This window comes from Mustela erminea, chromosome 7 (genome assembly GCF_009829155.1).
Source record: "Mustela erminea isolate mMusErm1 chromosome 7, mMusErm1.Pri, whole genome shotgun sequence".
NCBI lineage: Eukaryota > Metazoa > Chordata > Mammalia > Carnivora > Mustelidae > Mustela > Mustela erminea.
In genome coordinates, this window is record NC_045620.1 from 29235645 (window position 1) to 29342353 (window position 106709).

General features: G+C 50.7%; 6 protein-coding genes across 23 annotated transcripts; 1 reads left to right on the top strand and 5 right to left on the bottom strand.

Moving 5' to 3' along the window:
- Positions 1-6726: 6726 nt before the first annotated feature.
- Positions 6727-40837, bottom strand: UBOX5 (U-box domain containing 5). Of its 4 annotated transcripts, none has more exons than XM_032351258.1 (5): positions 40738-40837; positions 14953-15047; positions 12060-13260; positions 9981-10142; positions 6727-7461 (listed from the first exon to the last, which is right to left on the bottom strand). In XM_032351258.1, exons 2-5 carry the CDS (start codon positions 15004-15006, stop codon positions 7340-7342), a joined length of 1539 nt encoding a protein of 512 aa, XP_032207149.1. In that variant the 5' UTR covers positions 15007-15047; positions 40738-40837; the 3' UTR covers positions 6727-7339. The 4 variants fall into 4 exon arrangements, with proteins under 4 accessions (XP_032207149.1, XP_032207146.1, XP_032207147.1 ...); XM_032351255.1 differs by having other exon boundaries at positions 6727-7466; XM_032351256.1 differs by lacking the exon at positions 40738-40837 and adding an exon at positions 31784-31868 and having other exon boundaries at positions 6727-7466.
- Positions 29673-40827, bottom strand: FASTKD5 (FAST kinase domains 5). 2 transcript variants are annotated; one of them, XM_032351253.1, is made up of 2 exons: positions 40738-40827; positions 29673-32403 (listed from the first exon to the last, which is right to left on the bottom strand). In XM_032351253.1, the coding sequence occupies exon 2, from the start codon at positions 32364-32366 to the stop codon at positions 29922-29924; it is 2445 nt and encodes an 814-aa protein (XP_032207144.1). In that variant the 5' UTR covers positions 32367-32403; positions 40738-40827; the 3' UTR covers positions 29673-29921. The 2 variants fall into 2 exon arrangements, with proteins under 2 accessions (XP_032207144.1, XP_032207145.1); XM_032351254.1 differs by having other exon boundaries at positions 29673-32440; positions 40738-40822.
- A 1878-nt stretch (positions 40838-42715) lies between the features above and the next one.
- On the bottom strand, positions 42716-52366 carry LZTS3 (leucine zipper tumor suppressor family member 3). Of its 6 annotated transcripts, none has more exons than XM_032351249.1 (5): positions 52224-52338; positions 47727-47889; positions 46686-47162; positions 45532-46395; positions 42716-45195 (listed from the first exon to the last, which is right to left on the bottom strand). In XM_032351249.1, exons 2-5 carry the CDS (start codon positions 47796-47798, stop codon positions 44497-44499), a joined length of 2112 nt encoding a protein of 703 aa, XP_032207140.1. In that variant the 5' UTR covers positions 47799-47889; positions 52224-52338; the 3' UTR covers positions 42716-44496. The 6 variants fall into 6 exon arrangements, with proteins under 6 accessions (XP_032207140.1, XP_032207139.1, XP_032207138.1 ...); XM_032351248.1 differs by lacking the exon at positions 52224-52338 and adding an exon at positions 48157-52205 and having other exon boundaries at positions 45595-46395; XM_032351247.1 differs by lacking the exon at positions 52224-52338 and adding an exon at positions 48157-52202.
- Positions 52367-64236: 11870 nt separating this feature from the next.
- DDRGK1 (DDRGK domain containing 1) lies at positions 64237-76429 on the bottom strand. The gene is made up of 9 exons (XM_032351260.1): positions 76260-76429; positions 74865-75071; positions 73281-73393; positions 72952-73053; positions 70129-70251; positions 69823-69861; positions 67189-67245; positions 66627-66675; positions 64237-66248 (listed from the first exon to the last, which is right to left on the bottom strand). The coding sequence occupies exons 1-9, from the start codon at positions 76348-76350 to the stop codon at positions 66082-66084; spliced, it is 948 nt and encodes a 315-aa protein (XP_032207151.1). The 5' UTR covers positions 76351-76429; the 3' UTR covers positions 64237-66081.
- A 2613-nt stretch (positions 76430-79042) lies between these two features.
- ITPA (inosine triphosphatase) lies at positions 79043-89815 on the top strand. Of its 2 annotated transcripts, XM_032351262.1 has the most exons (9): positions 79043-79606; positions 81838-81895; positions 81990-82054; positions 82676-82749; positions 83814-83845; positions 84496-84611; positions 88105-88181; positions 88991-89122; positions 89337-89421. In XM_032351262.1, the coding sequence occupies exons 1-8, from the start codon at positions 79541-79543 to the stop codon at positions 89100-89102; spliced, it is 600 nt and encodes a 199-aa protein (XP_032207153.1). In that variant the 5' UTR covers positions 79043-79540; the 3' UTR covers positions 89103-89122; positions 89337-89421. The 2 variants fall into 2 exon arrangements, with proteins under 2 accessions (XP_032207153.1, XP_032207152.1); XM_032351261.1 differs by lacking the exon at positions 88991-89122 and having other exon boundaries at positions 79072-79606; positions 89337-89815.
- A 2689-nt stretch (positions 89816-92504) lies between these two features.
- Positions 92505-103450, bottom strand: SLC4A11 (solute carrier family 4 member 11). 8 transcript variants are annotated; one of them, XM_032351269.1, is made up of 20 exons: positions 103220-103450; positions 101328-101375; positions 98972-99124; positions 98788-98837; positions 98294-98525; positions 98129-98210; positions 97829-97952; positions 96254-96469; positions 96076-96169; positions 95826-95951; positions 95632-95745; positions 95410-95542; positions 95039-95112; positions 94380-94704; positions 94195-94301; positions 93939-94107; positions 93671-93844; positions 93330-93525; positions 93078-93247; positions 92505-92948 (listed from the first exon to the last, which is right to left on the bottom strand). In XM_032351269.1, the coding sequence occupies exons 2-20, from the start codon at positions 101356-101358 to the stop codon at positions 92885-92887; spliced, it is 2634 nt and encodes an 877-aa protein (XP_032207160.1). In that variant the 5' UTR covers positions 101359-101375; positions 103220-103450; the 3' UTR covers positions 92505-92884. The 8 variants fall into 8 exon arrangements, with proteins under 8 accessions (XP_032207160.1, XP_032207159.1, XP_032207161.1 ...); XM_032351268.1 differs by lacking the exon at positions 103220-103450 and adding an exon at positions 102962-103153; XM_032351270.1 differs by lacking the exon at positions 103220-103450 and adding an exon at positions 102962-103151 and having other exon boundaries at positions 94380-94641.
- Positions 103451-106709: the final 3259 nt, after the last annotated feature.

The following is a 106709-nucleotide window of genomic DNA, read 5'->3' on the forward strand; positions in this document are numbered from 1 at the left end:
ATTTTTCCAAGGAGTCTGGGAAAGGAGGAGATGGATCAGCTGCAGAGAGGTGGCCTGGGAGGTACACGGAGGAAGTGGGGCTGTTTAGGAGGTGTTACTGAGTAACAGCCTGGGGTGAAATGGCATTTGGGTTGCTGGATCTGTTTCTTTTGCCCCGGAGCACCTGGCCCTAAGACTGAACTGCAGTGGTCACAGCTTTGCAGGTGGTAAGCAGACCCAGCAGGGCCAGATCCAGCCAGCCACACCCACCCTGCCCCCAGAAACCTTCAGGGTGGAGGCGCCTACTGTCATTTCCGTCATCTCATTACCTAGGGTCAATGTACAAGGCCATCTCATGCATAAACGCGTGCCCCAGCATCTCATTTCCCCTGGTGTTCATGCTCCCCTGCCCCTCCTTGTTCCCAGGGGCCAGATCCCCCCAAGCCTGATCTCATCCTTTGGGTAGGAGGGAGAGGAAGGCAGGAGAGAGGGGTTCTCTCTGGAGGCTCCTGGTTCCTGAGACGGGCTAATTACAGGCTTCCTAATTAATGAGCCATGGGGTTGCATTTCATCAGCTGAGTCACAGTTGATGTCTGGGCCCTGGACCCAAGGGGAGGGTATCAGGAACCATGGGAGGGGAGGCCAGCCTGTCTCTGCCTCCCCCAACCCTGATTCTCTACCCACCTCTTCTTTCTTCCTCTCTTTCTCTCTTCCTTCCTTCCTTTCTTTCTTTCCTTTTCTTTCTTTTAAGAAATCTCTACACCCAACATGTGGCTCGAACCCACAACTCCAAGATCAAGAGTCAGATGCTCCCCCTGCCCCACCCCCGACTGAGGCAGCAGGGCGGGGGGTGCCCTACCCTCTCTCTTTTCAAACCCAGTTCTCCCCACTGGTTTAGGGGCTATCAGACTGCCCACCTTCCTCCCTACTCCTGTCTTCTTCCCAGTGTTGACCTTCCTGCGACAGTCCCCGGGTCTGTCTGCCCTTCATGCCTTCCCACCCCACCAGGACCACGCAGGGCTCACTGGGTTACTGTTTCCCACTCTTCCAGTTTCTCTTTCTGACAGCGTCTCGCTAAGCCACATACATCACACATCTGGGGTTGCCCTCTGCAGGGTGGCAAGCCCAGTGCAGGGGTGGGGTGGGTGGGCGGGAAGGACAGTCCTCCGCTGCAGTGACCGCAACCTGCCACAGACCATTCTGGGGCTGCTCTGCACCTGCTCCTTCCCTGTCTGGCTCCTTGCTCCTTCCCACATCCTCCCCCGTAGCAGCCACATATGACGGGTACTTTTCCACTCACATTTCAACCAGATCTCTCCATTTACGTGAAGTGAACTGCGCTGAGTCTTTGTTGGGGGTGGGGGGGGGACAGCTTTTATTTTTGTGCTTAGAGGTGTAATATTCTTTAGTGTTCGAAAGCTGTGCTGTAGCTTGGTCGTGAGTTGTTATTCCATAATTAGACTTTTTGGGGAGCCTCTGGTTCTAGTTTGCATGGTAGACTTGGGCCGGAGCAGAAAGGCTCCTGTAGGTCGAGGAGTTGCTTGGCCCCACCAGACCAGTGCTAGCGGTGGTGCCTCTGTGCCCTGCCTGGGGTGCCAGTTCACTGGAGGCATCCTTAGAGGCCGTGTGGTGACGACATCCAGGCCACCCCTATAGAGGGGACTTGAGTCTGCTCTTTGGCAGCACCTGCCACCAGTAGAGCATCCCAGGGGTTAGTAGTGGCCTTGGAGTCAGTCAGTTGAGCTCTCCATGGACCTGAGCCTCAGTTCCCTCCTTCAGGAGTTAAGGATTGGGGGTGTGGTGCTGGCTCAGTCTGTAGAGTATGTGATCCTAGTTCTCAGGGTCGCGAGTTCAAGGACCCCCTCCACCCCCTGCCTTGGCTGGAGAGCTTATTTAAAAAAAAAAAAAAAAAAAGGAGCTGCAAAGATTAAATGAGGTCATACAAATAAATCACTCAGCAGAATGCCCCCTGCCCCCCACACCAGAGTGTACTCAGTACTAGAAACTTTAAAAAAATTTTTTTGAGGGGGATCCTGCGTGGCTCAGTGGGTTAAGCCTCTGCCTTCGTTCGGGTCATGATCTCAGGGTCCTGTGATCAAGCCCCGCATGGAGTCCTCTGCTCAGCAGGGAGCCTGCTTCCCCCTCTCTCTCTGCCTGTCTCTCTGCCTACTTGTGATCTCTCTCTCTGAAATAAATAAGTAAAATCTTTAAAAAAAAAAAAAAAAAAAACTTTTGAGGGAGGCCTAGGTGGCTCAGTGGGTTAAGCATCTGCCTTCGGCTCAGGTCATGGTCCCAGGGTCCTGGGATCCAGTCCTGCATCAGGCTCTCTGCTCAGCGGGGAGCCTGTTTCTCTCTCTGCCACTCTGCCTGCTTGTGCTCTGACAAATAAATAATAAGATATATTTTTTTAAATGTGTATGTAAATGCCTCTTCAAAAGCCATTAAAAAAACTTTTGAATTCAAAGTTTGTGGGTGTTTTTTTTTTCTTAAACACACATAGGTGGCCTTCAGAGTCTCCATAACTTCCTTGATGAGAACATTCGCAGGATCACGTGCGTGTAAACCACTTGTTCCTTGGCCCGCCGCAAGGGGGCGACACGGCTCCGTAGGCCCCGCGGGAGACCAGCGCGGGCGGCTCAGGTTGCGGGCCGCTTCCGGTGGCGCCAGAACTGTTCTCCGAGTTTTGCCGGACAATCTTTGGGCTAGAATCCTAGGGGCGGGATGGCGGGGTCAGAGGGTCCACGTACATGTGATTTTGCTAGAAACTGTCACTTGCTCTCCGCTGAGCTCGGACCCCTCGCATTGCCACCCGCGGGGCGCCGCAGCACCTGCTAGCCCACAGCCCCAGCGGCTGGGGGCGGCCGGAATTCGAGATGAGTGCCGACCTGCGACCTGCGAGCCAAGAGATGGTGATTCACGGTTGCTTTATCATATTGTGAGCAAGGCTGAGCATCTTTTGACATGTTTAAGAGACCGTGTGCACTTCTTTATGAATCTTTATTTTTAGAAGTTCTATGCGAACCATTGTAATACGCTTTACAAATATATCTTCCCAGCTTGTAATTTACATTCTCACTTTGCTAATGGTAGCTTTCTTTTTCGATGCACAAGGTTGTTTAGATTTTAATTTCAGTGTAGTCAGATTTGTTAGTCTTCTCCCTCACTGTATCTAGATTTTGAAAGAGGAGGGCCTTCCTCACTCCTGGGCTCCCAGGCATCCCCTCATTTAACAGTTTCTTCCAGTTCTCGGATGGTTTCCTTCTTCTGGCAGCTCCAGCACCACTTCGGGAAAGATCCATCTTTCCCTGTTGGTCTGCTGGATTTTTTTTTTTTTAATATTTTATTTATTTATTTGACAGGCAGAGATCACAAGTAGGCATGGAGGCAGGCAGAGAGAGAGAGGGGGAGGCAGGCTCCCTGCTGAGCAGGGAGCCCGATGTGGGGCTCGATCCCAGGACCCTGAGATCATGACCTGAGCCGAAGGCAGCGGCTTAACCCACTGAGCCACCCAGGCGCCCCTGGTCTGCTGGATTTTTGTTTGATTGGTCTGTGTAGTCAAGGGTTAGTTCTCCCCACCCAACCCAAACTGTCCTTCATTTTCAGGGTTTTCCTGGTTATTCTGGCTTGTTTTCCCAAATGATTTTGGTAATAAGAATAGTGTCTAAGACAAGGGCAAATGTCCATAAAAAAAAAAAAATACAGTAAGGAAGGGGTGCCTGGATGGCTCAGTGGGTTAAAGCCTCTGCCTTTGGCTCAGGTCATGATCCCAGGGTCCTGGGATGGAGCCCTGCATCAGGCTCTCTGCTCAGCAGGGAACCTGCTTCCCTTCCTTTCTCTGCCTGCCTCTCTGCCTACTTGTGATCTCTGTCAAATAAATAAATAAAATTTAAAAAAAGAATGCGGTAAGGGAAAGAGTAAGCAACAGACCCACACAGCATGTACACACATTTTCCCCCTTATAGGAAGATATTGTAAGGAGGTTTAAGAAACCCAGAATGTTCGTGTGGTCCTGTCTCAATAATATGGTTGTGGGTAGCATTGTCTTGCTATTGGCGCAAACCTTGGAGAAAACTTGCCGAAGGCCTCCAGTCTGCCTCTTCTTCCTTCATACCCTGCCACTCTGGAGATCTTGACACCGGTCTGGACTGTGGCACTTCTTTGTAAGAGAGGGAGTGTGTTACTGCGGGGTGGGGCCCCGGGCTGTGGCCTCCACAGGTGGCCGGACAGAGCATCTTTGGCTGATTCCCAACCCAGCCAGCCCCCTTCAGCCTAGAACTGGAAGGAAAGATCTGCCGGAGCAAGCGGGCCAGAGGCCAGGTGGGCCAGCACAGGCTGCAGAGGGGCTGGGGGGCAGCTGGGAGAGGGCAGGGGGCGGAGGGGGGCACCTGCAAGGGAGGGGACAGCACCGAGGCACCCCGCCCGCAGCCCTCACAATGGCAGTGGGCCCAGTATCACAACCCCACAGGCAGGAGGCAAGCAGCCAAACAGTGCCTGGAAGCCCAGCAGGCAGCAGCTTCCTCCAGGGGCAGGTCTCTTTGTCTGCAGACCTACTTACAGCAACCCCTGAGGCAGAAGGCTGGTTTCCTGGGGGATGGAAAAGCTCCTGGTGGCGGAGCGGCCTCAGACTGGAGACCCACAGGAGGCCACCGTGCAGCTGGGAGCTCGGGGCCCCAGGTGCTGCAGGGAGCTGCGGCCCGGCTGCCAGGAGATGGAGTTCTCCTTGAGTACCGAACAGATGCTCATCTTCTTCCTAGCTGTCTGGTTCTTCTACTTCTTCTTCCTTCAAGACTTGTTCTGAGCAGGCTTCCCTCCCACTCTCCCGGGGCTGGCGGGCCAGAGCCCCGAGCGAGCTGGCCCAGTCCCTGAACAGAGGCACAGAGCGGCCAACGACCGAAGCCTTCCTTAGATCCGCGGGGAGGATGGCCAGGACGTCAGGTGGCCCTGCTCCTCGGAGATGCAGATTTGGGGCCCAGCCTCTTGCTCGTGGACGGCTCCACACCCCACACAGGCTTGGTGTCGAGTACATGACAGGGGAAAGCGGAAGACGTGCCTCCGTGCGACCTGTGGCCGGTAGACGGAGCAGCGGGCCACATCAAGGCTTGGTGCTCCGGAGTCTTCCCAGAGTCAGTGGGGCCCAACTCCGTGCTCCCTGTGGAGCTGTTCTGCGCCTGGCCCGGGGCGCTGCTGAGAAATAAACTGCCCTCTGAGCCTCGCTGGCAGCAAGAGAACTATTATTCCCATTTTCTAGGGGAGAGAATCAGCCCAGCAGCACTTAGTGCTATTTCGGGCAAGGGTGGAAAAGACCACATCCTTTGGGGGGACTCTTCAGAATACGATAAAGGGGCACCTGGCTGGCTCAGTCAGTAGAGCATGTGACTCCTGATCTTGGGGTTGTGAGTTCAACCCCCACATTGGGTGTAGTGCTTAAAAAAGAGTAAGATAAAAAGGGATGCATGTCCAAGGATGTGCGTGTGGCTCCACCTGGGCACAGGACAGCAATTGTCCTCCCCAGTGGCTCCCAAGCCTGGTTTCCCACCAGGGCCATCTGGAAATAAAAGCTGGTTTGAAATGCAGATCACCAGGCCCCTCCACAGGTGGGGAGGCAGCTCGGCCCTAACCTGGGCATGCCTGCTGCAGGAACCACGGTGGGGCGGTGGGGGGGCGGGGAGCAGCGGCCTCTGGCCCCCTGGGGTGAGGCAGACAGGATGCCCCCCTGCCAGGGGGATTCCTGAGTGGTGAACCGGCTCCAGAGGGCTGAGTGGGCTGCTACCCTGCCTGAGGCCACCGCGGGCTAAGGACGTGAATGGCCCCACCCCTAGCACAGCTTCTGCTACAAATGCTGGGTGGGGCTTTTCTTACACTACAAGGAGGCAAAGAGGGTAAGGCAAGAATCTGGAATAGCTTAGACCTTTAATGTCAAAGAGCACCCAGGAGCCTCGCTAGCTAAGAGGAAAGCCCACCAGCGCAGACCCTGAAGTCTCAGGTGAGGCTGTGTGAAGGGAACGGCCGCAAGACGGCAGAGGGAAGGAATTTCTTCTGGGGACACGCAAATCCCCTAGGAATCTCTAGCCCCTACCCCAGATCTCTAAATTCCTGGCTCTGGACTTGAGTCCAAGAATCAGAATTTTTAATTAGCTGCCAGTGTAAGACTATAGCTCTGCCTCCTTCCCTGTCACCGCCCTGGGACAGAAGCGGCAGCAGGCCTGTGCGGGGGCGGGCAGAGAGCAGGCAGCTGGGATTTCGGGGCAGCTTGAGGCCCCTTAGCCTGCCCACGGACTCACAGGGGAGTGGGGAAGTGCCTGGTGCACTTTCGCACAGATGTTCTTGCAAGGACTAGAACCTTCCACGCAGTCAACAGTTGTAGGAGTACAGATTACCCTGGGACTCCACAAACTAAACTCTGCATGAAAAGAACGCAGCTTACTTGTTCAAGTACTTCTCCTGACAAGGGCCCTGTGTGGCAAAGCTCCGTCGGCCTCAGAGGGCAGAACTGCCAGCTGGGCTGAATGCAGCTCAGTGGGTGCCCAGCCTCCCCACTTGCTCCCACACCCATGTGCAAACCCTCACATGTCAGATGCATCTGGAAACGTGACTTCTCATCCCTTCAGGCTACGGACCTGAACTGCAGCCTGACTGGGTTGCCATGACGGCTCGAAGCTGCCCTGTGACAGCCTCACTTTGTGTGGGTGCCGGTGGGGGACAGACGTATGACAATAGATAGGCACTTTGTCAGGAGGAAGCCCACAGTGGACAGACGTCAACCATCGCTTTATTAAGGCTCGGAGTGGTCTGCCAGTCGGGGGCTGAGTCATTCACTGAGACCCCCGCCACCGAGCACTCCCGGGTGACACCGAAAGCAGAGGCTATCTTCGAGATCCTGAGCCACGGTCTGTTGTGCTCCACTCACACCCACCCTGCAGGGCCGGGGTGTGTGTGTGGGCAATGTGGGGGGCCCCGGCTGACTCTCACAGCCCCTGGGCTCTGGCGGGGGTGGGGGGTGACAGGGAGGCTCAGGAAGGCAGGGATAGGTCCCCCATCCCTCCCAGCCCAAACTATGGCTTTGTTATCCTATTGCCACTTGAGCAGGAGAAGAGTGCTCCCTCCTACCCTGCACTCTGGCCCTGGCCTGGGTGCTACACTGTGGAAGGAGACAAAGGGAAAGCCCCTGGGGAAGAAAGGGCCCCTCTGTGCTTGGGACCTGGCCAGACCTCAGGGATTCTTGACCCCATTCCCTCAGTGACTCCCCTCGGTGGGTCTTCTCAGGCTGAGGCTGATCACTCAGAAGTGGACCCGCAGCACGTCCTGGCTGGCAAATGGTTGCTGGCAGGCTGTGCAGGCCATGGGCAGGGAGCGCTGCTTCTCACCCAGGCATGGCCGGCATAGGAGGTGGCCACAGGGAAGCTGGTACACTGGCTCCTTTTTGAAGTAGGGAGAAAACACTCTTTTGCAGGAGGCGCACTCGGGGCCTGGGACGCTCCCAGGCTGCTCTGGTAAATTAGGGAGGAAAAGAGGCCAAGGTTAGGGAAAGGCGCCCCCTGCCCCCTGGGTCAGGCTCCATCCCAATGGACAGGCAGATGCCTGGAGTGGGACAAGAAGCTTCCTCACCCTCCACCCCTGCCGCAGCATAGGCTTTATCCCCCCGGGGGCCACTTCGAACTGATCTGGGAGGACAGGGTCTTGGGGAGCCTGGGAACCTGGGAGGCCTCCCCTCAATGATTAAATCTTGGTGCTCCAATAAGTGCTCAGGAAAGAACTGGCTTCTGAGGGCAGGCAGGTCACACCGAGCCCTCCCTCCCGGTCTCTGAGCAGGATTTACTTTCCACTGGGACAGGCTGCCAAGGTCAGAGTAGGGCACAGCTCATCTTGACAACAAAACTAAGAGGCAAGAGGCCACAAGACAAGTAAAAAGCAGAAAGGGGTCAGGTACAGCAAGGCCCCCCAGGTCCCGGGAGGAAGGGGGGAACCAGAGGGGTAGGGCTGAGGTCTGTCTGCAGCGGAACTGCCCGCTGGGCCTGGCATCTGCTTCTCTTCAGCCTGGCAGTTCCCCCTCTGAGCTGCCAATCCCCTTCCTGCGCTGCAGGCGCTCTCTTTCCCAGCTTCCCTCAGGAGGGTGCCTCAGTCCACACCCCTCTAGAGAAGGCCAGGGGGGCCTCTTGGGGGAAGAAAAGGGACTAGCCATGCAGAGAAATGGATAGGAAGTACAAAGAATGGCTGGTCCAGAACCAAACCAAACCAAGAGAATAGCTGGTCCACAAAAGAAAGACAGGACCCAGAGGTGTGATATATGAGACTGGCTTCAGGCGAGACTGCAGTGGGGGGCAGGCTGGGGCACACAGGACTTCACAGGCAGCAGGATGATTCCAGACTCAACTGGTTGCCCTGAGAGACGTCTACGAAGTACAGTGCCACAAGCTGGCTGACAGCACACGAAGACCCCTCTGCCCCCTGGGAGCAACAGGCAAGGGTGGCTGCCAGGGAGCCGCAGGGCTGCTGCAGGGCGTGGGGGGGCACAGCACAGGCGCCGGGGCCAGGGGGCAGCAGAGAACAGGGCTCTGAGGCTCACCCGGAGGAGTACCAACAAGACTTGAGGATGAATGAGTATCAAGAATGTTGAAGGAAACCAATGATGATGTCCATATTACAGACCTGACCAAAGGGCAGAAGAATCTGCTCTTTTTTTTTTTTAAGATTTTATTTATTTATTTGACAGAGAGAGATCACAAGCAGGCAGAGAGGCAGGCAGAGAGAGAGGAGGAAGTAGGCTCCCTGCCGAGCAGAGAATCTGATGCGGGGCTGGATCCCAGGACCTGAGATCACGACCTGAGCTGAAGGCAGAGGCCTTAACCCACTGAGCCACCCAGGCACCCCGAGGCTGCTCTTTATCAGCACTGGGGTTATGGCAGGTGCAGGGAGAGGTCTGGAGGGTGTTTGCAGTTCTGAGTTAGAATTTCACCCAAGAAATATCCATGAGTTTCTCATGGGGAGGGGCCAGGCAGCTGTCAGGGAGGCTGGGGTTTGAGCTCCAAGGAGAAGGGGCTACAGGTGAGCAAGGGCAGTCACCGGCGGATGGGCTCATGCTGTGATGACAGAGAGGACAGAGAAGAGGGTCCAGGACCAAAGTCTGGAAGAGGCGGAAGAGCCAGCAGTGGAAACTTCAAAAGGATGGTGGAAAAGGAAGAAAAAGAGTGTACCATCTGAAGGCCAAGAGAGAAGGCGTTTTGGGAAGGCGGGGCTGGCTGGCCACATTAGACACTGCTGAAAGGGTGAGCGACCACTGGGTCTGAAGTTCATGGAAACCACTCGTCACCTGGACAAGAAGGTTCTGGGGCCCAGCCAGGATGGAAACATAATCAGAGAGGTAAGAGGGGTGGGGATGAGAAGCAGAAGAGGTAAGATGGCCCAGGATCCAGACAAGAGAATGGCCCAGCTCTGGATGGGCAACAGGAACTGAGCGTCCACCTTATCATGAGCTTCCTCAGCCTTCATCCCATAAAAACTGTCCCAGCATTCCAGCAGATTCTCTCACTTTATATCCTAGCTGAATCTATCTAATGTGGTCCCAGATTCAGGGTAGGCAAAAACTGGCTCAGTAAGCCGCCCAAGTTCTTTGCCGAAACACCAGGGAAAACGTTGACAGGAAGGGACGAAGAGGACAGTCCCAAACTCCCCCCACAGTTACATGAAATAATCCACCCAGGTGTCAGATGGGAGACAGACTAGATATGAAAACTAAACAAAGAAGGACAAACGTGAAACACCACAGAGCTGCCAAGCCCTAAGACCATAGAATTACTAAGACTTAACCAAAGAAAGCCTTTCTTGTGAAGAGTTACACTTCACAGGAACCCCTCAACTCCCCCTGGAAAAGGAAGGAGACCAGGGTCTCCGTGAGCCCAGGTGCCAGGGTTGAGGAGGCCAGGCATGGCGGTTGGCAGAGCCCCAGAGGCAAGGCCCAGCCTCCCGTCCCAGGGCTCCCAGGAGATAGATGGGGCCTTGGTTACCCGAGCAGGAGCCTGGCCTCCAGGAGGTGCTGCTTTCTCTTGTGCCCAGGTGCTGGAGCTGCCCCCTGGTCAGCCGAGCTGTGAAGGAGGGCATGGAGCCAAGGGTCGACGTCAAGGCAACTTCCAAGCTTTGTGACAGCTTCTGCTCATGGGACACTGGACCTGACAAGAGATGCACAGACCACAATATCCAAAGAGAGGTTCAGCAAAAGAGAAGAGCAACCATAAGTCCGTGGAGGACTGACTACTCAAACAGCACTTCCAGCTTCAAATGGACACAAATGTGAAGCACTTCCCCTCTCCCCGCCCGCAATGTCCGCTAGTGGACTGTGATGACCGAATACCAGCAGGTAAAGCCCCACCCAGCTTTCCATGGTTCCTGGGCTCTGCTCTAGCTTTCCTCTTCCCAGACAAACTGCAGGCCAAGCCGGGGCCACCTGGTGGCTCCCCTGTGGAACTGCACCCTACTTTCTGTAGGTCTTGCAGGCCAAGGAAATGACTGGGCAAAGGCCCAGCTTTGTGCCCCTGCTCCCTGTCCACTCCTTCACCAGCAGCCTTTCCTCGTCTCCTCCCTTCTGGAGCCCCCGCCACTCCGCAGGGTCACTGGCTTGCACCTCTGGGCACTCGTGTCCTCTCCCTCCTGCTGAGTAAAGCAAAGTGGTCATTACCAAGTGGAATAACAGAGACCTCACTCTGCCCACACCCTCTTGGTGTGGTCCACAGAAAGCCCACCAGTGGGTTGAGGGTGAAGACACCGGGGGAGGGGGACAGCTGTCCAAGAAAGAACCCAGAGACCCACCTGGTAGCAGGGTTCACAACACCACCCTACAGCAGGGAGTAGAAGACTGTCTACAGTTTGTAGGACTTGCTTGGGGCCCTAAAGCATGGGTCTGCACTGTCCTATGTCACCAACAAATCTGTCAAGGCCAACACCACCAGAGACCTCAGAGACATCAGGGTCTAAGGATCTTTCCTTGTCTTACCCTGCTGTACCTCAAATTCTTCCAGGAGTTTCTGAGAGTCATGTTAACTAAAACTTATACTCAAAGCCAGATATAACCTTTTAAGCATGCTATTTACCTAGGGTTTTTATAATAAGAGAGGAAATTAGAAGAACGATAAAATCTAAACAGACTAATTTTCATAAGGAAAAAGAAAGTGTCAAAGAGCTACTACCTTAAAAAGCACGTGGCATGGACAGTCACGGGCCAACTCTACCAGATATACATAAGAGTAAATGATCCTGATACTATTATAGTGTTCTAAAGTTTAGTAAAGGAAAATTTCTTAATTCTTCATATGGAGCAAATAAATCTTTGATAACAAAACACAACCAAAGTTGGCATGTGCCCATGCATACATACACACATACACGAGAGTCCAAATTATCCAAAATAAGAAACACTAGCAAACAGATCCAAGCTGAACATGAAAAGAAGCATGACCAAATGGAGTCTCTTCCAGGAATGTAATACTGGCTCAATATTCAGAAGCCTATTAATGTATTTTTTCACATTAAAAGAGCTCAGGATGAAAAATCGTAGCATCCTCTCCATTGACACTGAAAAGGCAGTAGACAAAATTCTACCACAAATCTTCAGTTACAAACATTGAATAAAAACAAACAAATAAACAAAAAAAACACCACTGAACAAAACTGGAACCAATGGTGTGGGAGAGTGTCTGAAATGGTTCCCAATGAGACCCGCCTCCAGATACTCCTGCCTTGGGTACCCCGGTACCCCCTCCACTGGAGTGTGGGCTGGCCTTTGTGACTCGTCTCTAACAGAATATAGCAAACATGATAGGATGTCGACTGGGTTATACAAGACTGTGACTTCCATCTTGTTTGCACACACTATGACCGTGGCTGCGGAAGACCCTGAAGCAGGTGTCCCTGCCAAACCATGCCCGGATTCCTGACCAGAGAAGCTATGAGGTCACACGTGCGTGGTGCTTTACGTCAGTATGTGTGGGGCGAATTTAAGGTGGCAAAGCAGAAAGCACAGGGTGACGGTGCCAAGCGTCACCTGGGAAGCACGGGGATGACCATGGACATGGATGTAGAATGCGGAGTACCTGTGGAGCAGTCCATGTGTGTCAGGCCCAGCTCACTGGCAGCTTTCATTTTCTTAGCAGTGTGCTCTGAGGTAGTGGGTGAGACCAGAAGGCTTGTGGTAGAAAAACAGGAAGTGTTGATACCGAGGCTCCCGTCTGGGGTGCGTTCGGCCTGCTCCATCCTCCTCTTCCGAGAGGGCAGAGCAATGGAAGACGGTGTCACCGCCAATGCAGTCTGTGCTCTCCCAAGCAGATGGCAGCCAGGGATGGAGTGCTGGAGCAGAAAATGGTCGATCCGGGCCTTCAGGGAGGGGTGAGGCAGGGGCTGAGAATGTGGGGTAAAGGCTACCCCTGTGAAAGGGTCGCTGGGCACACGGCCCCACACGGCTTCGCTGCGGTTACACTTCTCCAGCGTGCTCTGGTCAATGACCTTGCCTGAGGGCAGCAGCATGGGGCAAGGCATGATCTCCAGGGTGATGGGATCCAGGAACTCCTCGGGCACATCCCGGATCACCTCAGCGAGCTCCTGCAGGCTAGAGGGGGCCTGCTGGCCCTCAGACAGGCCTCCAGGATCACAGTCACTCTCCATGGGCAAGGCTGGGGCCTGCAGAGCCAGGTCCTGAGGGAGACTCTCAGAGGCCAGCAGCATGATGCTGTCTATCACCTCCTGAGAGCAGGTTTTAGCCGGCTGGCCCCACACTTCTAATCGTCTGATGCAAGGGATACCGCTGCCTGTCACGTGGGTGATACAGATCTTGAGATGGGCCACGTGGCTAAGAGAAAGGCCCCCTTTATTCCAGAGCTCCTGTGTCACGACAGCGGGAGAGGGGAGTGTGGCTTCCATTGGGCCAAAAGGTGGCCTGGCCTTGAAGCCCCTGTGGCTAAACACCACTTGGCTCTGGTTTTTCAGTAAGACTTTGCCTACCAAGGTGAATGCCTCCTTGTCTGGGATGGATGGCTCGGCCAGGCCCGGGGTCCGGCACTCGGGGGCATTCCAGGATGCTCTGCCAGACGAGGCAGATGTGTACATTTCCAGGCCTGTGACATTCTGGCCTCCCCCCACCGCGAGGTCTATGTTAATCCTACAGATTTCCACACTGAAGGGAAAGGAAACTGTCACATAGACTGGTGGCTTAATGAAATATTCTGTCCTAAAACCACGACTTCTCTTTGTGAGGTCTTCAGAGATGAGATTTTCTACTTCGTAACCATCAGCTGATATCTAGAGTTAATGACAAACATGAAATGCATTCATTTGATGCGATCCAAACAAAGACAACTAGTTTTCAAGAACTTACCACTTCTAAGAAAATTATTTAAAGAAAATATTAAGTTCCTCATTTAAAATGGCCTCTATTACACCAAATTCTCCTGTTTTTTGGGAGGTGGAGGAGGAGGCATTCAAGGTCAGGTCAAAGGCCAAGGGCAATTTGTTCCCAAGTACAGCCCATCCTTAAAAAATATGAACAAATGGAATGCCTGGGTGGCTTAGTCGTTAAGCCTCTGCCTTTGGGTTGGGTCATGAACCCACTGGCCTGGGATCAAGACCTGCACTGGGCTCCCTGCTCTGTGGGAAGCCTGCTTCTTCCTCTCCTACGTCCCCTGCTTGTGTTCCCTCTCTGTGTCTGTCAAATAAATAGGTGGAATCTTAAAAAAAAAAAAAAAAAAAAAAACCCAAGCAACAGAACTGTTCAACCCAACCAAAAATCCCTTCAAAATAAAAGAGCAGATAAACTAGTGGGTTTTTTTTTCTTTTTAATTTAAGAGGATGAAACCATAGTGTCTTATGAGAAAACAAAGATATTCATTAAGGTTCTTAATTTTGTATTTGGACTCTACCAATTATAACAGTTTCCCTAGCAAGACACAATAAACAATCTTCTGGTACATCTGTGATTGTTGGAACTTGGTTAAAAAAATGTGTGTTCAGAAATAAGGACCACAATACTGTGGGAAATCCAGAAAAGTGAATATGCTATGGGGATGGGAGTATGGGTAACTTTCTCCCATCTTAAATTTCTAGTATTTGTTATAACTGGTAGAGATTTTAAGATACAGATACCCCACCCCCAACCCTGAGCATCTGAAAGTTCACATCACACCACTTTGCTTTTATAAAGACCTACATTAATACCTGTTTTTGCTAACCAAAAGAAATCCAGAATTCAGAGACTTTTTGCTTTTACAAAAAAAAAAGTCATTATTACACTAACATAGGTCTTTTGTAAAATCAAAGTGGCCTAAAGTGAACTTCTGGAAAGCAGGGGATACTCTTCATCTTATGCCATTTCAGCTTATGAAAGGTTTCATAGGAATGTTCTTTTCAGATAGCAGGGAAGGGCGGGGGCGGGGGTGGGGAGACCTGTATCTCTGTTGGAAGAAATCAGTTTCACAGTCTGGGAACCTGAAATAGTACGCTGTGTGCAGAAGGTCCAAATTAAGGGAGGGTTCAAATTTCCCCTTGCAGTATCCTTACACCTTGTTCTGGGCTGTGGAAAGATACCGCCTTTGTACAAAAGGGGAAGCAGCTTAATTCAGGTAATAAAGAAGGAATCCAAATAACAAATACAAGCCATTATTTCTCATGTGAGAAGTAAGTGGGAAGAACGGCAGGGGAGAGACAGTAGCTCTCTACCTTCACTAGGACTTTGAGCAGGATTAAAATTTATCATCAGAGGGAGGAGCACAATGAACATGACCCTCCAGAAAAATGACCCACAGCTCACCTTCTAACAGTGTTGTATGACTCTAGAGGGGCAGCCTGACCCATGCTTACCTAAGTATCACCTGGTGGGATCTGAAACAGAGAAGGTTGCCACGACGCCTAAATCAAGTCCACGTACACAAGGTAGGAGTGGGGAAAAACAAGAAAAGTAGCCCATCTTATACTTATGTGCATACTTGTTTTGTTTACCTTGTTGCAATAAATTCTTGGTCTGAACTGTGGGAGGCAAAGATTGATGACCATCTTTGTGGCTGAAAGGGTAGCTTCCAAGCATCAGAAACAGCCTTCAATAAAAAACAAAACTTGGTATTAGACAAGTTAAAGTTCAATTCTAAACTTTAAGGAGTTGATTCCTAAGGGAAGAGAACCAAACAGGGTAACAAGGACTTCCACGCACGCAATCATGGTCTCATCACATCATACATATGATGCTAGGGAAGAATGAGTCACCGAAAAATTGCAGAGGAGCCTTTTTTTCTTTCTTTTTTTTTTTTAGGTTTTATTTATCTAAGTAATCTCTACCCCAGGGTTCGAACTCACAACCCTGAGATCAAGAGTCCCACGCTCCACCGACTGAGCCGGCCAGGGTACCCCAGAGAGAAGCCGTCTCTTGCAGCCTGTGCAGCTTGGCCAAGACTGACAGCTGGACCCTGTGGAGGCAAGGGACTGTCAGCTCTGCAAGGGGCTCCCCACAGGAAAGAGAGGGTCAAAAGTGGCAGAGCAAAGAGAACAGAACTACTCAGCCAGAGGGTTCCAAACGGAACAGGTCACAGAAAATAGTCATAGTGGTAGGCATCTTTGTCATTTAACACCTGTTACTGTACTTTTATCTTCTTATTAAAATGAAAACAATTAGAAGAGTCTGAAACACCACCACTGAGAAACAGAAAATCTTAGACTTGGAAAGCACCTTAAAAGCACATCTCACCTGGAGCACCTGGGTGGCTCAATGGGTTAAGCCTCTGCCTTCGGCTCAGGTCCTGATCCCAGGGTCCTGGGATTGAGCCCCACACTGGGCTCTCTGCTCAGCAGGGAGCCTGCTTCCCCTTCTCTCTACCTGCCTCTCTGCCTGCTTGTGATCTCTCTCTCTGTGTAGCAATCTTAAAAAAAAAAAAAAAAAAAGTGGCAAAAAAGAAAAAAAAGGACATCTAACACCCAAACAGCAATTTAATGACTAATGTCCAGGATAGGGGAGAATGGATGAAGGTGGTCAAAAAGTACTAACATGCAGTTACAAGTTCTGAGGAGGAAATGTATAGCATGGTGACTATAGTTAACAACACTTCACTGTGTATTTGAAGGCGGCTGAGAGGAGACCTTAAAAGTTCTCATCAAAAGAACAAAAGCTGTAACTTTTACCTGCATGAGGTAATGATTGTTAACTAAACTTACTATGGTAAGTATTTTGTATTATACACAAATACTGAAATCATTATGTGGTACATCTTAAACTTATTCAATGTGATTTGTCAATAGCTCAATGAAACTGGAAGAAAAACAAAGATCAATGTCCAATAGCCTTTGGTACTCTTTGTGCAGAAACAGGGAAGCCACTAGAAAAGAGCCCTTCTAGCGGCAAGCCTTGCCAATGGCTCTGAACTCCCTGGATGAGGCCAGCCAGGCATTCTATGTTTTTCTATCTGGCAGACAAGACAACAAAAACTGTTAGCCCAACAGGGACAGGGCCATCATCTGGGGTCTGTATTACCATGAACAGCATGTGACTTTGACTCAGGTCATGATCTCAGGGTCCTGATATCAAGCCCCACTCCGGGTTCCCTGCTCAGCGGGAAATCTGCATCTCCCTCTCTGTGATCTCTCTCACTCCTACTTTCTCTCAGATAAAACTAGAATCTGGCATGGAATCAACATGTTTATCAACATGGAATCAACTTGTTTACAGAATTCTTATTTTTCCCCAGGGAGGACTGTGTTAACAATGTCTCCAGCTTCTGACACCTGTCTTGTTCTCCACAACTCAAAAATGAGTGTATGTGGAACTACGCCTGCAAATATTCTCACAGTCCCTAAATGTGCCCCCACTTGGCCAGGAAACCAGAGTGCATTCAGAGTAGCACTGCCCTCAACTCTCCTGCCCTATTAGGGCAGTGGCTTCTTAAGTTTTTCGGTTTTGTTTTCAATGTACAATTAAGTCATTGACTTTAATTGAATATAGAAGTAGTAAAATGAATATAAAGCCCTGACCAAGGAAAGAAAACACTTCTGGAAAAGCCAGCCCAAAGGGCCAAAGGAAAAGATGATAGTGACACAGAAGGTGACATAACACATGTGCAAGTGCAGGGCTGGGCGAGCCCTGAGCAGACGGTGAGGTCAGCCACCGCTGTAGGTCATCCTCCTCCCAGCTTTGTCCTGATGGGACAGGGCTTTGCTAAGAACAAGCAAAGAGACAGAAACTGCATTATTACATCAAAATTCGGGGAGGTGGTTGAGATGAGCCCCTCGTCTATAATCACCACCACCCCACTGTCCACTTCTTAAGCCTTTTCTCTCTCCGACTTTCAGAGACAAAAACAAACCCAGAGAAACACTGTCAGCTCCCTGAAGTGTTGACCTGATTTCCCAATGGGAGGCAATGATTTCACTAACCTTTACCTTTCTTCCTATCTCCTTGTTATCTTCTTGGGACGCTTCATACTGTGGGCTTCTAACTTTCATTTATTCTACATATCATGAAATTCATTTCTCTGAGAACTTAAATGCCAGGACCAGAACAAGCCGGGCAGGGGGTGCTCTGGAAGCCATGACGAAGGGCTTATCTGTGAGTATGAAGGCAAATGGAAAAGTCTTCAAAACTATCCAAGGACCCAACTCAGTCGTAAATGGCACTGTGAAAGGAAGTTGCCCAGAAGTGACTACCCTCGGGACTACCCTGCCCTTTGCCTTTAACACTGGCTCAGCTATCACCCGATATCTGCTCCCGTGGTCGGACTGGAGAGGTGACCAGAATGAGGGCAAATAGGGCCTCCAAACTTCAGCTACCTCATAACTTAAAAAATCCCACTTCAGACACCTGAGAGGGGAGACTCTGACTGTCCCTACAATCTGTAGGACAATTTACAAGGTTTTTTCTGCACTGGGTCTCAGCCAACACAAACAACTCCTAGTGAGTCATGAGACAAGGACCCTCTAATAGCAAAATACAATTCTGGCTAGAAAGGCACATACATAAAATGGCTTAGAGGACGCCCTCAGTTCTAACCTTACTAACTGGTTAGCCCTCAAGTGGATACTAATGTCCTTAGTTTGCAGATGAAAACACTGTGGCTTAAAGAGAGGTGAAGCCCAGCTTCTAAACCTTCCAAACCACACTGGTTACTATCTACTTGGACATCATTTCCTGGAAGGATTTACCAGGAACTTTTTTTTTTTTTAATATTTTATTTATTTGACACAGAGAGAGAGACAGCGAGAGAAGGAACACAGGCAGGGAGAGTGGGAGAGGGAGAAGCAGGCCTCCCACTAAATAGGGAGCCCGATGCAGGGCCCAATCCCAGGACCCCGGGATCACGACCCAAGCCAAAGGCAGACACTTAACCACTGAGCCACCCAGGTGCCCCAGGAACTTTTTTTTTTTTTTTTAAAGATTTATTTATTTGAGAGAGAGAGAGTGTGTATGTATGCATGCAAGCAGAGGGACAGGCAGAGGGAGAATCTTCAAGCACACTCCCCCCTGAGGGTGGACCACCCCTCCACCCTGAAGCATGGAGCCCGACATGGGGCTCAATCCAATGACCCATTAAGTCATGACTGGAGCCAAAAGCCAGAGTCGGATGCTTAACTGACCGATGCTTAACCCAAGAGCCCCTTACCAGGAACTTATATGGATACTTTGCAACTTTGGGGTTTTTTTTTTCCCCTCTTACTTAAGTCAGGCTTTCATACCATTAATTTCTTAAAAAATCAATTCTCCCAAAACCTAAATTAATGTGGCTATCCTCTACAATGTAGAAATTTGGAAACCTTGACCTTGACAGCCCCTTCCATGTACTGGATCAAGCCTCAACTTGTTTTTCTAGGAAAATCTTTAGACAAGCTAGCTCTCTATTCAAGCATCTTACCTCATGAGGCTTCTCAAACTAAGAGGCTGTTAATGCCATTAGCCAAATATTAAAGTGTATGGACCTACAGCTGACCATAGTTTACTTGTTCTCCACAGCACTTATCAAAATCTAATTTGAGAGAATATTTACAGAGACTGTTCAGTCCATCCACAGCAAATTCTCTGTAATGCTAGCCTAAGCGGCACCTCTCGTTTCCTGCCTGGCTCCCCCGTAGCTGGGGCATTCATATCCCACACCACCATCAGACAGACTGCTTAGCAGTGTGGACCCATAGCTGGAGCAAAAATAAATGTAATTTGCTGATAAAAATTTGGTGGCTTGTCTGTGAAAATTCATAGGACACCAGATTAGCACAACACATCAACCGGGAATCATAACTATGGTCTCTATAATGTGCCCCCTCCCCAGCGCCACCTCGCGCAGTGTATGGGACCTTCCTCACGTTCATACACAACCATCACACTACTCAACCCACCGCCAAAAGCCTGACCAACTATTCACTCCTGTGTGGCCCATGAGCAAGGAATTTCATAAGAAACACCTCTATGAAGCTGACTGCTGTTTTATTAGGTTGTCAAGATGATCCTTCTTTACTCTGCGTGGTATCCTCTCTTTGAGACCCATGAGAAAATTCTCTCTGGTGTCAGTACTAGGAAAAGTTGTTTCTTCCTATCAACTCCATATTTTATGATACAAACATGAAACATATATAATTGATCATGATCCCTTCTCTATTTTGGCTGCTGGAAAGCTCAGAGTAAATCTGTGGCCCATCCCTCTAGATTTCCTTGCCTGAATCCTTCAGTTATTTTTATGTCATCATGTATATATACTTTGAAAGTGAACTTAAAATCATTATGGAACAAGACAGAGTACAATTAAGAGAGTAAAATTAATAGAGTAAACCTGCCCCTACCCCCTGCCCCACCGTTCATGTTCTCTCAAATAAATAAAATCTTTAAAAAATCTTAAGTCAATTTTTGTCTTAGTACTAATTTTGACTTTTTTTTTCTTTTTAAAAGATTTTATTTATTTGACAGAGAGACAGAGCTGGACAGCACAAGCAGAAGGAATGGCAGAGAGAGAGGGAGAAGCAGGCTCTGCACTGAGCAGGAAGCCAGACACAGGCCTCGATCCTAGGACTCTGGGATCAGCACCAGAGCGGAGGCAAATACTTAACCATCTGAGCCACCCACACACCCCTTGAATTTTTTTCTTAAGGGGTCCTCCATGTTTCTTGTTAAGGTGTCTATTTAGTAACAGAATTATTTTATCTCATTAATTATTCTAACCAGTTCTGCTATATAGAGGAAATTTTTCACTTGGATATCTATTATATGTTCAGCTATCTTATTAAAACAACTGATTTTAACAGATTTTCAGTTTATGGGGGGCAGTGGTTTCCTAGTCTCAATAATAATGACAACCTCTTTCTCAAAACGGTGACCCTTTTGTCTCCCACCTTCATTAGTAAGAACTTCCAGAATTACATGAAATAATAACAGAACTACCAGGCTTGTTTTGTCCCATTAGAAAATCCTTCTAGTGTATCAGCTTTGAAATAATGCTGATTGAAATATTCTTTTTATGTTAATAAAGCATTCTAATTTCCAGAGTTTTCTGAAAATCAGGGATAAGCTTTCAATTCTGATTTCCTCTATATACTGAGTTTTATTATTTTTATTATCTGACAGACTAATGAGAGATAGCACATTTTTCTAATTTTAAACCATCCTTTCATTCCTAGGATAGGCTCTATTTGGTTGCAACAGATTGTTCTTCAAATGTTTTTCAAATTCTACTGAATTTGATTGCTCATATCTAATTTTAGATGAGATATTACTGCACATTCATATAACATTTATAAGCCCTGTGCTAGACACTGGAATACAGAGATAAAAGTGAAACGGTCAGGTGATGAAACTATTCTGTATGATACGGTAATGGTAGATACATGACATTAGGCATTTATCAAAATCCAGAGAACCACAGAACACAGTGACCCTTAATTTTCATGAAATTTAGTTAATAATAATGTACAGACATTGGCTCACCAAATATAACAAATGTAACACACTAATGCAAGACGTTAGTAATAGAAGAAACAGTATACAAACAAGAGGAGGTACATAGGAACTCTACATATTATCTGCTGAACATCTTGTAAACTTAAAACCACTCTAAAAAAATAAATCCTTTTTTTTTTTTCATTTTAAATCTTTTTTTATAAAAAAGATTTTACTTAGGGGCGCCTGGGTGGCTCAGTGGGTTGAAGCCTCTGCCTTCAGCTCAGGTCATGATTCCAGGATCCTGGGATCGAGCCCCGCATCGGGCTCTCTGCTCAGCAGGGAGCCTACTTCCCATCCTCTCTCTCTCTGCCTGCCTCTCTGCCTACTTGTGATCTCTGTCAAATAAATAAGTCAAATCTTAAAAAAAAAAAAAATAAAAGATTTGACTTATTTATTTGAGAGCGAGAAAGAGCACAAGCATGGGGTGGGCCAGAGGGAAAAGCAGACTCTGCGCTGAGCAGGGAGCCCGATGTGGGGCTCGATCCCAGGACCCCAACACCACGACCTGAGCCAAAGGCAGTTGCTTAACCAACTGAGCTACCCAGGCACCCCTTAAATCCTTTTTCTTTTTTTTTAACCTTTTTTTTAAAGTAATCTCCATACCCAATGTGGGGCTCTAACTCACAACCCCAAGATCAAAAGTCACATGCTCTACCGACTAAGCCAGCCAGGCACCCCTAAAAAAACCCAAAGCCTATTAATAAGAAGAAGAATGGTGGGGAAAGCAATGGAAACAACTTAAACAACTGGAAATCAAACTGGAACAAATGACTGTGCATGGAAGAAGAGTGGCATCTTACAAAAGATAGTATCTATTTCTTTGGCTAATCGTGATGTCCAAACTGCAGGATTCTACAGGAGCTCGGCTGCCATCGAGGGCTTCATGTGATCTTATCACCTCTCTAGTTCCAACACCCCTGATCTTTTAAGGTCAAGTGCCTCCTGCCTTGATGCTTAATTCAGAAAAAAAGAATGGCTCAGCTCCACATATGAAAATCCGAACAGCTTCACCCAGGAAGACTCTCCTCAGCCCTGCCTGGGAAACTGCCATGTTACCTGAACTCTTGCAAATACTTAAAGTATTTACTTATACATATACTCCGTTAAATACTTACAAATGAGAGTCTCCTTTCCCAAAGTTGGCATATAAGAACAAGAGAGACTGGGTCTGAGTATAAATTGAGGGCCACAGATCACGCCTCAATTGCTCTGCAGTTCAGAGAAGTAGCCTGGAGCCAGATAATGGAGGCATTCTAAGACGGCAAGATAATACAGGTTTATAAGCAGGTAACAAGTCAATTGTCTTTTTTTTTTTTTTTTAAGATTTTATTTATTTGACAGAGAGAGATCACAAGTAGGCAGAGGCAGGCAGAGAGAGAGGAAGGGAAGCAGGCTCCCCGCTGAGCAGAGAGCCCAACGTGGGGCTCGATCCCAGGACTCTGGGATCATGACCTGAGCCGAAAGCAGAGGCTTTAACCCACTGAGCCACTCAGGCGCCCCCAAGTCAATTTTCATTACAGAATTTTTTTTTTTCCTTTCTTAAAGTATTTCAGATAAAAAGGTAAAGAATATAGGGGTGCCTGGGTGGCTCAGTGGGTTGAGCCTCTGTCTTCAGCTCAGGTCACGATCCCAGGATCATCATTGAAAAAGAAGATAAAATGTCAAAATGCACATAATATGGACATTATTTCATGAAACTTTTTTTTAAGGATTTTATTCTAAATAATCTCTACACCCAACATGGGGCTTGAACTCACAACCCCAAGACTGAGTTGCATGCTCCACTGACTGAACCAGCCAGGCACCCCTATTGTATGAAACTTTTGTTTGTTATACACAAATACATATAACAAATTATATTCTAGGTCCAATATAAAATTTCTTATTTTGTCTCTTGGTGAAAAAAAATGCAAAAACACTGACCAAAGGTATTTGGTCCCCAAAAATTCAGGGAAGAATTCACAGAAGTAATGTTTGAAATGGAGACAATGAAGATGTATGCCTGACATCATGGACAGCTCTGAAATGGGACAGAAAGTTCCTAATAATGGTATGATGGACAGTATGTACTTGACTATGGGAGTAAGGAGGCAAGAACAGGAATGGGGAAGACACTAGGGACGTGGACCAGTAACAGTCAAGGCATAGAGATGGGACAGTGAGGCTGGTTTAGGAAATGCTGGATATACCACTCAGCTTCTTAGAACAGGATGACGCAGGGCTGGAAACAGATACAGATGGGGAGGGCCTTGGATGTTACGCCAAGGAGCTTAAGACTACCTGTGGTCTGAGGTAGTGTTTTTCTCCCAAATTGCAGATCAAGAATCGAGAACTCACATTACTGAGTAATAACCAGAGTGAGTCTGTTTGTTTTTTTAAATTAAGAACAGAGTCAGAGTGCACCATATATGAAGACGGGCAGTGTTTCATGAAACTTTTGAAATATATAATTGAAACTATATTTCTTCCTTCCTTCCTTCCTTTTTCTTTTCTTTTTTTTTTTCTTTTCTATCTATTATCTATCTATTATTCTGAGTTAAGTAATCTCTACGCCTGACATGGGGTTCAAACTCACAGCCCCAAAATCAAGAATCTCATGCTCTACCAACTGAGCCAGCATCATCAGTCTGGGTTTTGGTATAAAAGGCATTTCTTACTAAGGACTGTGATTAAAAAAAAAAAAAAAGTTTGAAAGCTACTGGTCAGAAGGAAGTCATAGAAGGCTTCTAACCAGACAAAGAAATGACACTAATGAAAAACCTACCATTAACCTCCTAGATGACAAATCAATTCTGAACCACTTAGAGGCAATTCACCCTTCAAGGGGTTCCTACTATCTTTTTTTGTACATGAGGGGCTATCTTTGCAAATGGCTTCCTGAAGACATCAAAGTACAACTACTAAGAAATACACTAGCAATCTCAATTTCTCCCTGGGCTTTTTCTTCCTTTAATTTTTTTCTTTTTGAGGGAGAGGTATCCTTAAAGAGGAGGAAGGAGGAAAATGAACTACGTATAACATATTACTGTCTCACAAGGATTTCAAAGCTACCTTCAAGGAAGTAATTTAAAAAAAAAAAAAAAAGGTTTTTTTGTTTTTGTTTTTGTTTTTTAAGTAAACTACACCCAGTGTGGGGCTCAAACTCATGACCCTGAGATCAAGAGTCGCATTCTCCAACAACCCAGCCAGCAAGGTGCCCTGAAAAAACCTTTTGCTTTTTATTTTAGGATCACAGCAGATTCACATGCAGTGTAAGACACAATACAGAGATCTCATGGACCCTTTAAGCAGTCTCCCCCAATGATAACACCCTGCACAGCTACTGTACAGTGAGTCACCGGCAGGAAGCTGGTAACAATACACTCCATGATCTTATTCAATTTCCCCAGTTTACATGTACTCATGCACATGTGTCTGTGGATTTGGTTCTATGCACTGTTATCACATGTATAGATGCATGTAATTAATCACTACCACAGTCAAAATGGAGAACAGTTCCATCACAAGAATCCCTGGTACTGCCCTCTAAGAAGCCTTTTATTTTAAAGATTTTAAAGTAACCTCTACACCCAATGTGGGGTTCAAACTTACAACCCCAATATTAAGAGTAACATACTCTACCCACTGACCCAACCAAATCCAACTTCTCTATTACCACAGAAGTCTTCAAGTTCTTTACCTAGATATAAGGCAAAAACTAGGCCCAGGGTCAACTCAAGGGTCCAGTGTATCTCACTACCCACACTGGAAGAAACACTTGACTGACATGTTTATTCTTGGTGTACCTGCCACTTAAATGATAAATATGACTAGGTATAAAAACTGCAGAAGTATGTATGTGTATATATAGATAGATGGATGGATAGATAGACAGGCACAAAATATCAAAAGTATTATGATCACACACCTGTCAAAAATTTGTATCGGGGCACCTGGGTGGCTCAGTGGGTTAAAGCCTCTGCCTTCAGCTTAGGTCATGATCTCAGGGTCCTGGGATCGAGCTCCACATTGGGCTCCCTGCTGAGCCCACTTCCCCCTCTCCCTCTCTGCCTGCCTTTCTGCCTACTTGTGATCTCTCTCTGCCAAATAAATAAATAAATCTTAAAAAAAAATTTTTTTTATATCTAATGGGGTGGCGTACCTAAGTACGCTCAGTCGGTTGGGCATCTGACTCTTGATTTCAGCTCAGGTCATGATCTCAGGGTCCTGGGATCAAGCCCCACGTGAGGCTCTATGCTCAGCTGGGAGTCTCCTTGAGACTCTCTCTCCCTCTCCCATTGCCCCTATCCCCCTTGCCCACACTCTCAAATAAACATAATAAACAAATCTTTTAAAAAAATCTTTATCTAGGAATATGTACACATGGTAAGTTTGGGAAGTAATGGTGGCCATGCAGAAACTTAAAATACGCAACATCAGAGTGGTGGGCTACCCGTTTTCCCCTTTTGTGTGTTAAAAGTACATGTAAGTAGTTAAACAATTGGACTGGGCTCCTGGGGTTGCAGGATGACACCAGAGAGGACTGAAGGTGGATAAGAGTATTTCTGGCAGCTGACAGTTCCTATAGGACTGGATGGCCAGATGGAGACAGACTTTTCTCCTCTGCTTCCCAGTATTCAGGCTGAATAAGGGAGTGCAAGGGAAGGGCTGAGAAGGGATCCAGGAGTTGGATGATTGACCACATGGTCTATCCAAGACCGACGGTTTTTCCAGAATGTGGAACTTTCTGTGTTAATACCAGAAAAGTTACAGGCAAACTGGGACAAGTTGGTCATCCTATCTGGAAGGTTTCTATCTGCACTTCCTTGGAGCTTGAAGCAGCTAAGTAAACCTTTTAGTGGTTAAGGACTCAGAACATGGGGGTAGGGAAGTACAGAGGGATGATGCAGAACAGAATAAGGTGACCATGACACTTTCTGAACACCTGAGCATCCATCTTCCTTTGGCCTAAAAAGAAGATGCCATAGCTGAGTTACACAACCTGATCTTTGAGTCACACGAAAATGTAATGGAAAGTAATTCTGGCAGATACACATATTTTAAAGACTAGGCTCAAACAGGTTACAGGGGAAAAAAGGGAAGAAAAGATTACCTGTCAAATAAGAGAAAAGCATTTAACCTCAAAGAGTGGGTGGAATACCAACGCACTGAGCAATTTTATAAATTGGGCACTTCAGCTTTTAAAGAAGTACAATACTTCTTATAATTTCTAAATTGAGTTACTTGTCCATCCATGAAAAAAATGTGACTTGTATTCATTTTTCTCAGAGCTGGTTAAAATGAAAGACAGCTGTCCAAGCACATCCCACACAGTGATCCACCAGTGAGAGGTGCACAGAAGACCAGGACACAGGGGTGCACCCAGAAAAAGCTTGCAGTCCTATATGCTTGGAGCAACCTTCAATGGCTTAATATGCACAAGGCACTCTGCTAGGCACAGGCAGACACAACTTCTACTTTTAAGAAACTCACAGGCTCAAATCAAGGTACAGGTGGGTCTCTTATGAACAAAGCATTCTAATACCATTTACTTATCACCTTAATAGCAGGGTCTGCAAAATTCTACAGGAACCCAAGCGAAGCAGCCATGTTCTTCATGTATAAACCCAACTACTGGACCTTACTGCATCTGATCTTGCCTCTCTCCTGAATGCTCAACTTATCTCTGACTACTAGACCCTTTCCTCAACATGTTAAGTCTCTTCTGCCCTAAACAGCCCACTCAAAAAATCTTGCCTTGCTACTGAATTTTTCTTATGTTGCCAATTTAGCAAATAAAAATAAAAACTGCACACTTAGATCTGAAAATCAGATAAACAATGGATTTTCTTCTTTTAGTGCAAGAATGTCCTGTGTACTATTTGTGACATATGCTAAAAAATTATTTATTGCACATCCAGCAAACTAAGAACAGAAAGGAACTTCCTTAACATGATAAAGGGTATTCATGAGAAACCCACAGCTAATATATTCAATGGTGAAAGACTGAAAGAATTCCCCCATACGATCGGGAACAAGAGAAGGATGCCTACTTTTACCACTTCTATTCAATTTCATATATGAAGCTCTAGCCACAGCAAGTAAGCAAGAAAAAGAAAAAGATCTCCAAAGTGGAAAGAAGGAGCAAAACTACCTTTATCTATAGATTATACGATCATATATACAGAAACTAGTACAGAATCAACACACACACAAACCTTTACAGCCAATAAAAGAACTAGGCAAAAATGCAGGATAAAGCATCCATTTCTAAGCATTAGCAATGAGCAATTCATAAAGACGTTAAAATAAAAATTCCAGGGGCGCCTGGGTGGCTCAGTGGGTTGAGCCTCTGCCTTCGGCTCGGGTCATGATCCCAGAGACCTGGGATCGAGCCCCACGTCGGGCTCTCTGCTCAGCGGGGAGCCTGCTTCTCCCTCTCCCTCTGCCTGCCTCTCTGCCTGCTTGTGATCTCTTTCTCTGTCAAATAAATAAATAAAATCTTTAAAAAAAAAAAAAAGATAAAAATTCCATTTATAATGGCATTAAAAAGAATAAAAATATTTAGGAATAAATGTGACTGGGGAGATGCAAGACGTATACACCAAAAACTACAAAGTATTGCTAAAAGTGAAAAAGATCTAAATACATAAAAAGACATCTCCTATTCATGGTTTAAAGACTTGCTATTGTTAAGACTGAAAGATGCTAGGGGTGCCTGGCTGTCTCCGTCGGTAGAGCATGTGACTCTTGATCTCAGGGTCATGAGTTCAAGCCCCACACTGGGCATGAAGCCCTTTTTTAAAAAAGAGAGAGAGAGAGAGAGAGAAGAAAAGTAAGATGCTAAGCATCATTAGTCACTAGGGAAATACAAATCAAAACCACAATGAGATACCACTTCATACTCACTAAGATAGCTATTATTATGTAGCTCCCCCTGCTTGTGTTCTAATAAATGAATAAAATTTTAAAAATAAAAATAAAATCCTCATTCCCTAATCAACTGATCAGCTTCTCTTCTAAACATCTCTGAAACTCAGACCTTCCATTCCCATTCTGGCCCTCATCAGCTCTCACATGAACTCTTGCACACATTTGTGAGATATTCTCCTTAATAGATTTTATGCAGGGGCGCCTGGGTGGCTCAGTGGGTTAAAGCATGACCCTGGTCATGATCCCAGGGTCCTGGGATCAAGCCCCACATTGGGCTCTCTGCTCAATAGGGAGCCTGCTTCCTCCTCCTCTCTCTCTCTGCCTCTCTGCCTACTTGTGATCTCTGTCAAATAAATAAATAAAATCTTAAAAAAAAAAGACAACCAGATCTCATGTATCCCGACCCCCCCAATCTAGTTCTATCCTTTTTAACCTAACAGTCTAAACTCCTTTAGAGGCACTCTAGCCCCTACAGACTTGGGCTCTTTAGCAAGACCCTAAGTTGTGACCCAGATCCACTCTCTCTACCCCCACCCTCTGCCTTTCCACGCCAACTCTCCAGCAGTGCCCAACCACTCTAAATTCCCAGACCATACTCACTAACATTATCATCTCTGTGCCACAACTCATTCTAGGCACTGTAGAGAAATTAGTTAAGTAGACACAAAGGGCTATCTTAACTCAAAGGGCTTTCTTCCAACAGGGAAACCAGTAAGTAAACAGAATAATTTCTGATACTGCTGACTGCAGTGAGGAAAATGAAGCTGAAGATGACAGAGCATGATCAAAAGCCAACAGGGGTACTGTTTTGGCATGGGCAGGGAAGTGGACTTTGAGAGGAAACCTGAATATTGGTGGAAGGGATTCTTTTTAAAATCCTCAGACCCCGAATGTTTACAAAGGTTACTTGTATTAAGTAGCTTACATACATACAGTATCCATATACACAAAATCTACATATGCAATATCTTTAGCTGTGGCTCTAATACGACAAAGCCGAAGCCCACTAGACTTCCTAACATAATGCATTTCCTTCTTGTCTGAGCTACTTATCACAAAAAACATTCTACCTCATCATCAGATAGGGGAATCGCTGGTCCGAGGCCATTCACTTAATTCTACTCCTCTCAGTCCAACTTTAGGGAGAAAATATTTGGAGGGAAGGGTAGGGCGACAGTTTATACAAGAGAAGTAGAAATGCAGAAGAGGTGGGGCTAGAAGAGGACATTAAGCTCACTAATTCTGAAATGGCTCTTGTAAATACAAAGAACAGTAACGAAGGACAACCAACCAAATCTAAATGAGAATGAGATTTTAATATTATTTATTATTAGATTTTATTCATTTATTTGACAGAGAGAGGTCACAAGTAGGCAGAGAGGCAGGCAGAGAGAGAGGGGGAAGCAGGCTCCCCGCTGAGCAGAGCCCAATGTGGGGCTCGATCCCAGGACCCTGAGATCATGACCTGACCCTAACACAGAGGCTTAACCCACTGAGCCACCCAGACGCCCCTGAGATTTTAATTTTAAAGGGAGAAGAAAACATGCATGGGAGAAAAAAAAAAAATCCTGAAATGTAAATGAAGTTGTAAACGATTCTCATTTTATTTTTTTTTTAATTAGGCTCCACATCTAACGTGGGGCTTGAACCCTGAGATCAAGAGTCACATCCTCCACCGACTGAGCCAGTTACATGTCCAAGAGTCTTATTTTAAAACAAAGTATATGAAAACAATTTTTAAAAAACTGGCTTTGACAATGTCTTGACTACACTTTTATCTTAAAAATTCAAAATCAGCATGAGGTGAGGCCAGTCAAGAGAGTAAGAAAAATATGACAGGAATTACTTGGAAACAGGGCACAGTAAGAGGTTTATTAGTCATATGCAAAAATTAGCAACAACTTGTCCAGCTGGGCCAGGTTACAATTAGTTCACAGTGATACTAACTTCATTCTGCCATAGACAAGAGCACAGCTACGTCTCCTCAACAGAGGATTTTATTACCAAACCCATATTCTGGCTTTTCGAATGATCTCCCAACCTTACACAGTGTGCCTCCACAGCATCTGTGAGTAACAACATCCCTGAAAGCCCTTCAGAGAGCAGAGGAGAACACCTTCTCGTGGAGGAACATCAGCTTTTCTAAGCGAGTTCGTTTCAGGAGCGGGAGCCATTCCCAGTGGAATAACTCGACCACGCGGTACCCAAGCCGCTTCAACTGCCGCCTCTTCATATTGTGCAGCCCGAGCAAATCCCTGGAACCGTAGCAGTACTGGTTCTTGTTTGTCAACTGAATAGCCAGCTTCACTTGTGGGGCCTGCAGGCAGGCTGGGGGATGAGGGCCCGCCATCCCCCTTGCCCCCAACCTGCCTGCCACACCGCCAGGGGAGCTCCCCAAATGTATGGCTGCCTTCGCTAATATCCCTGCCTGCTGCTCAGTCTTTGACTCAGTTTCTCTCTGGAAATGTACTCTTGATTTCCCTTTTAGTAGCTGAGTCATCAAATCATCTGTAAGGCTGACTCCCACATGCTTCAGCCTCAATTTGGCTTTATCTTCAAGTGGTATGGCTTCTTCGTTAAATGGTAATGGCTTCATGTTAACGTCAAGCTGGACCTCTAAGTCAGAAGACCGGGTATGAGGCAAAATCATATGGTGTTTGACGTACTGGGGCCCGCCCAACAGGTTTTCCAGTAAAAAGAGAGCCTCTTGGAATTCAGGCTTTGAGCACATATCCCTCCTCGCTAAATTCCACAGCATTTCCGACCCCTCTTGCTGAAGGTGAGCAGTAAGACGATTGCCTCTGTAATCTAGACACTCAACGCCGACTGTACCATCAAGAGTATACAACTCCTTAGTGAGTTCGAACTTAGTTCTCTCCTGAGCTAACCTGATGAACTCTGGACTCAAAGCAACGTTGATGAGCTCTAACGGAAAGTACTCAGAAAAGGCCAGGCCCAGCAGGCAGGTGAGCAGGTGTTCTGGGTATCGACTGAACTCAGGCATCTTTCTGTGAATCTCGCTTATCAGACTAGAATAAAACTCTTCTGTATTGGGTGGCTTATAATTCAGAGTTCCAAATGACCACAGAATCTTGGCTATGTCTTTACTTCGACAGAATGCCACCCGAGGAGGCAAAGAAGCAGCCACAGCATTCATTAGCCCTTCATCCAGGATGCGTAAGGCTGAGCAAGCAAGAGTCAGGTGCATGACACCCTGAACTCCTAGAAAAGGAATTCGCTGAGGAGCAATCTGGCCAAATTGCTTCATGAAATTTACGTGATCCACATGAGTGAAACGGAACATTTTAAGAATATTCACTAGGGCATAATTACTCAAATGCTGCATGTCAGCACAAGCCAAGTCTCCAAGTTTCCTCATGACATATTCAGAGAGACCACTGCTTGATTTGAAGAACCCCAAACAGATTGTACCAATCTCCTCTAAATTGATCGAGTCTATATACTTGAGAATCAACGATTCTAGTTTTTGCATGAGGTCTTGGGGTACCTGGCGACTTTCACCTATAATATAAATTAGGTGAATCAGCTGGGACAAGGATAGATCTTTCCAATGCAAATTAAGGTAACTAAAAAAGATTTTCAAAAACCGAGGTACTTTGCGGCCCAAGTGCCGCCAGAGGTCAGCCACCAAGAGAAGCTGATCTAGACTCATCTCCCACACCTTCCTGCAAAATCTGATTTCATACACATCCAGCACTGAATGGGAGCAAGGGATTCCTAAACTGACAAAGGCTTTCAAAATCTTGATCAGATCTGGGACATCAAAGAGCTGTATGTTTTTCACACTCAGCTGGCAGAGCAAAGCAAAGCTGGGACTGGACAGGACAGCAGGGTGCCGCTCTGCAGGCAAAGAGCTCAGCTTACACAGATAATCAGCAATGACTTGAGGCTGGAGATTATCTTGATAAACTGTGATTTTGTGAAAAATTAATTCACCTTCTGAAACGGAAAGGGGCTGACAAGTCTCCGATCTGTTATAGCTGTGGAGCTGGTACTCTGGTCTTAGCTGTAGGAAACCTCGGGGGTCTTCAAAGGAATCAAACACTTCTACATTGTCTTCAACAATCCCTGTGGACCCAGGGGAGCCCGGCTTCAATGTGCTGGCCTGTGAGGCAGAGACCCCGCTGGATTCCGAACCTGGAAGGGCACTGCTGGTTGTCAGGAGCCTCCGAGAAGAGGAAGCGCTAGGAATGTTCCCAGCTTTTTTGGCAGGCTCGCAGAGGCCGCTGTGTTCTGGAGCCTCCTGTCCCCTCTGCCGGGCGCTGCTTCCCACATTCCAGTATGTCACACTCTGGGTGGCACTGCAGGCAAAAGGACTGCAAAACGCTCGATATCCTAAAGGTTTTAATAACTTGAGGGTGGCTGCCGTTCTGGGGTCAGTACAGATCGTTCTGGCAGTCAGAACACAGTCCTCACAGGTTTGTCCAGGCAATTTCTTTACATGGTGCTGGATTAGAGCTGGACATGGAGGCGTTCCACAGAAACTGCCTGGAAATCTTCGGCATATCGCAAGAGCCATGGGTCACAAATGACTGGGCCAGAATTGGTGCCAGATACTGAAAAAAGGGTAGATGAAGAATAAGTGGCTTCCACCTATCACAATACAAAAACGCACACATTTTAAGAAAGGGATTAAGCTACCCTGCTGTCCACTTGAATAAGTTCCATGCTAGTGAATGCCCAAACCACAAGCCAGCACACATCAAGGATAAACTCCTTCTCCTGGATACTAAGGCATAAGGGGCCCACTTGGAGAATAAGAACATTGGTAAAAGCTGCTGTGCTGACTCTGAAAGCAAAAAGTGGGATTTGGTGTAAAGTTTAATTATGCCCACCATAACCCTCCTTGTCCCTAAGGTATGAAGACTTGATTATGGGATTGTGTTCTCATGCTGCTCCTACACCTGTTACAAGATGCTTATTCTCCTCCCCAGGAGGCTTACCAGATACTGAATCACTATCACAGAGAAGTCAGGCAATTGGTACATATATTCAAAAACTCCTTTTGGCAGGAGAAGGCAGAAGGCTGATGCCCCCTGCTCACTGTCACTTCACGGGTGGGAAGCAAAAAGCATCTCAGAGTTGGGCTGTAGGTTCAGGGCACACCAGTTCACGGGCCTGCCCCACTCACACGCAAGGGAGCAGCACAGCTCTCCTCTGGAGGTGGCTATTAGCAATGTTGTCAGTGGTCAGGCATGGATTACCCTACCTCTGAGTGGCGCAGTCCCCACTGTCCCCTGAGGTAGGAGCCATGAGGGGCTATAAAACGGATTCTGTGAAGCTCCTATTTTCGCTAAAGGCTTTTAGCTTTCCCTTCACTGGAGAAATGCCAAAGCCTGACAAGCAAAAATGCCAAAGCCCAGTGAGCCCTGAACTGCCAAGATGTGGACCAGGTAGGGTTGTTGCGGCACATGAGCAAGTTCTGAGGGTGTCAGGGTGACTTTTTGAAATTCCTGCCCAGCTCTCCTGTCAGCCCTTCCCTCCAGAGCCCACAGCAGGAGAACCATGTGGCCACAGGGCATGCCCCATGGCTTTGTTCGGGCAGTCCAGCTAAGCAGGCTTCTCTGGATGGTAGGAATGTATGCTCTGATTTCTTTGTGAACCACAGCAGAATTTATCATACTAAATCCTTAGATACTTAGTTCTTTACCGTGGCCTGTGGACCATTCTCTCTACTATGTTTCAGTCTCTGGGTCCAGATATTACAGACCAGGGGTCGGCAAACTATGGTCCACAGGTCCAAATCTACCCCTCTACATATTCTTTGGTAAAGTCTTATCTGAGCATAGCCAGGCCACATATTACGTATTGTTTATGCCTGCTTTCTCACTACAAGAGCAGAATTGAGTAACTGTAGCAGAAAATGTATGGCCTGCCTGCAAAGCATAAAATATTTAGTACATGGCCCTTTACAGAAAAAGTTTGCTATCTACCATTAGTTTATTCCTATGAATGCAGATGGCCAACTTTTTAAAAATTAGAAAATATTAGAAAAGTAGTACTGAAATAACTTTTCCTTTAATAGTTAGAGATAACTAAAGATTTATGCCTCAAAACAGTCACTACAAATCTCAACCAATACTGCACTACAGGCATGGTAGGAACAAAACAGCAAGTAATAGAACTCTCTAGTTGACAGAATAGGGCTTTTTTTTTTTTTTAAGATTTTTAATTTATTTTGCAGGGGGAGGGAGAGAGGAAGAAGGGAGAAAAGGGTTTAAAAGATTAAAAATTAAAGGTCTAATTAATTAATTAATTAATTAGAATTTTAATTGATTAAAACTAAGGTTTAAAAGATTTAAAAAATTAAAAGATTTTTAATTTGGGGTGCCTGGGTGGCTCTGTGGGTTAAAGCCTCTGCCTTCGGCTCAGGTCATGATCCCAGGGTCCTGGGATCAAGCCCCGCATCAGGCTCTCTGCTCCATGGAGAGCCTGCTTTGTCCTCTCTCTCCACCTGCCCCACAGCCTACTTGTCATCTCTGTCAAATAAATAAATAAAATCTTTAAAAAATATAAAAATAAAAGATTTTTAATTTATTTGGGGGGGAGAGAAGGGCAGGGGGAGAGGGAGACAAAGAGAATGTGAGCAGGGGAAAGGGCAGAGGGACAGGGAGAGGTAGAGTATCTCAAGCAGAGTCTTCACTTAGTGCAGCGCCCACCTCACGACCCTGAGATCATGACTTGAGCTGAAACCAAGAGTCCAACGCTCAACTGACTGAGTCACCAGGGTGTCCCGACAGAACAGGGCTTTTAAGACCTGCTTTAGAACCTGGAATCCACATTTGGCTCAACATAATTTGCAACTAAAGCCATAAACAGTCAAATCTGTAGACCTTCCTCTCATCTTGAGAACTAGTTTGAAATAACAACAACAAAAGACAAAACATTTTTTTTTTACAAAATAACTGTGCCCCCCAAAAAACTGAGACGCCTGGTTGGCTCAGTTGGTAATGTGTGACTCCTGATCTCAGGGGTTTTAAGTTCAAGCTCCACACTGGGTGTAGATTACTTAAAAATTAAAAATCTTAAAACAAGGGCTTCTGGGTGGCTCAGTGGGTTAAAGCCTCTGCCTTCAGCTCAGGTCATGATTCCAGGATGCTGGGATCGAGCCCCACGTCAGGCTCTCTGCGGAGAGTCTGCTGCCCTTCCTCTCTCTCTGCCTGCCTCTCTGCCTACTTGTGATCTCTGTCTGTCAAATAAATAAATAAAATCTTTAAAAAAAAAAAAATCTTAAAACAAAACAAAACCTGAATACAATTCAAATGTCCACCCAGAAGTAGAGGGCTGGTTTACAGGGGAAGTGTGTGGTAGGGATCAACATGAGAAAAAGCACATACAAATATTCAGTGGAACAAACTGAACACGAATGAGTGCCAGCACCTAAAATATTTACATAAAAGGAAAGTAACTATATGTTTTATAACCATATAACTTTTCCCCCTTTTTATTGGCATTGAAACTCTTAATACAAAAGAGTATATGAATTTAACAAATGCCTTTATAAATAATTTTAAAAGCACACTAAATAACTTAAATTACTTCAATAAATACTACCTAAGAGTACTTAATGAAATTATTGTGCATGGTCCTTACATGAACAAAAGAACCATTTCCTCGAACATCAATGTTTGAGTGCTATCAATTCTGTATTTCAAATTGATTCTGTACTTTGAATTAATGTGGCTCTTCTTGATTTGCAAAAAATACAGACTAAGTCCCAAGATGGAAAAAACAACAGCCACAATCATTTTAGGGCTTCCTCTATGCCAAGCATAGTATATGTTTTTTATTTATTTTTGTTGTTTTGTTTTTTACTTTTTTTTTTTTAAACAGATTTTATTTATTTATTTGAAAGAGACAGGGCAGGAGTGGTGAGGGGTGGTGGGAGGGAGAAGGAGACTTCCTGCTGAGCAGGGAGGCCTACACAGGCTTGATCCCAGGACTCTGGGATGATCACCTGAGCTGAAGGCAGACGCTTAATCAACTGAGCCACCCAGGAGGCCCCAATATACACACTTTTTAAATTTGCATTAGTTCCAATCCTTACAACCTCTCTGTATGGTAGGTCTTATTATCTCTATATTGTGGACGAGGAAAGGGACACTTCACAAGATTAAGAAATAGCTAAGGGATGGAGTGGGGTTTGACATCAAAGATCATCTGATTCCAAAATTCACATTGTGGGTGTATTCTAGAAGAGAGGAGGAGTCAGATTCCATATAAAGAGGAGAGGAGGATCCTGAACAATCACAGGGTTTCCAGACGTAGGGGAGCTCGAGCGTTAGAACTGGGTGAACTCAAAAGCCCCTCACCTCTAATACAGGCAAACCTCGGAGGTAATGTTGTTTGGTTCCAGATCACTACAATAAAGTGAGTGTTGTGATAAAGTGAGTCAAAGGAATTTCCTGATTTCCCAGTGCACACAGTTATGCTTACACCATACCGCGGTCTGTCAAATGTGCAATATTATGTCTAAAAAACAGCAGACATATCTTAATTATAAAATACTACTAAAAAATGCTAACCATCACCTGAGCTTTCAGCAAGTCATAACCACAGATCACAAATCACCATAACAAATAAAAAATAACGAACATCTGAAATATTGCAAGAATTACCAAAATGTGACATGGAGATAGGAAGTGAGGAAATGCTGTTGGAAAAATGATATCAAGAGACTTGTTCGACCTTCATAAACCTTCAACTTGTCATACACCTTCAACTTGTAAAAAACGCTCTCTCTGTGAAATGCAATAAAGTGCAAAATGAGCTATGCCTGTGGTCTAGGATCCGTGCTATCACTATGGTTTGTTTATACCACTTATGAAAAGAACATAGAGAAGACCTCAAAGACTAAAATCTACAGAGAGGAATGGATTTACAAGATATCCCCTCATCTGAGGGAAGAAAAAGTAACACAACTGAAAACCTGAAAGTCAGCAGGAGAGATAAGGGATCCCGAATCTCAACATAGGAGAGAAGCAAAAGGAAACCCCAGGATAATGATGAAGATCCCAAAACTAGAACTGTGAGCAGACATAAAGTTCCTGCCAGAGGAAGTAAATATTACCAAGGAGAGGAGATTTATACTTCTGAGGAATAATCTGGGGATGGACAAGCAACTGGTAGACAGAAAACCAAGCCAGTAACAATAGTGACAAAAATTAACTCTGGGAAAATAAAAAAGTTGTGTAAGACAGAAAATCTTATATTATGCTTCCTACTCAGCTATGAATATTTATTGATACAAACCCTGAAGATCAGCTTAACCAAAAACTATAAGCAAACTATATATGGAAGATACAAGGAGGGAAGAAGAACAGGGACTGGGTAGTGAAGCCCAGAGCCACAAAGTCCGTAATAAAGAAGCCAAAGATTTTATAGATATAGATACTTCCTAGAAATCAAGAAACAGCAACACAATTATTTAGAAATATACTGATAAATGTCAAAAGAAACAGAGTAGAAAGTACCTCCACAGAACAAAAAAGGAGGGGGAAAGAAGGAATTAATATTTAGTGTTGTAAGTTCCATCAAACTATTGGACTGTGTAAACCATGTCCAATTTTGACAAAAATTAAATTTGCCAAATGCATGTACTAACAGGAAATTAAGGTATTTTTCAAGAAGACAATCAATGTTCGAAGAAAGTAACCTACGGTCCAAGGAAAATGCTGAAAGCTTTTCTAGTCCAAGCAATTCCTACTGTCTACAAAACTTCTTTAAGGATGCCCAGTAACAGAAATGATGACAAAATAAAGAATCGTAGAAGCATGCAAAGCCAACGGCAAATGGCAAATAGGAGGTACTTACCTTTTCACCATGCAACTTTTAGCATAACTGTATAGACACTGTATTTACATATACAGGTCTGAAATATAATCACTTTAGAAGTCTGGTCTTGAGTACTGTGGAAGGAAAGGAAAGAAACGAAGGGAAGATAAAGAACCAATAAAGCAGAACAGTAAGGAGAAAAGGCACTACAAAGGAGAGGTTCTCCTCTGCCCAAAGGAGAAGAGAAAACACAGCTGAGTGAGTTAGTTCCTCTTTCCTTAAAAACTCTCATAGAATCGGTAAGAAAGATGGAAAGGGAATACTGTGAGATTCCCCAATCAGTACCTAACTGATGCCTTCTCTAGAGGTTCAAAGCCATGTGACATCAGCACAAAGCTCCTTTCTTACTTTAAATGTATAAATTTAACTATATGTACAACCTCCTCATCTCCTTTTTTTTTTAAGATTTTATTTATTTATTTGACAGAGATCACAAGTAGGCAGAGAGGCAGGCAGAGAGAAAGGAAGGGAAGCAGGCTCTCTGCTGAGCAGAGAGCACGAAGTGGGGCTCGATACCAGGACCCTGGGATCACGACCTGAGCCGAAGGCAGAGGCTTTAACTCACTGAACCATCCAGGCGCCCCCTCCTCATCTCCTCTTTAGGGGTCCTAACAAACCAGAATGAAGCCTCAGAGACCCCTGGCACTGCCCAACCACCCTGAGCAATGGAATTTCATAGGAGTGAAGACTCTTTCTTACCTTTCTACCTTCCAGGTACAGGTCTGAGCAAAGCCAAATAGCTTCATTTAAACTATAATCCTGAAGTTAGAGGAAGGGAGCCAGTCGGAGGAAGACAGCCATGCTAACTGTAGATTAAGTCTATGACACTCAGCGTATTCAATTCACCAGTTACGGGATCTCCTCTCTGAATTCTGATTTCTGTCCTTTTGCTACAAAGGTTTAACCCCTTATGTCCTCATAAAATTGCCACAAATAAATGGATACTTCAAATTCTAATCTTGTCTTAGCAGAAAATTTGTTGAGTAACTGAGAATTAAAACTAAAAACTAAATTTCTCCAGGTGTTGAGAGCCTACCAAGCTTTAATGCCCCTGGTGAGGGCTTAGAGACTGACCTAAGGACCCTTAGCTGTTAATGCAAATGCTAACTGGGCTAGACTCTTCTGTGCTTCAGTTTCCACACAGGAGCAGAGACAAGACTAAAGTCTTGTACTATTACTATGAAGGTCAAACACTAGTGCTAAAGTGTTTAGGTCAAGATAAGTATCACCTAGAGTTAAGCCAAACCAAAACCAAGTCTAACAGCCCATCCCCTCCACTTCGTTCCAGCTTCCACTTTCTTTTCTTTTTTTTAAGAGAGGGAGAGAGAGAGAAGCTTAGGCAGGCTCCACACCCAGCATAAAGCTCCACTGAGGCTGGATCTCACAACCCTGAGATCAGGACCTGAGCAGATAGCAAGAGTTAGACACTTAACTGACTAAGCCACCTAGGTACCCTCTAGTTTCCATTCTTATTGGAGAAAACAGCACGACACAATTAACTGTGAAAAAAAAATTTTCCCCCAGTTTATATAGCCCTCTCCTCTCCTTCTCTAAGTCTCTGCTATTCCTCTATCAGAATGGCAAAAAGCGCCTGGGTAGAAACAGTCTGACAAGACCCCACAGATGATTCTGTTAGAGCCACTGCTCTTAAAGGATTCACAATGCTTTATCTAGAAAATCTCTGGGTTTAAAAACAGAGAGCAGGCACCCATATCCTCTCAGACAGTGACAGTGGAGCTACCAAATCTTTGCAAGTAAAGAGAAATATCTGCATCCAAAGTCACGTCAACTGGCCAACTCAACCCAGTACTTGGTTTTAATCTATTCTACGTTTGCAAGGCTGAGCAGTACAGGTTTTCAGACAGCTGAAGGGGAAACTTCAGAATTCTCTAATATAAAAGTTGACTTATTTGCATGATGAATGACAAGCCCCTGCTGGGAATCAGAAAAGTAACCCAATGAACGGCGAAGAAAATCATACAGTCAAATAAATTAGGCCTGCACACTGCCAAAGGCCTCACTTTCTCCGCTGTAACACTGAGTCTTCAGATTTTTATTTTGGTTACTAGACAGTAGTGAACTCATCCCAGAGCTTGCCTGAGGCCATTCAGAGCAGTGAGTTGTAGAATCCAGTTCTGGAGAAGCCACTGTTCTTACTATCCACAAAATGTGAGCAAAGTGCAGAAAACGGGAATTAACATGCCAGCTGCAACAAATGACTAGAGCACGGAACACCAGACACATTTAGGAACACCTAAAGCACTTGGCTACCAACTCCACAGGATGAAGCACTACTCAAGGTTTACAGTGAGGGAGCAATGAAGCCTGGTCTGACTGAGTGGATGAGTAACTGGTATAAAGAGGGCCCAAGGCTCCCTGAGTCAGGACAGAAAAGCTGTGTCATGATTTGCACAGAAAGAGAAAGGGCAATTATTTTTATCTCTGGAGAGGAAAGGGAGGAAGACATCAATAATACCCTTAGTTAGGTCTGGGCAACCAGAAACCGTCTGTTAAAATGGGGAATAGGTATACATCGTATTGATATTTACTCAAGACTCAAGTTGACCCAGTGCTAAGCAAAATACTGTAGGATTTTGCGGCTCAAATTGTGGCCTGCGGAGCAGCGGCATCAGCCTCACCTGGAAGCTGGTCAAGAATGCATAACCTCAGACCCTACCACAGACCTACATCCTCAGATCTCCAGATCCCCAAGTGATTAGCACGCACATGAAAGTGTGAGAAGGAGTGCGGCAAAGCAGCTCGCAGCATTCCGCCAACAGCCCTGCGAGGCAGCCAGTTGTTATCTCCGTCTCCCAGAGGAAAAAGTCAAGGTTCACGCGAACCGTCTGCCCAAGGTCACAGAACTCGGAAGTGGCGGGGTCGCCGAGATGCTGCCTAAAGCGGGCCTGCGAAAGGAGTCCGCAGCCGGGCCCAGAAGCGCGGAGTCCGGCCTCGACGTGCCCGGCCCTGCGCCGCCCAGGACGGGAGAGGCGGGCCAAGGGCCAGGTGGGTAAGGAGAGGCCGCCACGACCTCCTCCCCGGCCGCCGCCACTCACCTGAGCCTGGCGAACGCGGGCGCCGCAACACCAGACCCCGGATCCCCGCGCCACCACGACTACTCCAGCAACACCCGTACCTCAGAGCCCCACTTCCGGCCAACTGCCCCCTACTTCCGTCTTCTGCGCCAGTGACGGATGCCGCCGAGGCTCAAAAGACTCTGTCAGCGTTTTCCAAGGACGTTTTCCAGTGGAGGACCTTGCTAAGAGGACGCGGAAGTCTAGAACCTGCGGAGGGGGGAACAGCGCCGTGGATGGACCGCTCTGGAAGTCGCTAAATAGGCTAGACACTGGTTCGAATCCCAGACCGCCACTCAGGCTTTTATTGCCTTGGAGAAGTGACATTAACTATCTAAGCCTAGTTTCTCAACCCTATAGTGAGGATAATCATGCATCTATAATAGAGATGCATCTGTGAAGTGCTCTCAGGAGAAGAGTTAGTGATGGATAGCCCAGCCTGTTAGGAGAAATGCATGTGAGGAGTTGGAGCTGGAGGAAGCCTTTGCTATGGCTGCTGAGCTAGGGTCATCATTAATCTCCCTGAGTAGGCTTACACCTGAGCGGCTATCAGCAACTAAGCAAGGGAGAGCTCCTCCAGGAGGGCTTGGTCCCAGACTGCTGTTCTGGGGGAAACTTGAGCACTGCCAGTTGGAGTTTGTCATACCTTGTCAGTGCCTTGGTTGCGGGTCCACCTACCCTAAGAGCTGCGAGGGAGACTTGAGAACTGACGCTCCTTCCAGGGCACCATCTTGTCAGGGAGACAAAAACCAATGCAGGGAGGACACTTCAAGGAGGGGCAAGCCTGGCATCCCAATTCCTGAGCTCTGCACAGGGCAGTTTGTCTGAAAATCTCACTTGGGCCAGACCAGAGCAGACATTCCTAGTGGCTGATTATGACTCTCTTTGTGAGAAGAACCCAGAAGAAGCAGAGAGCTCATCCCCAGGATAAGAACCGTATTGCTCCTAGGCAGCCATGACAATCCTTTTCTTTGCCAAATACTCAATTTCCCAGTCTTCCCCAAAATAAGAAGAGGATGCAACTCAGTTCTGGCCAATAACATTTAAGGAGAAATGGACGAGTAGGATTCTGGGAAAGCTTTTACCTTCATGATAAAGTAGTGTGACCTCCGTCTCTTGTGGAGCTGTGGCAGCCACCTTGTGGCACTGAGGGAACTACATGCTAAGGATGGGAGAGTAGAATGAAGTCTTATGTCCTTGAAGAACCAATACTTATGATGGGATGCTTGTGACCAGAATTGTCAGGTGAGAAAAAATAAACCACTATTTAGGATCTTGTAAATCTGGTTGTTACTTGTAGCGGGGTGCATTGCACTGCATTGCATTCTTGAGTTGGGGAGGGGGGCTTTGTGAAGATGACAGAGGCACTTACATAAAGGACAGCGCTTACGCACAAAGGACAATTCCCTGCTCACAGCATTCTTGGGTCCATTCTACCTTTGGGGCTTCACCACTAATAACAACCTTGTTCTCAACCTTTGTGTTTTGTCTTCTGCCCTCAAATATTGGCCAATCACTGTAAGGTGGCTCAGGATACCACATCTAGCTGTCTTGCCTTCCAGCCAGCAGCCTGTTGTCCAGATGCTGAGTTAGAACGACCTTGAAACCCTTCAGGGTGACAATCTGAGCTGAAGAGAAAGCCCCATTGGGTAGAAACTTGGATCCACTCCTCCTGGGGAACATGGAGGAACTTGGGCTTTGGGCCAACTTTCTCGCATGGCCCAATGAGCACCTCCAGCCTCATACCTCTCTGGGAAATGTTTACTCCAGCTTTGACCTCCACACCCCCTTCACCTAGGCTTCACCTCCCCAACCTACAAAGACACAGGCAGGCCAAAGAATGCCACTCAAGAGGCTTTCTCCATTTTATTTCTTTGGGAAAAGAAAATGAAGTCTTTCCATCACATATGGTAGAGATATATATTTATATATATTTATATAGAATTTCTTTTGTGTTTGGAAGTCCCAAAGCTGAGTCTGTTCATATTTTTTTCTATACTTTTTTTTCTTACTAATGCCTTCTCTTCCCCCTGCCCCTCTGGCCCAGGCCCAGGTTCTGGGGCAGGTACAGTGAGGGGTGAGTGGAATGGGCAGTGATTGCCAGATGCCCCCCCCCCAGCTCAGAGATCTGGTGAGGGTCACCTGGAAGGGGCTGTGCAGAGGGATAGAGGCCACACAGAGGGGCACTCTTGTTTTTGTGGGGGACGCACAGCTCATTAAACAGTCACCAGTCATGGGAGGAGGCTGGTCAGGGGTTGGGGAACTTGCTCACAGTAGTTGTCAGCTCTCTCCACCCTGCCCTCCAAACCGAGTCTTGGGGGTGGGAGGAAGAGAGTGAAAAGAGAGAAATACAAGGGCTGAGGGCCAAGCCTCCTCTAATTTTTATTGCTGGTGAATTAGAAATTTGCCTTTCCCTTCCTTTCTTAGGGAGATAGACTCAGGATGCTAGGAGGAGGAGGGACATGACAGTGCTGTCCCAACCCCCACTGAAGGCCACGCCAGGCCTACCTTGGGCAAACACTGGGCTACCTTGAGATCCTGGGAACTCAGGGGTCAGTGTTCTTCTCAGGTAGCCTTGTCCTTCAAGAGCAACCACAACCATCCTCCCTCGCCACCCCCCCCCCCCCAAAACAAAGGCCTCTGGCTCAGGCTTGGGCCCATTGGAGCTTGGAAGTGGGCAGTGCACCAAAAAATCAAGCAGAATTTTCTACTGGAAGAAAAGGTGAGGTTGGGGGAAGAGGTGGCCTAGGACAGTGATGTTCTCAGCATGAAAGCAGAGGGAGGCTGGGGGGATCGAGTGGGAAAAGACACAGGGAGACATCACAGACACTCATATGACCTCAGAAACCGGGTGAGGGGAGTGCCTGAGAGGCAGGTAGCACTTAATAGCTGTAGTTAGAGCCGGACAGTGGCCCTGGGTGTGGGGTGAGCCAAGCAGATGGGGCTATCACCCTGTGGGGTCCTGGCCAGAAGGGTAGGGTAGAGCTAAGAAGCCTCCAGGTGGCCCTTCCCAAGAACAGGAAAGCAGATCTTCCCTGGGCACTGAGTCTTCACCCCCAGCCTTCCCTACGGCTGGCCCCTGATATGTACATAGGGACATATACTCAGGACCAGGCCAGGCTCCAAGGCCTGAGCCCAAGAGACCTTGGGGGGGGAGGGGCTGGGCAGGTAGCCCTCTCAACCACATACAGGCTATCTGCTCCCACTTGTCCTGTCAATCTGCCCAGGGAGGGATAATAGGACAGGAAGGAGAGAGGCCAGGAGCCCAAGGTCTGTCAGCTTTGGCAGACCCCATGAAGACCTCCTCAGGCTACATGACCTCTGAGGTGACCACACAGAGCATCACCAGACACTGGGATGGCCAACGGTAGCCACCCAGACCTACCCAAGGGCTGAGGCACCTCATGGTGCTACAGGCCTGCCGCCTCCCATCTCCCAAAAAACAGCGCCAAGACGGGGAGCACGGGGCTCCCCTGCTGCCTAGGCCCCTCAATTTCCACACATGCCTCCCTCTCTCCCCTCCTTGGGAGGAGGGTCCAAAGGGGCTGCCCAGAGGGCCAGTGGTAGAGCCCCAAGGGCACCCCGTGGGGGGAGGGGAGGGACCTGGTCACAGCTGCTTTGAGAACTTCTTTGGTCTGGGGACATGGGAGACACAGGGAAGAGACATGGCAGGGAGGGGACACTGGGGACTCTGGCCTTTGACAGGGCACTTGTCAAAAGGCCACATGCCCAGGTAGGGGATCAGATTTCCGTGGACTCAATGCGTTCGAGGCGGGAGGGTGTCCAGGCTTTCTTCTCCTCGCCGTGTTGTGGGGTGGGTGTGCTGGCCCCCCCGGCTGACCCGCGCTCCCGCAACCGCCGCTCCAGCTGCTGGTTGCGCTGGTACATCTCCACGTAACTCAGCTGCAGTTGCTTCTGGTACTCGATGACCTTCTCCTTCTCCTCCAGCCACACGCGGCGCTCCTCCGCGAAGCTGGCGCCCTGGCGCTCCCGGGCTCGCCGCTCCGCCGCCAGCTCGGCCTGCAACCGCCCCACCTCCCGCCGCAGGGCCCGCGTCCCGCTCTCCCCGCCAGCATCCACCTCCCCGTCCAAGGAAACCAACGAGGCGGCGGCGGCCACCCCGGCCTGCCGGCGCATCTTGGCCTCGTCGCTCTCACACGTGGCCAGGGCATCCTGGGGCTCGGCAGGGTCCACCGGGGTCAGGGCGGGCTTGAGGCACGCGGCGGGCAACTCCGCCTCACTCAGCTCCAGGCTGGCCTGCTTGCTGCCGAAGGAGTCCCTCAGGCTGAGCAGCTGTTCCTCCTTCTCTCGCAGCGAGGCCCGGCCCTCCCGCAGTTGCGAGCGCAGCCCCACGATCTCACTCAGCTTCTGGGACACGTCCGCCTGCGAGTCCTTCAGCTGCTGCTTCAGGAGGGAGATCTCCCCTGCCTTCTGGCACACCTGGGCAGGGGCAGGGACGAAGAGGACCAGGGTCAAGGCAGAGCCCCGCAGGAGGGCACCCCAACCCCTGCATCCAGCCCCAGGCCCAGCATCCCCAGAGGGCAGGTTAACTCGTGGGTCACAAGGAAGGACCCAGAGGGCCCTCCTTGGACTCAGGACACATGTGGCTAATCTCACACAAACCTCTGGGCCACTCTGGTCCTCACAGACCCTCCTCATCTGTTCTGTCCCCCTCCCCTTCACTCCCCTTGTGACACTGGCCACAGCTCTGGGTTTCTCCAGAGTGACAGAAGGAGGGAGACTCAGAAAGAGAAAGCCCAAGCCCCCTGCCCGCACCTCCCACTTAGTTTCCTCCATCCGGGGCAGGAAGTCAGCCTGCTCCTTCTGGCAGGCGGCCACCTTGTCCTCAAGCTCTTCCCGCTGCCGCATCAGCCGGGCTGCCTCCTCCTGCAGCTGCTTCTTGTCCTGCTGCAGCCGCAGCACCTGCAGCTGGAGGCCCTGCTGGGCGCGCTGGGCGCGGCGGGCCACCTGCTGCAACTTCCCACTGCAACCCTGCCGCAGCTCAGCCAGCTCGCGCTCCCATGCCTTCTGCCGTTCCTCCAGCACCTGAGCCACCGCCGCCTCGCTCTGCTCCAGGCTCCGCCGCAGGGCTGCCACCTCCTGTTCTTTTTCCCACAGCCGCTCCTCGAGCTCCTGGATCAGAGCACTGGGCGAGGGTGGTGAGCACGCCGCGAACGGCAGGCCTCCACCTCCGCCCTCCCCCGAGCCCAGGTGGCCTGGCCGCCCCATGGAGGAGGATGACCCACTCTTGCTGGAGGCCCGCCCACTGTCAGAGGTTCCTAGGTCCTGGTAGCCCGAGCCACCCCCGCCGCTGCCGCTGCTGCCGCTGCCGTAGGTGGCAGTGCCAATGCGGTTGATGTGGCTGGTGGAGGCACTGAGGGGCGCCAGGTGCTGGCTGTAGCTGGAGCTGTAGGTGGGCAGGCTTGTGAGTGAGTTCCGGCCGGAGTCGGAGAGGCCGCCCCCACCCCCGCCCGCTGGGGTCATGGTCCGAGACTTGTCCAGTCCACCCTTGAGACCACCAGGACCCTGTCGTCCCTCGGGAGTACCATTAGTCTGCGGGGGACACAGGTTCTGCATGGAGTGGAAGTTCTTGGGTACAACAGGCTTGAAGGCCGAAGGCCTAACTAGCGGCTCTGAGCACTGAGTAAAAAGCAAGCAAGGGGGAGCGGGTATCAGAATGTGGCCTTAACCCCGGCCCCACCTCTTCCCTCTAGCTGAGAGAAGTTCAGCCTCACCCCCAATTAATCTCCATCTTGGAAGTCCCTCCCAGGTGGGTCTCCACCTTATGGCCAAGTCTCTACCCTGGAACCACCAGCTAGACTTGGCCCCCAGGACCCCACCCCGGGGCTCCCCAGCCCAACCTCCAGGGTCCACACCTTACCCTCCTCTCTGGAGGAGCCACCCCGCAGAGAAAGGCCCTAGGGACTGACCTGGTCTAGCTTGCCAGAGGTGGCCAAGAGCTTAGGTGGATGGCTGGGCTCACGATACTGTGGTGGGGCCTTGTCACTGCTGCCGCTGCTGCTACTGCCACCACTGCTGCCTACCACGTTGCCGCAGACATCAGTGTGGTCGCTGCCCCGCAGCTCGCCATTGAGGTAGAGGGAGTTGGCGAGAGCCTTGTCTTCTGAGGGGTAACGGCCTGGCCTCTCCCTGCCGGCCCCGCCACCGCTGCTGCGGGGGCCGGGGAAGCTGCCCTGGCTGCCCCCACCCCCGGTGCGGGTGCCCACGCTCTTCATGGCGAACTCCTGGGCGTGAGCCACCCCACTGCCCACACTACCCATGGCCAGCCGAGGGTCTGGGGGTCCGAGCTCAGAGGGCCGAGGGGCAAAGGCCAGGAGAGGATCCCGCCCTGGGTCAGCGCGCACAGGCAGTGTCTCCAGCTTCGCCATGACTAAGCCAGGAGGGCACTGTGGGCACAGGGGGGGAAGGCAAAGATAGGTCAGCCCCACCCCCACCACCCCAGACGAGTCAGCCCAAGCAGCACTTGCACCCAGCCCTTCAGTGTCCCTTCCTTATAATGGACACAAGAGTTCCCAGGATGGAGGAATGGGGCTGGGGTAAGAGTGACAGCCTGGTAATAGGTTGCCTGTTGCCCACCTAATTGTGCCCAGACCCCAGGGCACCATGCACATACCCTCCCAGCTTTGCTCAGCTCAGCATTCCACCCCTCAGCTCCTGCCTCAACCCCACCTCCTCCATGAGCCCCAACTCTTCACTGCAACCCCCAAAACTTAGGCACTCTTTACCCTGGGTTTGAATCCCTATAATCCAACCTTATGGGCTGGAGAGACAGTGTTGGAAGGGTACAACAATACTTGAATTCAATAGGGAACCTCAGAAATTAAGGGAAGGAGAGAACCCACCCCTAACCAAATCTTCTGAGTAGGGGTCTTTCCCAGCCCCCTAACCTAGGGTGTTGCAGTCAAGGGCGGAAGTGGAGGCTCACTACCAGCGCAGGTTCCTCTCCTTGCCTTTCCAAGGGGGTGGGGGGCCGATGGGTCCTCAAGCCTGGGACCCTCCGAGGCCCGGTCTGCAGGGGCCATGTGCCTCACTCTCGCAGTCGGGGCTCGGCCCGAACCGGCTGGGCGACTTTGGACGGGCCGACTGAGCCATCCCGGACTGCAGTTTTCTCCTCTGCGAAATGGGAGGAATGAGGGACCTACCTCATGCAGCTGCCGAGCGCCAGGCGCCCCGAGGCGACAGGCGCGGGAGGGACGGGAGTCTTGTCGGGGGAGGGGGTGGGTGCCGCCGCGCGCCCCTGGGTCGCATGTGGGCGCCACCTCGGGCACGCCCCGCCCCCCACGGACGGCTGGGGACCGTGGCTGTAGCGCGTAGCGAGGGGACCTTCTGGAGGTCTTCCCAACTCTGCCGCACGAGGGGCCCCTTCCCCACGGTCAGTACCTCTGCAGAAGCCCGGGGCTGGCTGAGGCTGGGGCAGAGGACGCGGTGTCACCAGCTGCGGCCGCTGGCAGTGCCTCCCTCTTGGTCCCGGTTTCCCACCGGTGGGCGGGGTGAGGGGCGGGGCTTCCGTCCCCAGCTGCGCCCGCAGGGGATTCCGCGCCTCCCATCCGCTCTAAGAATTCACTGCCACCGGGAAGACTTCCTGGATTACCCCCTTTCCCCGTTCCCTTTGGACCTTGAACCGTGAAGTCCTCTGAGCCCTTCCATGAGCGCGCTCCCCCCATCGCCCAAGGCCAGCCCACGAGAGCAGGGGGAGCAGCGCAGGCTTGCAGACAGGGCCTCGGGTTACCTGTGCTCATAGAGGCCCCACTTCCTGGTTCCTTTGTCTCAAATCCACACCGGGGAACACCTGCCCTAGAGATCTGCATAATCTGGCGGGGCCAAGGCACCAGGCAGTGCCAGTCGTGGAGGCAGGCCCTCGAACCGAATCCACTTTCCCCCAAGGAGCCCTCCTTCTCTACCAAGGTGAAGGGGTCTGGGCGGCACTCCATGGCCCTCCAGTGCCCCTCAGACTATCTTCTACCCAGGTGCCCATTCTGCTGCTGCGTCCTTCCTATTAGACCCCAGACCCGGGGAACCTGACAAAACTCTTGTCCTTCAGGAGTCTTTTGGCCACCACACCTGGAATTACAGCCCTAAGTGGTTGGAAAGTTCACCACCAAGGCAGGCCTTTGTAAAATTCCATTCTCTCAGCATCTGTCCCCCCAGGGGTGGAGAACAGCACTCTACAACCTTCCTCCCGTGAGCCAGTCTATCCCCACATACACAGCTGAGTCCAGGCTGAGGCAAGAGAGGAACCTAGCGCAGAATTTTAGCGCAGTGTCACCAAGTGCAAGACCCTGAGAGTGAGTGCCTCTCAGGCCCCCCTCTAGACCCTGCTCTGCCTCTGTTCCCCACACACTCCAGCCCAGTTACCCCTCAATCCCTAAATCCCCTTCCCACCCTTAAGCATGACCCCTTTCTCAGCATCCTTGGGTGCAATGTAGGGAAGAACTGAGGACTGTGAGGATGAAGGCTGAGTGGCCTAAGGCTTGAAACCAGTGCCAAGGCCTGGGTGGGGTCTGGGAGGAAGAACTGAAAAAACTTCACAGAGATGGGGTTCGGGGTGGGGGCAAGGAAGGAATCCAAGCTGGAGCACCAGGGTGGGTGTGACACCCTTAACAAAACTGGGGGAGATGTTTGGAGGAAACAGGCACTTTGGGAAAGACCACACAGAGATCTCTCTCTCACAGTGGGTGGAAAGAGACTGCGGTGATCAGCATTCGAGGGTGGTATGGGCGGGGCCCCACATGGAGGGAAGGTGGCAGGGCCCCAGAAGCCTGGGAGGCAGCGTGGATGCAAGAAGGAGGCCAGAAGAAGGCAGGCCTTGGAGAACAAGCTGGGGGGCTTCCAGAATGTTGGAGCAGCTTCCAGTGTGAGAAAGGGGCCAGGTAAAGTCGGGATTGGAGAGTGTATCCTGGATCTGGCAGGTGGAAACCTCACTGTAAGAAATGGCTTCAGAAAAGGGGTGCATGGCCAAGCCAGGCTACAAGGGTGGTTGGGTCTGGAGGGAAAGATGGGAGAGTTCCCTAGTGAAGGAGGAGGCCAGAGAAGGCAGTAACTTAAGGTCTTTGGGATCCAAAGGCGCTTTTTCTAATTTTAAATTAAGCATTCTAGAAACCTGAGTATGTTGCTATGCCGAAGGAAGGTGCCAACAGTGAGATGAGCTAGGCAAGAGGGCTCCGCCAGATGCCTGGATGTGGGCAAGAGTAAACCTCTGAAGTGATCACGTTGATCACAAGAGTGACAGGGGACAGTGTTTGGGAGGGTGCTTTCTGAGATGTAGGGTGCAGTACAAACATGCGGTACTACCTTCTCTGATCCACAAAAGGAGGATCTGACCACAGGTTGAAGCTGGTCATAGGCTACTCTGTGCCACTGTTGCCCTGGGATGTGTGTGGTCCTCAGACAAGCTCAATGCCCAGAGTCCTAGATGGAAATGAGGTGTTCCCAAGAATGTCTCCTGGGACCGGCTCCTGCTCTACCTGGGGAGTCCTTGACTGTCAACCCACAGCAGCTCTCCCTGGAGCCTCATTCCCCAAAGATTGTCTTGCCATAATTCTAACCTGTCATGATCAATCCTGTGCAAGCGTTCCCTGCCCCTTGTTTCTTCGAGTCTGGGCCACTGCAGCTTCTTTTCTCAAAACCCCACCAGGGAGTTGGCAGGAGAAAGAGGGGCATTTGTTCCCTGATAGGCAGAAACTGAGCCCGGGGCCGGGGGGCGGATTTGAGCTTCATATATGGGCTGGGGTCCTGAACTGGCCCAGGGGGCTAAGCATGGTCCACACAGGCAGACTCAAAGCATCAGCCCAACACCTGAGATGACAGCCTGTTGCCCAACTCTGCCACTATCTCTGCACCATCAGCCTTCAGTGCCTGGGACATTATGCAGAGTACTGATGGTCATAAAGCGGTCAAATTAATTGTACCCGGGCTCTACATGGGCAGGTCCCTCCACCCCACAGTGACCACTCAACCCCTCCTTCCCTGTGTCCCTCCCACAGCTAAGAACACGCCACCCTTCTCTTGTGGTCTCAGAAGCCCTATACTAGCCCATTCACCCCCTAAAGCTTTCAGAGCCCCTCTTGCCAGCACCCTTACTGGAGGGTCCTCACTGGCCTTTCCCCCCCTGCACTCCCTCCCACACACAGCTGCTAGGGGACTCTTTCTAAAGGCAAAGCTGATCTTGTCCCTGCTTTGCCCAGATTCTTCCATGAGCAGCACCAAGAACAGTCAACACGAGTTCTGGAGGCATCAGCTCAAGTGCAAATCCCAGCTGAACTGATTAGGGGTGAATGCATGCAGGTTACTTCACCTCGGGTTCTCACACCTACCTTACAGGGATTTTAAGAAGTAAATGTATTGTGGGTAAAAGGTCTGACATTCCTCTCAGTCTCCAGAACAAGAGCAGAGCTTGCAGTGGGCCTCCAAGGCATCTTCCGCTGCCCATCCTGTTTCTCCTGACCTGAGCTCCTCTCCGCTCCACACAAAATCTCTTCCCAGCTCTCTATGCCCACCTTGCATCCTTCAAGGACCAATCCAAATGCTGCCTCCCAGGAGAGCATCCCTGATAGCCCCTGGAGAGCAGGGGCCTGGGAGCACTTGGGTCAGGCTACTCCAGGGAGATTTCACTCTGAGGCTTCCCCAGGGGTTGGCCTGGAGGTGCCCTGGGGGCACAGATGGCAGAGTCCTGGGGGGGTCTCTGGGCCCAGACCTTGAGGAGATGCAGAGAGAATGCTGTGGGAATGCTCGTTATGAGCAATGCAAAGAGGCAGTGAATCTAGACAGGAAAATCAGGAAGGGCTTCCCGGAAGAAGGGCTGCGGGAGAAAGGGGACTAAGGGCACTAGAGGGCTTTTGGGGTGCAGAGGTCTTCAGAACTTCTTGGTTGGGATGTGTGAGAGGAGATCCACCTTCTCTTGGTGTCAACGGGGGAAGGGAGCCATCTCCTAGATCCTGGCTCTGGTGAAGCTGGTGTTTAAGGACTGAGGGGGCTGACAGCGCCCCCCCTACCCCAGCACACACACGCGCGCACACACGAGCTTTCGCGCTGGGGAGTGGGGGTGTTCGCCATTCACCAGCAGTCCACGGCCCGCAGCGCCAGTAGATAGAGACCCTAGCCACAAGCTGTCCTGAGGAGGTGCCCAGGGGTCTCTGTGGTGCAGGAAATACCTCTCGCATCTTCCCTAGCTCCCTACCAGCGCGTGTGGCCCCGGGGGGCGGGGCGCAGAGGGAAGAGGTGACATAATCCGGGCCGCACCCCCTCCGGCCGCCACCTCCCCCCAGGCCTGGTGAAGCATCCATGACATCATCGGCCTTATCTCCACTCCCCTCCCCCGCCCCGGGACCCCAGCAGCGGGACGCACCCCCTCCCCAGCTCCGGGTCCGGCAGGACGAGCATCGCAGTGCAGCGGGCACGGCGACAGGTCGGAGCCGGGAGGGGTGCCGCGGTGGGCCGGCCTCACTTACTCGCTGCCTCAGGGTCCAGCGCGGGGTCCTCGGAGCGGGCACCACCGGCCCGGCTCGCTGGCGCAGCCCGAAGCCCGCCCGGCGGGGCGCGCGGCGCGGGCCCGGCTCGGCTCCGCGCCCCTCCCGCTCCCCGCCCGGGCCCCGCCCACCCGCGGCTGCGGCAAACGCGGGCCCGCCCTCCGGCCACGCCCCCCAGGGCCGCCAATCCCCAGGCTGGGGCGGGACGCAGCGCCTTAACCCTTTTGGAGCTGCGTCGGGGTTCGCGCGTGGGACCCCTCTATCTCACCCTCTCCAGGGCTGCGTAAGTCGGTCCGAGGCCCTCTGCTCGTTGCCTGTTACCCACCCCCAAACCCCTTGGGTTCAGCCCCCAGGCTCTGATCTCTAATAAATCCAGTGGGACAGCGCCCTCCGCCACTTCTTTGGCAATTGGGAGGAGCCTCTCCGGTTTGGGGAAGGGGCTCTCGCTGTGGACCCCGACCCCCATTCCTCTCCCGCTCCTGCTCTTCCGGACGCGGCCTCCCAGCGGACGCCGTGAGACTGCAAGTCTGCAAGGTGGGGGCGGGGCGAGCCCTCCCGGGGGGATCCGACACCGCGGAGGGAAGACCCGCTTGGGCGCGGAGACCGCAGGCCGGCGTGTAAGGGGCTTCGAAGGGCCGTGACTCTGTCCGGCAGCAAACGGAGCCTGTTTGAAACTTGCTGCTGCGGAGGCTCACTGTCCGTGGGGTAGAAGAAGGGCAGCAAGGAAAAAGATACACATTACAATCCAGCAAGGTGTGAGTGCTTTCACCCAGTGCCCCACACCTGGCACGAGACCTGGCCCCGACGCCCACGCTGCATCCGGAGGCCAGTGGGAGTTAGATGAGGACTTAGTCCCTACCCGGAGTATCAGTTTCGCACGCGCCTGCTTCGTTCTGTACCGGGAGCGATCATTCAGCCCCGGCTGGCCCGGGAGGGCTGCCGGGAGGAAGCCGGCCGGGACTGGAGGTCTTAGCTTCGAATTCGACGAATATGGCGGGGAAGCAAACTAAGCGTAGGGTTCAGCATTAGTGAAAGCCTGGAGGCACAAACGGTCTGTCCGAAAAACTGCAGCGCCTCCACTCTAGGGGATTTAACCCGTAGTATATTCGTTGTTATTTGGTCATTGCTGATTTGTTTGGTTATCAGTCATCCCATTTTATAGTACATATTTCTTGCTATTACCTGTTTTCTGGATTTTTCCATATTTGCTTTTGTTTTCTATAGTGGTCTGCAAGATAGAAAGCCTGTGTTTAATTCTCCTGGTGGTTGCCTTTGAGTTTATCAAGTAAAAATACAGTTTTTTCACAAATCATTATAGTCAATGACAAATCATTCCTTTTTATATTCCTCTTTATGTGATGACAAATTTAATGTGCTTTTCCATCTCGAGGCCTGCTGCCCTCATACCTACTTATATCTGTCCCTTTAATCCAGGATGATAGACCCAGTTTTGTTTACAGTTCTTTTTCAAGCCACAAAATCCTGTTTTTCATCATTGTCTTTGGCTTTTGCCAACTCTTTAATTGGTATCAATGTCACTGCCAGTTTTTATGCTCTAATTTTCCTATTCCGCAGTCAGACCCATCTCTCATTTTATTGGTGATTTCAGGGAAGACTCCTGAATGTATTTTTCCTATGCCTTTTCCCAGGTAAAATGCCTTTCTACTGTCTTTACACACTAATATACCTTATGGCTTGACTGTTTATAGAATTTTTGCATCTCCAAGACTCTCTTGTCCTTATCCCATTGTCTTTTGGGTCGTAAAATGGTAGCAAGTACACCCAAAACTAACATAAAGTTAATATGTCAATTTTATCTCCAAACAAGGTAGCAAAGCTGGTCAGTTCTGTGTTAAGTCAGCAATTTGCCCAGTGCTTCTTAGGATTTTTCTTTATCCTTAAAAGTTAAATATTTACCAGCAGAAGTCTATTAATTTTCCAGAAAAGAAGTGGTTTTTTCAGCTTAGAAAAGTTTTCTTCTAATACGTTCCTGTCCATTCTTTGAACAGGGTTGCTTTGGGCTTTTTTTTTTTTTTTCTCTCCTAAAATAATCACATTAGATTACCACTGTCAAATAAATCTCTTCATCCTTTTTCTCTGCATTCTGAGAGAGTTTTTCTTCACAAGCAAGGAGCCCACTGAACAGAGAGCCAGACAGGAGGCTCAATCCCAGGATCCCAGGATCATGACCCAAGATGCCCAAGCCAGACACTCAACTGACTGAGCCACGCAGGTGCCCCTAATTCTGCTTGTTATATCTTCCTTTTTTCTTACCCAATTTCCAACCCACCTCTGTCTTGATCTCAGTTAATCTCTTTTTAGTATTCTGTTCCTATTTTATAGAGAATGTGGTTTTGCATTTTAAGAAGAACAACAGGTTAATAAGTGAGTATCCTAGCTGATTCTGTTCTAATGTATATGAAAGTCTTGATAAAGTGGACCATTTTCGGGGAGATACAATTACAAAAATAAGAAGGATGTTGAAAACATTATCTAAGAAATGTGTCCAAAAAAGGCTCTGGGCTCAGATGGTTTAATGGAAGGATTGTCTCAAACTCTCAGTGAATCCTTACCCTGTAAATTTGTATTACAGCCCAGAAAAGTTAGAAAGCTATTTCATTTTATGAGACTTTAATTCTCCTTATACCAATTCCTAATAAAGATAGCATAAAAGGGAAAACAGCAAACCAATTATACTTATCAATTCTGGGGGAGAAATTGCTAAAGACAACTCAAGGAAATAAAGTTAAGTATGACTGTATATGAAATTAGTGCATGAGTTTGTTAAGTGAGAAAAAGAAAAAACCAAACAGTTGTCATAATGTATGCCAAAAAGTCATTCAAAAATCAGTGCCCAAAAAGAACCCTCCTGATTAATCAGAAACAGTTGAAGTTAAGATTCGCTATTTTGTGTCTTGACATCTGGTAAAATCAGGAGTGCCTCAAATAGCTGAACTGAACATTGCCTTTGCCAAATAATCCTCCTTATCAAATCAACCAGGTGCCGTTTCTGCTTATCTCTGAAAGCAGGTCTCAGTTCTTTGCCAGCCTGTGGAATCATTCAAACAAACCAATCACATTCCCTGCAGGAACAACAGGCACACCTCAGCCTCTTACTGCTACAAAGCTTGTCTGTCCTCTGGCTCTTCACTGCATTTGTGAGTGTGACACCTGGATGTCCCCATGTGGCTTGTGGGGTCCTCCTCCTTCCCTGAGCCATGAGGATAGGGGACTGACAAACCCCTGTCGGTCCCACCTGTCCAGTGTCAGGGGCTGTATTTGGCCCCCGTAACCCTAGAGTGGGAACTCCTTCCTCACCAATGGTAAAGAGGAGGCGATTAAAACAAAAGTCTATTATTACAATAAAGCTGGGAGGGGGAGAGTGTATCAGACTGACAAAACTTAAAAACTGATGATACTGCATGCTGGTGAGGCTGTAGGGAAACAGGAACTCACGGTGTTTTTGAGAGTATAAATTGGTACAACCTTTTGGGAGGACAGTTCGGCCATAGATATATAAAAATGTGCAAAGTGCATATCCTCAGACTTAGCAATTCCATTATGGGAAGAAATGCTGTCACAAATAATATGATAGATGTACAAAGAGAAGTCACTGACATACTGACTGTAATAGAAACATTTAAACGTAAGTACTATTAATGGAAGAATGAGTAAATGAATCACAATGCATCCAGTGCAATGTAACAATCGTGATGTAAAAGAATGGCATAGTTGTCTATTTGTTGACATAAATGACTATAGTAAGTGAAAATAAAGCAAGTAGCAGAATCATATGTATGCATGCTCTAACTCTTCTATTATTTTATTTATTTATTTATTTATTTATTAAATATTTCTTTATTTCCGGGAGCCTGGGTGGCTCAGTAGGTTAAGCATCTGACTCTTGATTTCACCTCAGGTCATGATCTCAGGTTGGTGAGATCAAGCCCAGAGCTGGGCTCCGCACTCAGAAAGGAGTCAGCTTGCCCTTCTCCCTCTGCTCCTCCCCTCCCCCGCCCCTGCTTGTTCTGTCTCTCTATCTCTCAAATAAACACAATCTTTAAAAATATATTTATTTATTTAAGTAATCTGTATGCCCAATGTGGGGCTCAAACTCACAACCCCAAGATCAAGACTCGCATAATCTTCCAACTGAGCCAGCCAGGCTCCCCATCTTATTTTAGTAAGAATGTATATGTACCTGCATAGAAAAGTGGAAAAAATGCACATCCAACTATTAGTAGTGACTACTTTGAGATGGTGGGATTACAGGAAGGAGGGCAGAAGAGAAGATTCTAGGCACTTCTGTAATGTTTGCTTTTTTTTTTTTTACAACAAGCATGTATTACTTTTGTAAAAAAAAAAAATTGAAAAGATAATGCAGTTTGCTTGGAAAAGTAAACAGGTGAAGAAGCTCTGAAAATTTAGAAATAGCAGGCTATTAATATATTAAATATCTGCTCAAAAACCCCTGCTCCAGTAGGGGTTTGCAGGCTAGTGGGAAGAAACAGTAAGTAATATATAGTAGATTAGAAAGTGCCAACTACTAAGGAGAAATTGAGATTGCTGGGGGAATCCCAATTCGGAATAAGATGGAAGGCCTCCCTGCAGAAGTGGCATTCAAATTAAAGACTTGGAAGTGAAGGAGCAAGCCAAGTGTAAATCTGGAGGTTTGTAGAATGCAGTCATTTTCTGTATAAAAAAATGAACTCTCTTTTCAGTATTTTCTTGTTTTTATGCACCAACTAAAGCTTTCAAATAGAAAAAGCTACTTACACCTAATTATAATTAGTTTTACAAGATCAATAACTACGTGAAGAATTAACAGTGTTAAAGGTTTAGCCTTTTGAATGGCACTTGCCCTATACTATAGTTCTACCCAATCTATAAAGAGATCATTCTAAATCATAGGAAAAGATGAAATGCTCCCTAATTCATTTTATAAAGGTAGAATAATCTTTTTTTAAAAAGATTTATTTATTTATTTGACAGAGAGAGAGAGAGAGAACACAAGTAGGCAGAGAGGCAGGCAGAGGGGTAAGGGGAAGTACGCTCTTGGCTGAGCAAAGAGCCCGAAGTGGGGCTCAATCCCAGGACTCTGAGATCATGACCTGAGCCAAAGGCAGACGCTCAAACAACTGAGCCACCCAGACGACCCAAAGGTAGAATAATCTTAATACCAAAATATGAAAAATAATATAAAAGAAGAAAAGTTGTGGGGGCGCCTGGGTGGCTCAGTGGGTTAAAGCCTCTGCCTTCAGCTCAGGTCCTGGTCCCAGGGTCCTGGGATCGAGCCCCGCATCGGGCTCTCTGCTCATCAGGGAGCCTGCTTCCTCCTCTCTCTCTCTGCCTGCGTCTCTCCCTGCTTGTGATCTCTGTCTGTCAAATAAATAAATAAAATCTTTAAAAAAAAAAAAAAAAAGAAGAAAAGTTGTGATTGATTAATCATCTGTCTTCCCCACTAACTTGTAGCATCTATATAGACAAGATACTTTAAAATTTCATATCTTGGGGCACCTGGGTAGCTCAGCCTGACTCTTGATTTCGGCTCAGGCCATGATCTCGGAGTTGTGGGATGGAGCCCCAAGTCTGGCTCCACACTCAGCAGGGAGTCTACTGAAATTCTCTCCCTCTCCCTCTTCCCCCATCTCTCCACATGCTCTCCCTCTCAAATAAATAAAATCTATTTTAAAGATTTACTTATAATCTTTTTTAAAGATTATTTTTTTTAAATCTTTTTAAAAAGATTTTATGTGTTTATTTGAGAGAGAGAGAGAGCAAGAAAGAGAGCACAAGCACGGGGAATGGCAGGAGAAGCAGACTCCCCGCTGAGCAGGGAACCCATGGTGGGGCTGGAGCCCACTGCAGGGCTCGATCCCAGGACCCCGAGACCATGAGCTTAACCAACTGAGCTACCCAGGCACCCCTCAAATAAACAAAAAAATCTTAAAAAAAAATTCCATATCCCCATCTTAATACTCTGGTAAATAGGGGCACCTGGGTGGCTCAGGGGGTTAAAGCCCTGCCTTTGGCTCAGGTCCTGATCTCAGGGTCCTGGGACCGAGCCCCGAGTTGGGCTCTCTGCTGGGCAGGAAGCCTGCTTCCCCCTTTCTCTCTCTCTGCCTGCCTCTCTGCCTACTTGTGATCTCTGTCAAATAAATAAATAAAATCTTAAAAAAATATATTCTGGTAAATAGAATTAATGAACCCCCAAATATATCCAAGTCCTAATCCCCTGAACCTGTAAACATGTTAGGTTACATGGCAAAGGAGAATTAAGCTTGTAGACAGAATTAAGGTTTCTAATCAGCTAACCTTAAAATAGGGAGATTAGGGGTGATCAGTCAGTACAGCATGCAATCTTGATCTCCAGTTGTAAATTTGAGCCCCATGGTGGGTGTAGAAATTACTTAAAAATAAAAATCTTTATTAAAAAAGAGATTAGCCTGGATTATCCAGAGGGCCCAGTGTAGTCATAAGGATCCTTACAAGTGGATGAGGAAGGCAGAAGTCGGGGCGGGGGGCATATGACTAAGGAAGAATGGTTAGTGATACAGGGTAGCTGGCTTTACATATGGAGGAAAAGGACCACAGGCCAAGGGATGTGACTTGAAGATGGAGTAGAGCCTCCAGAAAGAAACAACTCTATGTTGATCTCAGCCCGGTAAGACCCATATCGGACTTGTACAGAACTAAAGATAGGAAATTGTGTTGTTCTATGTCGCTAAGTTTGTGGTAATTTGTTACAGCAGTACTAGAAACCTAATGCAAATGGGTAACAGACACTCGAATTCATTTGTTGAATGATGAATGAAACTGCAAAAACCCTTGGGTCTACACACAATTGGGTAAAAGGGAAATCATTCACAGAATACAAATGGCCAACCAGCCATGGAAAACATCTCTAGGCCTGCTGATATTGAAGAGATGCAAATGAAAACCTACCATTTAACAGACAACCTGACCCTTTGGGGTCCTACCCACCAAGTTATCCAGAAGTGAATGTGGGGCTTCTCTAGGATGACTAGGCAGTGACCTCCAAATGCCAAATGGGGGGCAGTGGAAGGGCAGACATGGCACTTTAATCCATGCTTAAGTTTGGATGTTTGTACTAAAGCTTTTTAGAGCTGTGCTTGTTTTATGAGGAAATAAAAACCTCTAGAATTGAGCCAAAAATTCCTGGGCATGACTAGTAAAGGCCTTGGGGGTTATCCAGACCCATATAAAACTATAACTGAAATATTTATGATCCAAGTATGCTGGAGTGTTTTACATGGGGTTTTATAAGCTGATGAGCTGATGCTTGCACATACCCCCACAGGACCCTTGAGAAATAAAGGTTAAAGGGAAAAATACTAAAAACTTACTAGACTGTATACTCCTTTTAAACACTCTTCTTTACTAACTGCATGTTTTTCCCAATAGAAGATAGTTTTTGCTTTTCTGTTCTCAAGGATCCCTAGAATTTTTTTGTTTTTACGTAACTAATGCTTTGTTTATATAATACGAATGATAAAACTTATTTGTATCTATACGGTGTAAACCCCATTGCAAGATATTTAGAAATAAAGCATAAACAAATACAAGCCACCATCCTACCACCCGCCTCTTACGTGAGTTTTATAAACTCACATCTATTTGTGAAGCGTGTTGTTCTTCTTAAAGTCCTAAGCAGAATAATAAGGATTATTGCATCATGGAATTATGGTTATACCCAAATCTTTAATCAGTCTTACAGAAACATTCAGACTCCAAAAATATTGCCAGATTTAATTTTTGTAAAAGCTGGGATAAATCTGTCTAGCAGAAAGCCTTCTTTGTTAACTTTTTACATTGCAGATGATATCACTCCAAACTAAATGAGATAGCTAGGTGAGATTTTTATTACCTGCCTTTGGGCGCTAAACTTCCCATGTGTCCTTATCATTTATTAACTTCTCTCTTGAGTTATCATAGTTAAGTGGTGATGGATTCTATGCTCAATAACTTCTCATCTATTCATATTTGTTATAATGGTCTATTTTGATATGAGGCAATAGGCACAAACTACAGGGTACATAAAGACAGCTGCCAAAGTAGACATCAAGCCTGTGTCCACCCAGCTGTGCTGTTCTATAAACCATAGGGTTTAGCTCAACTCCAAAGTGGCCAGACTAACCTCGTTTGATGAAGAACAAAGAGAAATCAAGTAACTTAAGTATTAAATTTCAGGGACTCGGTGACAATACAGTTGGAGCATTACTAGTTTTAGTTCTTGTATTATTATTACTATAAAGGATGTGTTTTTATACCACTATGTTAGCAATGTAAGTCAAGAAAAGTTAAAATGACTAAAACCAGCCAGTAAATCTAACCTGTTATATGTAAAAGATCATATATAAACAAATTTAATGTTACCGTATTGATACCCGTTAGGTTCTAAGGTTGCCTTATGCATTTTGCTCTAGAGAGTAATCCGATAATGTATAATAAGCCAAAAAATTATGTATGGTGTCAGGATAAACCAAGTAAAACTATTTTTCAGTGTCACTACTGTAGTCTAAGTTGTTTTTGGTACAACCCTGTGTCATATATTATACATGTTATATACGATACACAGCTCTGCATCCAGATACTGATCTTGTCCTGTCCTCAATGTAAAAGGAACAGGCTTCTAGAATGCTGCTTTTTCAGACTGTAGGCTGAGTTCTGTGAGTGGGTAATGAAATCAATGTAGTCACCATCAGCTCTGGCACAGATCAGAGAAGCAAGTATCAACATGCATTAACCACACTAAGCAAAACGCTAGGAAACCTTAGCTTTAATGAGCTCTATGCATGGGCATACAAACGTGGACTAAGTCCATGCTTGTAAGTCCAAATAAAAAATGGATTTTTAAAAAGATTTTATTTATTTATTTCACACAGAGAGAGAGAAGACACACAGCGAGAGAAGGAACACAAGCAGGGGGAGTGGGAGAGGGAGAACAGGCTTCCTGAAGAGCAGGGAGCCCCATGGGGGGCTTGATCCCAGGACCCAGGGATCATGACCTGAGCCGAAGGCAGATGCTTACCAAAGAGCCACCCAGATAAATCCAAAATTGATTTCTTAATAAGAGATAATGTCAAGTAAGTTTGGAAAACACAGCCTCAGTGGATAATCTCCACTGGGGCTAGGGCTTGGGACAGCTGATGTCTGGGGCCAGCACTTGTGAAGACTTGCGGTGGTACCCTCTGATGACGGTACAAAGGGGCTGATGGAGTAATGATGATTCGTGGGATATGAAGATTGCAAAGAAGGATTAAGAAATGAGTTCCTCCAAGGTGCCTGGGTGTCTCAGGCAGTTAAGGATCTGCCTTCGGCTCTGGACATGATCCCAGGTTGCCAGATTGAGCACTCCATCCAGCTGCCTTGCCCCCTGCCCCTCCCCCTGCTTGTGCGCACTCTCTCTATCTCTAATGAATAAAATCTTTAAAAAATAATGAGTTACTCATTCAGAACACTACTTAAAACACCACCCCCCCACTTCACTGAATATCACCCATATTTCTGGGCTCAGCAATCCCTGCCCTTCCCAACCAGGTCCCAACCTCCCTTTTCACCTACTCTCTCCTTTGCCCCAGGCTTTCCTGTTCCTCTGGCCAACACTGCACATCCCCTCAGTGAATCATAAGCCTTTACATTCTCGCACCTATCCTCCCCTCAGTCCAGAAGGCCTTACGCAGATCAGTGTTTGGCCACACACCTGCTGGCTCGTCGCCCTATCAGATTAGCACCACTGCCCTGGGTGGATTGGGTGGATTGGGTCTTGTTTTGGCCACTGCACTTCCCTGGGGTGCTTAGCATCCTGCCTTGCACCCAGTAGGCTCTCCGTAGATTATAAATGGTTAGTTTTGCTTTTTTATTTTATTTTTATTTATTTATTTTTAAAGATTTTATTTATTTATTTGACAGAGAGAGATCACAAGTAGGCAGAGAGGCAGGCAGAGAGAGAGAGAGAGGAGGAAGCAGGCCCCCCGCTGAGCAGAGAGCCCGATGCGGGACTCGATCCCAGGACCCTGAGATCATGATCTGAGCCGAAGGCAGCAGCTTAACCCACTGAGCCACCCAGGCGCCCCAGTTTTGCTTTTTTAAACACACTTTGAACGTGTTAAATAACTTGTGTTACAAAAATCCAACGTGCATCCCACATCCTATCCCACGGTGCCACTGTGTAGCCTGGGGGGGTCACTCAATTGCCAGATGAATGGGGAGACTACTGGAGGCTTCAAAGGGCCCAGCTTTTTTAGCCCCTTTTCTGAAGCTTACCTTGAGCCAAGATCATGAGATCATCTAGAGCTCATTGTGTTTATTTATTTACTTTAAAATGATTTATTTATTTTATTTTTAAAATATTTAATTTTATTTCAGAGAGAGAGAGAGTGAAAGAGATCACAAGCAAAGTAGAAGGAGAGGGAGAAGCAGACTCCCTGCTGAGCAGGGAGCGGTACATAAGGCTCGATCCCAGGACCTGGGGATCATGACCTGAGCTGAAGGCAAACACTCAACCAACTGAACCACCCAGGTGCCCCAGTTTTATTTATTTTAGAGAGAGCGCGCACGCACGCATGAGTGGGAGAGCCAGGAGGAGAGGGAGAAAGAATACCAAGCGGACCCCACACTGAGCACAGAGGAGCCCAACACTGGGCTTGATCCCACAACCCCAAGCTCACAACCTGAGCTGAAATTAAGGTCAGACACTCAACCGAATGCACCACCCAGGTGCCCCTATTTATTTAAAAAAAATGTTTTATTTTTAAGCCCTTCAAATGATCTTCTCCATAAGGGGGAATGAAGAAAAGGACTACCCATTTTGTAGAAGGTGGAGATGCTGACAACAGGGAAGACCCCATCAACAGGCTTATTAGAAGGATGAACTAAAGTATCTACTGTGATTATTTTCGTAATTTTGTCAATTATTAAATGACTACTTTCAAATTGAAAAAAAACTTTTTATTTTCAAGTAATTTCTATACCCAACACGGAGCTTGAAGTCACAACCCTGAGATCAAGAGCCACAAGCTTCACCAACTGAGCCAGCCAGGGCCCCTTGTGTGTGTTTATTTATTTTTAAAGATTTTATTTGAGATAGAAATAGAGCGAGAGCACAAGCTGGGGGTGAGGGGACAGAGGGAGAGGGAGAAGCAGGCTTCCCGCTGAGCAGGGAGCCTGATGCAGGGCTGGATCCTAGGACCATAAGATCATGACCTAAGTCAAAGGCAGATGTTTAACTGACTGAACCACCCAGGCACCCCCCTCCATGTTTAATTTTAAACTTTTTGTTATGAGAAACGTTCAGTATAAAAATAAAGGAGTGGGGCACCAGGGTAGCTTAGTCGGTGATGTACCGACTAAGGGGAAAAGGGGCTACACAACTAAAGGCCTCAGGGTCACAGTCAAGGTCAAGTCCAGGGTCCCTGCTTCATTTTTCATATATATGTTCTCAGCCCCCTAAGATAATTACCCAGGGCTCCAGAAGAAGTGAAAACTGCCCTCAGGAAGAAAAATAAAATCAGAGCTAGTGAATAAGCAAATGTAAATCCATGGCACTAAGATGTTTATGATCAGTTTCAGTACTACACACACAGATCAGTAATATCACTGTTCTACTACTAGTAGATGTGTCTGGTCTACTGTTTGAGATGTTAAAGCATTTATTTTTTATTTTATTTATTTATTTATTTATTTATTTATTTGACAGACAGAGATCACAAGTAGGCAGAGAGGCAGGCAGAGAGAGAGAGAGGAGGAAGCAGGCTCTCTGCTGAGCAGAAAGCCCTATGCGAGGCTCGATCCCAGGATGCTGGGATCATGACCTGAGCCGAAGGCAGAGGCTTTAACCCACTGAGCCACCCAGGCACCCCGAGATGTTAAAGCATTTAAAGTATACATTAAAGTATATATTAAATTTGGGAACCTGAAATGTGGAGAATATTGAAGTAATAATTGTTTAAATGCTTGAAAAATTACAAGTGGCTAAACCTGAAAGTTTACATTTATTGTAAAAGAGGTTCTACATACTGAGAAAAATGTTAATCACCATTTCAAGAACAGCTCGTCTGATAAATTTCTTAGATTAGTGGGTTGATCGCTAAAAAATTCAAAGGGTCATAGATTTTCTCCTCCACTCTAAGCCCTTGGGACATAAGGGGTTTTAGAAGGCTTCCAGGACGCAAGAAAGGGACGTGCCTCTTCTTCCCTCCAGGCCTGTGGATGGAGGGTGCAATGTCCTGACGGAATGTGGAGCTGGGGCTGCTACAGTCCTCCTGCAGCCTGGATGGCCTTGGCCAAGCGTGGAGGGGAAGGGCAGAGGAGACTTGGAGCCCCTGTCTTGCTCTGGGAGAAGCCCTTTCCAGTGGGGATTTTCATTACTTCTAACTTGATGGCCTGTCTCTCCACCCCACCCCCACCACCTTCTCAACCTAGGCACATGCTGAAATCTCCCACTGATGCCACTGGGGTCCCACCCCCAGAGAGTCTGATGGCACTGCTTCAGGACGCAGCCTGGCGTGAGACTGCTGACAACTCCCCAGGGGCTTCTAATGAGCAACCAGGGCTGAGAACCATCACTCAAACTGTACGCTTTCTTTTCCCTTTACAATTTTATGTTTCTTTCTCATACTGTCAGTACCTCTCTCTGTTTCTTCCCTCTCCTACTGGACTGTGGGCTCCCAGATGGCGTTCCAAACACTGCACGTGGTCCTTTCTAGCTCCAGGTGACTCCAAGTGCCTATAGCTGACAGAAGCAGCAGTCACGCCTCACTTGGAATTTAGGCACTATAGCTATTATTTATGGCACCAAGTGAGTCAAAGTCATCCTTGATGACACTCAGGAAGGCTCTACCCTACAGCCTGATGTCCTGTCTCCATCACCATCTCCACAGACCGGTTCCTCCAGGGTAGGAGCAAAAAGCTGTCTCCTCTACCAGCAGAGGAAGTAGGTGGTTTATGTTTAGGGGCAACTCTGCATAAAAAATACACTTAAACCCATGCCTCACCCTCGGCACAGCCGGATGCTCATCCCATGAGCAGCCCACAGCAACTAGAGTGACTGACCCTACAGGAGAGACACCTCTCCCATCTCACACCCACTCCTGAGCATATGGTCCTTACATCCACCAGTGGGTGGAATCACCCACACCGTCTAAACTTTCTGGCCAGGATAGAGAGCTAAATTCATGGGATGGACCGCAGGAAGCACATCTCTCCACTGCACAGCTCTACCCAGCTCAAACAGGTTCCTCCCTTCCTTCCACCTGCCTAGCCTCTGACCCTCCCTGACCACCCTTCCCGCCCTCTGAAAGGCTGATGTTGCTTAGGATTCTATCCTTGGCACTTCCCTCTTCTCTTTAAGGGCTCTCAGCACTCCGTAGGGATCCTCAAACCATCCACATAACCAATAATGAGACCTCCCTCCCCAGTTAGGGGAGATGTTGCCCTAAGGTTGCTTAATTTTGCTCTGGGAAGTGGGGGAGGGAGAAAAAGACCTCATCTTTGTAGGGTACAAAGGAACACAGTAATTGCTCAATATTCTTTTTCAATGAATGAACGCATGGTAAGGATGAAACTTTCATCTGCCCCCACAGGGCTCCTCCCATCCACCCCACAGATATGTTCTGAGGACTAGACTTCACTTGCTCATCTGGACTCCCAGGCCAGGCCTTCTGTCACACCAAGCCACACCAAGCTCAGCAGTGCTCACAGGCCTTTAATCTGTAACTGCCTGGCCACATTCCATCTCTCCCCCAGGGTGGAGGGGAGGGATTAAGCTGTACGCCCGGGTAGGCTGTGCAAGCTGCCAGTCCAAAAGGGAAGGGCTGGGTCAGGCTGGGGACTGGACAGGGGGCTCCCGGCCCCAGGCAATGAGGGAGTTGCTGGCCTGGGCAAGCTCAGTGATGGACACCCGGCCCCGCTGTCGGATGAAGTTAGCCACGGCAGCCAGTTCCTCAGGGGTTATGTAGATGAACTTGCCCCGGTCGTCAATCACACCTGTGGGGACAGTAGGGTTGTGGGGCTGAACCTTCTAGGGTCTCCTCCCCACCACTGCCTGAGAATGCCCACCCACCTACCCCTTCACAAGTGGCTCAGAGCCCTCCAAGCCTGCCCACCTGCCTGGGCTCCTCTGGCTGCACCCAGTACTGACTATGCAAGTCAAATCCAAATCCAGCTTTCTTCCCTGTCCCAGTCACCCAGAGCTGCTCCCAGGCCTGGGCACCTCCCTCGGCTCAGCGGCCCTCCTGCACACCACTTCCCCACCTGGGGCCGAGACAGGGATCATCCGGCCTCCGCAAAAAAGCCCTGCAGGCCCTCTGTGGCTAGACACACCCCAAGGCCAGGGCCTATGGTGACTGACTGTCATCCTCTCACCTGTCAGAGTCCCCTCAGCCAGCAGGTCCTGGATGCGGTTTATGGTATCCTATGAGAAGAACAAGTCTCAGAGTAGAGATGGGCACTGCCATCCCAAAAGACAGCTGCACTCTCCCTCCCACCACAATCAAATCTCCTCCTCTCCTTCTCTCGGCCACCCCCAATGTGACTCTCTGCTTCTCGTCTGGAGGGGTTCAAGGGAGATAGGGCCGTGGTCCCAGGGCACTGTAAGACCTCCGAGAGAGGCTTTCTTCAAGGCAGGAGAGGAGTGGTGGAGACATTTGGCCGCGAAGGCTGGCACAGCCTGTTTGCAAGAGAGTTGTCAAGGTAACTGGGTTTGGGCTGCCTCGCTTACAGGGGTTGCTGGAGTGATGGGGTTTGGGCTCTTTTCTTTTTCCTCTGTCTAGTAGGAAGGCAAGATTCCTGGGGTGCCAAAAAATTCCTACAGTCTACTGTTGCTTGAGGGCATTAAGACTCCTATCTTTAAGGATAGGTCCCCCTCTGACAGCCATATAGACCCTTTGGCCATATTCCACGGAGCAGGCCACCTTCAAGGGCTTACCTGAGTCCGCAGGCCCACCTGGGAAGCCAAGTCTTCCAAGAGCACGACCTTGGACTGCTGCAAGGAGGGGGAAGGGAGAAAGCCTCTCAGCACCGGAGCCCTCTGAGGTCGGCACACTGGCCTGTTCTGCTCTGGGTGGCTGGCTAAGCAGGCTCCATGCTCCCATGGGAGAGCTTTGTTTCTCTCACACACTACTCACATGCTCTCCCAGCTGCCTGTACAAACACACACACACACTCATCGACTCTCATGCCCATGCTTACTGGAAGGGATCTGCTCAAACCAACACCTGCCCCACGAGTCACGTCCTGGCCTGGGGATTACCCTGAGACAGACACCCATGGAGAGTCAAGCACAACTGCTACCTTTCTCCCCTGTATCCAGCTGTATCACTTTAACATTGTGAACTGGCCGGAAGGGGAAGCACCACAGAGATGAAGGGAGAGGCTGACAAATGCCAAGAGCTTATTAAAAAACTGTCACTAGGACCTGCGTTTGCTGAAGACCTGCCAGGACCAGGAGCTGAGAAGGTGTGGGGGGTGCAGAGGTGAAGAAGACATAGCTCCTGCCCTTGAGCTCATAGCCGGCAAGACGACAGGCGAGAACGTGGACAAGAAGAGAGCAGATGGGAAGCCCTGATGAGCCAGGGTCTTGGTAGGAGCAGTACAGCTCATTCTTGTCTCACCTCTGTGCACTGCCCCCTTGGCCTGAGACCCCCACCACCCTGACGTGCCACACTGCTCCCCATCCTCTCTTCACTCTGCTGAGGCACTGTGTCCACCCTTAAAATTACTGTCACTAAATCTGCTCAGAGCTTTCCACGCATGGCCATGCTCCATGTGCCTCCCTCACACCCTCAGCAGAAACTTCGGTTCCTGGCGGGGGGCAGGGGTGTGACCGAGGGTCCACCGCTGGGTCCTACGCAGGCATCTGCTCTGCCTCCCCCATCCCCTCCCCAGACAGATAGCATGTGACTTGAGAGAAGGCGGTCTTCTGTGTGTCCAGGAATCTTCCATAGCAAATGAGCGGGGGGAGGAGTGACACAGTGACGCCTCCTCAGCTGCAGATGGCATGTGACTGTTCAAAATGCCAAAATGAATGTACAAGCCGGGAGGCAAGTGAGTGGCGGCTGGGCCAGGGGGTGGCAAGCACAAGGTGACTTGGCCAGCTGGCCTCTACCTACAAAGCAGGGGGTAGGCCCTGGGTTCTCAGTGACAGCTCAGAATGTGACCACAGAGTCACCCCAGGGGTCCCTGAAGACCTGGCCTGAGAGGATCCTGGGGCCCAAAGTACATTTAGAAAAACAAACCAACCCACTTAGCCCTGCTCAGAAGGGAGAGAGGATCGGCAAGAGCAAGTTAGGCCTACGCTGCACATAAACTACACCTAGCACGAAAACATGCCTCCGGGTCTGAAATGCTAGCATTCAAGGGCCCGTTCCCCTGGAAGCCTGGGAGAAGGCAGGTGGGCTGAGTTCGGAAGTCGTCTTTCTCCCTGAGACAGCAGCTGTAGGAGGATCAGCCTGCGCAGGCTGGAAAGACCTCTGCAGTCCAGGAGAGTCTGGAGAATCCCCAGAAAACGGCCTCTCTAGAGAGCCTCTGAAAGCAAGGGCCGGAATTGCCCCCGAGGCCTCTACTTGAGTCTCTGCAGAGGTGAGGGGGAGCTGAAACTGGTGGATGAGGGCTTCCTGGAGGATAGACTCAAGATCTGTCGCTGCCCACTGCGTCGGTGGGGATGGTGAGTTCCAAACAGCAGCAGGAAAGTGTGAGAGATGTCCTGGCAGCCCTCAGGGGTTCCATCAGAGAGGAATGAGCTCTCTCCCCGCTAGGAATACCCAGGCCCCCAGGCCATGAGTCCAGCCCCTTACTGCTGGGAGGAGTTTGAACCCTGCTCCCTTTGGAAGAAGTTGGGGTGGGGAGGATTATGCAAGGCCTGGCTCTTTGGCACCCCCTAGTAGCACCCCCTCCACCGCCTCCACTCCCTCTGCACTCCTTCCCTCAGCCGCCTCTGCACCTCTGAGCTGCACTTGAAAACCTCTCCCCTCGGAGCATCCTTCGTGGGAGAGAAGTTGCTTAGCAGCAAAGCAGAGCAGGACATGCTTATGCAACTCCAAGCAGCATCCAGCCCAGCTCCAGACGGACAGGGACACACGTGCTGTCCCGCCCTAGATTCCAAAGGAAACATCATCCTGTTTCCCTGCAGACCCAAGTTCCTGGTCAGAAACACGTGGCCGGGGATGCTTGTTTCAACTCAACAGAGCTCAGTGTGACAGAACTGACAGAAAACACATGTGAAGAAACTTGAAAACACAGTGACTCACTGAGCGTGGGGTCTGAGGAGCAGGGAGACTGTCAAACCCTGAATGTGAGGAAGTGATTGAAGGCTCAGGCCTCCCACACAGACCAGGTCCCTCTCCACTGTCAAAGCAGAAGGGGCTCTTCTGGCCAGGACTGGGCAGCACTGACTCCCAGGTCCCCTGCCCACCCCTGCATGGGCTCAAGTTAGCCGCCAACAGCCCCAGCTTGGGTCCACTCCTTCCACAGAGAGCACACGTGAAATGCACACACATGCACACATAACACACAAGTGTGAGGCAAAGAGCGGACGCCCAGGCTCTGTTCCGTGGCTTCTTACCTTAATGTAGTTGATGAACTCAGTCAGGAAGCTGTGGGACTAGAGGAACAGAGAAATCGGGGTGAGTGTCCCCCTTGCAGGGGCTACAGGGGTCTATGCCACCCGCTTGCCATCTGGGTGAGCAGAGCTTCCCACAGTAAGGGGTTTGGAGGCACCCCCTCTTCCAAACCTGAGCCTGCTGGGCCTAATGCCCACCCACCTCTCAGGGCATGACAAGGGCAGCAGGCAAGGAATGCTGGGGTGTACGGGAGTGGGTGGCAGGCTTGGTGGGCACAGAGATGGGCCTTCCAGGGGCTGCAGGCCTACCTGTTCCTCAGTCATGGTCTCGCCCACACCTTCCTCCTCCACCACGAAGGCTTCCCTCAGTTTCAGGTACTCCTCATGCTCCCGCTGGGCCTGCTCCTCCCGGGCCTTCCTCTCTTCCTCCTCCTGTGGACAAGAGGCAGGTATGTTGGGGCAGGTGCCCACAACATCCCTGTTCTGGGCTCTGCTGCCCCCACAGGGCACCAGCACATACAGTCTGGCCCTTTCTCGGGGACAGAGTTCCTTTAAGACACTGCTCCCTCAACCCAAGGCTGAGCTACAGGCTGAGGCCCTTCTTCTCATCAGTTCCATCACCTCCCAGACAAGTGCTGCTCAGCCCCTTCTCCTTTAAAATGCTGCCAATGATCCCCTCCTTGTCATGTCCACACTTCATGTACAAACACCCAGGCTCCATTTCCTTATCATCCATTCACTCAATTCCATCATATTCAACTCCACCAAAACAAGTGCTATGGTCTTACCCATGCCCTTCATCCCACCCAATCCAAAGGGACAACATCAGTCTCATAACCCTGTCCTCTCAGTGGTGCTGGAGAGAGCTGACCATTTCGTCTTCCCTCGTTTGACTGGCAGATCCCACCTCTCTTGGGCTTCCTCTTGCTCCTTGGGTCACTCTTCTCACCTCCTCCATTGCTCAGCCCTGCCCCTCCTCCCTCCTTCCCCTCCTCGGGCCACCTCGCCATGCCCACAGCATCAACAACCATGTCCTTGCCAGCGACTGCCACCGCTGTACCCTGCCCCAAATCTCTCCTCCCATATGACGCACTCACTGGGCCATCTCACAGGTACCTCTAGTTGAGTACATCCCAGAAAGACCCTGTGATCTACTCCCCACACGTCCGGTCCCTGGCTCAGTGCGTCACAGAGCCATCTGGCCAGCTGGTCAGAAATAAAGTTCTATCTACGGTTTCTGTCTTCAACTTCCGGAAAACTTCTCAGTCTGACCATGCCACTTCACCACCACCACCGCCCAGTGCCGTAACATCCCTCCAAGTCAGCCTATTTTCCAGAGCTCTCAAAAAGATTTTTTTTAAACATGTAGCTAAAGCTGGGACAGAGAATACACAAAATAAGCCTGGAGCATCTTGCAGTGCCAAAAAGGAAGCAAGTACTCAGAAAACAAAACAATGAGGTTACGTCAAAGGTACACAGGGCCAACTGCAAGAACTCCTGCTGACCTACGTGACAAGGTAAATGAGATGGTATCAGACCGTAATGCAACACACAAAACATATCCAAGTCCATGTAGGTATAAACAACTAAATATATACACAGCGAAGAAAAGGTAAATCTTCCATATAGAAAAATCCCCAATACTTTGCATACTTTGCTCTCGAGAAGGTGGAGAATAACTTCCCACCCCTTAAGTGTGGGCTGTGCACAGTGACTTGTTTCCAAAGAACTACAGGAAGGAGGGCGTAACATCACAGCAGACAAATCTGGCAAAGAAAACCTGAGCCAAGCAATCCAGGTTAACATCAGTTGTGACAAGCCAAGTTGACAGCAGGTATCCTTCATATGCGGCGTTGAGAACGGCCCTTCATCGGTGATCTTCTTCCCCAAAATCCATAACCCGGTCCAACCATGAGATAAAAAAATGAGTCCAGCAAACTGAGGAATATTCTATAAAGTATTTGGCCAATCCCCCTCAAAACTATCAAGATCACTAAAAGCATGGAAAAATCTGAGAAAATGTCACAACCAGAGGAGCCTAGGGAGACATGATAAGTAAGTGTAATGTGGCGTCCTAGAAGTGACCATTTAAAAGGATAGTGGAGGAAATTAATGAAATCCAAATAATGAATAATGTGTGGGGTTTAGTTAAAACAATATATTGGTACTGGCCGTGGGAAATATACCACAATAAGGTAAGGTGCAGGGGAGGAGAACCCCAGGACATTTAAGGTCCATCAGACAGGGTCATTATTCAGAAAGGTAAAAGTGCAACCTCCACTAACGCCTCCTCTCTCCTGTGCTCCGGCCCGCTTACTACAGTAGCCAAAGCCAGGCTTCCTGCCAGCAAGGGTCCCTGGACAGCAGGGCCAGGGAGAGGCCAAAGGCACCAGCGAGGTCTCCCTAACTGGGGCAGTCCTGGCTTTCACTCTGTATACACATTGCACTTTTGTGATGTTCCCTTTCTTGGGCACCAGTTCTCAGAAAGGAAGCATCTGGCAAACAAATGCTCACTAACCACCTCTACCATAGTGGTTCGCATTCTCTGAGCATCTATCTCCTCTAGGCCAGGCCCTCCACAGGACCTGACTCAGGCAGGATCCATCAGCTCTTACAATGACCTTTAACAACTTCAAGCGCTTTAGGATTCAGACCCTACTCCCTCTCTGACTTTTCTCCTTCTTGCTTAGCTTGTTTTAGCCACTCCAACCACCGCAATTTTCTTTAAATGCTTCAGGCATATTCAATAAATCACATGCACAAAAATCCCCATCACCGGCTCTGCTTTTCAGCAGCAGTTTCGTACAGGTTGTGTTTAGAGTCTGGGGACCAAATAAACCAGGGCCTGCTCCTAAACCCAGTCCATGGGCCGTCTCCTAGGTTAGAAGTGTGAGGAGCTGCATAAGAAGCAAGGTGCCAGGGCACCTGGGTGGCTCAGTGGGTTAAGCCTCTGCCTTCGGTTCAGGTCATGATCTTGGGGTCCTGGGATCGAGCCCAGGATCAGGCTCTCTGCTCAGCGGGGAGCCTGCCTCCCCCCCTCCCCACCGCCTGCCTCTTTGCCTACTTGTGATCTTTGTCAAATAAATATTTTTGTCAGGACTGCAGGTGGGGGGTGGTGTCTGTCTGTCTCACCTTTTGTTCCTCCTCCAGCCGAAGCCGCTCCTCCTCTTTCTTCCACTCTGCCTCACGCTGGGACTCGAGGCGTTTCCGTTCCTCACGTTCAGCCTCTTCTGCCTGGAGAGAGGCCTTCATAGGGAGCACATCCCTACCCCCAACCAGACCTTGCCTACCTCACAAACAGGCCAGGGTGGCAAGGTGTGGGCCGGACCATGGACCCAAGCTGTAAGAGACAGTCAGGCAAGCAGCATGCAAAAAGCCTGAGGGGAGGGCCTGACATAGGGGACAAGGAAGGCAGGACCTTTCCACACTTCCCAGAGCTGCACCCCAACCCTCCTGCTTGCCTCACGCTGGGCTTTTCGAGCCTGTTTCTCCTCTAGCTTCCGTAGTTTCTTGGCTCCAATTTTCCCGGACAGGTGACTTTCCACCGGCTTCTCGATACCTTCTTCCTCCTGGCCTGAGTATGGTCAAAGAAAGACAGTTCAGGTCCTGTAGAGGGCTGATGAAGATGGATCCATCCTACCCCTTGTCCCTTTGCACATGGCAGCAAATCCTGTTCCTCTCACCTGCAGATGTCACTAGCCCAGCTCTGCCCTCCACAAACATCTACCAGGAACACAGAAATTAATGCTCTGAGTGTGTGTATGTGACAATGTGTGAGCCGAGTGTGTGTGTGTGTTGAGGGTAGGGGGTAAGGTAGGGGAAAGGTGAGGGAATCATGGGGCAAGGGAACAGATAGCAACTTTAGCCAGTGCATCACCATGAAAAGGGAGATGTCAGGTTCCAATATCCGAGCATCTGAAAATCACAGGCAGGGATGTTTGGGCTTGCGGACTTCTCTCGTTTGTCTCTGAGCCAAACCTCAGGGAAGGATGGCCTCATGGGGAAATGTATCCCTGTCTCATATCTAAAATTGTCCTCACTCTGTTCAGGAACTGCTAAGGGTTCTGGGCTCAGCCCCTGGCCAAAAAGACAGCTCCAACCCCAAGACTACCTAAAGTTAGGGCCAGCTAAAAGTTAAAGATTTGTTGGGGCACCTGGGTGGCCCCTAAATCTTGATTTTGGCTCAGGTCATGATCTCAAGCCCTGCCTCTGGCTCTGCACTCAGTGTGGCATCTGTTTGAGATTCCCCCCTACTTTTCCCCTCCCTATCTGCTCCTCCCCCTGCTTGTGCTACAAGCATGCATATGTATGTGCATGTGTGCACTCTCTCTCTCAAATAAATGAAATTTAAAAACCAAAACCTGTTGATGCCCAAGCAGCAGAGATGTCTGATCCTAAGTCTGAGACAAGAGGAATGGCACCACAGACTGCCTCTTTTTTGAACTAACAGGCTAATTCCCAAAAGTACCAGGGCAAAAGTCCCAAGTGCCCCTTCTTCAGGCTCAAGCCAGGTGTGAGCACTGCAGAAGAGATATTTTTTCCCAAAATCTGAGGGCCTCTGTCGGTCTCCCAGGGATATGGAAGCTCCATCAAAAAAATGTCTCCAACCCTAAACCCTTCTAGGATTACAGGTGACCTCACCTCAGGAACTGCAGAAGCTCTTAGCTGGGTACTCTGGTCCTAGAGTGAGGTTCTCAGAAAATGACTGTGCCCATACCAGTAAGGTGCTGGGATATAAGAAGTGGGCTGAGGAAATATCTAGGTCAATCTAAAGACCCCTGTCCTCTTGCTTAGACACTGAAAGCCAAAATGAAGGAAGAGGGGGCTAGCCCAATGGAATAGGGATCAGGGTCCAGAATTGCTGGTCAGGGTCCAGAACCAAGACCAAAGGATGGGTCCCATGTCTCCTCTCTCCCAACCCTATCCTTTGGCTCCCAGACATGTCTCCTACACTATAGCTTCACATCCCATTCTTCCACCCAGCTTTGAAGGTCCCTTCATGCCCTAAACCAGCCCCTTTCTCCTCTAGGCTGGGCCCTTCTCACCTGGGATGATGGCTTCCTCCTCATTCTCATCCACCTCTGCCCAGGTGACACGCTGGGCTCGGCGCTGGGCCTGCAGGCGGCTGCCCAAATCCCTCCGGCGCCGGGGCCTGCCCCCAGTTCTCTGCTCCTCAGGCTCCAGGGGCCGAGGCTGGGCCACTGAGCCTGCTACTACCGGCAGCTCCTCATTGTGCAATGGCTCCTGGCCGGCTGTAGGGAAGAGAGAAACCACACAACTGTCTAGCAGTCCAACCCACCTGATGGCAGGGGACCAGCACCCTGGAAGCCTCACCCTCCACTCAACTTCCTCCAGTTTATGGCAGCCTAAAGCACAAAGCCCCAGTTTCTCAGATCATAAGGGCCTTTATAACCCAGACCCACACCTTGGTCCTTTGCAGCAGGATCACCTGTTCCCTCCTGCCTTTGTCAATACCTTTCCAGCCAGCTGGCCAGAAGACTACCACCCTGGAGGAGGAGATGAAGGCCAACTTCCTCAAGGAAGCTCACCCTGACTTCTCCAGACTACATCTGAATGCCTACTGCAAGACTGCACTTATTTCTTGCCTGCCTAACACCCCCTGCCATAGTTTTATAAGGCATGCCACCCGGGAGCACACCTGGGGAATGAGGCTTCCCTTCCAGGAAGATTTCCTGGCTATCTGCCTTACTTCAGCTCTCTCCACCTGCCCGACCCCTGCCCTTGGAGCATATAAGTGCTCTCAAGTAGCCTGTGGGCCCAGAGAGGAGGAGAGACATATACACAAACCCACATACTGACAAGAAATGGGGGATGGAAGATGATATGCACGTCTGTTCCGTACCCTAGCAGATGATCTGAGCTCCTGGTCGGGGTGCAGGAGAGAGAAGGGTGCACAGGTGCTCTCTTTGAGGCGTAAAGAGAGAGATTCAGGGAGTTACAGCTCGTAGGTAGGCACAGTATACTCAAGGGCCCCCTTCTTGGCACCCGCTCTGGAGCCAGCCTGGGTGGGACGGAACAACCCTGCGGTCTCTCCTAGGGGCGCACAGGGGAGAGACCCAATGACGGATGGGGGAGCATGTTCGCCAGGGGACCGGGCCCCTTTGAGTCTAGAGTCCCGGGGGGCGAGGACAGGGATTGAGTGAGACTATCTTTGAGACTGGGGGGGAAGGTGTAGGGGAGCTGCCATCCTGTCCGCGAGTACAGTTGCTGCACTGCGGCTCACCGCCGCGTCCGCGACGCGCAGGTATGCGCAGGCGTGCAACGGGCCTGCAACATGACAAGAGCAACCGGCGCGGAGCACTCGTCAGTCCAGCCGGGCAGCCCAGCGCATGCGCAGGAACCGCGGTGCGACGGCCTACAAAGGCTCAGAAGGCCAGAGAACGCGGCCCCACCGGCCCTGGAGCGGCGGCTTCTCCTACCTGCTGTCGTCCGGCCCCGGCTGTGAGTCAGGAAAAAGATAAGGCCGACAAGCAGAGCCGCCGCCACCAGGTACACCACGGGGGCCACCATGACAGCAGCTTCCAGGCGGAACCGGCGCGTCCACCCGGAGGCCCCGGATCTCCCGGGCCCCGCCCAACGGCTGTATGGCCCCACCCGTTTCCAACTCTAAACTCCGCCCACCAGCCGGGGCCCCGCCCAGGCCGCACACTCCCTAGAGACGCCTCAATTTTTCACTGTAAAAGGAATTTGGGGGGCATATGAATACTCATAACTGGAAATGGTCTCAAACGATTTTGTGCTGTGCCACATTTATATGTGTTTTAAAAGCATTAAGCAATATCGCAAAGCGTTTATAGAAACATATATGTAGAAAAAGTACAAAAAAATGCTAAGGAATGATACACACCAATTTCAAGATAGATGTTGGGAGGAGGGAAAACGATGGATGAGATTTGGGGCAGAGCTTTGCCTATATCTGTGACATATGATTTCGTAAAAAGAAGAGAGGGGAGGAGAAGAGAACAAATCTTATATTTAAATGAGTTGTGATATTATTTTTGTACCCACACCTGCAACTTTATACCCGTTTTAGTATAAAATTAGCTTTATTAGACTACTACGAGAATTTGTGACCTAGTTTTCCATAGTGAGCACTCAAAATTTAAGTACCCGTGGAATTTAATTTCCCTTTAATTCTTAAGAATTATTTAGAAAGGGTCTCCTGGGTAGCTCAGTTGGCTAAGCGTTTGCCTGCAGCTGGGGTCATGATCACAGGGTCCTGCCCGGTTCCCTGCTCAGTGGGGAGCCTGCTTCTCCCTCTCCCTCAGCCGCTCCCCTTGTCCATGCTCTCTAATAAATAAATAAATAAAATCTTAAAAAAAGAATTATTTAGAAACTAGGTAGTAATTATACCTCAATAAAATTGCGGAAAAAACCTGGGGACAGTATGTAAACTCAAGATTTTTGAAAAAGTAAAAATCTACTGGGGATTTGCTGTAACAGTAGTATGAAGCTCTTTGTGTGTGTGATAATACAAAGATCCAAGGAACAATGGTATGAAGTGTAAGATTTGAAAAAAGATGGCACCATGTGAACATTTTAACATTTGCTAAGCTGGAATAGTGGAACTTCTGCATCTATTTTATTATTTCCTGTAACTCTGGAATATTTCATAATTTACATTTTTAAATTTTAAGCAAGCAAATAGGCCAGAATAGGTGAAATAAAAATAGCAAATGTTGAAAATTATTAAAGTTGGGTAATGGGTATGTTTCCTCATTCTACTGCTCTTTTCTATTTTTTGTAAAGTTTGACATTTTTGTTTAAGTTTGAAATTTCCCATAATAAAAATTTTTATTATAAAACTAAAAATTAGGGGCACCAGGTGGCTCAGTTGGTTAAGCATCTGCCTTTGGCTCAGGTCATGATCCTAGGGTCCTGGCACAGAGCTCCACATTGGGCTCCCTGCTCCGTGGGGAATATGCTTCTCCTTCTCCCTCTGCTGCTCCCCTCCACTGTGCCCCCTTCTTGTGCACATATGCGTGCACACTGTCTCTCAAATAAATAAAATCTTTTAAAAAACCTAAAAATTTGGGGGCACCTGGCTGGCTTAGTTGGAAGGGCATGTGACTCAAACTCACCATCTCAGGGTCGTGGCTTTGAGCCCCACAATGGGTATAGTGATTTCTAAAAAGCAAGCTTTTTTAAAAAAAACTAAAAAGTAAGACGTTATACATTTTTGTGTGTAATTTGCACATGCACAGAAAGTTTCTGGAAGGTCAAAACAACAAACTGTCAATAGAGATAACTCTTCCTTGCTGCCTCAAACAGATAACCATTTTTACAGTTTTCATTTAGAGTTCTCAGGTTCTCAGAGTCCTGGACCCCAAGCATATTATTTAAGGTTTGTGGAGGGGGCTGGAAGATGGCTGGGAGAACAACAGTGAAACAGGTGCTGCCCTGGTCCAGAGGAACCAAACAGGGCTGGGTTCAGACAGTTGTAGTGGGGATGGAGAGAAGGGACTGATAGGGGAACTCTTTTAGAGGTAGAATTCAGGATGCAAAGATCTGGCTAAGGGAGTGGGCATGGAGAAGGCATGATAGATGTGAGAGGCTGTAGGGATGGGGGAATGGAATTGAAATACTGAAGTCCCAAGCTTGGGAGATGTTGAGAAGAAGCTTTAGGCTATGCCAAATTTAAATTCAAAGGCAAGTAGTTGGATCTGAAAAAAACAAAAAATAAGCTCAAATTTACAGAGAGCAGATCTGTAGTTGGGTTAGGGGAGAGTGGGTGAAGGGGGCTGAAAGGTATAAACTTCGTTATAAAATAATCCTGGAGATGTACAGCATGGTAAGTAATATGCTGAGTACAGTTAACAATACCGTACTGCATATTTGAAAGTTGCTGAGAGTAAAGTCTAAAGGTTCTCCTCACAAGAAAAAAGAAAAAAAAATACATATATATATATATATATATATTTAACTATGGAGGGTGATCCATGTTAACCAGACTTACTGAGTGAGGTGAATGTTCCCAAATGTATACAAATATCAAATCATTAGTTGTACACCTGAAACTAACATACTGTTACATGTTAATTATGCCTTAATTTAAAACAAGTTCTTTTTTTAAATCCACCGTCAAGGTCATCAGGGCTGGCGGGCAAGGAAGAGAGGGTGGGTCTGGAGGTGAGGTGAGGCGAGGTTTGCTGCCCTTGCCCAGAAGAAAAGCGCTCTCAGAGGCAGATTTGGAGGCGCTCGCGGAGACGATGAACCGTCCCGAGCACAGGACTGCACCTCATTACCGTGCAGGTTCTTTGCCTCCCTCCGTGCCCCCTTCCCACAGAGGAGAGAAAGCAGGGGTGGGGCCGGGGGCTGCAACGGTCCCTTCTCCTCTTCGAAGAGAGCGCCCCTTGGCCGGGGGCGGCGGGGGGGGGGGGGACTGATCTCAACGCAGTCGACTGCCAGTCCGGGAAGACCCAGCAATTCTGGCCGCAGACGGGCCTCGCCATTTCCCTCCCTTGTAGCGCCCGGCGCCCCAGGCCGCTCGTCCGGAAAAGGGGCGCTCTGTTCTCCAGGGTCTGAGCAAGGAAGCCGGACGCCCGGAACAGCCTCTTCTCCCGAAGCCTGCGGGTAACACTAGAGGCGTTCGGTGGGAGCCCCGGCCCGAGCGTGCTCCGCCGGCCTCCGCGCCAGCCGGAAGTGCCTCCCCCTCGAAGCAAAGGACTTCCGTTGGGTCTGCGGGGTAGTCGGAGTCAGCATGGCGGTCTCCTTGGCCGGGAAAAAAATCGTGTTTGTCACGGGGAACGCCAAGAAGCTGGAGGAGGTGCTGGGAGGGCGCGGGAGCCCGGCCAGTGGGCGGCTGGGGGGGTAGCGCGTGGTAGGGCCCGCGGGGGATCGGGCGGAGAAGCGGCCTCCGGGCGGAGGGGGCTGGAGAGGCCGACCCGGGCGTGTGGATTGGGTTGGGCCGCGCTGAGTGAAACGACCGTGTGTGCGGAATGGGGCTGGCCGGTGGTTGGCCTTAATAGAATTCGGGCGTTGACAGAACCAGGCTCGCGAGCTCGGGAGCTGCGGGAGCCAAAGGAGTGCGGGATCCTTAGTACCTCATCTATTGGGTTACACCCCAAACCGGGACTCTTGACACCCCTCTCGAGCTGATCCAGACCCCGCTGCCGACCTAGGAGGGGCAGGGGCCAGACAGAGCGTGGGGCAGGCAAGCAAACAGCCCTCCACGCCCCACGGGGAAATGGGGATGATTTGGAAGGTCGGTTTCACAACGCAGTGGGGAGGAGAAGTGAAGAAGACATTAGATCCAAAGTTCCTGCCTCTGGGAATTTGTGGCTAGTTGTGAGAGTTCTGCAGGTGGATGGATAGCCTTTGGCTGCAAATAATAGAGACACACAGGGAGCTCATGTCAACCACCAGGAGGCTCTTCTGGGAATACAATGTTACGATATCTCACAAGACTCGAGGAGTCTCCCGAGGGCCTGTCTTGTCCTCGTAGTTCTCGTGGATGCTCATCCCTTTCCTAGGAAACGTTTTTCTGCTTATTTCGCTTCTGGTGGAGGGAGCAGTGAGCCTTCTGACATACATTAGCTCTCATTAGCCTTGGGTCAAAGGTTTGCCCCCTGCTCAGTTAGCCATGGCCAAGGAGGTGGGTCATGGTACAGAATCAGGGTGACATCCACTAGATATGTTGAGGCTTAGAGGTGGGACCCAGTCATTAGGGGACGACTCTTCATTGTCCACAGCATAGGGAATGATGCACTTCTGTGCTAGTACAGGGTGTCCTCAAGAGCAAGAGCCCTGTGCTGATAAAAAGTTTGGGATCCTAAGGCCAGGCCAGTCAAACAGACAAGTAGTGCCACCCTGGGGGATAGTGGGTGCCAGCTCCCAAGCCTATCTCTGTTCTGGTTGAGAGTGTGACTGCCTACGTTTTAAGAAGAGGCTAGAATGGCGAGAGGAGGCGCACTGGAGAAGATGGACTTGAAGTTGGCTTAGGACAGGGTGTCTTTTTTTTTTTTTTTTAAAGATTTTATTTATTTATTTGAGAGAGAGACAGTGAGAGAGAGCATGAGCGAGAAGAAGGTCAGAGAGCGGAGAATGTCAGAGAGCGAAGCAGACTCCCCATGGAGCTGGGAGCCCGATGCGGGACTCGATCCCGGGACTCCGGGATCATGACCTGAGCCAAAGGCAGTCGTCCAACCAACTGAGCCACCCAGGCGTCCCCAGGGTGTCTTTTTTTAAATTTTTTTTTCCCCTTTTCTTTTCTCCCCCACCCCCAGAACAGGGTGTCTTAACTCTTCATCCCATAGCACTCCCCTGGCAGGCTGATGAGGCCTATGGACCATTTTTCAAGAAAAGATTTTTAAATGTACAAAGTAAAATACATAGGATCACAAAGGAAATTGATTCTGTCAGAGTTTAATTCTCAGTATCAATATTTGTGATTTGTGATTAGCATACATTCTTTAATGCATTAAATAATTCAGTCTACCTGTGTGTAGTTACCATAATTTTCAAATAGGATTGTAAATATTTTGAGATCTCTGCTACAGCTCTAATGGGATATGACAACATCTGTGATTTTAATAGGTTTAGAGGTCATAGGAACTGCTGATGCTATTTTGTTTTTCCATATTTACAATTGAAAGAGATGCTAAATTTTAGCTAGGGGTTAGTGAAAATAAAGGCATCCCCCCACCCCCATCCTGGTTCACAGGCCTCTTGAATTCTGGGTAACCCCTGATGGAGGATTGCCAGAATAGGAGGTTACGTAGAGTTTTAGGGAGCAGGGAGAAGGGAAGAGGGCATTCTGGATGGGGGGATAGCATCAACAGAGAGACCTGAAGTAGGAGGGGTAGGAGACTGAGGGGATGGGGGAGCTGACCTGCTGGGAGTGGGACCCTGAAGTCTGGAGTGAGGCTCATGGGCCTGACTTATTAAGCTTTAGGGGGCTGGCAGAAGAGTTACCCGAAGAGAAAGGTGGGTGACAGCTTCTGTAGTAACCGGGAGTTTTTAACAAATGGTGATAAATATTCTTTGATTTTGAAACAGGTCATTCAGATTCTGGGCGATAAGTCTCCATGCACTTTGGTGGCACAGAAAATTGACCGTATGTCTGTTTCGTTTTATTTTTGAAAGATGGCTTGATTTCCCTGTCTCCCTGTGACCTGTCTCTCTTTTTATGTATCTGTTTCTCCAATAAGTGCCGGAGTACCAGGGAGAGCCTGATGAGATTTCCATACAGAAGTGTCAGGAGGCAGCTCGCCAGGTGCTTGCCCCCCACGTGTCCCAAACTTGCTTCTCTGGTCCTGGGGGCTCCTGGGGGCTGTGCCTGCTGGGCTGAGGGAGAGAATAATAGGGTGGGCACAGCTGGTCATAACTTCAAGGACTTACCCAGGCCTAGCTAGACTGGGTAAGTTCATGTTAGTCCAGGAATACTACCTTTCTTTCTCAGCCTTTACTGCATAAACCAATACACACATAGGCACGCACACGCATACACATATGCACACACTTGTCTCCGATTTTCAAATGCCTACATTACATTGCCTGCATTCTCCCCCCAAATATCTCCCCCTGCACTCACACATCTCTGTGGAATTGGAAAAGAACACTTTCTGGAGAGTCAGGCTGTCTGAGTGTGAATCGCACGTCTCTGGTTGCTGTGCCTGGAGTAAGCTTTACAACCTGCCAGATTTTTGGTATTCCTATCTCTCAAATGAAGATAAGAGATTAGCCAGGGGCTGTTTCCTATAGCTGTTAACTGCTGCAGCTGTAAATCCCAACTAGCTGAGGGCCTGGCTTCAGCCTGGGTGGCCTGGGAATTGGGGTTAGGGACAGGGTCTACTCCTGGTCACAGGTCTCGGGGCTTTGATTCCTTGTCTTGCAGGTACAGGGGCCTGTACTGGTGGAGGACACCTGTCTGTGCTTCAATGCCCTCGGGGGCCTCCCTGGCCCCTACATGTGAGTGCTCCCCCACCCCTTTGCGGGGCCCTGGCCACAGAATCACCTGAAATTCAAAATGATTGGTTACCTGATATTGTGGGTCATTCACTATCTTGGTGTCAATCCCAATATTTCACATTGTCCTGAGGAAGGATTAGGGATGGGGGAGAGGCATACCTTTCTTTCTTTTGTGAAGGTGAGAATGTGGTTGTGTAAGAGGAGATGGGCCAGGGGAACCCCACCTGCTGGAGAGGTACATTCGTGGCAGATCAAGTTCAGGAAAAAGGAAATAAGGAAGGTGAGATCTGAAAATGGATTTCCTTAAAACTATTCAGTGCCCTGGACACCCTCAGATGGCCTTTGTGTATCTCCAGGGTATATGTACCGCACTTCGAATGCTCCTTGGAGGGGCTGGAGGGCATATGGACAGAGCTGCTTCTGCTGGGTGTTGGATCTGTTTTTCTTGAACTTCTGGATTGCCAATATGTTTCCTAAGGCACCAGCACCCGTATATGTTGCTCCGTATCCTCACCAGCACTGAATATTAGGACTTTAATGTTTTGCAATGTAGGGAATGTGAAGTGTTACCGCATTTGGATTGAATTTGCATTTTCCTTTTTTTTTTCTAAGATTTTTTTTTTTTATGTATTTGAGAGAGCTAGAGCACAAGCGGTGGGGTAGGGGGTGGGCAAAGGGAGAGGGAGAAGCAGACTTTCTGCTGAGCAAGAAGTGATGTGGGGCTTGATCCCAGGACCCTGAGACCATGACCTGAGCGGAAGGTAGCTGCTTAACTGATTGAGCCACCCAGGCACCCCTGAATTTGCATTTTTCTAATTACCAATGAGGTTGAGGCCTTCATAGGTTTTATTGATGCTTCTGTGCGCTGCCTGTTTACCTCCATCCTTCCTGTTGGATTAGTCTTCTTCATTTTGAGTCAAGACATTATTTATCATGCCCCCTGCCTGTCCTGGGGCTCTAATCCTGTGGGTGGGGTAAGAAGGGTGGGAAGTGCACAGCCCAGAGAAGATGTTAGGAAGATCCTTCTGTACCTGGTGTCTGACTCATCTTCATTTCTCTTGCAGAAAATGGTTTCTGGAGAAGTTAAAGCCTGAAGGTATTAATCTGTTTTATCTCTTAATCTGTTGGGAATTGAAAATCTGGAGGTGGTCCAGGGGAAGGGTTCCAGCTAGTAATCAGGAGTCTCCCCACCATGGAGCCCTTGTTCACCTCAGTTTTTCCAGTCTGGAACCTGTGGCTTGGACTTCCCTGCACACCCGGCTCCAGGGAGTGCTGAGATGCGGGAAGAGTGGATGGGAAGGGTGGAAGGGACTGTGAGATTGAGAGACACGGGGGCTGCCATTGATTCCGGCTGAGAGGTTTGGCCCAACTGACTCCTGGCCTGTTCCTGCCTCAGCCAGGGCCTGGCCTGGAGGCTTGGGGGACCGGCTGCCTCTCTTGCGGCGCTGGCAGTGCATACCCTATCACAGTTGTGGGCCAGAATGTCCCCTCCTTAGGTCCTTCTAAAAACACTTCCAATTATGGAGCATCTCAGACATGTACAGTAGTAGAATAGAATAACGAGCTCCATGTCCCCATCATCCAATTTCCAGGGTATTAACCTGGATAAGGTATAAACCTATCTGATGACATGTATAAGCTCCCCCAAATCTGGTGGCTCCCCCTCCAGGGCCTCAGGGCTGGGGAGTGAGGCTGGGAACTGAGCTGCGCAGAGATCACTGCACTCCCCCTTCCCTCCCACCGCAGGTCTCTACCAGCTCCTGGCTGGTTTCGATGACAAGTCTGCCTATGCGCTCTGCACTTTCGCACTCAGCACTGGGGACCCCAGCGAGCCAGTTCGCCTGTTCAGGGGCAGAACCTCGGTGCGTATTCACGCTACTTTCCCCGTGGGCCGCCAGAGGGCGCTGTAGCTCGAGCCAATGGCCCAGAGTCTAAGGCAGGAGGCTGGTGGGAAGGGCTCATGGCCAGTTAAGTTCCCACAGCTTTGCCCAGACATGCCTCTGGGTGTCACAACTAGGAGTGCTGTCAATCCTGAAATCTCTTTGACCTTTGAGGCTCGTGTTTTAGAGATACACAGGGGCTCATGGCCTTTGAGGACTGCACGGAGTCCCCTCCTAAGAAGCAGATGCACAAGCCGGAGGTGACGTGGACAGCCCAGATTTCTTCCAGCTCTGTCCCTTTCCAAGTGCTGAGGCTATGGCTTCCCTTGAACATCTCACATCCTTTCCAACTTCACATGTTCCTGTAGAATCTTACTTTTCCCCAGCTGCCCTTCAGCACAGCCACGCCAGCCTATCAGACCCTTGGGTTTAGCTGCTTCTTACAGGGTACAGACCACCCTTGGAGCTGACCTGCTCCCCCACCAGCGCAGCCATTCCCTTCTTGTGTCGGGACGGTGCCTTCTGGCCCATCACTCCTCTGCCAATGCCTTCTGCTCGTGATAAAATCCAGAGTAGCCCACAGAGCCCTTCCCCAGAGGCTCCTTTGGGGGATGCCCACAGACATTTCGTGATGCCCTGCCTTGTTAATTTTTTTTTAATAGTGGTTTAAAAAAACCATAAAAATTACCATCTCCACCGTTTTTAGGTATTTGGTACAGTGGTATTAACTGTGTGCATTGCTGTGCCATAGATCTTGAACTTCTCATCCTGCAAAATTGAAACTATACCCATTGAACAAAAACCCCCCCTTCCCCCTCCCCACCAACCCCCTTGGCAACTGCTGTTCCACTCTTGTTTCTAAGAGTTTGGCAACTTCAGACCCGTTATGTAAGTGGAATCCTGCATACAGTGTTTATCTTTTTGTGGCTGGCTTATTTCTTAGCATAATGCCCTCCAAGGATCATTTGTGTGGTGGCAAGTGACAGAATTCCTCCTTTATTTATTTAACGTATAGTGTATTATTTGCCCCAGGGGTACAGGTCTGAATTGTCAGGCTTACACATTCACAGCACTCACCATAGCACATACTCTCCCCAATGTCCATCACCTAGCTACCCTATCCCTCCCCTCCCACACCCCCCAACAACCCTCAGTTTGTTTTGTGAGATTAAGAGTCTCCTATGATTTGTCTCCCTCGAACCCATCTTGTTTCATTTTTCCTCCCCTACCCCCCAAACCCCCCCACCCTGCCTCTCAAATTCTTCATATCAGAGAGAACTCCTCCTTTTTACTATGGCTGAATAATATCCATTGTGGGTATTTGCACATTTGTTTTGTCCATTTATCTGTCGATGGGCACTTAAGATTTCTTCCACGTTTGGCTGCTATGAATAATGTTGCTACAAACACAGATGTTCCAATATCTGTTGAGATCTTGTGTTTGGTTCTTTGGGATATTTACGCAGAACCAGGATGGCTGGATTGTAATTGCCAGGTTACATTTTTTTTTTTTTAAGATTTTATTTATTTATTTGACAGACAGAGATCACAAGTAGGCAGAGAGGCAGGCAGAGAGAGAGAGAGAGGAGGAAGCAGGCTCCCTGCCGAGCAGAGAGCCCGATGCGGAACTCGATCCCAGGACCCTGAGATCATGACCTGAGCCGAAGGCAGCGGCTTAACCCAATGAGCCACCCAGGCCCCCCCAGGTTACATTTTTAAAAATTAATTCTAGTTGTCTGCCCCTGTCACAGAAGTGTTCTCTAAAAAATCAGAATTGTGAACAAGCATAATCCCTGCTGATGGGGCACAGTCACTGGGGTGACCCATGATTGGGGTCCCCGCTATTCCCCATCGTCTCCCCCACTTCAAGCACCTTGTTGCTTGCCAGCCTCTATGTTAACCTGAGGTGGCTTTGTTTCTGCTTGTTTCGTTCTCACTCAAACTTTCCAGACCCAGTCATGTTGTCCTTTCAACAACGCATATGCCGAGCCCATCCCCATCTTGGGTCCCAACACCAGCTGTGTCCCCCACCTGGAATGTTTTTGCCCATCACTTTACATGGCCACATTGTCTGCTCCCTGAGCTCCCCATCTAGGCCCCTTCATCCTGTTATCCTTGAGCCCAGCTCCCTGTTTGTTCCTTCTAAGGCACTTTGCATTTTGTAATCATTCATTTGTTTACTGGTGTAAAGCCTGTTTTGCTTAAGACATCCATTTGAGGAGGGCAAGGCTGGGTCTGCTATGGCTCCAGGGCTGAAAACACTACCGGCCCCACTGTAAATGTTCAAAAACCATTTGTGCAAGGTTCACAGTGGCTCAGGAATGGGTCTTGGTCCCGTAGCTCCCCACCAGCACTGGTGGAATCTGCCTTCGGTCTGAAAAACTTAGCCATTATGTGGCTAATCTCCATTTTCTACCATTTTCCTCATATTTTTTTATTTCTCAAGAGATTTTATTATTTATTTGAGAGAGAGCAGCTGCACAGGAGCAGAGGGAGAGGGAAAAGCAGACTCCCTGTTGAGACATGGGGCTCAAGATGCGACCCCGGGATCATGACCTGAGCTGAAGGCAGATGCTTAACCAGCTGAGCCACCCAGGCCCCACTCCCTTATATTTTTTAATTTACTAATTTTTAATCCTCATGGCAACATGACATGGTGCTGAATTAAATCGATTCTCTTTGTAACATTTTTCTATTGGAATTTGCCTATTGTAGTCAAGAGTTACTAAGCTCATTTATGTATTGAACAATGTGCAAAGTAATTTCTGTTTCTTCATTCAATTGTTAGAGCCTCCTTTGTAGTTTGAGAAATGCAGCAATTTATTTCACTTAACATAATAAAAATGAGTAGCAGTCCTAGGGCTTGTCTGCCTAGTCCAGGATTTCATACCTTCCTATTCAGAGAAAATGTTTTCTGTCAGTTTTTCCATTGACTGTCTTCAGTGAGGTCACAGTTTGTCAGAGCTGTAGAGAGAGGGAGAGTGGCCCCAAAGGTATCAGTGGGCTGATAAGGTTTGTGGTTCCTGTGTGTGTGTGTGAAGGGAGAGTGGTCCCATATGTATTTATGGGATTCATAATACAAATTATGTATTCAGCAAACATTTGCAGGTACCACAGACTTCTCGAAGCCATATATTTTTTTAATAAGTACTTAAAAAAAAAAAGATTTTATTTATTTGACAGAGAGAGAGAGATCATAAATAGGCAGAAAGGCAGGCAGAGAGAGAGGGGGAAACAGGCTCCCTGCTGAGCAGAGGGCCCAACACGGGGTCAATCCCAGGACCCTGAGACCATGACCTGAGCCGAAGGCAGAGGCTTAACCCACTGAGCCACCGAGGTGCCCCAAAGCCAATTATTTTGAATAAATGGGACTTAACCAAATACATAAACTAGTTAGACTCAAACTGGCTACCCTTCCCTTGCTAGGGCATCTCCTCTGTGCCGTGATACACCTATCCCCTCTTTTCCCCGGCAGGGCCAGATCGTGGCGCCCCGAGGCTGCCGAGACTTTGGCTGGGATCCCTGCTTTCAGCCTGATGGATATGAGCAGACGTAAGGAGCCTTATTTCCTTCCGGGGATGTAGGGCTGGCATGGCCACAGTCCGGGTTGGGCCGGCACCCTGCCCCAGTGCAGGCATGCAGACATGGGCGGGCCGGCTCTCGGCTGCTGCTCCAGCTGAAGGCAGTTCTGCTGGGGTGGACGCGAGGAATCTGAGTGGGCCGATCTCCAGGGTAGGAGGCAGCCAGGCGGCGCCGGGAGTTCTGGGCCCTCGGGCTGCAGCTCCCCGCAGAGCAGCTGTGTGACTTGAGTGCCTTCCCTCTCTACCCTTGGCTTGTCCTATATGAAGCTGACAGTTTGGTGGGATCATCTGACTTCCCCATGGAGTTTGGAAAAATGTTAATATTTCCAGCCTTTGGGGTGGCATGAAACCCCCACAGCGCCAAGTGTTCTCATTACTTGCCCCTGACCCTTCGTGCCCCCCACCATTTGCAGTGGACATGTTTACCGTTACTGGAATCAAGTGTGCTAGGCTAGAGGGGCCCTTAAAGGAGGGTGGCCTGAAGCCTCTCAGTAGCCAGAGAGGCCTGAGGATGATATGAAACAGCACCATCCAAGAATGCAAGATAGAGAAATGCTCTTTCTTCGCTGTTCGAGCCAACTTGTGGCTATCCAATATGACTTCGGGACTGAAAATAGTCTTAGTCAATGACGGTTAATTTCCATGTACATGGCCACTTGCGGCTAGTGGCCACAGCATGGACAGCACAGATCTGCAACACCCAGGTGGGGTGTGGGTCCTCACTGGAGCCCTGACACGGAGGAGAGGCCACTAGCCAGCTGTCCCATGCCACCCCCACAGTACAAGAGAGGAGACTCTCGTGTTTGCTCTGTCAGGCCTCACTGCTTCCTGTCAACAGATGACAAAGCTGATCAAACACGCAGCTCATCCCCCTGTCTCCGGCTTCCCCTAGCGACTTTTGGACACACTCGGGCAAGTCTGACATCCTTCCACATTCGTTAATACGGGTTTCCATTTCCAGGGGAATTTAAAACTCTCCGGTTTTTTAAAAATTAACTCTGGCTGCTGGGAGCTGGTGGCCCCATCACCCTTTCCTGGCGACTCCTTGATCTCTGGGCTCCAGGATGGGTGAGGGATGCGTACCCCCAAATCTGGGCTCCTCTGAGCTGCTGTTGTCACCCCTTAGGTATGCAGAGATGCCCAAAGCTGAGAAGAACACCATCTCCCATCGCTTCCGGGCCTTGCTTGAGCTGCAGAAATACCTCGGCAGCCTCGATGCCCCAGTAGTTGGTGATGATCGCCCTGGCCGGGGAACTGGGGAAGGCTAGCCTGCCGCCTCCACCATCAGACAGGCAGCCCTCCAAGTACTGCCTTCCTGGTCTCTACTTCCTAGAGGGGGTTGAGACAGCCTCGCCAGCCCTGTTTGGAGGAGCAGCTGGCTCTGCTTGGAGGAACTTGGGGCCCTTGGGGATTCAGTGGTCCCTCCTACAGCCTCCTGGCCTGGGATCCTGAAAGGACTTGGATGTTAAAACTGGCCATGGTGGGTCCGAGGGCTTGGACAGAACCACACACAAATCGCCCTTGACATTTTTGAAGTGGCAGGAATAAAAATACTGGAAGGCACTTGCCCCCAGAATAAACTGGATATATCCGCTTTGAAACCTACCCCGGGCAGTTGTCTGTCCCCTGAATCTCTTTTGGCAGGAGCAGGAGACCGCGAAGCTCGGGGGGCGAGGGTGGGACGAGGGTAGCAGCTGTAGGTGTTCATGTGACGGTGCTCACTGGAGTATCGCATCTTTCCTCTCGTTCTTCAAGTCTCGGCTTGTGAGCTGACCTTGTCCATGCCAGACCCATGCTGCCCACCACCCAGGGAGGGAGGCCACCCCCCAGCTGCCCTCCATGGTGTTTGCCAGGCTGGGGGGTGGGCAGTGCAGATGTTGAGTGCTTCAGCTGTATTTCAGTGTAACATCAGAGCAACTAAAGTGTTGAGGTGGGGTTTTGTTTTTGGGTTTTTCTTTTTTTTTTTTTTTTTTTTGAGAGACAGAATGAGTGGCAGGGAAAGATGGAGAGAAAGAATCTCAAGCAGGTGCCACACCCAGTTCTGTGCTGGGCGTGGGGTTTGATCTCAGAACCCTGAGATCATGACCTGAGCCGAAATCAAGAGTTGGACACCTAACCGACTGAGATTACAGCTGCCCCTAAAATGTTGTTGTTGTTGTTTTTTAAGATTTTATTTATTTATTTGACAGAGATCACAAGTAGGCAGAGAGGGAGGAAGGGAAGCAGGCTCCCTGCTGAGCAGGGAACCCGATGTGGGGCTCTATCCCAGGACCCGGGAACCATGACCTGAGCCGAAGGCAGAGGCTTTAACCCACTGAGCCACCCAGGCGCTCCCCTAAAATGTTGGTTCTTAATGATGATGCCAGGTCCGTTTTTATGGCAGGGACAGGGCATGGAGTCTCCATTCGAGTTGAGAGGACACAGCATGGTTCAGCCTGGGACCTCCAGGCCCCACTCAGGAAGCCTGCCTCAGCTGCCCCAGGTCCTCACAGGCCCTAGGGAAGCCAGTCCTGGGAGGGACTTGAGGGGCGGGGGCAGCTCCCTTCCCTTTCCCGCAGGTGTTTCTTTGGTAAGGAGGAGGGGCCCACCCCCAGGAAATTCGGAAAAGCCTGTTGTGTGCAATGGGAGTGGAGGGAGCGTAATGCTGGGGGGTCACTCCCAGGCTTATTTCTGGACTGGTAGGCAGGTCTGGAGAATGTCCCTTCCTTTGCTGTTCCTCAGTCCTTGGCAGCATGGCCCAGGGCCTGCATTTAACTGTTGTTTCCTCCCCTAAGGTGCATCAGTGTGTGTGGGTGAGGACAAAACATTGTTTCTGTGCTCCCCACTTGCCTGTGAGGCTTGGCTGGGTTGTTGCCCCAGGAAGGGCCAGCAGCCCAGCCTCCTCTGAATTGTTGTCTCCTTGGTGCAGAGTACTGTCTGGCTGGGGCTCAGATGTGCAGTGCTAGGGGCTTGTCTGCTCCCCGCCTGGTGATTGTGGATACGGCCCTACCTGGAGGGAACACGCAGGCCACTGTGGAGGGGACCCCAAAGGACCGCATGCCACCTGGATGGGGTGGGTGCATAGAGCTTCGGGCTGCGCAGCCCTCTCTGGGTGATGGCCCAGGCCCACAGGACACCATCCCCCTTTGTTAACCTTTAGCTAGCCATCCCTCCAAACAATGAATGGGCTTGTACCCACGCAGGTTGCCCGGGAGCAGAGCCGCACAGCTGGTGGAGGAGGGGTCTTGGTTGTGCCCCGGTCTCTGCTCCCCGATCCATGCACCGGTGTACATACCTCTTCTACCCGGCTGGCGGGCCGGCCGGCCTGTGTTGCCGGTTCCAAGGAGGGCGATGCCAGCTCCCCTTGGGGCTGCTTTTCCCAGATGACCAAGGGCATTGAGCATGTCCTGTGACTGTTGGGCCACTCCCCCACCCCAGGTTTGCCTCTTCTATTGGAGTTGGAGTCATCAACTTTGTGGTGTTGCTGGTTAGCAGGAATCCTTCGCATATCTAGAGAGGAGGCCTTTTCAGTTGAGGTAGGTCTTCTCTCACCTGCTCCCTTGGTCTGTGGTTTACTCAGCAAGCCAAAGTGCTGTAAGGGAGGTCATGGGATGTCTGGGGGCCAGAGGCTCTACTACTGCTCTACTACTCCCAGGTAACGCGCAGGGGGTGCTTCTGAGTCCCAGATCCGGATTCCCCACTGCGTGCCGTGGGGCCTCTGTCCAGGCACCAAGTGACCAAGCCAGGAACACAGACCCTTCTCCCCTCCACCAGACTAATCCCCACATCCTGCCGTCGGGGTCTTCCACTGCTCTTCATCCCCACTATCAGTGTCTTGGTGTGGCGTGCAGCCCCTGCCCCACACCCCAGCCCCACATACAGAATCAGTACCCACCCGCAGAGGGCATCCCTCACAACGGCGGCTCTGACCTCCATGAGCCTGGTTTTCAGTCTGCTGGGCTGCTCTGCAGCTGCCTCTGGGAGCCGAGGCCCAGGGCCACAAGGCCCACCCATCTCTCCTCCACCACTGTGGCTCACTACTGGCCCCAAGCCCTCTCCTCCAGGCCCTTGCATATGCCATGCCCTTGACAACACCTCCCCTGCGGTTGCCTGGCAACACAGCAGCGCCAGGGCCTCCTGGATCTTCCACAGGCCCCTGGTGGGCCAGCATCCGCTGTGTGGGGTTGGAGGTGACAGCCTGTGGCCCTCAGCAAACACGGGTCCCTTTTCCTTCCCCTTCCCCTTTACATCAAACTTTTTATTCTCCAGTGGCCCTGAGGCTGCGGCAGGGCGGGACAGCTGAGATGGAAGCTAGAAACAGGAGCTTTATTCTCTAGCGTGCATATAGCAAGTTCCTTACACAATCAAGGAAATGGTTTCTCTTTCAGACATCTGACTCTTTTATCAAAAGAAAATCCGTCCTGCTTAGTCCTACTCTGGACAGAAGTTGCCCTGAGCAGTGTCACTGACCCAAGCGAAAGGCTAATGGGGACAGGTATGGGCCCCCACCGTGGAACAACCCCCTCCCCCATGCCTAATGTCCTAGGCCTGATGGGACAGCAGGAAGGGGATGCAGCACAGAACCACGCCCCAAAAGACCCCATCCCTCTCCCCACGGGGCTGCAGACTCAGTCTGGGAAGAGCCAGAGGGACATGGAGAGGGATATGGCGTGGGCCTGCTGGTCAGGGCCTCAGTCAGTGCTCGGCATCCATGGCATCCAGATACTTGGCTTCAATGATTCGGGGCAGCAGGTTGTAGCTGGGCAGAGGGATAAGAGACCTCAAGGTGAGCACTGGGTCAGAGAGCAAAAGTGGGGGGGCATCTGCCCCTGCCCCTCCCCAGGGGTAGACTGGGTGCCACCCCCAGCCCCCATCCGGCGGCCCTTACCGGATGGGGATCATGACAATCATGATGAGGGGGAAGATCATCTTCATGTAGGGCAGGTTGCTCATGCCGAAGGCACAGAGCAGCAGCAGCTGCAGGACCTGCAGGCCAGTGAAGTAGTGGATCTTCCTCTGGGGCACCCTCCGGATGTAGTGGGTGGGCGGGTACGAGGTCTGTGGGCGGCAGAGACCCGCTGTGGGCAGGCCTGGAGCCCGTACGCCCACCCTGCCCCTCGCCCTTGGGGCTGAGGCTCACCTGGTCCTTGAGCAGCAGGGCCACGCGCTCGAAGAGTTGGTTGCCATCGATGGAGGTAAGCGCGATGTAGAGGAAGAGGCCGTACAGCACGGGCTTGGGGATCCACTGCAGCGGGAAGGGAAGCAGCAGGAGGGAGAAGCCCACCAGGATGCTGGCGCCCAGGGTGGTCAGCCGTGTCTCCTTCACGTTCACAATTCTGCACAGCCACAGGGTACCGGGTCACCTCTGGGCCCTAGTCCCCAGAGCCGCATCCCTCCCCAGGTCCCCATGGCCCAGGGTTACCCCCACTTCAGGGCCCACATGACAAGCCTCAGGTCTTAAGGGACCCGGCCCCCACTCACGTCTCATAAATGTGCCCGTTCTCCACGCGCTCCTCCACCAAAGCCAGGGCCCGCACATGCAGTGGGGAGTGGGGGTAGGCGGCGTGGATCCAGGGCAGCCCGAACAATGACAGCCCGCTGTTGATGATGGCGATGAGCAGAAGGTCCCAGTGGTAGGCGGTGCCCTTCACCAGCCTGCAGCAGAGGGTGGGGGCACATGTGGCTGGATCTCTGTGACCCCAGGGAGGCTGGGGCACATGCTCAGCCCTCCCAGCCCCGCCCCACAAACCTGTTCTCTGGGGCATTGGCTAAGGCAGCCACCAAGTTCTGCTCGATGAAGAAGAGCAAGGAGAGCAGGAAGCCCAGGCCCATGGCACTGGCGATGGCCCCCAGGGACAGGGAGTGCATCTCAGCCGCCTCAAAGACTCTCTTGTTAGGGTTGTAGCGGAACTGGCTCACTGCAGCAGATACAGGCCCCTGCTCAAGCCTGTGGCACCCAGGGACCAACCTCACCCCACTGCACCCCCTGCCAGACCCCAACTCACTTTTGATTTCCCGGAAGCCGTAGGAGCAGATGAGGGAGAAGGTGAGCACCGAGATGGGCAAGGCACAGTCTGACAGGATCTCCCGCATGTAGGGGTGTAAGTAGGGGCTGGGGACATGGGTGGGGAGTGTGAGTGCGGCCTGGGAGCTGGCGCCTTCTTTCCCTCACCCGCAGGGCCCCCCTCACCTCTTCTTGAACTGGTAGAGGGTGTAGCTCAGCCACAGCGTGCCCAGCATAATAAGGAGGCTGAGCACCGCGGTCTCCCGGCCCGGGGGGTCAGCCTGGTGGCTCCCGGGCGTTGGCTGTAGCGGGCTGGCCGGGAGGCTGCTGTTGAGGGCCGTGTGGAGGCTGGTGTTGAGGTCGGTGCTGAGGCCCAGAAGGCTCACCAGGGAAGTGCTCTCTGTGTTGTAGGTCCCAAAGTCATGGTGGTAGTAGTACTTCTGAAAGACTGTGGATACAGGCCAGCAGGCTTCAGCGGTCTGAGCTCTGGAAGATGAGGCCCAGCTCTCTTCTGGATATGGGGGAGAAAGAGCTTCTGGGGGGATGGGGAAAGGGAGGGGCTGCCTTTCTCTGTCAGACAGGAGGACCCCACTGACTTGCTTGTCCCCCCCCATCTCTGACACTGCCTCACACCTGGCCCTGTGCCTCTGATCCCGCCTGAGGCAGCCCTGTCGCCCTCCAGCACATGGCACTGTGGCTTCCTGCTGGTCACAGCTCCTGAGAGCACCCTGGACCGGGGAAGGAGCCTTAGCTTGCATGCTGCTTGGTGGTCCTGGCCACAGCCCACAGTCCCCCAGCTCAACTCAGTTTCCCCTGCAGCGGGTGGCCACCGACTGGACACTCACTTTTGGCCATGCCCTTGACAGCGTCCAGCATGAATGTGATGGAAATGAACAGGGCAATGATCTCTTCTGTCGACCTGCCGGGGTGATGTAGGGGGAGGGGGATGTCATGCCTCATCAGATGGTGATGAAGTGTCAGGGCACCGGGGTGGGGATGGGGAGGCTTCCCTGAGCCTCTGCACAGTCTCGGACCTCCTCCTGCCACGAAGACCAGGGTCCCACACTTCTGTCTCAGGGCAGTGATGTGGAGGGGGCACCCCATCCACTCTAGGGTTATAGGGCCTCAGAGGCTGGCATGGAGACTGCCCCAGGTCCCCAGCCTTGGTCTCCCCTCCTGGCTGAGGGTCCCAGAAGCTCGGGAAAGACCCTGTCACCTCTTGAAGAGACGCATGATGAGACTGAGGTTGAAGAGGGCATAAAGTGCGAGAAAGAAACTGTTCCACAGGCCCGTCCACGCATAGAAGGTGCTGAAGTCCAGATTGTAGTCGTCACAGATACCACAAATTACTGCAGGCAGCAGGACGAGGGGGGTGGTCAGAGCCGGGCAGGGGCTGGGGACCTTGGGAGCCACCTCCCCACCGCCAGTGCCAAGGCACCTTGGATGTAGAGGGCCAAGGGCGCAGTGGTCAAGAGCACCACCAGTGGCTGTCCAGAGAAGAGGGCATACAGGAGGCCTCCGATGCCCTGCCCTGCCATGGTCTTCTGCACATCTGAGGAAGTGGGGGACGTCAGGGGGTGGGTCACTGCAGCCCTGGGCCTCCCGCCCCACCCCCCCGCCTCCCCCCCTCACCGATTGCCCCGTTTGTGTTCTCATCGTTGAGGGACCCAAAAGCGATGGTGGGCAGGAGGCAGGCGAAGTAGAGGAACAGCGTGGTGGTGATGTATTTGCCCACAGCCTTGTTTTTCCCAATAATGCCTAGGGATGGGACAGGACAGGAAATTTGCTGGGATGCAGGACAGGCACATGTGTTGTCCTGGGACCAAAGCCACAGGCTGAGCTGTGGCGGGGGGTGGCGGGGGGGGACCGTAGGGCCACGTACCGTCTGTGAAGTCCAGCGGGTACACGGGGAACCTGCGGGCAATGTCCTCCCGGATGCCCTTCCCCACAGGGAGAAAATCTTTGCGCTTCAGGGGCTGGGGAAGGGGACAGATGTCTGTCAGCTCTGGCCTGTGGCCCTTGCCCCACCAACCCCGCCCAGGTCTGCATCCCTGCTGTACCTTGGGGGGTCTGTGTATGTGGATGGAGTTCATGCTGTAGCCCTTGGCGCTGAGGGCTGGGCACTGGCTCACCATAGTGAGCAGCTGTCTCTGACGCACCAGCGCCTCCTTGAATTCCTCCTCTGTGCGTGTCTTCAGGAGCTCCTGGCGGAAGGTGATGTCCAAGAACATGGTGGCGAATGTGCGCGCCACCTCTGTGGCAGTCTTGGTACTTTTCTGGGGGCAGGAGACAGGGGAAATCACACCTGCGGTTCCTGGCAAATGGAGGGGTCCCCGCCCCACCCTTGTCATCACTGATAGTCCTGAGCCTGTCGCAGGTGCCCCCAATGTGACTAGCAGCACGTTTTGTCCCCCAAAGTTCAGGCGTTAGTGGAATCAGCCAGGATTCCTGCCTGGTCAGCAGATCACCAGAACCAGTGTCAAGTCTCCCAATTTCCTTCATAAACTCATGAGTTCTTAAAATCTGAGGTACTGATGCAGGAACACAGACCTGCATCATCACAGATAATGAGATCACAGTGACAGAGACAAGCCCTTACCCAGTTCCACTTTACTGGTAGTATTCCCACCATCTGCTGGTTTATTTGATTTCCTGAGGGGCTCCAGGCCTGTCAAGCCTTCTCCCTGTTGCCTGACCAAAGTCAACTCATGTCCAGCCTCCCCCATGACAACCTGTCCTCTGGGAGCAGCATCTATCCCTTCATGCTGCCCAGGGCAGTCCCCCAGGCCTGTCCTGCCCACGCTTTGCTTTCCTGTTTGCTCCAGAACAGGCTCACTCTCTGGAGGAGGAGCCGGGTGTTGGGCTGGCTGGCCTGTCACAAGGCATGAGTCCAGCCACTTGACCCTCAGGATATAGCCCCTTCCTCCTCTCTGACCACCTCACCAGCTGTCACTCTCTCTGCCCCATGTGCTGCCCATGTTCCCTCTCCCCAGCACTCTAACTTCCCAGGGAGGGACATTACCCTCAGCACAAGCTTTGCCTAAGAGCAAGCCCATAGAGGAGGGCCATGCCAAGCTTTGAGTCTATCAGAGGCAGGGGCAGAATCATCAAGAAGCTAAAGGAAATTTAAGCATGAAGGCCCTTCTCAGGCCTGGCAAGGGGCCTTCGCCATTTTCTATTTATGATTTTGAAATCCGTTTCCTTCAGAAAAGACTCCCCAAACCATACTAGCTTCAGCCTCCCACACAAGCAGGATGTACCCCTGACCAGGCAGAAGTGGGGATCCATGGCCAGCAAACCATAGAGCTGGCCAACTGGGAGAAAGATAGGTGTTGGGGCAGGCTGATGAAAAGCCCCCACATTTGAATAAAGCTAATTTTAACAAGTATCTCTTTCAGTCAAGAAGGAAATACAGCTTTATGGGCAACCTCAGGGGGAATTAGGGCTGGATGAGGACCTAGCGGGATGCTTCAGAGAGACTCAGTGGGGCAGACAGGAAGGATAGCGTGAGCACGAGGCCCTCAAGGGCCCAGACTGTGGGGTCCCCCAGCACGCGGAGGAGATGCCCCTGGAGAGAGGGCCAAGTAGTCTGGGACCTTCCTTCACGAAACAGCCACCTCCAGAACCCTACTCACCGTCTTGGGAGGGGCCAGCACCAGGATGACGAACCGCACCTCACAGGAATTCTCCCCCCAGTTCTGAGGGCGAACCAGACGGCTGATGCACACGTGTCGCCTCAGCAGGGCCTTGGAGGTGCAGCTGCCAGGGGCGGGGAGGGCACACTGTTGCCACCCTGGGAGCTGGGCTTCCCCCCACACCCCACCCCTGACTTTGACCCCCAGCAACCTCTGACAGGAGTGCTCCCACCCTCTGTCCCAAAACTGGGTGGGCCCGCTTATTGCCAGGGAAGCCACCCTGCAGGCCTGGCAACTCACATGATGCAGATCCAGGACTGCTGGTATTGCACCCCCGTGACCGTGGCAGTGACCCCCTGGATGGTATCAGACAGCAGGTGGGCTGAGGGCAGAGCGGACAGGGTCAGAGGGCCCACTGGCACACCTCCCTGAGCCCCTGGGCCCCACCAGGGAGCCGGGCCCCACCTTTCCCCTCCGTGGGGGCCCCGGCATCAGTGAAGAGCATGGCCATGAACAGGTCCAAGTTGCAGTCAGGCTCCGTGTTTTGGGGGTCGTGGGCTAAGCGGCACAGCATGGCCCGCAGCACGTCATCCAGCGAGGTAGCCGTCTCGTTCAGGATGATGCTGGCCCGGGCCAGGAAGCCGTCCAGGTCCCGGTGCGCCCGGATCTCCTCCTCAAAGTTCTTCAGCTTCAGGTACTGCGGGGACCGCGTGCACAGAGCCGCACAGAGCCACAGCAGCCGGTAAGGGAGATGCGCTCTGGCGACCTGGGCACCTCCTCCGCGGCAGCCCCGCCCCCAGGACGGACACCCGCGCTCCGAGAGGGAAGGCCCCGCCCCCCAGACCCACCATAGCCAAGTGTGAGAGGTCTGTCCGCTGTGACAGGGAAGCAGGCACCTCCACCCCCACAATGGGTGGCCCGGGACCACACGTCCCCTGTCCTGCCATCGGGCCACTCACCTTGCGTGAGGTGTGAAGGAGCCCGCAGCCACCAGGCGAGTCATTCTCGGCTAGGGAAAAGCGGGAGGGCTCAGGGGGCCGCCCCACCGCGTCAGGACTCTCTTCATGGAGTGCAGCTGTATCTGCCCAGCACCCAGGCCCCTGCCCGTCCCCCCCAAGCCTGTCCCTGCTACAACCCCCATACCAGCCTGGGTGGGCTGCACCTCGAGGTTGACGTTGACAAAAAAACGGATGCTCTCGCCAGACACAATGGAGGAGTTGACCGTGTCGAAGGCCTCATCCCCCAGGCTCTCCTCACGGGTTTCAGAGGCATCATCCATGTCACACTTGAGGTAGCCTGGAGACCCAACCACCACCGAGAGAGAACCCCCCAAGAGGGCCCAGCCGTCAGTGCTACACACCAGAGGGAGGGACTCCAGGCCCAAGGAGCAGGGGCCCCCAGGCTGTCCCAGTCCGCACACTCTCAGCAAGTGGTGAGGGCGGCCTCTTGTAGGCCAGGAAGGAAGCCTCAGGCCCAGGTGGGCCGAATTGCTCATCCCGGCCTAGCCCCAATTAGAGAATGGACGCCAGCCGGCAGCCCCCACCCAACAGCTTTCTCCAACATTCTTCAGCTGCAGGAACCAGGGCCCTGCACCATTCTGACCCATGTGTATCCTTTCAGCTACAGAAAAACATGGTCATTCCACAGCTCTGGGCCCGGAAGGTGGTGCAGTGATGCAGTTAAGACTGGCCTCTGCCCTCCCCGAACCCCCAAATTACGGGACCCAGATCTGCCGGGCTCCCTAGATGGGACCCAAGGGAAACTACTGCGGTGTCCAGCCGTCTCCCCACCGTACTGGCACAGAGTTTTAGAGGGCTTTCTTTCAGGGAGGGCATGCAGGCCGAAGCATCAAGGCTGAGAGACTTGGTCCAGACAGCAGACAAGGCCCAGAAAGTAGGGGAGCCAGAGACACAGGGACTAAGGGAGGGACCCCAGGAGACACCCAGTGGCAGGCATGAGGAGTCCTCTGGCACCTTGGGACTCCCTGCCAGAGGGGAGCCTTTTCCTGGGTTGGCCATACTTCCAACAACGGCTCACAGCCCTGGCGCCCCTCCTCTAGAGGAAGCCTTCCTGGTGACACGCAAATGTTCCACCCTTGCTTGAGCTCCTCATGACCTCTGGGATGGCAGTTTGGGCCAGGCCTGCTACCCCTGTCCTGACCCCCAGTCCTTCAGGCCCAGGGCCACTCCCGACCTCTGATCTGTCACTCCTCAGGCCAGGTGACCAACACCCCAGACATGCCAGTGCCTGCCCTCCGAGCAGAGGGCTTCCCTCCCTAGAGGGCCTTCCTCAAGGCTCCACAGAAGCTTCCTCTTCCGGCCAGCCCTCCCAGGGCCCTGCTGGCACCCCTTCCTGACTGTCCTGTGGGTCCCTAGGGTTCACCACCTGTGAATGCTCCCAGGAAAGGGGGTCTTAGAGCCCAGACCCCACCAAGGTCTGACAAAAACCTGTGAAGGGATGGGGAAGGGTCAGCAGCATGTCCACACCTGCCAGGCAGTGACTCACCCTGACTCACTTCCACTCCAGCCCGCCGGTTTCCTCTGCACATCCCAGGCCCCGTCCCCCCGTGGCCTGTGCTTAGCCTGGCCCCTTTTGGGCAGGAGGGCCTAGGTTTGCACTGCACTCAGAGTTCCGAGCTAAAAGATATCCTTCCCTTTTTTGCCATGGAGCTCATGTCCACAAGAAACCCCCTTCTCCTCAGCCCCCACCTGCCCAAGCATCCCTTCCACCACACCCACCAGCACCCTTTATTCCTGGGCACTGCCCTTCACGCCGTCCCTTTCTCCCCTACTCTGGGCTCTACCTAGGACCTGCCCAGCTGACATGAACAGGTCCCTGCAATGCTCCTAGGAGGCCATGTCCCCACGTCCATCCTATAAGCCCAACCACACACCTAATCCACCTGCCAGCAGCCTGGCCCCCACAGTCACCAGGCCCTAAGGACCCTGAGTCAGACGCTATCACCACTGTCCAAGCACCATCCCACTGAACACCCCTCGGATGGTCAGGCCAGCGCCCACGTCTGGGTACAGGAGTCCCCTGAGACACAGAGATGGGGAGAGCTGGTCTGGAACAAGCAGGAGAGCTGAAGTGAGGAAAGGTTCGGTTCCATGGATTTAGAGGGACAATAGCAGCCCCTCCCTCACAAAGCTGGGCAGGGACTGAGGGACGAGGGCATATATGGCATGGCCTAAAGTCTGGCCCAGTAACCACAGCATTCTAACAGCGAACCAAGGGAGGTCACCAGATGGTCCTCAGAGCCCAGGAGAGGGAACTGCCTTCCCTCCCAGGACACCGGAGTGACCTCTCAGTGTCGGAGGCGATTGTCAACTGCCTCCCTAACCGTACCACCACCTCCTGGAGGGGAAGATCTAAAGGCTTCCCAGCAACAGCAGAGGCCACAGGTGGGGGCTCAATGCCATGAGTACCCTGCTGGAGGGACCAGGTCCCCTAGAGACCAAGGAGCTCTCTCTGTACATCCCCCAACAGAGGTACTCACCTACATCCTCAAGGTATCCATTCTGCGACATGATGGAAGAGGATTGCTCTGCAAGGGAAACCCAGGAATTGTTACCAGCTCCACCGACCAGCCGTGGACAGTCTCTCCTGTGCCCAGCCGCTCCCCACCCTACATCAACCCCGCCCATGCCTTCTCCGGTACCCAACACAGGCCAACCTGGGGTGGGGGTGGGGGAGCAGGGGCTTGCACTAGGCAGGGGCCCCCTAAGGAACCGGAGGAAGCCCAGCCCGGTACTCTTCAGCCAGTCTCCTAGGGTCTCCCCAAGAGGGAAAGGGCCAAGTAGGGTGGTGGGGAGCCATTCCCAGCCCCGTTTCCCCCAGGAGTTATTAACAGTACCCGGCACGGGTTTGTAGACGGTGTTATTCAGCACCGGCTGCGAGGGCTGGAGGGTGGGGGCCTGTCCTTCCACCCTCCACGTAGTGGCCGGCCTCCCTGTCTCGCTGTTTCGATGCCAAGCCCAGGACCTGGGCGGGGGACCTCTTGCCTCCACATACTTCCTCTCACTCTCACTTTGGTCCCAGGGGCCATCAACACCCATCACACGTGCAGTTGCCCCCAACCGCACGCGCCCGGGGTCACAGGGGGCCGACTTGGCAACGGCCTCCTCCCCTCAGTGCCACCCGCGTCCCGGGCCTCCTGGGAGGCGGAGCCGTTGGTCCTCCAGGGAGAAGGCGGGGCGGGGTCGGGGCGGGGTGGGGGCGGGGAGCGCCGGGCACGCTCACCACGCCGGGGCCCCGGATGGTCGCAACTGTTTGTGGCGCTCGGTGCGAGGAAGGAAGCTAGAGGAGGGGCGCGTGCACGAGAGGAAAGCGCCTCCAGACTCCGAGACCCTGGGGGTCTGGGGGCAGGATGCGGAGGAACGCGCAGGACAGGAGCCCGGGCTGCATCTAGAAGGGAGGGGCGGGGGCGGTAAAGCCAGCATCTGAGGGATGGGCAGAGGACGAGGGCGACCAGGGTCTGGAAGAGTGCGGGTAGTGCACACCTTATTCTCATCCCGGACGCCCCACGTGCGGGTAAATAATGGTCGTACAAAGCCCTGGCTTGCCCTCAGGCGTCAGGGCCTTGAGGTAAAAACTGCAGCGGCCTCGCAGGGGACAGTCGGTGGCCCCGGGATCCCTAAGAGTGGGCAGGTTTCTCCGCAGCGCCGGGGGCGAGAAGGTGTCCGGGCAGAACGTAACGAGAGACGGCAGCGTACCGGCTGGAAAGGGTCCAGCTCGGGGTGCTAAGGACCCCATGGCTCTATCCCAATCACTTCCACGCCCCACCCCTTCACTGGCTACCGCACTGGTTCAAAGACTAAGAATTTCAAGTCGGCGATAGAGCATCGAATCAAGCACTCAATGTCCACGAGGCCTCCCTCCACCACCCGTGTACTCCCCGCCCCGTCTCCCCGTCTCCCCGTCCCTCTCGGCCGAACTTACACCTGACCCCAGGCCTAGGAAGCTTCCACGACCCCCTCGCCCACCGTGGCCCAGGGCCTCTGCAGGCCCAGGGCAGGCGCGTTCTCCCCGGTGCTCCGACGGCTCCGCGACCCCGCCGAACACCCGTTCGCCGCGGAGAACGGACGGCCCTCCCGCCGCCTCCCTGCCGCGCCTGCAGGCTCAGGTACCCACCGCATGGCTGGATATGGAACAGGCGCCGGGCGGCCGCGGCCATGGCCCCGGCGATCGGCGGCCGGACGGCTGCACACACGCGCGCACGCTCGGGGTCCTCACCCCTGATCTCCGGGACCCCGAACTTGGTGATTCGGGCGGGCCAGCGGCCGGAGCCGGCGACACACCCCCACGCCGCGCCTGGGTCCTAATGCCGCTCGACGCCCCGCCCCAGTGCCGCCCCGGGCGGGGTCCCGTTCGCCAGCCCGGCGCCCTCACCCGCGCTCCTGTCGGTCCCAAGCAGGCTGCTCCCGGGAGCCCAGGGCGACTCCTCCAGAACGTGTAGATCGGGCTCCTACGAGCCCGCGTGCCCGCCCAGGCGTCGCCGGATTAGGGGCTGGGCGGGGCCGGGAAGTTTCTGGGAAGAAGCTCGACGGGCCCAGGGACCCACGAAATTGTGTCTCTGCGGCGGGTCGCGGGAGGACTCCTCCGGCGTCAGCTTTATGCGTGCTGCCGGCCCCCCGCCCCCGGCTCGGCAGGGGACCTCGTCCTGGCCCAGCCCGCCAGCTGCCCCGCCCCCTCCATTCATCCCAGTAGCTCGAGTGGTAAACCCTCCTTCTCCTCCTCCAGGAAGCGCGCCCCGACTAACTAGATGGGCCGGCATGCTTCCCTGGGCTACGCCCTAGTTCGCCTAGCCAGCGACGCTCCTGGCTTGGCGGCGTCGGGTTTGCTCGCTGCGCGCCTCGAAGTTTCTCTTCTGGCCTCCGCGCGCCCCCGGCATTCTCTTGGGTCAAGGTCTTGGCTCGCGGCTTCTTTCCTTCCCAAAGTGGGCCCGCCGTCCGGTTTTCCTTCCCGACCGGCCGGCGGGGACGGGGTGGGGTGGCGGGGGCGCCCGACTCGGGGACGTGCATTCGCCAGCGCCTGGTCTTCTGCGAATCTAGAGAGCGCGCGCGCGTTTGTAAGGGAGGCGGTGCTGCGGGCAGGCTGCTGGCTCCCGCTGCGACGGGTCAGGCAAATCCAGCCGGTGCGATGATACCCTGGCCTGACCTTGGGTGTCTTCTCGGGAAACGATTCCACGGCCCTTGAGCCCCAGTTGGACTCAGGAACTCTCCCCACCAGTGTTAACCCCCATCCCTCTACACACTGTCTGATGGCCCGAGGACTAGCAGCGACTCCCCGCCCCCCCCCCCGAACCTCCTGCTGGGAGGGAGTCCTAGGCCACTGTCCCCTAGGCTTGGAAGCGGGCCAACAGGCTGGGCAAGCAGAGGGTGAGCCCACTTCCGCGTAGAGGTTGCCTTGCAGCCCCCAAGGGCTCCTGGTGCTTTGAGGAAGCCCTATGCACAGAGCGAGTGAGCCCAGCTACCCAGCTGTGAGTCCCTAGGCAGACAAATGGCCTGGGAGTCGGGAGGGCTCTGAGCACGCGGCTTCTTACTACCAGAGGGGATGCCGCAGAAGATATCTGCCGGGTTCTGCTCCCCTAGTTGCCCTGGAGGGAGCTGAGGAACCCCACAGTCCTCCCCCCAGCCCCCAACATGAGAAGGCGTTTCCTTTGGTCCTCCTACCCACCACCTGCCTTCTGTGGATCAGGACAAATAGAGGGGCCCCAGGTGTCTCTGCTTGTGCGCCATTGGGTCCACACACGGGCAGGCAGGGATCCAGACGTAGGTGCATGCCTTTCATCTCATTCCCTTACTGGGCTGTGGACATGAGCGCTGGTTTCCACAAGGCACTTAATGGCTTTCCAAAGGAGTTTCAACTCAGTTTCCCCTGTAAGCCTTTTAGGATTAGGGATTGTAGAATCTGGAGTGAGAAGTAACTCTATAGTATCTCACTCAAAAACACAGACTAGGGGACGCCTGGCTGGCTCAGCAGGTGGAGCATGGGACTCTTGATCTTGGGGTTGTAAGTTCCAGCCCCACATTGGGTGTAGAGATTACTAAAAATAGAAATCTTAAAAACAACAACAACAACACTAAACTAAAAACACAAAAACAAGATCATTCCCTGGAACTCCCTTCCTCCTCCAGGAACCATGCAGTTCCTCAGCTGTGCTTTACAGAGCACATGTCTCCAGAAGTCTCTCTGCTCTGCTGTCTCCACGCCCTCTGCTTACTTCTCTTTAGCCCCCTCATATGTCTTTTATCCCCGCTCCTGCAGGGAAACTGCCTCAGCTCTCTTGCCAGGCTCTCCCTCCTCCCGCAGCAGGGCCCAGCACCATCCTCCTCCTCCTCCTCCTCTGACCAAGCTCTCAGAGCTGTCCGCATGGGAGAGCTTCCCCTGGACCAGCCACAGCCAATGGTCAGATTTCATGACTCCTGTCACTGAGCTCCTGCCTTCAACACGCCACAACCCCTCCCCACCAGCCTAATAGGCTAATAGGCAATTTTCAGCAAATCCAGGCAAAACAGAGCTTCCTAGTCTGCCATTCCCCCCTCCCCCACCACTGCTCTGGACCTGGGAGTAGCCCCAGTGCATCCCCATCGGATCCATGAGCAAATTTTGTTGGGTTTGCCCTCAGAACAGAGCACAGTTCTGCCCCCTTTCCCCTCCAGCCTGGTCCACCATCTGACTTACCTTCTGACTTGCCCCCGCCCCTATTCATTCTCCACCAACAAGGCTTTTTGTGGCGTTTGGGAAAACCAACAAAAACAGCAAAGCAGTCTCCCTGCTGTGGGTGTCTGGAAGGTCTGCAGTCCTTACCACTGCTCACTTTGTCCTTCGGCTCTCAGTGGGGGGCCTTTGCTGCTCCCACCACCCACAGTAGTTGCTGTTTCCTTCCCTCACGGACCCCCATGGCCCTCACTGCAGCATAGCCTTCTTCAGTTTGCTACCTGGCCCCCATCTCCCCGGCCAGACTGGGAGCTCCTGGAGAGCAAGGCTGTGTGTGTGTCTTTCCCCAGCACAGCCCCCAGTGTAGCAGGTGCTCGATAAACCTGTGATATGTGGAATGCACAACTGATGGCTCCACCTGTGGTTCCCAGAGGCTTTCAAGCCAGGGAAGCCCTCGATCCTCCACTGCAACTCTGGTTTTCCAGCTGCAATTAATGGGGGTCCAGCCAGAGACCCGATTCCCTCGGCTCCCTTCCTCTCACCTCAAACTCCTCCGGTGGGGCACCAAATCCTTTTATTTCTACTTCTGGTCGGCCCCATCCCTCTGCCTTCCCCTTGCTTGGACCCTTGGCAAGCATGGCTTCCCACACCTTGCAGCCCTCAAGCTTCCCTTGAGTCAGCTGGGGTTTTACAAGCCTCTTGAGGCTCCTGCTGCCTTGACCAGCCTTCCCAGCCCCTCTGGGAGGAGAGAAGCATCAGTGCTGCTGGTGGGCTGGGGGAGGGAACATGGCCTCCACTGACTCTCCTCTCCTCGGGGACATCTCCAAGCCCCATAGATGGGTTTTGGGGTAGGTAAAAGACTTTATGGTGCCCAACTGACACAGCATTAAGCCCTCTCCCAGTTGCTGTCTATCCATACTGAAAGATCCAGACTCCTAGGAGGGTAGGCAGGAGGGCAGGAAGCCCTACGGAGGGCCAACAAGGACCTGCTCCTCTTAGAAGAGCATCTCTCTGTGCCACCCCCTGCCCCCATCATCTCAGTCACAGTCTAGAGGTTGAAATGGAGTCTTTTTAGTTAGAAAATTCCATGAAGTTTTGGTTATCAAATCATCTTTCCTCTTCCTGTTGTCCTTATTTTGCTATTATTTGTACATTCATCCGGGCATGAAACTTCTGAGTAAATATGTAAAGTTTCTTGAAAATTTGAAGCCATGTGAGG

What these genes read in the sequence shown, in the direction of transcription:
- UBOX5 (XM_032351255.1), bottom strand. Translation starts at nt 15,006, where the DNA reads ATGGTCATCAATCTTTGCCTCCCACAGTTCAGACCAAGAATTTATTGC. An exon ending in CAAGAATTTATTGCAACAAG is followed by an intron (nt 13,261 to 14,952) that starts GTAAACAAAACA and finishes CATTAACTCTAG; the next exon opens with ATATCAGCTGATGGTTACGA. An exon ending in GAGGCCAGGCTCCTGCTCGG is followed by an intron (nt 7,467 to 9,980) that starts GTAACCAAGGCC and finishes CTAATTTACCAG; the next exon opens with AGCAGCCTGGGAGCGTCCCA.
- FASTKD5 (XM_032351253.1), bottom strand. Translation starts at nt 32,366, where the DNA reads ATGGCTCTTGCGATATGCCGAAGATTTCCAGGCAGTTTCTGTGGAACG.
- LZTS3 (XM_032351247.1), bottom strand. Translation starts at nt 48,707, where the DNA reads ATGGAGTGCCGCCCAGACCCCTTCACCTTGGTAGAGAAGGAGGGCTCC. An exon ending in AGCCCCGGGCTTCTGCAGAG is followed by an intron (nt 47,890 to 48,156) that starts GTACTGACCGTG and finishes CCCATTTCGCAG; the next exon opens with AGGAGAAAACTGCAGTCCGG. An exon ending in CCTCTGGCAAGCTAGACCAG is followed by an intron (nt 46,396 to 46,685) that starts GTCAGTCCCTAG and finishes CTTTTTACTCAG; the next exon opens with TGCTCAGAGCCGCTAGTTAG.
- DDRGK1 (XM_032351260.1), bottom strand. Translation starts at nt 76,350, where the DNA reads ATGGTGGCCCCCGTGGTGTACCTGGTGGCGGCGGCTCTGCTTGTCGGC. An exon ending in CTCGAAAAGCCCAGCGTGAG is followed by an intron (nt 73,054 to 73,280) that starts GCAAGCAGGAGG and finishes GCCTCTCTCCAG; the next exon opens with GCAGAAGAGGCTGAACGTGA. An exon ending in AGGTGGGCCTGCGGACTCAG is followed by an intron (nt 66,676 to 67,188) that starts GTAAGCCCTTGA and finishes TTCTTCTCATAG; the next exon opens with GATACCATAAACCGCATCCA.
- ITPA (XM_032351261.1), top strand. Translation starts at nt 79,541, where the DNA reads ATGGCGGTCTCCTTGGCCGGGAAAAAAATCGTGTTTGTCACGGGGAAC. An exon ending in GGTGGCACAGAAAATTGACC is followed by an intron (nt 81,896 to 81,989) that starts GTATGTCTGTTT and finishes TTCTCCAATAAG; the next exon opens with TGCCGGAGTACCAGGGAGAG. An exon ending in GGAGAAGTTAAAGCCTGAAG is followed by an intron (nt 83,846 to 84,495) that starts GTATTAATCTGT and finishes CTCCCACCGCAG; the next exon opens with GTCTCTACCAGCTCCTGGCT.
- SLC4A11 (XM_032351265.1), bottom strand. Translation starts at nt 101,886, where the DNA reads ATGGGTGTTGATGGCCCCTGGGACCAAAGTGAGAGTGAGAGGAAGTAT. An exon ending in TCCTTCACACCTCACGCAAG is followed by an intron (nt 98,526 to 98,787) that starts GTGAGTGGCCCG and finishes CGGTCCCCGCAG; the next exon opens with TACCTGAAGCTGAAGAACTT. An exon ending in GCCAATGCCCCAGAGAACAG is followed by an intron (nt 93,845 to 93,938) that starts GTTTGTGGGGCG and finishes CCTCTGCTGCAG; the next exon opens with GCTGGTGAAGGGCACCGCCT.